The sequence below is a fragment of the Durio zibethinus genome, chromosome 17 (genome assembly GCF_047325235.1).
Source record: "Durio zibethinus cultivar Kanyao isolate XHJ-2024 chromosome 17, ASM4732523v1, whole genome shotgun sequence".
Lineage (NCBI taxonomy): Eukaryota > Viridiplantae > Streptophyta > Magnoliopsida > Malvales > Malvaceae > Durio > Durio zibethinus.
This window is the reverse complement of record NC_143178.1, coordinates 5,961,089-6,090,723: the sequence shown is the minus strand read 5'-3', so window position 1 is coordinate 6,090,723 and position 129,635 is coordinate 5,961,089. Positions and strand designations below refer to the sequence as shown.

The following is a 129,635-nucleotide window of genomic DNA, read 5'->3' as shown; positions in this document are numbered from 1 at the left end:
AATATAGTTTTTTTTATATATATATAATTTAGTAAAGGAATGGAAAATAAAACATGATTTTAAACAGAATTCTAATGTCTTATATCTAGTCTCACAAAAAAAAAAAAGAAAAGAAAAGAAAGTCCCATCCTATTATAATTACATTTTAATTTGTACTAACGAGAGAAAAAAATTTTTAAAAAAATATATGTGCAATAATTTTTTGTATTAAAGTTAATTTAATAAAAAATTATATAAATATATAAAAAGTCCATGGTAAAATGAGGGCAAGAATCTAGTATATTTAATTACATCCACCAAAACATCCAAAAAATTTTAAATATCAAACGAGATAAAAATTTACTAAGTGTTGATTACAAAATATAAAGTATCATTTAAAGTATGTATTGAATGAATGGTAATATATAATTATAACTAGTTTGCAACATATGCGACGCACGAATCATTTTTATTTTATTTAAGTAGTAATAAAAATATAAATTAATATTATTTAATCATTTACATGTTTAATATATATATATAATATAAATAAATATAATTAAGATATCAAATCATAATAAAAAATAATTTTTAATTAAAAAATAATAAAATTTAAAATATATGATAAATAATATTAGAGAAAGAAAAAATAAAAAAAAGATAGAAATTAAATTGAATTTCAGTTTATCTCAATTTTTTTTATAAATAAAATGAGTGTTATGACTTTGACGATGAGGAAGTATAGAAATTACAAACTTTCAAACAAAGTAATAATTAATGGGCTATTTATATTATTTATAATATGATACCTTATCGTTTGATTTCTATTAATTATTAAATTACCACTCAATTTGTAGAAAAATGATATTGATAAAAGGGTAATTGATATAAAAGCAAATGTATATAGAAAAGAAGTCCTTAGTCCTTCGCTTTTATCTTAGACAATCGAATCTCTAGTTCTTCCTATGAATCATCCAATAAAACACAAATAAACTGATTATTTCATAAACATATAAATGATATAGTTACGAATTACAAATTTTCTCAAATAAAAAAAAAATGATAGGTGACAATGACTGTGAGTGGAACAATAAAAATTTTTATTGACGCATTTCATTGCTATTTCATATGCAGAGTTGGAAACAATAACAATAAAATAATGGATAATTGTGATTGAAATTGAATTTTTAAAATAATCAATGATAAAGAAATTAAAAAAATAAAACTTGTCTTTCAAATTCAAAATAATAAAAGATAAATCTAATCAATTTTTGTGGAGATATATATTTAAAATTTGTTATGCACACATATATATATATATATATTCTTAAAAATTTGCTAAATTTAATAAAGAAAGATAAATTCTAAATTTGATATTTTTGAATCCAAAATTTGCCTAAAATTTTAAAATTTTCTTAGATTTTCTTTTTGAATTTAAATAATTTATTAAATGTAATTATTTTATAAATCAATTTTAGAGATAATATATCTCTGAAATTTTTAAATTTGAAAAGATATATATTTAGACTATTAGAACATCCTAAGAAATAATATATTTAAATTAGATTTTGTTACTAACAATTTAAAAATTATCCATGTAGATATATATTTGGATAATTAAATAATATATTAAAAGTGGTCATTCATTTAAAATTTGAAAGTTTTAGATAATTAAATAAAATTTTAAATATATATTTTTTGATAAATAGACTAAAATTAAGAAGTATCTTAGCTGTCATTATAAAGAAATTTAAAAAATTTTTTTATGTGTCAAAAAAAGAAATCATCCACCTAAACGTCCATAAAAATAATTTTTATCATGTAACCTTGTATGTTATGTATATATATATATATATATATATATATATATATATATTATAGATTAGTGTTAGTTTGAATTCTTCCTGCTACCTCTATATATTTTATTGAAAATGGAAATTATTAGTTAATCGGGGTAAAATTGACTTTGGCCTTGGCATTAGCTCAAGCATTAAATAGTTGTGTGGGGTTGGCTATTTCACTTTCAAAATTTACAAACCCAGTAGAAGTAGAAATGTTAAATTGCCTTACTTTTGCTTTAGAATAAGTTTCAAATGCAATTAAGATGATAGTAGATTTTCGATGCTGAAAAAAAAATTTATCCGAATTACATAATATAATTCTTTTGTAAATTTATGGTTAAATCACATAATTCTTTTGTAAATTGGTGACTATGCAAAGACTTGCATTTAATTTTCTTTCAAACTTCATATTTTTGGCTGTTGGGAAGGTTGGTTTAAGTATAGATTTGATTGCTCAAAGGGTTAAATTTGTTATTGAGTCTGATAAAAGAAGTCATCTCATAAATCTTCTACCTGCACCGAGGAAAACTAGAGTTCATGGGAAAAAAATGACAGATTATCATATATGGACTTGCTTATTGAAGTTCCTTTGTATATATGTTTTTCAATTCAAGTTAATTACCGGATATATTTGTTTTGATGAATATTAGCCGTTTAGAGTGCTAATTCATATATCTAGTTTTATTGAATAGACTGGATGGAGATAATAAACTTAAATAATCATATAAACTTAAATCTTTAGAGTTACCAAACTATCATATAAATATTAAATAAAAATAATATCAAAATCAAGACAACTATCCTAATAGTGAGAAATCTCTCTCAAATGCAATCTCATTTTCTTTCCAACCTTCTTGGCAGTAGACCTGATGACATTGGCACTAGATGGGTCTTTCTTTTTAAAAGTCTTGATGACACCGACAACCACAGTTTGGAGCATGTCCGTGATTAGAAATGTCAATGATACATTAGTACTCACAAGTTATTCGGGTTCGATTTAAAAAAAAAATTGAATTCGGTTCAATTATTGTCGAGTCGAGCTCGAGCAGCTCGATTTATCGATCGAGCCGAATTCGAGTATTCTTATATCTGACTCGAGTAGCTCGCGAGCCTAATCGAGTTTTTATATTTAAATATATTTTTATTATTTTAATTAATAAAATATTTCGAGTCCGAGTTCGAATTCGAGCATGAATAATCGAACTCTTGTCGAATATACGAATCGAGCTTATTTTTATATATTAATCGAGCTTAATCGAGCAAGCTCGAATAGCTTGAATTTAATCACGAATCGAGCTCGAGCTTAAAAAATAAAACTCGATCGAACTAGAATCGAGTATCGAGCCCCAAATTGTAAGTCGAGCTCGAACTTCTCACTACTCGACTCGACTCGACTCGTTTACACTTTTATCTGTGACAACAAAATGTTCAAGAGGTGGGTACTCAAAAAAAGTCTCCACAACCATTCCTTGCTCGGAAGCTAAAATTTTAAAAAATTAAATAGTACCAAATCTCTAGAGTTGCCAAACTATCATATAAATATTAAATAAAAATAATACCAAAATCAAGACAACTATCCTAGTTGTGATAAATTTCTCTCAAATGCAATCTCATTTTCTTTCCACCCTTCTTGGCAGTAGACTTGGTGATCTTGGCACTAGATGGGTCTTTCTTTTCAACAGTCTTGATGACACCAACAACCGCAATTTGGAGCATGTGTCCAAGAGGTGGGTACTCAAAGAAAGTCTCCACAACCATTCCTTGCTCGGAAGCTAAAATTTTAAAAAGTTTAAAAAATACCTATAAGCTAAAATCAAGAGGGAAAAAAAAATAAAAGTACCTTGGAAATTTTGAATAAAGGTATCAACTTTTTGAAAAACCAATGAGCTAAATTTTACAGCCCCTTCTTGATAATTCTTTTACTGGTTTGCACATGACTCATCTGATTATGGACGAAAATAAATAAATAAAAATATATGAGATTATTGTATTGAATTTTATACCTTAAACATTGAATAAATAAATAGTTGAAAGATAAAAAATATTACCTGATTGAGTGAATTGGTTAAGGGAATAGAGGTTCAACGGATGTAGATTAAGAACCAAAAACAATTAAATCCCATTTTGCTATACCAATTAACTGTTTAACCACACTTGTTTGCAGTATGAGTTTGTAGGTTAGATACACCATTAAGTAATGATGGTGGGGATTAACTGCCGAACATGCATCTATCTTAAAAAACAAAAATACTTTTAAAAGTTGGTGGATTGCTTATTAAAATTATTTTTATCTATAATTAATATATTTAAAAGCTAAAGATAATGTAAGGATTGTTTTATAAAAAAATTAAAGATATTAAATAGTATTTTTAAAAGTTATGATAAATTTAAATAATCATGTTAACTACAGATAAATTTAAAAAAATAAATTATTTTAAAATTAATTTTAAATTAAGATGAGTTGATGTATAGGAAAAAGGAATTTCATTGGAATTTAAATTGGTTTTTGATTAAATTTTAAAAATTTTAGATAATTTAATAATTTTTGAAATATATGTTTTATAAATAATTTAAAATTAATAAATATTTTATCTGTTTTCATAATAAAAAAATTAAAAAATTATCTTATTTATTGAAAAAAAAATTGTTCATGTAAGCTATCACGTCAGCAAATATTATTTAGTAACTATGTATGTTATAGATATATATATATATATGATATGGTTAAAAATAAAAATAAAATATTACTATTATAAAATTAAAAGTAAAAAAAAATTAATAATAAAGAAATTATTTAATAATTTTATATGTTATACAGAGATTATATTATTGAATATTAAAAAAAAATTGATTGTGTCCCAAATGAATCCAATTGATTGACCCACGTTGACTTCAATTAGGTCATCAATTAACTGAGATTGCTAAAGTATAATTGGGACTTAATTTTGATATCATGTGTTATACATTAATGGATGATTATTGAATCAATTGAATAAATTTATGGTAGTAGTAGTAAAATTTTTGTATTATAATAAACATAATTTTGTTGTACAAAGAAAATCAAAATTTTTATGGAAGTTAAGGAAAAAATTTTGTGCTGAGCAAATCACATTGTTTAGTAATAGTAGATTAATACTAAATTACTAAAATAAAAGGCTATTTCCGCTAGTAATGTAGGTCGTTCACAGCTGCTAAATAGGGATAGCAACAATTGAAATTGTGATAAGTTTTTGTTTGATTTGATCTCTTAACATTTAAATTCCATTTCGGCATCAAAATAATAATCTTTTTATTCGACTTATTCTAATTTGTAAATTTATAAAATCCAATTGGTTTTATTGGAAATAAATTTAATAATTTTAATTCAATATAATATTCATAAAATTTTATTTTTTAATATAAATTATATTTTAATTATATATAAATATAATATTTTATTAAATTAATATATAAAAGCAAAATATTAAATAATTATTTTATTAATATAATATATATAAATAAAAAATATTTTTAGATATACTCCGATCGACTGAAACGATGCAACCTAAATCCAAATTTTAACTCAAATCCGACTTAAAAAAAAAATTCAATAATCTCTAACCTGACATTTAATTTTTAAAAATTCTGAACCTAATTAAATCCTAATACGAATAGTTTTATTTTGTAAGCCTTTGCTGACTTAGCAGCCACCGAAGTTATAATCTATGTGCTCAAACTCAAAGAGTCAAAGGCAGTGCTTTAGTAAAAAAATCTTGACTATACTCGAAACGTGTAAGACACGCGACACCGGAAAAGCGTGATGGAATCATGCATTGTTGATGAAGTTGCCCTCTAAATGGCGGGAGCCTTGCTTGGGTCGAAAATTCACACGCGCAACACACCCAATCATCTCTCTCTCTCTCTGTCTCTCTCTTTATATACATTTACGTACGTACATATATACATATATATATATATATATATATATATATATATATATATCTCCTTCACTTGGCGTCAAAATCTCAGTATTTATCACACTAAAAAAATCTCCAAAAACCCTCCCATCCTTAAAACCCAACTTTCCCCTTTTTGTTGTAATGTATCTTTTTATCTTTCCGCTCTTTTCTTCTAAATTTCTTCAATTCTAGGTTTTCCTTAATTTCTTTATTGAACACCCTAGTTTTTTCTTCCTAGTTTTGGGTCTGCTTTTTGCAGATAGAGAAAGTGGGAGAGTTGGAGCAGTGTGGGACGTTCTGATTCAATGGAGGCTGCGACCAGTGTCGCTGCCGCACGGAGCGGTTCGATGAAGATGCCATCACCGTCGCGGAAGGAGTGGCGTGCCGTTTCCGACCATCACGCGGTTCGGAACTCCGGTGATGAAGTGGTAATTTCATCTAATCATGAAAATTTATTCGCTTTCGGTTTTGTTTGGGTTCTACGAAAATGTTGAAACGAGAACAAATTTGCGTTTCGAATCTGAAATTTTTCGTTGTTTGGGCCGTCGGAAAAACTAAAAAATAATTGCGTGGATTAGTTTAATTTAATTACTAGTGTTTCGTATTTTTAAGTCTTCTCCTTGAGTAAAAAAATCAGGGTTTCTCTATTTCTTTTTTCTTATCTTTTTGGCTCTCTTAATTTGTTTACTTATATACTCTGATTATTCATTATTAAGTGGTAGTACTTATTTTATCCTTTCTCGTAAGTTTCTCAGTAACAGAATTTGGACTGGCTTTTTTGGGTCGAGTCATTTATGAACCAAACATGTGCTCTAAATTGAAGCATTTTTTTTAATGCATCAATTAGAACATCTGGTTCACTTTGATGACAAAGTTTGTGGTCCATTGATTGTTGAAATAATTAGGAATTTGAGTTTGATTTATATCTACTGTTTTGAGTGTTTATGTAATCCCAAGTGTTTAGTGTGTCAAACCCTAGAAATTTTATTGGGTTTAGTGAAGTAAGGAAATGTCCAGCTGTGAATGGCGGAATTGAGCATCAAGTTATGTTTATTAGGTTGTGAAAGATTATTATTGCTATTATTATTGGAACATTGGTTTTCATTGTTTGTTTTAATCAGTTTTCTTGCGACATGCAGGAATTGGACAGATCAAAGTTGGGACAATCAGATGAGAGAACCATATATGAGGTAAGGTTTTTGATCTTAAAACTGAATTCTATTTTGAGAATGATGAAAAGTGAACATGGTTGAATGCTTATCAAGGTGCAGCATGGAAGAGAGCCTGATGATGTTAACTTTTGTTCAAATATGGTGGATGGAAGTTTAGATGATGACATATTGCAGCAGCGGATCCACGATGTTGCTAGACAGAGAGAGGAGCTCCAACAGATGGAGGTTGAACTCCGAGCTCAGGCAATTGCAAGATCAAGGATCCTGGAAATCCAGAGTAAATGTGGTGCTGAAATCAAAGCCCATGCCAATGCTGCTTCCAAGCTTGAGGTTTGATTTTAGAATGTGATTCAGAGTATGATTGTTCTGAAATTCAACTTTCAGAGGAAAGAAACGAGTCAATTTTTAACTGCTTCTATAAATTATAATATAATCTTTGATTTATGAAAAAAAAAAGAAAAAGAAAGGAGAATTTACGTTTAATGTATAAGATTATAAACATCAAGAATTTTATGTCATCATGTTTTGATTGTTGGAGTGAGTCAATGAGTAAAACCTGTCTTTTTTTTTTTTTGTAGTTGAATCCAGGACGTATTGTTTTTCATTTTGAAATTACATATTACATCTCATGTTTGAAATATTCTGCATAATACCAGTTAGATTCATTGACACTTGAAATTATTCCAAGGATGGTACAAGTAGACTCTACTGAAGGTGCTTCCTTTTTCTGACTTTCAATCTGTATTTTGGCTTTATTTGCTTCAATAGGAGCAACTCCATGAAAGTGAACTGACCATACATGGATTGGAAAGGAAAATGGAAGAGAAAGATAGAGAACTACATGCCATCAAAGTGGAAAAAGAAGAGGTCGTTGATTTGTTCATTCTGCTTTTTGACAAACTTTTATTTTCTTTTACAATAGTATCGTTTTCAGCAAGTCATGCATAAATTAGTGCTTCTTGGATTATCTTGGCAGGCCTGGGCAAAGGAAGACCTTCTCAGAGAGCAAAATAAGGAACTGGCTACTTTCAGGTGTGCTTTTGTGATATGCTCTTAAGACTTTATTTGTAGTAACATAAGGCTCAAAACAATACCATTGATATGAATGTTTTATTTATATTTCCTGTTGCTGTGAGACCAGCAACACTGAAAGTTTCTAAATATATTAAAGGATTGAGTGTTTATCTGAATGGTAATTCTCAAATAATTAGCAGCGTCTTTTCTTGGTGACTGTTTTTAATACATTGAACTCGTAGCTGAGGTTTGAACCTTCTAAAATTTAGATGGGTTTCCTGTGCTTTTTTGTTTGGCAGAAGAGAACGTGATCATTCAGAAGCTGAGAGAGCCCAACGTATAAAACAGATACATGATCTTCAAGAGCATGTTCAAGAGAAAGAGAGGCAACTTATTGAGTTGCAGGAACAGGTCCATACATTTGCTTGGTTTTAATGATCTTTTTTTTTTTTTTTTTTAATTCTTAATTCTGAAGGTTAAGTTGTAAATATTTTGTTACGCTGTCCATAGTGTGCATCTGTTGGTTATTGAAAATTACAATTACTTATTTTCAGATTAACTTAATTTACGAGAACAAATTTGTTTGTGTTGGAAAAGGAAGCCATGCAACATTTCGAATTAACTGCAATGCTGATTGCTAGAAGAAATCAAGCTGCATTTCCTATTGTAATATTATTCTTCAGTGTAGGGCTACTCTAATGTAGTTTTATTCTTCAGTATAGGGCTGCTCAGGAATCCATTCTTTATAAGGATGAACAGTTGAGAGAGGCCCAAACTTGGATTTCGCGTGTCCATGAGATGGATGCTTTGCAGTCAAGTACAAACCACTCCTTACAGGCAGAATTGCGAGAGCGTACAGAGCAATATAACCAGCTCTGGCATGGCTTTCAGAGACAGGTTGATGAGCTTTTATTTTCTTGGTTACACTTTTCTATCTTTCCTTAAATAAATAGAATTGATGTTATTATCTGTGAATTTAAATTGACTTTTTCCTGGTTGTTAATGTTAGTTTACAGAAATGGAGAGACTTCATTTACATACAATTCATCAGCTTCAGCTTGATCTAGCTGATGCAAGAGAGAGGAATGGTTCTTATACTGATGAATCACATATATCCCAAGCGAATTCAAAAGATTTATCTCAATTTGGTCAAAGTAATGGAAACCAAGTGGATTCTAATGGAAGTGGCAGTACAAATGCTAATACTGGGGTCATTTCAAATGGGGCTTCAGACAATGTTCAATTGTTTGCTTCAGTTGGCAATGCACCAACTCCGGTAAGGTTGCTGATTTTTCTGAAGTGTCATTGCTGAGATTGTGTTGTAATCAGAAATTTAATATTAAAGCCATCTATATAGTGATTATAGGTTTACAACTTTCTTCATATGGTAATGTATTTCATTGGCAAAATATGATACAACTGTTTCTTTAGTTTTATTAAAGTCAGTGGATCTTTGCACCACTCCCCTCCCTTCCTCTTTCTACATTTCATCTAATGTCTGGTTTGACATGGTGCTTGTGAACCTATTTTAGAAGGTTTAGTTGTAAAGCTAGGGCTATTAAGTAATAATAGTTAATTTGTGATCCTTTTGTCTCCTTTATAACTTCTTTATTACTTCCTCTTTTTGTTCCCTTTAAATGACTGTGCTTACTATCAGAATCAGAATGACTATGTTCCGAGTGTTCCAATTGCTCCACTTGGGATGCCTCTGTACCTCCCTCATGGGCCGATGACTGCTCTCCATTCGTTTGTCATGCATCAACAGGGGGTTCCCCATTCTGTGGCATCTCATGTTGGACACTATTCAATGCCAGCTATGTCATCCATCGAACAGTGGCAGAATGGACAGGTATGGTCAAACAATGCTTTATCAATTTTGTCCCAATGTTTTCTTTGTTCTCTAATGTTTTTTCTTCTTGTTTTTCAGACTTCATCAGAGGGTTTCCAGCTATCTGCACAGAACCAACTTCCACTATCCCAAACTGATCAAAGCCGTGGGAGGTCAGATGTAAAGTATGAATATGAAATGTCAGTCAATGGACAAGCCATTCGACCAGACTATCTGAATCATATAAGTGAAGGGCGAGAGCCCAATTCTGTGATGTCATCATCTGCTGGGAAAGCACAGGTTCTTTAAATCAAGATGATTCTACTCACAATGCTTAGTATTGTTGTCATCCGATCTTTTAACTTGTTAAGATCATTTCTTTGCAGGTCCTTGATTCAATTAACGCAAGTTACCTTGAGGACCCCCAAAATGAGCCCTGCTTGCAGCAGGTTTCATCACAATTTCATGATGCATTGAGATTGGGGACTATTGAACAGAGCTGTGAATCTGAGGTTTGTCAGTTTGGCTAGTCTTCTAGTGGTTGCAAATCTTTCATATCTATCCTCTAAAATTTAAACTGGACAGGAACAGAATATTCAGAACATGAATAATCATGTTCTGGAGGACCATGTTCTAACAGCAGAAGAAGCAAGTACTGCTGCTATTTTAGCTGAAAAGTTGGTCTCAACCGGACAGACTAATATCTTGATATCAGATAAGACTTCAGAGACTGCTCTGCTTGATGAAAGATCATTGTTGGCTTGCATAGTTCGCACAATCCCAACTGGTGGCAGAATTTGGATCAGTTCAACGGTTAGTGGTCTGCAAATAAATTTTCTTGGGTCAACTTAGCTACTATGCATTTAAGCCTGCAAAACTGGGCTTTGACTTGTACCTGTCAATTGCAGCTACCAAATAGGCTGGGGAAAATGCTTGCACCTTTGCACTGGCATGATTACAAGAAAAAGTATGGAAAGCTGGATGACTTTGTAGCCACTCACCCTGAGGTTTGTTTCTTGCAAACTTTTACATTTTTGTACCCATGTGGATTATACTTTCTGAAGATTTGAAATTGTGATTTCAGTTATTTGTGATCGAGGGTGATTTTATTCAGCTTCGAGAGGGAGCACAAGAGATGATAGCAGCCACTGCTGCTGTTGCTAAAGTAGCTGCAGCTGCTGCAGTGTCCTCTCCTCATTCCTCATTTTTGCCTTCTGTTGCTGTTACCCCAATGGCACAGCCTAATCGACTAAAGAAAGTCCTCCCATCAATTGATTCTATCCATGTGAAGAATGAGAATGGTGTTTTCAAGGAGTATGCAGCCATCTCTAAAAATGCAGCTGATGATCATTCACAGCTGTTAGTAATGCAGAATCAACATCCCAATGGCATTTGTTTTGGTGTGACAGGAGGTCTCTCAAATGTAAAGATATTGAGCAAATCTAAAGATCCTACTGAAATTAATGGAGCAAATTTTGAGAGATTAAGTGTGACAAGTGTTGAAAGCAAGGCCTCTGGTCATGGAAGGTCTAATTCAGATTTTGTTGGAAAACAGCAGGGCAGGTATGTGGCTTAAAACCCTGCAGATAGCTGAAGGTCATCTATCAGTGTATGTTTTTCTGCTGTAAGCTTATTGAGCTTAATCATCTTTGTACCATGGCAGGGCTGCTGGGGCAGCAATATCTTTTAGAAGATAGTGAGTGCATTCACCTCAATGGTGAGTTATTGTTTAATTGTTGTGTTATATGTTCATTATACGTGCATTACAACGGCTCTTTCACCGGTAATTCTGATTTGCAACCAGCTGAATTTGAAGCATTTAATATAGTGAAGTACTTTGATAGTGTACTATTGCATTAGATAATTTGTTTCTCCTTTCCTGCTGGGATTGAGTGAATATCTAGATGCGGCATACCCTGCCTGAGATATTAGATGATCTGCTTGTGCACTAAGCGGTTATGGAATTGTATTGGCTCATCAGATATTTGGGGCAGGATTGTTAGGTTTATAACAATTAACTCAACCTTAATAATCTGATCCTAGTTTGTGACTGTAGCATATTTGAATTTCATAGTTTTTGTAGTCATCATTTAACTAAATTTAAAGATTTAACAATCGCATTTTGCTCTGGCAGGATATGGTGAATTGCAATGTTAAGGTGTGGGACATGCATTATGCGGATTGCAAGCATCTCGGAATTTGATTTGTTGTTAAATGTATCTCCTGATCTTTGGTCAACAGCATCTTTTGCATCTGAGAAAATTCTCAGCTGACTATTCAAATTGTTTTGCGCCATTTGGCCCCCCCATCTGTTAGAAAAACACTAATTGTTTTTCTGTGTTCTTGTCATACACAAGATGGACATTTTATTTCCTGCATCAGTATCCAACTATGCACGCACCTATTTGCAACTGTGCATCCGGTAGTTCATACTCATTTCACTTCGTGAATTCTTAAGTAATTAAAGCAATGGTGATTCGATTGAAATGTCAGCCAGCTGCTTGGTTTCCTGTTTGGAGTATTTCTGCTGAAATTGCAATGGAATGCAATCATTCGAACCGCAGACAACTTTGGGTCGTTATTACCTAAATAAAAATGCTGGCAATGCATGTTAAAGCTCAAAGAATGGTGAACAGACCTTTGCTCTAGTTGTTGATGCACTCAGCACCGCAGAGGTTGGGGAGTTACCTGGGACCAAGAAGCACAACTACTTAAAAGTCATAGTCAAAGATATAGGAAATTGCTCAATTGTTTTACAGCGCGCTCATTTGAGTAGCGGTAACTTGGTTCTGGTTTAATACAAACTGGACTTGGAAGGTTTGATCTTTGGGTAGACAAAGCACCGTTCTCATCGCTTAGAAATTAGAATAATAAAATGAGGGTAATGCTCTTAAACTAGAAAGTTAAAATATGATGGTAATTCCTTTGATTGCAAGGTTAAGGTTTTTGAGCCCAGCCTTGCTATGATTGAAGAAAATGGAAGCATCTAAATCTCTGTACAGATGCTTTGTATGGTGTTTTAAGGACGTTAGCCTGAACAGAAAAACGACAGTGATCAATTGGAGACTCTTTATCACTTTGCCTTAGTTGTATGCATATCAATGCAGACTTAGGAACCTTGAAACCAGTATTTCAATCAGTAATAGGCTAATAGTCAATATACTGCCAAGAGATTCAGGATCGCAATAGAACTATGTCCTAGAGATGACAAAAGAACCGAGTTAGCTCTCCACGTATGTATCTGCCACTTTTTTGCCACAGTTTCCTTAGCACCCAAAACAGCAACAAAATACAATCAAATGATTAGAGGCAGAGAGGTGCCGGAGGACCTCTACACAACATAAACACCAGGGTTATAGCAATGTTGATATCATCTATGCGTCATGCCTTCACTATCCCTAGCGTTGTCCATATGCTGAGTTTCGAAAGTCTTCACCACCACCATTTTCTGAGCCATCTTGTTTGTTTCCTTGAATGTTCATGAAATTGTTACCAAGCCCAGTTTGCCCGCCCTGATAAGTGCCACTAAGGGCAACAGATCTAAAGTCCACTTGTGGTTGGTTGAGTTGCTGTTGTTGGAGAGACGTCGGCTGCTGTGGTTGCTGCTGCTGATCATTCAAATGGAGAGGCATCTTTGGTGCTAAGAAACCTGGATGGTGCTTAGCTATTGCAGCTTGTGCAGACTGAACATGTTGCTCTGGCTGCACTGCAGACTGTGGAGGTATCTACAATGTTTTGCAAATTAGCTCAAATAAATGCATTCTTAGTTTTTACAAAGATAATAAATAGAAGAAATGTCTGAGACAGCACCTGGGAAGATGCTGATGCTGGTGGCTGTGCATCAGCAATTTTAGCCAGATACATTAAGTTCTTCTGCAGCTGTGCTTGAAGCCTGAATCACTTTTCTAAAATCAGAATAGATATCATAGTTTACAGTACTCATTAACAGACTGTCTTACTTGTAAAGACTAAAACATACAGATCCACTCATCCACCCTAGTTATTCCACCATGGTGGCCCTTGTTCTTCAGTTCCTTAAAATTTGTCAGACCAATAGTAAACAATCATTCTTCTCATCTTCGGAATATAGATGACCAAGTATTAATAGGTATTTATATGTGTTCTTCTGCAGTTTTTGCTGATATTATCATTTTTAGAATGTATCTACGATAACACAAAAAGCCGACAATTTGATCACTAAATCAACAGTTTAAGATGCAGGATATTTTTCTCAAACTTTATTCTTAGATGCTGAATTCCAGAAAAAAAACTTTATAACTTCATAACCATAGAAATAAGATTAATTTTTTTCTTGCGAATAACTCAAATTTAAGAGGTGACAAAGAAAACCACCCAAAGAGCAGCAACCACTAGGAGGCTTATTAAGTACATAAACATAACCTTTCCCTATCAGTTACAGAGGAGATGCAAGAAAAATACCAGATACCTTGAAGCATGAAAAGTTTAAAAATATAAACTTTTTAACATCAAGGAATGAGTGAATGTCATTCATCTAAACACTCAGCTCAATGACAAAAATCTGACCGCAATGGCCATTAACAATTAATAAATGTTGGAAGTAAACAAAAGAACATTAAATGTAAAAACGGTAACTCACGAGGCACTCTCAGGCAACTTTCCCTGGTTTTGATTCTCTAGTATTACCATAATCAACTCTTTATTCTCGTCCAGGTACTGCAACAAGCATGGTCCATTATCATATCAATATACACACGAAACAGATATACATTCTTTCTCAACAAATCATTCTTGATTCTTTAAAGAAAAAAGAGAACAATTTAGAAAGCAAATAGTCCACATCAATTTTAACATGTGCAACTAAGGAAAGAAAATGATAAGATTATGAAACTATGGTAAATGACCTGGAACGTCATTTTGATTACAGAAATACGGACCAAAAACAATGCATGCAAAACCCATCAAATATCCAGTATAATCAAAAGGTAAATATGCTGTAAAGATCAAATAACCTTTTGAATCTGCCCGGTGGTGATGTTCATAAACTGTGGAGGCTGCTGCATATTTTCCTCTTCACAATCACAAAAACAGAAGAAAATGAAAGACACTCAAATCCTAACCCTAAGTTTTCTTGAAATGGGAAGAAGATAGAAGGAAGAGGGACAAAAGTGGGCTGTTTTGCTCCACTCCACACTGTAATGTCTACTTCTGGCTCTGCTGAACATATATTAGTTGCCACGGCCCCACAGACAGCAATTACAAAAGGAGTACTAAAAATGTTTCTTCAAACGACAACGTTTAGTAGAATTAGTGAACAAAGCGGTGTCGTTTCCGTGTTAAGGTCGATCCTCCTTTTAACAATGAATTCATAGTTTCTACAGAAATACAGAAACAAAAAAAGCATAAAAAGAGGGAAGAAGAAAAAAAGGGGGAAGATCAACGATGGGGTACGTGTTGAGGGTGAGATTGGCTTCGTTCTTCACAGGTGCTGCGACGGCGTCGTTTCTTGGTTTCTACATCCTCTACAAGGATTACAAGGTTGCCCATGAATCCATCACCCAACAGGTACCTCATTTTCCTTTGACATTGTTTGGTTTTATAGCATACGGGGTATGTTTCAATTTCTTATGGAATTTATGTATTAATTTTGGGGTTTTCAATTATATGCTCATTTGCAAGTTTTATTTAGCAAAGCCCATATCCTGGAGATGGTTTCTGGAGGTATAGGAAAGCTTGGAAAACTAAATTTTGGGTATTTATTTTATTTCTTTTACTAAATTTTGGGTATTTTATTTGATTTTTTTTCTCTCTATGTGGTTGGTGCTGCTTCTTTTTTTTTTTTTACTATGCATTTGCAATATGAAGGAGGCATTGCATTGCATACGTAGTTGCTTGGAGGATTGGTGGTTACGTGATTGTCGATGTTATATGCAAATGTAAGAATATGGTGTTGTATTTGGTATTGACTAATGCAATCTAATTTGAAAAGAAGAAACTTAGGCAAGAAACTTTTAGATGCAAATGAATTCTTGGAAACGTTACCTCCAAGATATAATGCCTAAATCAAAGAAATTCAAGATTGCACTTTCAGAATTTCTTGAATACACTTGAACCTTGAATAAAAAAATATGAGAGTGAGAGAGAACGAAATGATTCTTGAGAGGTTGTATGTAAACATGTGTTAAAATGAACTCCAATCAGTGCTAGAAACAACTCTTCATGGCTTCATGAATAAGCATGTCCTAGGTGAAGAATCATCACTTTTGGGATGAAGCCTCGTATCCAATGGACAAGATTTTTGAATTTCCGGCAAGGGCATTTGAATGCCGGAGCCATAATATTCGAATTGCACAGACATTTTCACACAGAATGTGAAATCCTGTAGGGTATTTGACTCCTCATTTCATAGCATTCGGACTTCCAAAGAAAAATTTCAGACAGATTGATTTTAAACTTGGTCATTCGAATTCCCATCAATTGACATTTCAATCTTTTTGCTTATTTTTCATTCCAAAAGCTATTTATTAACTTCCCAGCATCATTTTTCAACACAAACACAAATTACATGATCTCAAACCCTTGTATTTTGTAAAATAGACTTAAAACACTTCAGAAAACATATATTTTGGTAATATATACAACCTGTGGTCGGTTGTCCTTTGTTCTACTAGTGGGGTATAGGCTGTTATATGTATCTCTTTAGATTGAATTTCATGGTCTAAATTAACCCAATCATAGCAGGCATGGGTTAAAATAGACTTGTGTGTTATTTGGTATGGGAAGAGAAAATTGCTATGGTGGATGAAAATGCTCGGTTTTGATGCGTAGGGGTTTTGACAATGCAAAACCTAGTTAAAATACACACTGCTTAGTTAACATTGCTAGTCAATGAAGTGTTTTCTTGGAAACCTTTTAGGATAAAAGGGATTCATTTTACCTCGCTATGTTTAATTTTGATTCTTTGTTTAGTTTTTGACATGATTTCAGTCCAATTATTTGGGATGGTAACTTCTGTTAATTCCTATTTCTAGACTTTTAGCGCCTTTTTGCTTTTCTTCTGGCTATGTTATTGTTGTTCCTGCCTATTGTTGGACATTTTTCATCTATGGTTGTTCATTATTTTGCCTTACAAAACCATTGGTATACCAACTATATATGTAATTTCTTCAAGATTGAAGCAATAAAATGTGACTATCATAAAGGATAGGATGGATTGAAGAAATAGTAATAACACCAGATGCCTGATTTGTATCGAAAGATTCCAATGCTTGGGACTCCTGATTAGACCCCCTGTCCTATGAGTTACTATTTACTTTTGTGATGTAAAAAAGATGAACCACCAAAAGACAATTGTTACTGAACAGAATAATTAACTAAAATGAATAATTTTTTCCTGTTTGTTTGATTGGATTGATTCATTTCTTTCTGGTCTCTAACGTACAGAGTACAGCCACTTTCGGGGATTTAGTTGTGCTCTAATAATTTTCACTTTTCCCCTTTGTCTCAAGGTGAAAAGTCTTCATGAGCCCCTGGATAGGCGAATCTCTGCTCTGGAAAGTTTGAAACAAGCTGAAACTTCACAACATGAGGAAGCAACAGAGTAGGTCCATGTGGCAAAATTTTTTTTTCCCAAACATGCAATTGGTTCCTGGGTAATGTTTTTTGTTTCTCACCTCATGATAAAAAATAATTGTATCTGAACTATTATGTACTTCTTTATGGGATGATGGTATTATACTCAACCAGTTGGCATGATTTACTTCACTTATTCGTTTTTCTATAATGGATGAAACGGTGATTGCATTTGAAATTTAAGTTTAAGAGAATGCAGACTGTTTGTGGTTTGCTGCATTTTTCAGTACTTTAACTTTGGTTAATTGCTGCGTCATATCTTGTCAGTTAGTTGTTGGCTCATTAGCTGTATCATGATTCATGAAACCTCATCATTGTTTCTACTATAGTAAAGAAATGCCTTCATTGAAAATGGTAAAAATATTAAAAAGCTGGATTTAATGAAACCATGGTATGATTATTTTGTGTCAAATGCTAAAAGCATATGCATCCCTTGGAGGCATGCAAGTAATTGCAGCGAAGGCCTTGGTGTTTAAATTAACTGCCTTTGCATCTTTTTGGGGCTGAAAAACTCTGGAGATAAGTAGATATGATCTGAAATTTCTCTCTGCTGGGGGCAATGATATTCTAACTGTAATTTCTGGTGTCTAATCTCCAATGACAAGATCATGACCAAAAATTAGCACCTTCGATGACAAGCTGAGATGTAGGGAGGGATTACAGTTCTAATTGCTCTTGAAGCTAATTAAATTAATTTAGTCCAAAGTTGTCATCTTGAAAGCAATGTTCCCTAGACCTTATAGTGGATGTCTGCACAAGTATTTATTAGTATGCATGGCAGCAGGCAGTCCGTGATATAGCAGAAGAGTTAATATTATGAATAATCTTTGAATTATAGTGAAATATTTAATATGATATTTTAATTTTAAAATTTTTTAATATGGTACCTTAATTATGAATTTATTAATTAATGTAATAATCATTCTTAAAGTGATTAACTTTAAATGATAACATGTGAGAAATAAATAATCTTTCAAGTATCACATTAGTTAATGGATTGATAATTCAGATATCATATTAAAAATTTTTAATATTAAAAATTTTTAAAATTTAAATATTATATTGAATGTTTCGTTATAATTTAAAAGTGATTCCTAAGTTATTTACATTTTATGATTTCAAATGTTCACTTCTGTCAAAAAATTTATCTTGCGTTGTGCTTCTGTGCTTGTTGAAGGTTTTCTGGCAATATGTAAGGTTTATAGGAAAAACCCGAAGATTCAAAACCAATAAGTTCCAATGATTATAACCAAATTGATCGTTACTTGGGTTTAAACTTTAAAGATGGGCATTTAACTATTAAAACAAAATTCCAGTCCAGTTGCTTGTTAAAAGAAAAAAAAAAAAAAAGGTTATTGTATTCGTGGCCGAATTTTCTATTGCTATTTGATTCTGGGACGATGATCTAGTATTTTCAACAATAAGTTAGTCAATTCTCGTGATTAATCTGGCCGTTTGGAGTAAACTCTCTTGAGCTAACATATACATATTAAGCACATTTTAACTTGACAAGTAGGTCATTTATTTATTTATTTATTTTTTATTTAAAAAAAAATAACGTCCTATTACATAAAAAAAAAAATAGAGAATGACTTGATTCGAACTTTAAACTCTAATGTTTTCCTTGAAATTTCTTTACCATTAACCCCAAAAGCGGAAGACTATTTTTTTATCATTGTCTTGACTCTTGAGTCCTTCCTAAAGATACCAATAATATCGAGAGATGTTACCTATCTGATTCCGGTACAATATGTCCGAAGTCCATCCACATGTTTTAATTTGCTGCTTTGTGAAAGGGTTTTGGGGTCTGATGACCCAATAGTATTTGGTTTCCACTTTGGAAAAGAAAAATCACAGTTGGATGCAGGAACCAACTTTCCATAGCTCGGACACACCCAACTCTTTCTCAGGTCTAAAGTTTTTACATTATTATAGCATAAAAAATATGAAAGATAAAGTGGTCCTGACATGCTGTGCTAACAATGGACAAAAAAAAAGGCCAAATAATAAATAATATTATAACAAAAAAACTAAAATCACTACAGGTGTGCTTGGAGAAAAATTTTTGAAATACAATCATTTGAAATGCATCGAATCAAAATAATAATATTTATTTGAATAAGTAACTTTTAGAAAAAGAATGTTAAATATTGGCATTTAATGAGATAAAAAATAATAAATATTTTAAAAAATTTTATCAAGGATAAAAAAATGCAATATGAGTATCATTGATTTGTAGAAATATATAAATGTTACTAATAAAATGAAAATAATAAAATTTAAAATTTAAAATGAATTTTTAATAAGAGATGAATAAAATAAAAATTGCATAAAAATAAAATATTATATATGTCTATATATCATTAAAATATAAAAAATTATAAAAGCTTTTTGTTAGGTTTATTAAGATTCAAATAAATAAATTATTCAATTTTTTAAATTAAAATAAAATATATTATATCTAATAATTTAAGATAGATGATTATAAATTGTATATTTGAAATAACTCTAGTAAACATCATTGATAGGAATCAAATTTTAAATTTTTTTATCGAATAAGATGAGTCTTAATTAATTAAATTAATTATTTATTGATAGAATTATAAATTTTAATCTTATTGAAAGAGAGTTGAAAATTTTCAAAATTTTTCATTTAAATTTGAAAATGTTAGTAATTTTAATTAATTTTATTAAATAAAGTAATTTTATCTCAAAGTTTTAAAATTTTATTTAGAAAAAATTTCTCTTTAACATGTCCAGTCCAAATCCACTCTGAGCCCCAAAGATAAGATTCTGATTCTGAAATCTATTTGACTGAGGTGGAGAGCGGCAGGACCATGTGGTCACATGGGGATCCAAAGCTCATGTCCCAAATGTCAAAAGGTATAAACTACTAATTTAAAACGCATAGAAATTCCTATGAGCCTTCGCAATCTCTGAGTACAAATTAAGAAAATAGAATGCTTAATAGCTCTGCATTGAAAAGGAAACAGCAGGATTTTTGTATCCTTGGCGGTGGCAGCGTGGAAACTCATCAACCACAACAGCCAAGGCGGTCCATACCGTCCTTATTCTGTTGTCCCCCCGCCCCCCACCACGCACTATCTCCACGTAGCATTGTATTTTGTGCGCAACAAATGGACTTTTTTCCTACATGGTTTTAAACCGAACATTAAAAAAGAGAAACAGGGTTTGGTCAGAATGCAGAAAATATTTCCATTAAATAAGCTCACAACAGAATTAAAAACACAGTTTTGTTAGCCAGGAAAACAATATCACATCTATTAGTATACAACTAGAGATGGAGGGAAATGGTTTGTTTGGTTAGGGCAAGAAAGGCGACAAGTCACGATCGTCGTATTGTTTTCATCAAGGTCAACGAAGGGTAATCAGCAGTTAAAGATGAGAAAAAAAATAAAAAAATTTAAAAATTGATTTAAAATCATAAAATTTTAATTCAATTTAAATTAAATATTAAATATTTATATTAAATTTAATTTAAAATCATAATATTTATAAAAATTAAATTTAAAATTTTTATAATATTTTATAATATTTTTTAAAAAAATCAAATCACATATAATTCGAATGGTTATCCTTTTTATCAACAGTAACCAGTGCTAATAGTACTGATTTGGAATCGAGGAAAATGAATGGTTTTGCTTTAAAAATTAGGAGAGAGGGAATGGGTTGCTTGTTTTATTGCATGTGATTGGAACAGCCGACGGCCCATTTGTCTTTTTCCCAGCCGCTGCATCGAACCGTCCTTTGATTGTTTTCTCCCTCATTCGTCAATGCGTTCTCAATTTCATTTTTATTTCTCTTTTGACTCTTTGAGTGCCTTTTCCCTGCTTCTTCCTTGGAACCATCTTGTTTCAAAACAATGCAACATTTCTGTTTGGTCAATCCCCGTTGTTTTATTTTAATCTTTCAATTTTCTTACGATTTTCCCTTGTCGTATTCTGAAACTCAATTGAACCATTTGTAGAAAACTCATTATTTTTTGCAATTTAAAAAGAAAAATTTTTACTGGAGAAAGAAGTCAAGCTTTGGATCAATAGGAGAAGTACTATTTACATGTACAAGTTAAAATCTTCAAAAATGGAGTAGAATAATCACTGTAACACATGAAATTTGTGATACAATATAATATTCATAGATAATTTGATCTCGAAGAAGTTATCTCTACCCCGTGCAAGATAAGTCTCCCCATATCACGTCTCGTCACATCTCATTCAATGTGGCTTCGATTTCCAATTTCTTTTCACGTTTTTTAAATAATTTGTAAATAAAGTTATCTAAATATATTTAAAATTTTGTATTTGTAAATAAAGTTTTTTTAAAATTTTAAAATTCGTATTTTTGAAAACTTTTAAAAATTTTAAATTTGTAAATTAAAATTTTTTTAAAGTTTTTATCATAAATTGTTTAAATAAAAAAAAATCTAAAAATTCACGACCATAATTTTTTTCTATCAAGTTGTAAAAGAACTTCAAAACAAGATTTTTTTCTTCAATTAATTTGTTTCTAAATTCTAAATATAATTTGTCGAATATATATCTGTAAATTATAAAATTTTTTTGCCTATATATATTTAAAAATTTTAAAATTAAAATTAATAATTAATAATTAAATAATTTTATTAATTTTTTTTTTAAAAAAATTGAGCATGAAGAGAAAAAAAATGAAATGAAAATAAAATCGCCTATCATCCAAATTAAAAAAAAAAAAAAAGAAACTCTGGCCACACTCTACTAGTGCCAAGCCCCGAACCGATGCTCGCTCACTCAACATCGCTCATCGCTCATCACTAGAAATCATAGTTGTAAATTTTGCTTTGGTACAAGTCATATCGAGTAATATACATTAATATATCAAAATATGATATATTTAAAAATAAATTTTTATATTAAATTTGATATTAAATAATAATAATAGTTTTTATTAATTTTAATTGATTTTGATATATTTTGATGAATTAATATATTTTAATCAATATGTGAATATGAAATATATTTTATAATTTTTAATTTATATTTTATTATTTAATTATTTTAATTTAATAAAAATAAAATTAACTGATAAAATAATTTTTGAAAGTTAATTTTTTTTTATTGTGACTTAATTTCTTTTACACTTTAATTTTTCAAACAAAAGTTTTTAATTATATATTTTTTTTTTCAAACCAAAATTTATAAGTATTTCAATCTTAAAAAAGAATTATGCTCCATTTATAAAATTTAACAATTATAAAGTCTTGGTTAATTTTTTTTATTTTATTGTATCTTAATATTTACAAAAAAAATACTTATTTAAATATTATATACTTAAATTAAGTGTTTAAAAATATCATTAAAAAATTATAATATTATTTCTTATACTTTTAAATTTATTTATTTGATTTTAAAGATATTATATATTTATTTTATAGATTATTAATAGTATTATAATAAATAAATTTTTATATATTTATAAATATATTTATATTAAATTAAAAAATTTAAAATAATATATTAAAATAATTAATACCTATATACCATTATTTTAAAACAATCGAAACATTATTTGAGACAATATTAACAGCCTTACTAAAAACCCTTACATCACTCGCTAAGGGTGAGTCCTATTAAAACGCTAAGGTCGAGTAATGATCGTTCATTGCTCTATAAACATCACGGCATTTTAATAAACTTTGCGCTTATATTTTATTTCTTAAGTTACTCTTGCATGTCCCACTGTAATTGATCTTCGTTTTTTTCTTTGGTCAAATTGTACAGATAATTCTTGTACTTTATTAAAATAGTGGAGTTAGTCTTTCCACTATAATCAGTCCAAATTGAATTTCTCTACAAAAATAATTTGTATAATTTAGTAAAATCATTAATGGTGGCTACGGCTATTGTTACTGCAGTTGACGTGAAAGTTGACTTTGTAGAATTGAGTAACTCTTTTGTCTACTTGGGCAATAAATATTGACATGGCAATTTTTTATCTATTTGGTCAGTAAATGCTGATGTGGCATTTTTTGTCCACTTTGTAAAAAAAGTTGATATGTTTTTTTTTTATCTAGATTATATAAAAAAAGCCACGTCACACTTTTTTCCTTTCTTTTTTTCATTGTGGCTTTTTCTTTCATTTGATTTTTTCCTCCAATTTCTTTTACCCTAAAATAACAAATTCTCCCTTTTTTTTTTTTTTTTTTTCACGATTTCCTTATATCATAAAGTTTTATCTTGCAATATTTTGAAGGAAATTTGAAATGGCTTTGAGTACTAAATTAGTTTCAAAGGTTGTTAAGGTATAGAAACCTAAAATATTGAAATTTGAGTTGCTAGAAAGCTTTTTCTATTTCAAACGTTATGAAGTCAATAGATGTTTTTTGCCATGCTTGCATAGGATTGAGGTTGGGATGGTAGGAGGACATTTTTTAGATTGATTGAAATTTGGAAGAGTGAAATCTAAAAATGTCAAATACAAAACACAAGTTAGGTAAGTTTGAAAAGTTTTGCTAATTTTTGTTTACAATAATAACAATAACAAAAGAGGTATGGTTCATATCATATGATTTAAGCATTTAGAATTATGAATAATAGTTCCTAATTTGTTAGTAGTTTCATTTGTTTTATATGTCAAGATATACAACCTTCACCTATGATTGTGAATGTGATCTTGTGTATTGCTATTTTGGACTTAAAGCTCCACTAGTGACATCAACTAATGATGACAATCATGGAAGAAAATTTTTTAGTTGCAGAAACTATCAGGTAATAATCAACGGTACTTGGTTTTGCCATGATGGAATGGAATGAATAATTCTCCTATGATGAACATTTAGGAAAGCTTAAGGTTTGTTTCGTTAATTTGAATGAGGAACTATGAGGACAGCTTAGGGTTCTTGGATTAAATTAAATGAATGCTACTTGGTTTTGTAATTTTGTTTGTTAAGATAGCTTTGGTTATGCTTGGTTGTATTACATTTTAGGATAGTTTAGGACAACTCATGAATAGAATTTGTTGGTTGTATGTAGGTTAAACATTGTGAATTTTTTCTTTGGCATGATATGGAATTGAATGAAGAACATATAAAAGTAATTATAGACACCAAATTTTATCCAAAACATTTTAGCATGGTTAACCTAAGCCCATTTACAACCTTTTAAGAGTCCATAAAATACATCAATATTTAAGCCTAATAAAAAGGAGACCCATATGATTAATGTCAAATTCTTTTGCATAGGATTTATATGGATGATACTTTTTAATGTGGATGCATGAGAAATAAAGAATAAATTAAACAAGTAAACCCCAAAGTCAATTCAAGTTAAAATTGCACAAAACTTAATCAAAATGAATAGAACTGGAGTTAATCCTCAAAGTTCACAGCCTAAGTGGAATCAATGTGGTTTTAAATTAAATTTGATAATTTTTGAAACACTAAAAAGTTTTTATTGTATTGAGAAAAATGTGAAATTATTAAAATACCTATATAAAAGTATTTTTGTAATTTAACCTTTTTGCGCTTGAATTTTCATAAAACTTTTCATATCTTAATTTTTTAATATTTTATAATTTTTGGTGCATTTAAAATCACAATCATACCCCAAGAAGTGTGAAATTACCAAAAAACCCTTATAAGGGTATTTTCGTAATTTAACTGTCATAAGCTCAAATTTTCATGAAACTTTCATATCTTAATTTCATAATATTTCATGATTTTGATGCATTTGAAATCATAGTAGTACATTAGAAAGTGTGAAATTATTAAAATACTCCTATAAGGGGTATTTTTATAATTTGACATTCCCGAGCTCGAATTTTTATGAAACTTTTTAGATATCAATTTTATAATATTTCATGATTTTTGGTGTTTTAAAATCTAAAAAATGAACATAGAAACATTGATTTCTAAGAAAATGACCTAAATACTAAACACTTTATATTAGGGGTAAAATGATTTTTTCATGTGTTTGGAGGATATAAAATTCAACATTTACAGTGAATAATGTGGATCATGAGATCTTTTATTAACCTTGATCCAATGGTTAAAGGTAGTTCCTTGAAAAAAAAAAAGATAAGTTTTGACCGTTGGATGAAATCTCATCCAAAGGTTTATATTCACCAAGAATGAAAATTTTTTTAGGTGATTGACTTTTAAAAAGAGGAGAAGGTTAAGTCAAAATGGCTAGAGAGAAGGGAAGATGGCTCAAAGAAAATGAGTAAAACAAAAAAAAAAAAGGCTAAAAAAAAAAAGAGAAGGCAAGCCAAATAAAGGAGGTTTGAAAGAGAAGGACAAAGAAAAAGAAAAAAAAAAGAGAGGGAGTTCACTGAAAAAAAGTATGGGGTCTGCTGAAAGAGGAAGAGTTGAAAAAAGGGAGAAGGTTGGGGTTGGGGTTGGAGAAAAGAAAGAAAGAAGTAAAAAAAAAGAATAAAAAATGCTAAAAAATAGAAAGCTAGCTAAAGCAGATGAGCTGGAAGGAAAAAAAGAAAACAATTGGAGAGGTATTTGGTTTTAAGAAAAAAGAGAAGCAAAAAAAGTTTCCTAGCTAAAAAAAATGAGAGGAGGTTTAAGAAAAAAAAAAAACAAAAAGGAGATTTTTGGAGGTCTGTCTTTTGAAAAGAAAAAAAAAAGGCCTGCTAAGAAGAAAGTCAATTGGGAGGGGAACTAAAAAAAATAGAAAGAAAAAATTGAACTGATTTGAGCACTACCACCTCTGATATACTACGCCTACCATGAAGTTCAATATTGCTAACTCCATTACGGGGTACCAAAAAAAGCTTGAAATAGATGATGATCAGAAACTCCAAGCATTTTTTTTACAAGAAGATCTCATAGAAGGTCAGTGAAGATGCTTTTGGAGAGGAATTCAAGGGTTATGTTTTCAAAATCATGAGAGGATGTGACAAGTAGGGATTCCCAATGAAACAAGGAGTGTTAACTCTTGGACGTGTTCATCTCTTGCTCTATAGAGGGACGCTTTGCTTTTGAGGATATGGTAGGCACAACGAAGAGCGAAATAACTTCAGAAGATTCTCGATGATACCATTTCTGGTATAGAGATTGACTAATCATGTTGCTACTCATTTGAGGGGTTTGTTGGTCAATTTGTGCAGTTAATGGTAGTAATTCTCTTTTTACATTATTATTGTTCATTCTATTATGTTTGTTCAGTGACATTACTAATGTGTAACGAATCAATGATGAGATGTGAGTGGAAATTAAAAGAAAAAAAGTAAATGAAATCTCCGAGGATGAGATTATAATGAAATTCGAATAGAGATTCTTAAGAAATCCTTAGGTGAAAAAATTCTTCTAAAATATCACCAAAATATATGGTATCTAGAAAAATTTTTAATAAAAGATTTTATTTATTTTATTCCTTTCAAATTTTTTTATGTGATAATTGTGAAACAATTAAAGTAATCAAAGCATAATTAAAATGAATAATAAAATGCATAACATAATAATAAGTATTATATTTTTTGTATGCATATTCTACTTGATTGTTTGTAATACATAGTTTTAAATACAAATAAAAATTTTTGATGATGAGATTTTGAAAAGTTCGAGTAGTGATCCTCGAGAATTTTTTAAGTGAGAAGAGTCTTCTAAAAATTGCTAAAGTATTAAAATATTTAGAACTTTCTTTTCAATATGAAAAATTTTCATTTCTTAATTATTTTCTTTTGAATAGTTTTTTCTTGATAAATAATAATGTGTTTTTTTTAAATAAATATATTTGTAGATAATTATATTATTACATGACTTTTAATAATTAAAAAAAGATAAAAAATCTTCGAGGATGAGATCTTAAAGAAATCTAAGTAGTAATTTTTTAGGAACCTTTTGGTAAAAAAATTTATTTAAAATGCTGCCAATGTATTGGAGCTTTTAGATTAATTTTTGATAAAGATATTTTATATTTTTATAAATGGCATAAAAATGAGTTTTTTTTTTGAAAAAAATATTATTTGTTTTTAAAATTATAGATATAATATTTTATGAAAATAAATATGAACCACCGAACATAAGATTTTTTAGAATTCTGATTAGTGATTCTTAAAAATTTTTTATGTGAGATGGTTCCTTTTAATATTGTCAAAATATTAGAATATTTTTAGGAATTTTTCCAATATAAGGTTCTTATTTATTTTTCAAACTTGCTAAAAAATAAAAATATGTTTTTAAAGAAAATTAAGGAAATTAAATCTTCAAATACCAAAAATTAAAACCATTTTAGTCGATATTAAAAGATAAAACATAATTAATTGGTACTGTTTCGAATGGACATTGTGGGGGTGCTAATTCTTCTTCATTCGTAATCAACTATCGAATCCAAACTGTTTTCTTAAATCCAAAAATTATTTTTTAATAAATTTTAATTAATTTTAAAATTTGATTAAGATGATAAGTTTTAATAGGTGGTCCTATCACACCTAGCCAAAAAAGATTGGTGATGACTCCAGCTTTTATTTTTTAATTCGTCTAGTGGTCTTCAAAATTGTTACTATAGTAGTTATAATTAAGTTAAGAGATGCTAATAAAAGTTTGAAACGAGAGAATTCTATATTGATGGAGGATAACAAAGCATTGAGAATAATGATGGATGAGCCAAAGAATGAAGATGAATGTGTAAGGTAGAATATGCTTTCTAAAATCAACATTGAAGACTTAATGAATGAAATTGTGATATTAAAGGCTGAAACTAAAGTTCTCCAAAGATAAATGAAGATTGCTAAGGTTGAAGGAAAAAGGGAAGCAAAAAGAAATAAATATACTTTGATATTTAGTTAGGCAATATTGTTTCTTTTTACTATTAGAACATTACAGTGATGACATAAGAAAGAATGAGTTGTTAGGCTTGTCATGGTGGTTGTATAATTTGAATAAGAATGTAATGATAATTATGTTATATGGCATTAATAGTTGTTTCTAAGCTATATAATATGTTTTTCTTAGTATACCCTATTTTTAGCCATTTTTGTTTTTTGCATTTACACTAAAACATAATAAAGCATAATTTCATACTTTGAAAACATAATAAAGCATAATAACATATAATCTGAAAAGTAATAAGTTCATTTCATTTTCAAAATGTCACAAGTTGCTTAGTTTCAAATAGACAAAAAAATTTCATCACCATTATGTCAGTATACACAACAATGATGCTAGCATATATTACACATCACTATTTTGTCAATACACCATAAAATAATGCCAGCATATGTTACATAAAAAAAATTTCATCATCATTCCTAACAACAAATTCTCAAAATGATCACACAGCAAACAAATGTTACACATAATTCTCATTTTATTATGTTAAAAAAACCCTTAACATTTAACATTCTAGAACTTTTTTTTCTTTTACTAGATGTAGTTGTAACACTTTATTGTATAAAAATTGGTGTAAACAACCCTAGAATAGATATTCTTGTGGATACCTCCATTGTTTCTCTTTGTCTTGACTTTTCAGTCTACTTCTGATTCTTTTATGCCTAATAGTAAATAAGAAAAATATAATATCACTAATCCTAATAGATATTCTTGTGAAGACCTATATCGTTTCCCTTTGTCTTGATCTTTCAGTCTGCTTTTGATTCCTTTGTGCCTAATAGTAAAAAAAAAATGTAATATTACCAATTCTGAAGAATAATATTGAATAAAAGTCATTGATGTGCATTAAATTAGTTATCAATAATTGATTTATGGTAATGGATGAAGCATGTCTCTTCATTCCCCTTCCAATAATTATCTAACTAGGTTTACTAGGCTTTTAGATTTAAAAATATATAGTTGTGTAAGTTACCAATATCACATTGTTATATGCTTTATGAATGAAGATAGGATTAAACTATTACACTATTAAGGTCTTGATATGCTTTTTTTGTTTTCCTTTAGCATATTTCAAAAGGGTCTTTAGTTTATTTTATGTAAATGTTAGCATATTGTCTTGTTAATAATTATCCTAACTATGATAGATAAACCTTTCACACAAATTGAAAAGTACATTTTTGTTAATGGTAGTAGATTTTTCATTTGATTTCTTTACACTAGGTTGGAATCTTGACCATAACCCTACAACATTAACCAATATAATTAACTTTTAAAAATAAGTCCAAGGTTAAACATAAACTAAAACAATAAAATGATAAACCTAACTTTTATTCTTTTTTTCTTCGAGGCTTAGAATTTTTAGTTTAGGCTTATAAATGAGCAACAAAGAAAAGGTTTAACATAAACAAACCATGATAATTATCATTTCGCTTGATAAATATATGTTATGACAAAGTCGAATTCTTACAAATTCTGCTCCTATTGGACAAGGCATAGCTATATGTCATCACTCTTCTAACCTTGAAAAGTTTGCCTTTGATCTTATCTTCAATTGGTTTATGCTTTTTTTTTCTTTACTGGCCTATTAGGCATTCTTTTTATCAAATGAACCAACAGCGATCCTTTATTTCTTTTAGACCAAAACATTTTTCCTTTCACTAGGTTTAGAGTGTTTTTATAAAAAGATAAGTACATTTTCTTCTTAAATTATGATGATAAATAATCTATGGGGTTTTAACCATCATACATAATAGCATTTATAACATGTTGACAATGGGCTCTACTTATGTCTCATTTACTACATGAGCATGAATGTAGCTGTAACAACACTGTATAACTCTCCCTTTTTTGTTTAACCAATCATCCTAATAAACCTCATGTCTACCAACTTCGTTCCATTCAACCTTTCATTTTTCATTAAGTTTGCTTGCCTTTTCAAGTTTTTCAATAATTTATGGCTCATAATCAATCTTTCATTTACTAACAATCTCCTTTTTCAAAACCAATCTCTTTATCACATATAATCTAATATTCTCAGGCATGCATATTATAGGCTTGCACCTAGTTTTTAAAATCACCCCATTGAATGTCTTATACATATTGTTGTCAATAACATCTCACTTAATGATTTCAAAGAAAAAAGCCTAACACCAATTCTCTACAAGTCATTTTTCTAACAAATCTTCTTTTACACTAAGTCCTCTAAGGATGGTTGCCAACTCATTTAGTTATTTGTTTAACTCAGGCTAATTAAGAGACTTGGTATAATTCTAAAATTACAATTATAGGTCTTTATCCTTATGTGTCTTTCCTCATCTATCATAAATATGTCTAGCATATACCTTTTCTTCAGTTAAAGGTAACAACTCCTTAACAGGTCTTATTAGGCCTTATAGTAAACAAATATATTATGTCACTATAAATTAAATATACTTGCATAAGAAAGTAAACAAATTAAATTGTTAATTTACAAAAAAGCAAAAAACAGAACATACCTTTTGCATGTCAAAAATCACTGACCACTAAGCGCATTTTCAATGCCCAAATTAGAATATAGTTGGCTGATATACTATATTTAGCTTTTAGTATTCTTTGTTTCTACCACTACCTATACAAATGAAAACATTTATTGTTTCTATCATTTTCTACTATCACAAGTAACTGACCTTAAACCAATTTTTTCAAAAAAAATTCATCCAAATTAATAATGTATCTTCAACTATTTAAAAATTTTTTTTGATAGCTCTAAAACACATACATCTTTTGAAAGACAGGTAATGAATTAGGTGTTGGCCTTTGAGAATAACAATGACAATGCTTCTAGGGTTTGTACACTTTAACTCCTCTATGAAATCATTCAAAACTTTAAAATTTTCCTTATATTTCTCTTTTATTTTTTTAATAACTAGCCCCTTTGCTGCTCTACACACATTAAAAGTCACAATTACACCAAATATTTCCTCACTAATGCTTTTAGATATCTAGATTTAAAAAATGGTATAGTATTAATCACATATTCATATTTTCTTTCTATAACAGAAAATGTCAACCTTTTGTTTTTAGTTGTAGGTAGACAATTATGCTCAAAATTATATGATTCGCAATTAAAGTCTTTTTAGCATTGTATCATAAGCAAATGATCAACTAATTACAACCTAATGTTGAATGTTTAGCCTCACCCTTAGCTTATCATTCTTTAAGTACTCATATTGAAACCTTTTTTATGTTGAAAAGTCAACAATTACATTTTCAAACGCCTTTGGATTAACAAACCTAAGTTGTGAGAAACCCTCTAAGGGGACATTAGGATTATAATATTTATTGGTGGACCTTATTCTTTATGTATCATCTTCATCAAACCCATCATTAGTATCCATAAAACTTTCTAATTCTGATGAATCAAAATATTCACTTTCATTGTCATCAATATCAATTTGACTATCACTTTTTATATGCTTAATAGTAACATTTATATTATCATTTTCATCATTATCATAATCATCATTATCATCTTCATCAGCATCATTATCATCATAATCATATCTATTAGCATTATCATTATGGAAATTAGAATCACTATTATTAATACGTAAGTTTTTTCTTAATAATATTTTCCTTGAAATTATTCATAGCAACTTTCACTTTATTAACATCTGAGTCATCATTAGCCTAGGTACATTTACCAATCTTTATTCATAATCTTCATTATCAACATAATTGGCATTGCCATCATTACCATTTACATTCACTTCATTATCATTTTTTCCTTTATATTCATCACTTTTTAAACCTACTTCACCTAATTCTTCCTTCTACTTATCATTATCACAACCAACTTCACCTAGTTCCCTTTTATGCTCACCATTACCATTAACACTACCTAATTCTCATTCTTCTCACTACTTTCATGTTCCTTATTCTGCTGACCAATAACATTTCCTTCATTCTACTTATAACCACAATTCTCATTATCACTATAAAAGTCCTCTAACGTTGGTGTATGGGGTCTAAATGGTTGAGGGGGTTGTTCACTATTATTAATTGTACTAATACTCACAACAATATCATCATTATCATCATCATCACTGTGAATTATTTTCAAAAGAGCTTTTGGCATGTCATTATCATTATCATAATTCAAATACTCTACCTAGAAATCAATACTTTTATTCTTCCTTAATTGCTTTACCATTTCTAGCACACTACTATCATCACCTAGCAACTTTAACCCTATATTTAATATCTTGCCATCTTAAATATAATAAATTTTAATTGTCTTATTTAAGTCATAGCCTAATGCCATTACAACACTTCTAATGTACTCCAATAACACATTCTATCAGGATCCTCTTCAAATTCAACTACAGTACCATTGGCATATCTAACAACACTTTTGGTTCTTGATAATGTCCCCATGAGATGGTACCTTATTATATAAACTTGCCTGGTAAATATGCTAACATATGAAAAATTAAAAAATTAAAAAAATTAAAAAGAATATTTCAATGGCGAACAAATTATTGTTGTAGTAAAAAAAAGACAAACTAAAAAATGGTTCAATGGCAGTAGATAAAAGCCATAGGGTTCACATAAAAATCACTACCGAAACAAAGTACCACCAATAACCTAACCATAAAAACAAAAAATAACCTTAAACCATATAAATATTAAGGTAAAACAAACCTTCTAGTGGTTGTTGACAATCCATAGGTAGACAAAGCTTGTTCTTCCATAATTTTGATGATCCTCTCTCGTTTTTTCTTCAACTATCTTCTTTTGCTTTGTCAAAATCCTTTGCAACAATCCTCTTTCATTTTGAAATCCTTTGTAATATGCCTTTATGGTTGTCCAAATTGCATTGAAAAGGAATGAAAAATTTTAAGAAAAAATAAGATTTATTGTTTTAGGGTTAATGAGATTGGAGGACTAATCGATGAATTAAATAGGAGATTAGAGAAAAATTCAAAAGAAAAAAAGGCCATGGTGGAAAATAAATGTACTGTGGCATTTTTTTTTGACAATCTGAAAAAAAAAAATGACACAAAAGCTTTTTTTACAAAGTGAAAAAAAATGTCATGTCAACATTTATTATCCAAACGAACAAAAAAATATATCACATATACAAGTCAACTATCACAAAAAGTCAACTTTCACATTAGCCACAATAATAGCAAATGTAACTCTCCTTAACGACTTTATTAAATTGTACGGATTATTTATATAAAGGAATTCAATTTCGATTGATTGTAGTGGAGGGACTAATTCCTCCTTTTCAATAAAGTATAATGATCATCCGTACAATTTGAAAATTTTTTAGTCTTTGTATCGTTTATTTAAACTTGGTTTGCACAAGAAACGAAAGTAGATTCTAGGCAACTCGACGTTCTTTCTTCTTGGATGGTCTTATCAGGCTATGGTTTGTGGTGTTTTTTCCTATCTTAAACAGAACTTCCCATTCTTTCTCGTTTGTTGTTTCGGTAAAACATATTTTTCGTGAAGGAAATAGGAAAGTGAATGCCCTAGCCAGGCGGGGAAGTGATGCAAGCTTGCTGGCTACTACCAATGATCCTATTTCTATCCCTTATGAATTTTTTCTGTACCACCAGATTGTATACTTCCCATATTATTAGCTGAGACTAATGAGCTGGTAATGTGCGGAATTATTTTATAATTTTATGCACTACATTTTTTCCAGACAAAAAAAAAAAAAAGAAATGGCCATGATAAAATATAGACCGTAGTGCACTGCAATGTTACCTCTCTCTGACTTCATTTATTAAATTGAATGAGGAGTGTTGACTTCTTTAACCTTAAAGCATGCTATGGCACAGGGTGGGTGTCGTGGAAGATTGGGTGCGCAACTCCAGTCGGTGTTTGGTTTTCCAAGTTATAAAATATAGCAAATTGCAATGGTTTACGGTGTTTTAGCTTTGCATGCGGAAATTAGAGTAATAGCGTTTTAAATTGAATTAGATTAGATTTGAATTTTTTATAAGATATAATAATATATTTTTAACATTTGATTTGAAATTTAAATTAATTTTTATATGATTTAAATAGGTTTGAATTGAATTTTAATTTATTAATTTTTTAAAATTTTTTATTTTTTATTATTTTAATGTGAAATTTTAATATATTTTAATAATTTTAGATATAAAATAATTATTTTTATTTACAAAAAGTTAAAATATAAAAATTAATAAAAATATATATAATTTAATTCGATTTTTATTTTTATTTTATAATTTAAAATTTAATATATATATTTTATATTTAAATTTAATTACAATAAATTAAAAACCCATCTCAATCGAATCAATCACTGTGATTTTAAATCAATTTTTAATTTTCCCCTTTAACCCCCAGGCCCCAGCAGAAAAAAAACGATTGGTGCCACAAGAATGAGAGGAGGTTGCGTGAGAGGGAGAATCGCTTTTACTATTTTGTCTACTACTGTGGTGCGAATGTTGGAAGCATGGAAGCAAAGCAAAGGAGGAGAATGGGGGGAACCCATATCTGTATCTGAAATCTAAAATCCCAAATCGACCCCACATCACACTACTCAGTATTCACATCACCTAGTCATTTACAGGGAGAGAGAGAGAGAGAGAGAGATTTGCTTGTTTTTAAAAGATTTATAAGGTGGTGGTCTCCTTTGAAGAGGAAAAAGGAAAAAGATAAGCATTAGCAAAATCTTGGCTTTAAATTTCTCCCTCTTTCCCACTATCTGCATGTTCAAAAGGGTATAGAGTTTGAGGTGGGTAAGACTTTTTCAAGGGGGATTGTGGTTTATTTGATGGAAAAGGTAATTTCCCAAATAAGGAAAGTGGATTCATTATGACCGTGACTGGCTTTAGCGTTTCGGACAAGGCAGCCAAAGAACATTGAAGCTGTTGATTTGGGTGTGAAGCTGCAAAGTAGTAAATTATAAACTTGGAAGCTGACGATGGTTCACCATGATAATCATCACCATCCATGTCCACCTTATGCAGTTAGTTATGGTGATGTTGATGCTGATGGTCCCACAAGTAATAAAAACAGGCCTAAGACCAGTAATATATACGATGTTTTTGCTAGCAGTGATTACGGTTCTGCTGCTGCTACGTCTGCTGTTGCTGTTGCTCGTGGTGGTGCAGTTGCCAGCCTAAGGACTTTGCAGCCTTCTGACATTTCTCCCACTACAGCCTCTGCTGCTCACACTGCCTTCAAATTCCCAGGTAGAAATTTCCTTGCTTTTTCTCTTCTAGTCAATGCAAAGTCTCTGAAAAATTACATTTTTACTAATCCATTTAAGGAAAAAAATCCATCTTTATTCAATGAGCAAGGCAGAGAGAAAGAGAGTAAAGTTTTGTCTGTTTGACTGATGCAGGCAGAGAGAGAGAGAGTAAAGTTTTGTCTGTTTGACTGATGCAGATACTATGGATGTTTGATTTTTATAACAGGAGCGATGGCGGCATCTTTGGATTTTCCTTTTACAAGTGCACAGTGGAAGGAGCTTGAGAGACAAGCTATGATATACAAGTACATAAAGGCTTGTGTTCCTGTGCCTCCTGATCTCCTCATTCCCATCATAGGAAGCCTCTCAGTTCGAGTCGCTTCCCACTCTACCTGTAATCTCCCTTTTTCTATTAACCTTGCCTTTTTATTGATCAATTTCTGTCATCTTTACTGTTGGGATGTCTTGCTTGAATGAAAAAATTTGTTCGTTTTGTTGGCTGATTGGATATTCACTGAGTGAAGAGTTGCTTGCTTTCTATCAATGCGAAGATATTTAAGGGTTTATTTATTTATATATATATATAAAAAGAAACTTTATTTATTTATATATATATAAAAAGAAACTTTGTTCTTTTTGCTGTGGGCAGTGGGTGGTGGCGCTCTAAATCTGAGCTTTGCAAGTAGACGGGATCCTGAGCCAGGGAGGTGCAGGAGAACAGATGGAAAAAAATGGAGGTGCTCTAGAGACGTGGCGCCTGACCAAAAGTATTGTGAGCATCACATGCATAGACGTCGCCCCCGTTCAAGAAAGGCTGTGGAACTTCCTAACAAGAAGGCCCGCCATACCCACATTCAAGCTCTTCCGTCATGTTCCTCCAATATTCTCACTAAGAATGCTTCTCCATCTCAGTTTGTTGGAACCCTTGCTCCTCCCTTCCAGCAGAATCAGACCACTTGTTTTCTTGATAAGCCAAGTGAAAAAGCAGCAACATTCTGGCCTGTGACCTCTGTTTCTTCCTACAAGGAACCTAGGTGAGTTGAAGCTTTCTTCCTCCTTTGATTACACCCCCCACCACCAAAAAAAAAAAACTTTTTTTGTGTGTTTTAAGCGTTGATTATACGTTTCTATGTTTCTGTCTCTAATTTTGGTATCTTTCCTTCCTAATTGAAGTAGCTCGGACTGGATTATGAATGAAGAGCTACTACTGGATCATCTCATGCAAATAGGAACAAGTGCTGCAAATTCTCTCTCCAATGCTGATAACTCCTTTGTTCTCAACCAAAATTATTACAAGGAGCCTCTGAGCTTGAATTCATATGCAAATTTCACTGCTACGGAAAATCAACAACGCACTAGTTGTTCTTTGTTTATCAACTCTGAATTAGTTCCGCTAGAAAAGTCCCCAGAAGGTACACCAAGAGGCTGTATTGATGCGTGGTCTACGGGTATATCAGGTGACCACAATGGAAAACTCTGGCTTTCGTCACTGTCTGTCAATGGGAGTCAATAATATCAGAGATGATGAGATGGGTCCTATTCATATGGGATTAGGAGTGAGTCTGACCAGATCCATGAATTTGCTTCAAAATCACACCTTTCAAGCTAGTTAGCCCGTCTCTTGGGCTGCTTCAACCCCTGGAGGCCCACTCGCAGAGGTTTTAAGGCCAAACAAGATCGCCACCGCCGCAGCAGCCATGGAAGGCAGCTCTAATCCATCATCATCTCCCATTACCGGAAATGGAAGTTCTTCTTGTCCGCTAGTGAGTCCACAGTATCTTCACCAGCTGGTGTTTTACGAAGAACGCTTGCTTCATTTTCTGATAGCAGTGGTAGTAGCAGCCCAACACTTGCCAGTTCAGAGGCCAAACCTGAGATCGGTTTGATGTGGCTTAAAGGAAATTATCAGACGGTCTTTCCCTAATGAACCAAAGAATCTACTACAACAAACGGATGTGTTCTCTTTTTTTTTTTTTTTTGGTATTTTTTTAATTGACAACTTAGTTGTTGGGTTTATTAAATATATCCTGACTTGCATTTGTAATTGTGCAATATCAGCCGGTTTTTTTAAGAACTCATTATAGTGATTTAGTGAACTTAGAAGAGAATTTGTCTGAAAATGTTGTTTGTGTTAGATTATTGGAAACTTACAGTATACTGATTTTTAGATCTTTGCAAAGAGGGCGATAGGATGGTATATGTGAAGGACAAAGGAGTGTCATAGTAGGATCCTTGAAACCTCTTTTTAATGGAAATTTGGTGATTTAATTCAACTCTATCAGTGAATATATTTTCCAAAAAAGAAAAAAAACATAAAACCTTTGTTTGGAGTTGCTGATAGTTGGTAGTTTGGACCTGCTCGGAAGTCGAAGCTCCTTCTTCCTTACTAAAGAAGAGAAGGGCTCTAGTGGTTTGACATGTTTTTGTACCCTGAGTCAGCCAGAGCCAGACAACCACAGCGTGTTGTGGTTTGACATGTTCTTCGCTGCGAAAAGGAATTAAGCGGTCCATTATAACGAGATGACATGAACTTGGGTTGAGAATTGCGATCCGATGGCCGTCGATTTGTTTAAGATTCTAAAATGAATGAACCAAGGAAACCCCAGTCCGAGCCAGCGAATGCAAAGGAAGTTGGGAAAGTAAGTCATATTTTGGAGCTAATAGGAGCATATCAGAAAGTTTATATATTCATATTAAACAATATTTGAGCTCAAAAACTTAAGTTATTAAATTTTTAAATTTTTCATGTATATATAAAATATTTCATTTATATTTTTTAATGATGTGAGATTTTTTATTTATATATGAACTTTATCTCAATAATTTTTTTCGTTTATTTGTGAATTCTTATCAAATTTTATCTCGGTCCTTATGTGAATAAATTCTAACAATACCTTTTTTTGGTCTAGACAACTTCACATCTTGGATGATGTTGGTGCATCTTAAGCCCACCTTAGGCCTGGTATTCAACCTTACCTCTATGTAGGTCTAGATTGTCTCTATGCCTCTCAAACTTAGCCTTAATCACGGTCTTAACCTTGCATTTCATCATAGATTGATTTAGTACATTACTTTTTTAGGTATTTCGATTCCATATATTCGTTACATCCAAGTCGAACCTTTAACTCTAATACCAGTTAATGGAGAGATAAGTCACACTTAGAGCTCATGAGAACATACTAAAAAAGTTTTTGGGCTCAAGTAGTATCTAACATATATGTATGGACTCTCTAGTGTACTCATGTGAGCTCTAAGTTTGACATATCTCCTCAACAATACCTCAACTCTCCAATGTGAGTAAGTTTTATCAACACCTAATTTTTGGTCAGGTAACTTCACGTCTTGGATGGTCTCAGTGCACCTTAGGCCCAACATTCGACCTTGCCTCTTTATGGGTTTAGGTTGTCTCGATGTTTCTTAAGCTTGGACTCAATCATAGCACACAACATGGCTCTCTGCCTAGATTGTTTCAATGCCTCTCAAGCTCGGCCTCAATCATGGCCTTAACCTTACACTTCATCATAGATTGATTCAGTACATTTTCTGCTTAGGTGTTTCGATTCCACACACTCGCTACTAATTATTTCACACATTCAGTAAATTGCCTACGAATTATCAGAGTGCTCTAATATGATAAAATAATCTCAAATAATATTCAAATTAAATATGTCACGCAGTAAAAAAAGAATCAAATTATCACTCTCTTGTGTGAATCTAATAGGAATCAAACAAATAGAGTTAACAAATAAATTACCAAACTACAAGCACATGACACAAGCAATTTACATGAAAGCCCTCTATAAAATGAATAGTAAAAATCACAAGTAACAACAAATAATTTTCACTATCAAAATAATGAAAATACAAAGTTTTTTCTAATTAGAATTAAAGGTATACAACCACAATATCTTAAGATTAAACAATCTTGATAAAAAAATAATCTTGAAAGAGAAAATTAAAAAAATCTCAACAAATTTAGATATTACCAAATACTCACGAAATCAGTAAGTAAAAATTCAAAATCCGATCTCTACCATACAAACTGAAAAATAATAAGTCGTAAACATTAATAAAATTTTGGCTTAATCGGATAATGAATCGATCTCAATCAAATTACTTGATCGAAACTATACAAAACTCTTTTTTCTCATTTTTTTAAAATTATTTTGCCGCCACATTTTATTTTTTTTTGTTTTCCAGTTATATAAGGGTTTAAAATTTTATAACCAACTATAACAAGCACGAAAAGATTAAAAAATCTTGATGAATGCCCTTTAGTTTTAGGCCACCGAAACTAAACCCGACAAAGGAAAGAAGCTGTTAATGTCGTAATTTAACGAGTTTATCATCATTCATTCGTCCTCTCTTTTTATTAACTGACTCGCACAGAAAACAGAGCTTATGCTAAAATATTCGCGTCCATTCTATTGTATAGTTCAGCAAAATTGCTCGTTTCATCAGCTAAAGTCGAGTATCCGGCGGCTACTAAAATTTGATATTGGAGTCACGCAAACCTCTTCGGCTGAATGTCGCATGCACCCGGGAGGCCCATTCTCGGGAATCCTATGGGGAACCAGCCAGACTACAGTACGGGTTTAGGCCTCAAGTTAACGCCTTAGGCCTAAGATTATCCCAAGAGAAAACTCGGGGCGAAAAAAATATGAGAAGCCTATGGAATATGGATTATGGTTGCTTTTGCTCTTTGCTGGTTATTGAAGTATAGCGGCCATATAGTTTGGTGTCTCTGCCACAGTTTTCTTGTAAGGGCAGGAGTAAAAGCAGTTGCCGCAAAGCCTCCTTGCATTTCACTGATAGAGCATTCTTTCCTAACGATGTCATGTTTTACATTGATGAGGCTGAATGGTCCAGCTAAAAAAACAATCGGTGACAAATGAGCTTCAAATTGAGCTTCGTCGATGGGCTGATGTCATTGCGCAGCGTGCGAGCATTGGAGTTGGACAGCGGCAAGCCACTGTTTGTTGCACCAGCTATTAGCGTTTCATGTGGAGCAACTCTTTCAAGAAAAAAAATTCTCATATCTATTGATGAGTTTGGAATTTCTCTCACCCCACTAAGAGACTAGCTTGAGGAGACTATGGGAATGGCACCATGGCAGAACCTTATATAATCCTCTCGACTAAACGACTATTCTTGGAGTCACTGCCTCAACCGAACGATGGTTGATTTGACATGAATAAGGTAATGATAAATTTGTTGTAGTGCTGTCCATTGATTCTGTATAATTAGGTACGTTGTTGTTAGCATTCTGCCAAGCTTAGTGTAGCTTTATGCATACATTTTAGAGTTTACTTATAACTTGCATATCGTTCTTGATTCTCTTGAGCACTGCTGAATATTTAATCTTGTAAGTTGCTGCCTGCTGATTTTGGAATTATTGATGAGTCATTGAATAGCACAATCTTATTTGCATGATAAAAACTTCCTTTCATGATTAAAAAAATCCTGGTCGTCGTTTTGTAGCAGGACATTCCGGCTTTCTTTAGATGAATACAAAATTTATACTTCATCCAAAAAAATGATGTGCAGGAACAGAAAAATTTTTCAAAATGCCATGTGGGCAAAGCTGTGCTATTTTCGTGTACTGAAAATGAAAGTTCCAAAATGTTTCTGTAAGACGACTGACATTGATTGTTTAATTTCTTAAGTGGTCCAGTGAGGTTGCTTGATGAACTTGCTATGATGATAATAGATGATAATAGAAGCTTTAATAATCAATTGCCAAATAAGATACTTCTCGAGACACTGTCATGATAATTGGCTCCCATCATCTACATGCAGTTCTAGGCCTAGCTTTCTCATTGGAATAAAAATTGGTAATTATCACCAGCTTTGCCTTTGTTCTTTTTCACCTCAAGCAATGGAGCAATCGCATTGTTTACCTCCACCACTTCCTAAGATCATTTGTTGAAGGTGGAAAGATTTCTTCGCCAAGACTACATGCATAACAAGAAGAAATGTTGGATTTCTGCTCCATGCCAAAATGGCCTCCATAACGGCTCCTATGCCTTGGACTCCCCTAATTATAATCATAAACTTGATCTTTCCTCCCCTCAACACCACATTGGTCAGGGACTGGAAATGACAGACGTTTTTTGGCTGATCCCACTTTCTCCCTTTCTGGGGTTGAAGGCTCTGCTTTGGTGCACTTTGTGACCGAAACCGAGACTTAGCAGATGCTGTAGCAGCCATATAGTTAGGCATTGCTGCAGGAGCCCCAGCATTACCACTCATTGTATGGTTGTAGGATCCTGAGTTTGGCGTATGGGGTGATGGGTGGCTCTTCTCTTCTTTGAGGTAGCGAGGGCTAGCTGAGTACATTTGGAGAGGCTTTGCTTTTGACGGAGATGGGGTGATTGAGCAAGTGGGGAGACTGTTGTTGACTTTGTGGAGAGGGGACGCGACAAAAAATGGACTAGGCCTTTGTTGTTGGTAGTGATATTGAAGGATGGATTTTTGGTAATGGAGGGCTGAGTAAGAGTAAGGTCTAGAGGTGTCAATTTCAACTGTTTTTATGGGATCTATTTGGCCACACGACATTCTGCCAGTACTCTCCCATTGCTTCCTTGTTGTCCACCGATCAACCCATCTGGTTTCCTCGTCAAGCTCTTCCTCACTTTCGACAGTGTCTCTGTCAGTTCTCCAAATCTTTTTCAGGAAACGGATGCAGGAAATAGTTTCATTAGTTATTTCGCAAATTTAGTAAAGAATACATCAGTCATGTAAAGACAGGTCAGGGACCGAAACATCAACCTGGTGAGAGAAGGCATGCGCAAGAGCTCTTTCACGTTTCGAGGTAGCTTCCTTTTTTTTCTGCACAATGGCCTGAATCTCCTCCGGTGTTTTCGGGTGCTCGTTCCAATGGATCCAATCATCGACCTTGCTGCTTTCTTCCTTAGACTGCACCACAACTTACAAGGCCAATATAAAAAAAAACACAACAGGTTGCTGCCAGTTGAAGCTTAATGCAAGTCATCTTTAAGTAGTATTTCTTACAATGGACTTCCTGTCTAACAGATGCGAGCTCCATAAGCTGGTGGGGTCACTGAATATGGAGTCTCTGCTTCCTTCATGCGCCGAAAGCCGCTTACGTTGATTACGCACTCGGGCTTGCACTCGATCCATAGCCTCCATGCATCTAAGAGTAATATTTGCTCGCTTTCGAACATTTTGGCCTCTCACCAAGGCTTGCAGCTTCACCAGCCCCTTGAGTGCTCTGAGAGCTCTCCTTGCCTTCAAAATCACGACTATATATTGGTTATTCCTAATATCTTTACTTGTGACAAATTTAAAGTGCAACAAACAAACTAATTACTAGTATTCCATTACCAGACATCCTCTGAAAGCTGCCTGTATAAGAACGGCAGCAATGTGTTCCCTGACGAAAATGGAAGGCCTCGTGAGGCGAACAACTTCTACAGCTGCTTGGGCTGTTGCTACTGCTGCTTGAGCAGCTGCTGTGGTGGCTATGGCCACTGCAATGGCGTGTCTTTCCTCAGCTTCAGGAATAGCATTCAGTACCGAGGTTTCTGGATTGGTGGTCGCTTTAGCATTAGCAGTTGTAGTTGTGGTCCTTTCTTCACTGTGTTGTATTACTGTTTCCTGACACGACGGCTTCTTGAAAATCCATCTTCGTTTTCCTCTTTTCTGCGCAAACCAAGAAAAAGAAAATTAATTCAAATTTTATTGCATACATATATTCAAGAAACAAAAAGAAAAACAAAACAGAGGGAAAATTTATGAAGATTAACCTTCTCTTCTTCCTCTTGTTCGCTATCTTCTCTCATTCTACAGCTTCTCTTCTCATTTTCCTTTGTAGGAGACCTAAAAGCTTTCTTCATTGCAGTCAACCAAGAGTTTCCTCCAATCTTCCCCATAGAAGAGTTGACACAAAAAGCAAAGCAAAGCTAAATTAAGCCAGCTATATATAATGCAGAATATAAGAAAAGAATGGAGTTTTTCTTTCATAGCCTCATTGGAGCTTCTTCATATGGAGTAGTTGGTATCTTTAAATGCAAAAGGTCCACAGATATAATTGAAAGGAAAGGAACAAAACACTATCTATGTTGGATCCAACTGGGCATAGGTGCATAGCATTGCTAGCTAGTTCTTCCATTCGGGAACGGACACTGCATTATATTAAGCTTCGTAACGTTATTGTGGGCAGTGTGTAGTGCTAAAAGATATGATGTTTTCTTGTGGAGTGGACCGTGGAGAACACAAATAGAGTTATGTGTCAGACAGTTTCAGACAACGTAAAAAAAGTGAGTAGCCTCGATAATGCTGAAAGTTGGATGGGGTAAGAGAGGTAAAAGCATTTGCTTTCATGTTTCTCAAAGAGGTACTTTCAGCTTGTAACAACGACCAAAGAATACGGCTTTCTCTGGGCCTTCCACGTGCTAAGAAGTGTCCGTTGAGTTTTAAGAGATAGTAATTGTCAATAAATCATACGTGGCAATTTATTAATGATTAAAATTAAAAGTAGTCAGGAAATTTCTCGTTAAACGAGGTATGTTGGGATTGGTTAAAATTACAAAATCAAGACAATTTCAGGTTCTGAAAGGTGAATTAATTTAAAAAAGAGAACTGATTATTACAGGGGAAAATGATAGTGGGCAGAATGACAGAGGTTGCTCAGTGGATAGACCAGTCAAAATCTTGACCTTTTTATTTTTGGAGCCCCATTAATAAAGACTTAGGACTACACCCTCAGATTCAATTTTCTAAACTCTGAAAATGTATGGTCGCCTGTATGAAACTTCTCGGATTCGCATTTTACTGCTCCTGCCATACAGTCACTAATTAACAACAGCCTTCATTTCCCCATACACTTGCTCGTTCAGGGTAATTGCCAATAGCAGAACAGCCTGGACAGGAAGAGCGGGGAGAATATTTTTGGGGGTAAAATATGTGCTCGATTCATCATGTAGGTTTAAGGGTTCTAAGATTTAGGATTTTAATATAATAATTTACGTTTCGAAATTTGAACAATTTGAACTCGTATGTGAGTTGAAACTTCCTAAGATTATCCAAATGCATGTATGATCGCATGCAATTTTCATTAAAAAAAATTTTATTAACACAATCACATGCCTTTCCAATGATGGAAACATTTTTCTGTAATGGAATCAAAACAACCTGAACACCGCTATATAGGCGACCTATTTTGATGCAACAGTTGCATTACCCCACAAAACTTCCAATATTTTTTTACTGTTTTCCCTTTCACTTTCTTTCGGTTCTTTTCTTCGATGACAGGGACAGGAAGCGCCAAAAAGAATTTTGAAGGATTTTAGAGACAATATATATATATATTTTTTCATACCCTTGTCTTGTCTTTGTTCTTTTCTCAGCTTTTAAAGAGGATTAGATTCTCCGATGGAAGCAAAACAAAAAATGATCTTGCATACTTGAGCACTTTGGTCGGAATCAGTGATTTGCTAATGGATTTGTGGATTTTAAGAGAAAAAGTGATTTAGGAATAAAATGATTTAAAAAAAATGTGATTATTAAGTCTCGATGATATAGGAATGTAAAATTTTTATATTTAGTTTAATGAAAGATTATTTAATAAAATTTTTTTATATTATTTTTAATAATATATGAATAACACATTATTTTTATTAATTTTTAAAATAAATTTTTATATTTTTAATAAAAATAATTTTATAATTTTAATTATTATCATAACATTAATTAACTTTATGCATAAAAAATATGCATATCAATCTTCACGATGAGGATTACGTGGGAGTTAGAAAAGAGTAGCAATCTCAGAGTTTTAAAGGACAGATCCTTCAAAACAAATTTCATGTGTAATAATATTAAATTAATGTATTTTAGATTTTATATGTAATAATATTAAGTAAAGATATTTTATTTTTAAATTTTAAAAAATAATTTTTTATAATTTCAATAAAAATTACATTTTTATTTAAAAAATATCGTTATTTTTAACAAAGATTGCATCTTTATTTTAAAAATATCATCTTATTAATAAAAATTGCATTTTTTATATTAGAAACATTTTTTATTAAATTTTAAAAAATATTTTTTTTCATATTTTTAACAAAAATTACATTTATATCTTAAAAATATTGTCTAAGATTGTGTTTTTTATCGTAAAAATATTGTTTTTATTAAGTTTTGAAAACTAAATTTTTTCATATTTTTGACAAAAATTATGTTATTTTATTTTAGAAACATCGTCTTTATTAAATTATGAAAAATATTTTTTTTATCTTTTCAAGAAAAATCGTATTTTTAATCATAACTTTTATAAAGATTTCAATAGCATTGTATTAAAAACATAATATTTATTTAAACTATTTTAAGAAAAAAATTATTTTAATAATATTTTATAATTTACTATATTTTTAAGGTAAATATTACTGTTTATATAATCTAAAAATATAATTAAGTGAAAAACAAATTTTATTTTCTCTCTAAAATCTTAAAAAATTAGGAGAGATTTTTTAATTCTCCCTACTTTTTTACTTTTTGATAATATTAAAAATCTTAAAAATTCAACAATTATATTTGCATGAATCAAAATAAAAAATCAAATTATAAAAAATAAAATTCCGAAAAGGAAAGTCCTCCAACCAAAACGTCCCCTTAAGAGAATCTAACGCAAGGTTTCCTAAGGAAGACAGTAAAAAGTAATGGCTTATCTGAGAAAATAAGGATCAATGTAGAAATATCCTTTTCTTGCCCCCTAAGATGTAAATCCTGGATGTTTCCGGAAAGACTAGATAGCCTAAATATATTGCGAGTAACGACAGGTCCAGATGTTGGGTCCAGAACCTTCACACCCTCACTCAAACTTTCAAGATCCCTCTCCAAACTTCCCCTGCTTTTTGCCATGCACAGAACAGAGTCTCCTCCGTTGGCCTATATATATTCACCGTCCTCCTCCCTATCTTTAGCAGTTCAAACAAATAGTCATTAAAGCTCTCTTTATTATTCAGTCTCCTAGCTACCTCTTAGTTCTCAAAGTCTTTGTTATAACAATGACTTCAACTTTGTCTTGGTCATTTTCACCAATGGTATCAAACAGGGTTAAGCCTTGTTCCATTAAAGTTATAATGCCATTCTCTGTGTCTTTTCCGTCCAAGAATTCTTGCAGCAGCCGGCTGTCTATTGTAAGGGCACAGGCCGCAGGGGATAACAAAGATACGTCAGTGGACGTGCACGTTAACAAAGATAATCAAGGGACAGCTGTCGAGAAGAGGCCTAAACGGTTGGCTGTGGATATCTCTCCTTTTGGTAAGTATTTAGCTCTTTTTCATTTGTACAGTTTTCTTTATATCAGTAGCTCGACATTTGTTTGTTACAGCTGAATCATTAATATGGCTTGTTATAATGAATTTTACCATAGAGTGTGGAGAAAGGCTCGATTGATTAATTCCTTTTTCAAAATTTGGGGCCAATCTTGCCTCTGATTCTTCAGAATATTTTAACTTGATCCATGGTTGACAGGTTTGTTGGACTCCTTGTCTCCTATGAGATCAATGCGTCAAATGCTAGACACAATGGACCGGATGTTTGAGGATGCCATGACATTGCCGGGCACCCGAACAGGAGCGATGCGTGCACCTTGGGAGATCAAAGATGATGAATATGAGATCAAAATGCGATTTGACATGCCAGGACTTGCAAAAGAGAACGTTAAGGTTTCCATAGAGGACGATATTCTAGTTATCAAGGCAGAGCAGAAAAAGGAGGAAGGAGATAATTCTTGGACAAATAGGAGCTACTGTTCCTATGATACTAGTCTCCAACTACCAGACAACTGTGAGAAAGATAAGATCAAGGCAGAGCTGAAGAATGGAATTCTCTTCATCTCCATTCCTAAGACAAAAGTTGAGCGCAAGGTTATTGATGTAGAAATTCAGTAAAACGCTTGCGGGTTTTAAGAAGGTGCCTTTGTTTTTTTATCTTACGCGATCTTAAATTTTGTGTAGAACCTGCTATGATGCTTTTGATTTTATACTTTGCATAAGAAAGTTTTTGTAAATGTAAGTTTACGTAAATACTAATGGGATATATGATCATTTCTTTTGAAGCTATGAATACTCTCGGTAGGAAGTCTGTAGCTGGTCATCTTCTCTTTCTCTTTAGGTCCTCATCAATTCCAATTGCCTGTCCAATTCACGGCTTTATGATGCCATAAATAATAGTGATGGTAACAGTTCAAAATGGTTTCTAATGAAAAAAAAAAAAAAAAAACCCTCTCCCTAGCCTGCTATGGACATTTTCTTAGCTTTGTTTTAACAATGAAACAGATTCAGAAATTGAAATTTCCCATTTTCTCAGGGCATCAAATCGGTCTTAACAAATTCTCAATTTCCAAATATTTGCTGAAATGTTATCACATCTACAGTAAGTCAAGAAAAAGGGGAATACATGAAAAACCCGTTGCAGTAGTGATTAGACCTGTTAACATGCAACAACGTTCTAGCTTCTGAGTGTTAGGCAAAGACTAACAACTAAGAAAGATATCATAAAATCATTGTTCATTCTTGTTTCACAATATCAAACTCGCAAAATTATGCTGCGCTGAAAGCGAATGGAAATGATAAACTCTGTTTACGCCACAATTTCTTGTGATTTCAGGCCATTCGATTATATCATTCTTTTTTTCAGGACCTAAAATATATGTTGCCCTGAAGTTCAAAGAGTTAGCGGGACAGCTGAAAATCTAGTTACTCTATTAACTATCACTCTTTTTCTTCCGAGATAGATTCGAGTTTTGGCTTCCAATGTCTAGGAGATACAACAAAATTACCATTTCTATTCTCAAGCCCTGCAAGAACCTCCTCAACCGATATTTGCTTCGTCAACAATTGCTGAAGCTCTTGCTTTGTTATAACAACTTTTATTCTCTTAACACAATCGGCTTGTCGTGTATCAGCCATGGATGAATTACTTTCAGGAGTTGGATCTCCAACTGGATCAACTGAAGGAAGAATGTAGTAAACCTTCCCTATCTTCAACTCGTAGTTAAGCGGGAAATGCTGTGTAACCGTCTTTGATAAACCAATACCCGACCCTGAAAACTTCTCCAATATATCTTTAACAAGAAGTGGTGCTCTCATGAACTCTAATTTCTTCCATCCATTTTCACCCCTGCAAAACTTTCTGATCAGGCTTGGCGTCAACAGCTCTCAGGCAACAACCTTCACTTCGTCTAAGAGGAGCCCAACAATTACCCATTTAGCTTCAAAAAATTAGAGCCAAGAAGAGATATGGCCTATGGGCTATGGGGTTATTAGCAACAGAAGAGATAATATTTGATACAAAGCAAGTTTGTTGTTTGGTTAATTTGTAAAAGGAGCAGAGGTAACATTACACACTAAACAATTAATGGGTTTGTTTTGCATTAATGCTACGTTTGAATAAATATTAATAAAGGAAAGAAAGGAAAGGAAAGAAAAGAAAAATATTTTTTTTTAAAAGAAAAGATACATATAACCTTTGTTTGGATAATTAAAATTAATAAAAAGAAAGTAAAGAAATTAATTCTAACAATCATTATGTGAATAAAGAGTGAAAAAGAAACAAAATGATTCATTATAATAATTTTTAATTTTTTTCAATTATAATCTTTCATTGCTTGTGATTTTATAATACATTTTTGAATCATAATATATTTGCTATCTTATCTAACCTCATAATTACTACTATATTAATGATTTTTAATCAAGTGAAACAAAAAGATATTTTACAAACATGCATTGATGGATTTGTTAGTCATTATTAAAATTTCAACACGTTATCACTTTGACATCTCATAAACCTAAAAAATATGTCTATTCATATTTAATCATTTATCAAGATCAAATCATCAAAAAATTATAAAAAATTTTTATATTGAAAAAACACGTGAAACTTATTTGAAAAAAGAAATGATTTTAAAAAAATTACAGAAAGATTATGATGTGATTAGATTTTTTTTACTAAGCTTTTGGTATTAATAAAAAGTTGAATATAATAATCTCTTTACAAAAATAAAATTTTTTAGCTTTTTTTCTTTAACTTTTTTTTCAAATTGAAGTATTAAAAAAATGAAAACTAAAAAAAAAATTAAAAGTTATTTAATTTTCACTTTTTTTTTAAAATTAAAAATTTATCTAAACAATTTTTTTTTTTTTCTGTTTTCATTACTTTATTTTATTTTATTCTTTTCTCTCAATCCAAATATACCGTAAGTGCAAGAGCAAAAGTTATCTTTCTGTTGAGAAAGGGGGCCATTGGCATTGCTCATCTATCATTCTCCATTTCCCCTTGCCTTTTGGCCTCTAGCTCTGTTTATTTCTAGGAGCCTAGTAGTGTCCATGTCACATTCAGCTTCACTTACTGTCTATCAACTTGATGACCGTACAAATGGGACAATGTAATTGATTGGTACAATTATAGACCAAAATAAAGAGATTTTCACGAAGGATTATTGGCCAATGACCAGTGTCTAAAATCTAAATCTTTATGGTCTGATCAAAAATTTTATTTTTTAAGGCAAGATATTAAATATTCTTGATATTTATACACCTACATAGTGGTCTATGAAATATCCATGTAATAAACCAACAATTTATCCTCCATTGACCCTTTTTATTTTCTTTTAATTCGTACTCTGTATTATTACATCATCCTTGGCGTTTGGTGATGTCAATGAAGCATAAGTTGAAGGGCCAAAGGGGAGTAATAGCCTACTTGTATAATTAATTGTAGTCGGTTAGAGTGGGGCCTTATTGATTTCAATGGAAGCATTTGACATGACTATCTGATTCCATGGGAGTGGGACCATTTCTCGGTACCAAAATCATAAATTCAAGGGTCGAAAATTCAGGGACAATTCCAATAGAAGAATATGGAGAAGTTTTCCACTTGGGTTCGCATCATATTGTTGGAAAATTCAGTCCATTGTTTGAGGGCATAAAACAGTTTAGGTCATTCGAGGTCATGATGAGAGAGTTTGGATCCTTTGTGGGGGGTTACATGTAACTTATTAATTTCACTCAGAACCCTTTTCGCTTGTTTCTATGTAAGGCTGGTACCTAACTTTGACAATGCTATTATTGTAGACAATAGGGAAGGAGTTTAAAAAGATCCCGTGATTCTTGTCTATTATAATTTGAAATGGTTGACTCGTATTGTCGTTCCTTACTGAGGACGTTTAACAAACCTATCTGACCTACAAACAGCTGGCTTAAAAAAAAGCTGGCAAAAGGGTCACCATCGACCCTACCTAAGTACTGCCAAACAAAGGAATGTATAAAACGTGAAACAAGAGGTATAGATTTTATTTAATTAAGGCATTCTTTTTCTCCCTGCAAAGAAGGATAATTAGTGATGGCAATGAGTCGGGATGTATTGAGTTTTTATTCGTTTCGAATTTGATTTGATTTTAAATATATAATATTTAAATTTATATTCAATTTGATAATTTTTTTATTTTTAATATTCAAATTCGATCCGATTTGATTTGAAATTAATAAAATATCATTTTAAATATAAATATAAAATTAAATATATATAATTAAATATAAAATTAAAAAAATATTTTTTTTATATATATCGGATCGGATTTGCCTAAAACCCTACCTCGACCCGACCCCGAAAATTTTTTATCATATCCCGACTTCGACCCGAATCGATATCCGATTTTCAAAAAAAAAAAAAAAATTAACCCTAAGTTGTCGGATCGGATCGAAACCTGAAGGATTCGGGTGTTTTTACCTTCTCTGAGAACAATCCATATGATCAATAGATATTTTCATACAATCAAAATCACATATAACAAAATGAGGACAAAACGAAAAGGCAAACAAGAGAACTAAATAGGTTATTAAGACTTTTAAGTAGTTCAGTGGAAATCGCAAAACTCCAACTATAGGTCGGCCAATATAATTTCTTGCCCTTAATCACGAATTTGTAGCTTCAAAAAGCAAATTCAGACAACCTTAATGGTTCACGCGACACACATTGATGGACAAAACACTACACTAAATTGTCGTTTTGACTCTAATGCTGGCTTAAGAAGGTGGATTAAGTCCATGATTGGGAAGAAAGAAGCACACTGTTAAACAATGACGGGCTCTAGCATGGAAATTCTGAACCGAGCTTAAATCGAATTGATCATATAGTTCAGCTGCCATTGGGTTACCCTTGATTTCTTTGGTGCATTTATTTGGGCTTTTAGCCTATTTGGACAAGAAGGGATCTGAATTCACCAGATCCACGGGAAAAGTGTACCCAATTTTTAAAATTATTGATTTATTTGGGAATTACCAAAAGAGTCCAAAACAACTTAATGACTAACTTTGGTGTGGGACTGACTACTATAGTACAAAGCTCATTCGAAGAACTAGGCCTGCAGCCGAAACCATTATTGGAAACACTAGTGGTCAGCTGATCATGAATTATGCCAAAAACTTTAACAAAAGCCCAGTATATGAACAAAGTTGATTTTATAAAATGAAGTTTATTACTAAATGGGGGCTTTGACTATTAAACTTTTGCTTTCATTCTTACATAAAAAAGTTTAATAAACGAAATCAGCAACTTCTTCACTTAGTTTCTATATATCAATGAAACAAAATACTAAATATATATATAGTAACTATTTCTGATGTTTTTAGTTGGGTATGGAAACTAACGAACGCGAAATTTTAAGCTCTCATTAATTGGTTTTATTTCAGCATGTCTCATTACATATAAAGTTCCCATTATTTAATATGCATTCAATTTGGTTATCATCTTTCATGAATTAATAAACAACCAAATCCCTACTCTTTTTTGTGTTCTTGTAATTATTGGAGACGAGGATCAATGTATAGTTGTTTACACTCTCAACAATCACAAAGAAAATCCGTTGGCTAAAACAACGGTTTGTCTCATACAACAAACCCAAATCGGAAGCACGTTCTCTCGATCAGCATTCGGAAGAATAACTTATTTAGAATTTATAATTATCCAAAATATAGAAAGAAGAAGAATAGGTTATTATTGCTGAATGAGCGGCTGTTGAACTGCTAGAGAAGGTGAAGGTCAATAAATATGTCTTCTAATGGCCTCTAAAACATATATGTATATATATATGTATATATATATATATATTCCAGGGATAACAGCCATTGGATCAATAATTTAATAATATGGAAAAGGAATATATGGCTAAACAACTGATAGCAAATGAGGAAAGAAGAAAGATGGAGAGTTGGATACAGCAAGGCACGTATCTTTGGACCCATTAAAAAGTATAGTAAGTACTGTTGATATCTATGTCAAATAAACGACGGAATATGGAAATAAGGTTCTTGGAAATTCCCCTTTTCTACTGTATTTGCCCTTTTTGTGCCCACTTGCACTTTTTTTTATTATTTTTTTCCTTTTCTTAGTTTAGTGAATTATCAGTACATTCTAAAAAAAACTTCAATAATTGGGTAAAAATAAAATAAAATCCTCAATAATCGTACAAGGTTTTCTATTTCGTTTCTCTGGCGTCCCATGGGTTCTGTTGTGCAGTTTTTTTTTTTTTTTAATTTGCTCCAATTTTCAAACCTTTAAACAGTGATAAGTTTCTCGTTTAGGGTATCTTTGTTGGGGAATCTGAGGTGAGTTGGCTGTGGAAATCTAGTAAGGTTTGATAGAAAAAGAAGAGAGAAGTAAACCTTATTGATTGAAGTTGTTGTAGAGGGTTGATGCGATTGCTTTCACTCCATAAATATTTTGTCAGCCAACGGTTCATTCTCACTTTGTCTCCCCTTTTTCCACTGTATTTTGGCTTTTAGGTGCTGATTCTCGCCTGGGTTCTTTCCTTTTTTTTTTTCTATCTCTGGGGTTGGCTGCGCTTGTGTGGAGTTTGGACTGTGATTCCATATCTCAGCCAGGGCCAAATAAGATGCCGGGTGAAACCAATGCTACAGGGTTTGGTGACACGACTTACACCAAGATCTTTGTCGGAGGTTTGGCTTGGGAGACTAAAAGAGATACCCTGAAACGTTATTTTGAGCAGTTCGGAGAGATACTAGAAGCTGTCGTTATTAATGACAAAAGCACAGGAAGATCAAAAGGTTATGGCTTTGTAAGCACACGTCCCCTCAATCTTTCTCTTTTTTCGCCTCTTTATTTAGCCTTTTAACTTTGTTTTAATTATGGTATTCTAGGTGACGTTTAAGGATGCTGATTCGGCGATGAGGGCTTGCTCTAATCCATCTCCCGTGATTGATGGAAGAAGAGCAAACTGTAATCTTGCATCTCTTGGTGCTCAAAAGAATCGTCCAACTTCTGCCTCTCAGCATGGTAATCAAATTCTTCGTTATTCAACCCCTTGATTTGCCATCGAACCAACATCATAAATGCGGCAGTCGATATTGATGATTGTTTCATTTTGCATATTTTGCTTCTCTCGGTCTCCTTGCGTTTACATTTATTGCTGTCTCCGTTTGTTTTGCTAACAAATTTACAGGGATGGAGAAATTTAGCCCACCACCTCGAGTCATGGCACCATCCAGTATTGGTACTCCAGCATTTTATGGTCAACTCATCCCGCAATATGCATTTCCATATTGGGTTTACGGGTAGATCTGATTCAAAACCTTTGCATACATAGCTTAATAGTATTTGAAAATTGAAATGATTTAGTAAATTCTTATTTCAATTTGTAGTTCAATGTTCTAAATGTTTTTTCTTTTAACATTCAGGTATCCTGGTCACACACAGAACATTTATTCAATGGTTAGTCTCCGATTCTATCTTTTAAATTATGCGTTCATCTGAGTCCCACTTTAGACCAGTCACTGCAGTTTGCAATTCAGAATTTGTGGTGTTCAATTAAAAACTGAATGCATCTTTACCGACATTGTTATTGCAACTTTTAGTATGAAATCTTGATGTTTATGTTCAATCATTACAGATGTGTCAAACAACAGTTGGATATTTTGATTTGAAATCAGTTTTTTTGTTGGCAGAACTATTATAATGTATATGGAGGGCAGCGGTTCCCATCCCGTTACACCACCGGGACTCCTGGATCCCCTGGAGTCTACTTAAGTTACTTCCCACTCTATCCCCAGCATGGGCAGAGCAGCACAAGTCAGTATCCAAAAATCACTCAATATCCTAACGCCTCTCAGCAACACGGTACATTTGGGACCTTAACACTTCCTCAAGCAGCCACTCCATCTTTGCTTGCTACTACCGGTTGAGTATCAAAAAATTTACTGTTTTTTTTATTTGCACAGCACTACTTTACTTGATAGGTGGGAAATAGATCTTATTGTAACAAGCTTCCTTTAAAATACAGGTGCACCAGCCACAGCAGAAGTCGCCGGGATGCCAGGAACTGCCTCTGCACAAAATTCATGTGTAATGCCAGCGACTGATCAAATTACGATTTCATAACTAGGATCAGTAGAAACAGTGGAAAGGATACAATCAGATAAGTCAACTGAATACTCTCTACAGATTACAGGCAGAAAAGAAAGGGAGGGGTTTTACATTTTACCTTTTCTCACAAAAATCACACCTCAATACCGCAAAGATTAGAGAAGCATTCAAGAGTAAATGACAGAATACGATTTTTCACTTTCGGCCATTTTTAGATTTGCTATTTGGATATATTCTCTTTGACACACCACAATATACACACTTTTTATTACCCCTTTTAGGAATGGCCTTTTTCTTAAATTCGTCTCAAATGATCCTACAGTGATTCTTATAGAAACTATATCTGTTCGCATTATTGATCAAGAATTCATAGGATTTTAAGTTTACTTATCTAAAAAGCAATACTGGGTCTGAATAATGAAAGAGAGAGCCAGCTAGGGTCTTGCTTGGCTTGTCAGTTCATCATAGTTTTCCTTCGTTTTGCAGTTTGTTATAGAGTCATTGTCTGACTCTCTGTCGTATGCCTGAAGAGTAAAAAATTTACATCTCATCTTTCATATTCCTTGGGCATTTTTATCTTTCCATTGTCCATCTTTTGCATATTCAACTTCCGGGATTCATGAAGTATATGTCGGGAATCGAAGAAAATGCCAACACTAACTAAATAAACGTTGATTGCGTTGGGTTCCTTGTTCCAAATTCACTTACATGATTGTGCATATATAATTAATTAATTAATTTGCTTCTAATTTCTTCAAATGCTACGTAGAAAGAGGCCATTATTAGACAGCGAATCCCGGTGGGGTAAGTAGGACGATTGGTCCGCAGGTCCGCACTCCACCAGCTAAAGGCAGATACAAACTTTTCAAAAAAGGTTGTGGCTGCTCGCTAGGTATTCCCATTACTCGAAAGCACAGAATTAATTTATTTTGTGGTTGAAGTGAAAGTTACGTATTAAAACAAACAAACAAACAATGGTTTGTCGAACGCTAATGCTGCACTTCCATGAGGAGATATTATGTGAATCCGTAATGATATCTATATAGAGATCTGAATCTATATTTGTGAAATCATTTTTTGTAAACATGAATCTCCATACCAACACTCTCAGTAGTTCAATTTCTGAGGTAAACAGAATTGTTCCAATGAAAATTTTGTAGCAACATCAGACCAAAGTAAGTCAGCTCTATCAGAGTTCACTGTCAGAATTTTAGGGAATGCTCAGGGCCAATGTTAATTGTCAAATATTTGCCCTTAAATTCATAATCTCAAACATAAAAGGTAAACCCTTGTATGTTTGCTTGCAATATTGCATCATTAGTGTTATTCTTCCATATCCTTAGCGATCTGATCAAGTCAAAGTGCCATATATCTATTTAAAGGAACCACCATTTTTTTACCAATATGAGAAAAACAAAACAGGGTTAAAATCCAGGACATATCATTGACAGAACCCCTTTTCCCCCACCAAGAAGGTTCTTTGAAAATCTCCATGACTTTTGGCATTTTGCTCAACCTTCCAAAACAATAACTAATTTTGACCACAGATGCTTCACTCATTTCTTACCTTGAGAAAAATCGAAATATGGTGTTACTTGTTAGTATACCATATTTAACATTAAAATCAGAATATCTATGAAAGAAAAAAGTATATACTTATTTCAATAAGAGGCCAACTCGACTATCTTAAGAGAGACAAGGGTTTTATTTAAGATTCAATGAGATTATAAAATCAGTTTTTGGTAAAATTCACATGGATTTTACTTCTAAGTTCCAACTCTTCTATCAGAAATTCAAACCAAAAGACTGCACAGGTGGACAGTCTAGTATTTCATAACGATAAAGGCATCTAAAATTGCGACCAAGGAATCAGCAGAAAACAAATCATAATCAACAGTAAGAGATAGTCTATTTAAAATTATCAGTTGTTAGACAGATATGCCCGAGCAATCACCCCTAGAAAGTGCATTGCAATATGCAACATAAATTAACAATGTGTCCTCAGAATCACATCCAGCTCTACAAGCTAAAGAAACCAACCACAATTAACCCCCTGTAAGTAACAAAGATACTAAGATGCAGGGACAAAATGATGATCCCTTCCAACTCTACAAGCAAAAGAAACAAACCGCAATTAACCCCCTATAAGTAACAAAGATACTGAGTAAGATCCAGGGACAAGATAACATTAACGCCCAAAGTACCTCGAATGTACTGCTGTATGCATGTGTAAATATATATATATTGGCAATTGATAAGTCCAGCAGAAAGAAACAAGCAAGGGGTGAATCAGTGCATTGCAGGGCGAAGAGCATGAGGCAGAACAGGTGTCTTTGATGGGCTTAACCTGCATATGCAACAGGCAAATAATCCCATAAAATTAGGGAAGAATTTGAATTTTTCAACCAAAAAAATGTAAGACATCAGCTCAAACAGAAAAATCTCACAAACTAACCTTATGGGCAGAGATCCCAAAACTGCACCACTGCAGTTGAGGGCTGCAATCGCACTTTCAGCCTGCAAGAGTAGAAAAATAAAACGTGAAGATCATCCTTGCACACAACATCCAAGCCAATTTACTCATTTACAAATAAAACCAACATTGTGAGACATTCCAGCAAACAAGTTGTAGCACAGTCATTCAATGGCAATCACAGGGAAAAGTACAAACATATTTCTACTGAAAAATAGACACACTTTTGGCAGTTCCATTCCAAGTGAAATATTTGTGGAAATCATTCCAGCTAAGCATCTAAAACAGATTTGTGGCAAATGATGCAAAAGCTTTGTTTAATAATGGGGTGGATAGAAGAAGGGTAATATGATAGCTTAAGAGCTTAGAACCCAGTTCTACCATGCTACTAGAAACAACAGTCAGAGATCAACTAGTAGATTAAATCACATATAAAACAAAGTTACCAGGCACTTATCTTCACACTTTGCTCAACTACAGAAAAAAAAAAGTTCTTGACCATTAGAAAAGTACGAAATAGTGAAAGAGAAAGTGAAGGAAAGTGCATTAACTCATCTTCAAAATTGGCAGCAACAGATAAAATGATTCATCTTGAGCAAGTGCAATGCACTTCCTCAACTAAACAAAAAGCACACCAACAACATGAGTATGATGCAACAAATGGCTGTGGTGCAGAATAATAAGCTAGATAAGTTTAAGGCTGACGGTGCTCTCAAGCAAATGGATAATCATTCCGTCTGGCCACCAGCATAAAAGAAAAAAGGTTGTCTGGAGTAATGCTCTACATCACAAAACAAAAGAAGCCCAACATCCTGATTGCATCCTCTGACTAGGTTTGTCATCACAAATTACTTTCCAAAAACACTGCATATGATCATGGAGATTTAAGTGAGTCTTTCGCACACACGACTCTCCCCTGGTTCTAGGTAGAACTCAGGATAGTTGAAAGAAAGCTAGACATTTCTAAACTTGCTAATCACAGAAAAAATTCATTCTGAAATGCATTAAACCCTCATTTCCCTCAGTCAACAGCAGGTAAAAGGAAGGTTTCATAAACATGGTTCACTGTCCTTCAACACACGCTTCCACTACACTTGTGAGCACAGGCTCCTCATTTCACACTCCTACAATCAACCATTCATGGACCAGCAAGCATGATCATAACTGATCTTAACAGTCTTGCAACAACAGCTGTAAAGACCCTACGAATGACCATAGCCTTCAAACAAAGACATTTCAGTATCTCCCCCACCCATCGTTCTTAGAGACTGTAGTGAGAGAGGGGACCAATGGAAAGACCAGGACTACTCTTACAGAACCGTAAATTTTCCACAACTCAATTCACCTAAATCAACTTCCAGTCCCATTTGACAATGTATATCCTACAGTTCATGTCCCAAAAACCATTTGAAGTAACACAATCAAGCAGCAACCAAAAAGGAGGCATGATGTCAAAACCAAAACAGTAGAAACCAAGTGAGCTCTCCTGAAGAGGTTTTAGACCAATGTCACTTCACTTCATCCACTTAATTCTTCAGATCAATAAACCCCATGAATGAAAAGACTAAAAAGACAGTTAAGGCTTGGAATAACAGAGAAAAAATGATAGTACATTATCTATGTAAAGAAGTGGCTAGATAATGTTACAAGGGAATAGGCCATGTCATTTTTCATCTTAGAATAAGTAAGCTTTATGGTATAGGCCACAACATAGCACAGAATGTTCTCAACTTGAGAAAGCACAATACAGGAAATTTAACCTGATACCATAAAAACAGATGTTGCAACAGTTTCAGTAATAAAGATAGCAACAGTGTAACTACCATTGTGAACTCAACAAAAGCAATACGAGTTGAATGATGATAATCTCCCAATAGCCTCAAGCGTTGAACCTACCATAAAGCAAAAATGTTCAGTAAGAAATCATCAAATGTGACAAATATAACACATTTATAAGGCAGATCACACACGAGAAACTACAGACCTCCCCACAAACTGATTCAAAGAAGAGCTTAACATCAGCTTGAGTTACCTGTATCAATTGAACAAACATGCCAGGAATTATTGCTCTGGTTGTTGATCACACTGGCATTCAAAAAAAAAATAGTGGACGTGAGAAACTACCTTCTTGTCTATGTTTGTACAGTAAATGGTCCTTGTGCACATCTCCCTCTCGTCCTCGGACTGAAGAGCATAAAACATTTGAAGCCAAGTAATTAAAAACGAAAACACATATCAATATGTCTCTGACTCAGTTTCAATAACTTACACAACTGTGAATAATGTTCATTCATCATATAGATGCTTTACCCTGGGTAAGAAAGTAGGGTTAACAGGTGCAATTGCAGTCTTCGAAGGCAGCACTCTTACAGGGTAATAACCAAGCATGGTTCCAGACAAATTCAAAGCAGCCCTCGCATCCTCTACAAGAACACTGAATTGTCAATGCTGTAAAAAGAGGGCAGACATCAATGCTAACCAAATGCATAAGACTTCCATAATACCATCTTTATAAAACTCGACGAAAGCAAAGTGGAGGATAGAATTAGGATCACCACATATACGACAATCAACAACCTTTTGACCAAAATAACAGGAAGTTATTTTAGGGGAATAATCAACCACTGCTAAGTTGGATAAACTGAAATTTCTGTATTAAATAGGAGAAAAAAAAGTACAGGTCCACAACCCAGAAAGAGACCCGCAAGAAGGTCCTCAGTAACCTATACAATAAACATAATCAATCAGTAAGATATCACTATCAGTGCACAAACAAAGTAAAACTGAGGCGAGAACCATGAGTGTGAGATATGTCACCTGTAGATCAATATCAGATACATAAACGGTCTTCCTAATTGCATCCTTTCGCTGTGCAATGCTCGCTCTATTATTCAAATTTCTCTTCCCTTGGCTATAGTTATTCCTCTTTTGAGTAAAAAAGAAAAAGAGAAAATCAACAAAAACAACCAATATAAAATTGTTATAAAATACAAAAAAAAAAAAAAATTGCCAAAGGAAAAAGAAAGCAACATACCATTCTATTAGTATGTCCACTGGCGTTGCCAGAATTAGCATGCACTACAAATTTGTCAGTACTATATCCAAACCCATTTTCCAAAAAGCGATTACCTTGATTTTGGTTTTGATGATGGCTATCATTAGGATTACGATGATGATGATTGGCAAGGGAGGGAGGTACAAATTCCTCAGCCATAGGATTAAGCTTCGACAAAATCTCAGCCAAATCACTCATATCATTCTTGAAATTTTCACTATGACCTCCATTTTCCACATTGCTAAACCCATTAAGCCCAGCAGTCTTTGTCACCATCTGCTGCTGATTCTTTTCATTAAACCCATTTTGCATCTGATTGTTGCTATTGCCATTGCTGTTGAGGCCTGCTGCTGGTTTTTCTTGTTGAAAGTTGTCTTCCTTAGTACACTTAGCAGCAGTCACGGAATCAGTCCTGGTTTTTGATTTAACAGGATCGTTTACCGCATTGGAGTCAGACGACACTACGGTGTTTTCCAAATTTGGATCAGATGGCCCCATTTGTGCCCCAGCATTCTCAGCAACCGCCATTATCAAATGGAAACTCCCCTATCAAGAAATGGTCTTTTTCAGATTCCTCTGTAAACAAACAAAAAACAAAAAAATCCCATCTTTATTATTTTGCCTTAATTAATGATCCCAAAAAATACGCCCAGAAAAAATAAATAGTTATTGTCGTCGTTGTTGTTGCAGTTTTTAGAAGAGCCACGTACCTGCTGCATCTAAATGGTTTCCATCGATGTAAAAGCCAACCCCACCTTAAAGATCATCACTCCATGTACTAAGAATTTAAAAGGGAAAAAAAAAAGACACTGCAAATTGATGAGGAAACGGGTAAAACAGAAGAGAATATTTTATCTCTTTTGGCTTCTCGTTACATTAATAAATTAGATATGGGGAACAGTGAAGATCTTGTAGATGGAAAAAGAGAGCTATAGATATTAATAAAAAAAAAAAGTATAAGAAAAGAAAGTCATATTTTTTTTAAAAAAAGTGTATATCCACTATAAAATTAATCAGAAAAGAAAAAAAAAGAAATTTTAATAATTATTATTTAGATAAATAATAAAATAATTTGTTATAATATTTTTTAATTATATTTTTTTATAAAATAATATATAACACACAAATATATTTTTATATTAGTTAATTTATATAAATAAATGTTTTAAAATAAAATTAAATATGTTTAATGTAGTACGATATATTAATTAATTATTGATTTATCTTTAATTTTATGTTAAATTCAATTTTTAATTTATTTTGATAATTTAATTATTTTGTTATTAAGATTTTAAAATAATAAAATATTTATAAACTATAATATTATATAAAATATTCATAAAAAAATATTTTTATAAAAAATTTTAATTATATAATTAAATTTAATGTCATAATAAAAATATAAATATAATAATTTTTTCATAAACATAAATTTTTTTTCTTTATTTTTTTTTTCAAATTGAAGTATTAAAAAATAAAAATTACAAAAAAATAAAAAAATTATTAGATTTTCAATTCTTTTATATTTTTAACTTAAAAATTTATCCAAAAAATAATAATTTTCTGTTTTCATTATTTTTTATTTCCTTTCTTTGCCTCCCCCTCGATCCAAATGCAGTATCAGTGAGAGAGAAAGCTAATGAAAGAGAGAAAAAAGAAAAAAAAAATGTTTGGTTGTTGTGTTCGTTGGTTCGTCCCGTGCTTGACGGCCTTGATCTTCTTCACAATGTCCCAAAATTTTGACTCTTCTACATTTTCAATTTAATAATATATAGGCCCATTATTAGATTGGCATTTATCTCTCAAAAATTCTAAAATCTCCTTTTCCGTATTTCCATAAACACCCATCTATGTATATCCATGCATGCGTCATGTTTCAATCTCTCTCCATCCATATCATCATCATGACTATGATAAATGATAATAGGCCATTGTCAATTTTGTATTATTATTAATCTCTTGTTATATTTATTTCAAAATGGAAATTTGAATTGCAATTTTATCTTATTATCTTGTTTATTTTATATATTTTAACATTTAAATTTAATTTATTAGTTAGATTTTTTAAAATTAGGAGTTTGAGAGAATTTAAAAATATAATATCATTATAAAGTAAAAAATTAAATAGATAAGAATTAAGAGATAAAATAAATTAAGAACTTTTTACAATTAAAAATAAATTTGTCCATAGATTGAGTTGGATGGAATTAAATTTGATTAGCCTTTGAAATTCTTTGTCCAATGATTAAAGTGAAGCCTTTGAAATTGGCTCTCCAATTATAAGCAACAGGAAATTGAAATTAGACCTTATTGAGATGGCAAGTGTGAAGTTCACTCTTGTTAATCTTAATGCATGCGGCTGATTATCTTTTCAGACCCAACGGGTTAGCCAATGATCTCATACAGTAAAAATCAGAAGTCCAGCATTTTTTTTTTTTTGTAAGAAAAATGGTTGTTTAATTTTTTAGGCTAAGATAAAATGTATCGTATCTGATAGCTTAAAACAGGTGACTGCAAATCGTACATTCAAGATGACTTTACCAAATGATCATTAATAAAATTCAAACTCAATATCTCTTCATCAAAAAATATAATTTTAATCGATTAAATCAATCATTTATTGGTAAAAGTACTACATTGCTTTGCCCCAAATAGAGTTTAGGCTTTGTTGCATGTCTGAGTATAACTGAACACTGTCTACGAGGACAATCTAGATGTTGGTGGTGTTTTTTAGACTTGCCAATACGAAATATGATGCGGTGGTGTCGTAACGATTTTGAGACCGTCAGACATAAAGGAGTTTTAAAATTGAGAAAAAAAAAAGAAGAAGAATTGCCACCAATCTTTGTTAGGGTGTGATTGGTCACCAAAAAGCTTATCCTTTTAACAAAATTATAAAAATGGATTTAAAGTTTATCAAAAAGATAAATTTTGGTATACGAAAAATCAGGTTGGGTTCGAAAATCCGTTACACGTGGGGAAGGATTAGCACCCCCACAACGCTCATAAATTGGTATAATTTAATTACGCGCTATTTTCGGTGTTGGATAAAAATGATTTTAATTTGAAATTTAACACTAATTCCTTTCATTTGAAAAAAAAAATTTTTGCTAAAATATTTATTTAGAACTATTGAGAAAATCTTTAAGTTAAAGAATTATCTTAAAATTCTCCATTATTTAGACAGAATAAAATAAAATAAATATTTTAAATAAAATAAAATAAATATTTTAAATGAAATAAAATAAAGATTTTAAATACTAATAGTTGACTAGCAATAATAATAAATTAAAAGTAATTACACCAAAAAGATTTAAATTAGTAATAATATTCATTTAATTTGTAAACACCTTAAAATAAAAGGCAATAGAAATAAAATTAATTAAAATTTTAATTGAGAGATAATTATGCATATAAATATTTGAATATATGAATATCAAAATTCTTTTTTATTTGAATTTGTAATTAAATTTTATTGATAATTAAAAACTTTTATCAAATTCAAGTCGAAATCATATATATATATATATATATTATATTACAACATATATAGTTATCAGATAAAATTTACTGACATGGACGTTTACGTGAACAGTTTCATTTTTTAACACATAAAAAAATTCATAAAATTTCTCTTTAAAATGACACATAAGATATTTACTAATTTTAAATTATTTATCAAGAAAATATATTTCAAAAATGATTGAATTATCTAAAATTTTAAATTATAAATAAAAAATCAATTTAAATTTTAATGAAATTCTTATCCCTATATTATCTCATCTCAATTTAAAACTAATTTTTAAGTAATTTAAAACCAAATCCAAATGGAAAGTAATGTAAGTAATTCTTGCTTTGAAGCATCATTTTTCTTCATTTTTTAAACCCAGAAGCCTTTCTAACTATTCTTCAACTAAAGCTTTTAATGGCATGCTGTGTTTCTTTAAGCGTGTTGTGTTTCTTTAAGCTTCTCAATTTCTCTTTGTTCTTTTCAAAACCCATTTAAGGTGACTCTTTCTCGAAACCCCAAAGCCCTTTATTTCATCAAAATTATTTCCCTTGAAGAATTGTTGTAAAAAATAAAAGTCTCATTTGCTTTGTTAAATGTCTGCAGTGCATGTAGCTGACTATCATGTCCCATAGCAAGAAGAGGTGGACTAGGAATAAAATACGTCCCATATGGCATATAACCATAAGTTTGCTGGTACATGTAAGAGCTATTATCACTATAAAAATCTTATTAATAGACATTAAACTTATCAAATACATACTCAATCTAATATGCAACCGGTGTAGATCATAAAGCAGACCAGCACACAAATTTTAAATCCAAAATCCTTTAAAATGAAAATGTTAGCAAGATCATTCGGATAACCTATAGTCACCAAACAGAACATCAGCAACACCTTGGCTTTCAATCCTTGGAAGTTAAGTAGCTACAAGTGCAGCAATTAATGAAGGATAAGGTCGCATAACAATCGACTGCCCAGAGATGACCACAACGACACATTTCAATTTAAGTCTGCATTGATCAAGTGGCTGATGATCTTGTTGTTCTTAATGGAAAGACTCCAATTCAAATTTACCAAGATTTTTGTGAGAGCTTTAAGTCTGCATTCTCACCTTTCATTAGTTCTCCAATCACAGTAAGAGGTTTTGCCTTCAAATAACTTGATCAAATAAGCCAATGTCTTGGACCCTTTTTTGGTGTACTGATGTTTATAGCTTATATATTGTGATTTTTCATGGAATCTCAATAGGTCTAGGACCAAATAGCGAGCTCCGTTATCCCTTTCGCCACAACCTGCCAAAAGTGGCATAGTTACTAGAGTTGGGGAGTTCCAATGTTACGACCTTAACATGCCTAATCTTCTTAAGCAAGGTGCTAAAGCAAATGGAAATCCATTATAAGGACTAGATAGTCCACATGATGCGCCCACTTATGATTAATCACCTAACTCAAATAGCTTCTTTAAAGATCACGGTGGATCATGACAAAGTCTTTATGATGACATCTTTCTTTCTAGATACTCGAGCTAACTTATATCTTATAAAGATCGTCTTCTTTCTCTTGAAAATTTATAAAAGTTTAAACTTCTTTTTATATAAACAATATCATTTATAATATATTATATATAAATTATCATTTAATTGTAACTTAGCATTTATAAATATATGATTATATATTAGATCAATAATTAAAAATAAATTTAAAATTATGAAAAATTTAATAAAAAATCATGTACATTGTACGGGTTAAAAAAACTAGTTTATAATATTATTGAAGGTCTAGTTTACAATATTATTGAAGGTCAAATGTTATCAAGTAAATCAATTTGGATATGTAATAATCAAAATACATATGATACTAAATTAGACTATTACATGTAAAAATGATAGATCAACTATAAAATTAGATAATTTTTTATTATATATACTGTTATTTAAAAGTTAGAGTATTATTTATAAAAAAAACATCGACATTTTTTTATTTTAAGGAACATTATATTTATAATTTTGATAAAAATTTATTTTTTAATGATAAAATACGTTGTTAGTATTCTCATAAAAAATAAACTTATCAATCTGAATATATATAATACTAATAATTTATGATTCACACTTAACATTTTTTTGTCAGCTGTATATTCCAATATATTAAAGGTAATAAAAGTTCACATTTGAATGTAACTCTTCTTAAATCCAAATGATACTATATGTTTTTTAAATTATAAGAAATTCAACTTATTCTAAATGTTTAGAAAAATTTACATCCTTAAAAATTTTGTTAAAAAAAAATAGCATAGTATAATATTGAATAAAAAATTAACCTTTTAATACCTATTATTTACCATAAACTTTATAATACTTGTTATATATATCAACAAATTGAAACTAAAGAGCTATTTTTATCAATTTTGATTCACTTAGTTAGTAATTAACTCCATTTCAAATTAAATCATGAAAATGATAATATCAAAGCAACAAACATAATATCATAATGACAAATAAAAAAAATCATATCACTAAAAAAAGAAATAAATCAATTCACTTCATATAAAAAAATATAAAATAAAATGCATACTTGATACATATGATAGGATAGGTGATAAGTGATCACTTTTCTCTAATTTATCACTAAGTTTACTCTTTTATTTCATGATAAAGTATAAAAAGAATTTGGTATATAAATTGATATTATAACAAAAACTAAAAAAAATGAATAAAGATATACACAATATATGTATAGTTTAAACTATAATATAACTAATAGCAATAACCAAAACTTAAAAGAAATTCAAAACATTAAATTTTCAAGAAATTTTACTTAATTTTAAAATTTATTTTCAAAATAATTATTTTCAGAAAACAAATTATTATACAATTATGATGAAAAATTAATCTAAAAGATCTTAAAACATAAAAAAAAATGAAGTAGTACCCAAAATAATACAAAACCAAACATAACTTAATTTGTGCATCTAATCCAACAATATATAACATCATAAACAAAAAGAAAGAGAATTTAAGCTAGATTTATTGCATGGCAAAAGAATATCACGACAATAGAAAAACAATTGTAGGAATGCAATTTATTTCTTAAGCATCCCAAAACATCTTTATTTATAGGATGGGTTTTGAAAATAATTATGGGATAATTTGTAACTTTTGAATGTCTAATTGACTAAAATGAATTTAAGAATCAAATCAAGATCAATAATATTATTTTAAATTAAGAGTAATTTATACTTGACAATTAGAATAATCAAACATATTATATATTTAACTTGTTTGGGAGAAATGAAAAAATAAGGATTTTGAAATTAGTGTTATAATGGCAATGAAATTCATTTTATTTGATATATTCCAAATTAATTTTAATTGATTCGATCATCTATTAATCGTTTTAAAAATAATATATATACATATTAAATGTGTATACATAGCTTAAAAGGTGGATTAAATAAATAGGTCATAAATTTCAAAATAAAAAAGTGTTTTTTTACATAAATGTAATTTAAGAGTTGAATATTATAATTAAAAAAAAAAGAACACAAAATTAGCCTATAATGATAGCAATTAAAGTTTTTTTACCTTTAATATGAATTTAATTTAGGATGATTTAAGGTAAATAATAATAGAAAATAAATGTAATTAATTTAATTTTTTAAAAATAATTCAAATATAATCAATGCATTGAAATAATATAAAATTGATATGAAATCAAATAAAATTAATTAAATGTAAGACACATGTCGATTGTTTAAGATCATTCACATATCAAATTAATAGACCATACACCTTTAATTTTTTCCTTTTGGCCAAAAACTTTGATTTTTATATATTTATGTAAGATTGCTTTTACATAATATTGTTATATGGTACATTTGTTAGGAATTGTGGCTGTATGTGGTATTTTATATAGTTAACAATTTTAAACACAATACTAAAATTATAAAAATAATATAATTTTAAATTTTAATAAAAATTATATAAATTTGCTAGAAAATAAAAATTATATTTAATACATTTACATGAATTTAATATTGACAAATCACATATCATATATAATATTATATTATAACATACATACAAATTTGATAAGTTTTGCCACATAAATGCTTATATAGATAATTTCTTTGAATGACATGTCAGATAGTAATAATTAAATATTATTATATTTTAATCTTTTAAATATATAATTTTTAAAAAACATAAAGTTATTTTTTATATACTTTTTAAGTATATAATTTAAATAGATTGTTACCAACAAAATTTGTAATAATTAAATATTTTTATCAACAATTCTAATTTAAATATATTATCTTTTTTAAATTTTAAATGAATTTCTTATTAATCTAGACAATATCTTTTAAATTTAAAAATCTTAGTAATGTATGATATTTTAAAATAGATTTTCTAATAATCTATATATATATATATATATATTCTTTTGAATCTAAAAATCCCATAATGTATATTTAGATTATTTATAGATTAATTTAATTACATATATTCACCTCAATCACCAAATTTCTAATGAAACAAAAACAAGAAAGATTAACAAAATAAAAAAAAAACTTTAAATCATCCAAGTAAATCTTGTTAAAGAGAAGAATAAATTTCAAATGTAAAATATATTATTTTAAAAATGCATTTATTAATGATCTAGATTTATATATCCTTTTAAATATAAAAAACTAAAATATACTCATATCTTATATTTAAAATGAATTTCTTGATTATTCAAAACAATAGATTTTTTGATAATTTAATTATATATCTTTTAAATTTTAAATTCTCAAATGTAGTTTTCATTTTTAGAGATTTCCTAATAAGCCTCTATTATTTGATTATTTTTAAATTCAAAAGGACTAAATATCACATATTAGAATAAATAATTTAATAAAACTCTTAAAATCAATTATATTTTTCAGCTTTTTTTTTTCTCTATGTATGCTTCTTCGTTATGAAGTTTAAAGTTACAATTTACAAAAGCATTTGTTCTTCTCTTTTATAAATGTTAATGACATGTTTCTTATCTTTAACTTACAAATATCTACATTAAATTATTTAGATAATCACTTTAATTTCTAAAATAGGTTTTATGTTTCATAATACTACTATAAATGGTAATTGACAAATTTATTTGCAGGTCTCAAGTGGTAGTACCATGTGCAATAACACTATGCCACCGGTTTTATATACACCAATCTCACACAAAAAATGATTAGTAGGTAGATGTTTTATTGCTTTGTTTTAATGCTTATTTGCATCTTTCTCTTTCAAAATATATAGAACCCTTTGTTTTCAAGTATGGGTGCTATTTGACAATAGATGCACATATGTAAATACTTGGCATGAGACCTTTTATCAACAAACATCTAGATTAACATTTAACTGCATTATTTGGAAATAAAACATTAGTGATTGATACTAAAAATAAATGATTACACATATGATATTATTACATATTATTTTTTAATATTTATTAGTTTTTGTTTTCTCTGATAATTATCTTATGAAAAACTTGACTTTTCTTAATATAGGGGAACTTGACTTTAATTATTAAAATTTTTAAATCTAATTGGCTTGATTTTCTCGTTTCTGTCGGTGAATTATGTAGACTATCGTAACTATAAACACATTTCTCACTTGCAAAATGGAGAAAACACTACACTTACTGCAGGATGTCATCACTGTCGGCTATGATATAAAATAAGCCTTTAATACATTGTTTAAACATTTAAAATCATTATTTCTTTTAAATAAATAAAACTTATCTTAAAATTATATAAATTTGAAGGTACTTGAAAATGATTGCATAAAATGAAAATATACAAATTGAAGAAAGTGAAATTGAAATGATGAAACTTTAAATTTGTATTTTAATATTTTGTTGGTGTACTCAATATTATTATTTATAATATCTTTTGGATATTTTATTCTTCTTCAAATATTATTTTTCATATTTTTGAAACTTGTTAAATTTTTAATAAAAATTTTTAATTTTTTAATAATTTGATATATTAATTATATTATATGTATTTTACATATATCTTAAATATATAAATGATTAAATAATATTAATTTATACATTTACATATATTTAAATAATTAAAAATAATTCGTATAACGCACATATAACAAACTAATTTTCAAATATATGACGCCAACGGAAATAGTAAATGGTAAAATATGGGCAGAACCAAACGTTCTTTGTAGGATTTTTCTAATCAAACGCCCCATGGACCCACAATTTCAGCGTGGAAAAAGCTGGCCCGAAACGTAATAAAAGCCCAGCAACGTCCCTTCGCCGACGTTCTCACCAAACCCTAAACCTCTCAGGATTAGGATGATTCTACCTATATAATAAATATAAGCCTATTCTAAATCTTCCATAGTCTCACATCTTGCTGCGAAGCAACGCAAAACAAACCCTAGAGCTAAGGTATTTTCCCTCTCCATCAATCCGCTTTCATTGTTCGGGTTCTATTTCGTTCATGTGTACTTATATGTATATATCTTGATCTAGCAGATTTACTGTTGAAATTTCTTGGGTGCAATGGCCGCCGGTGAACTTGCTTGCACTTACGCTGCATTGATCCTCCATGACGATGGAATCTCAATCACCGTACGTTGACACTATTCTTTTCAATCTCTTTATAAATATTTTAAATCCTTTTTATTATTTTTTTCTCAGTATATTATCTACTCCTTTTCTTATTTATATTTAAAAATTTTATGTAGGCTGAGAAGATTGCCGTACTGGTGAAGTCAGCGAATGTGCGCGTTGAATCTTACTGGCCAAGTCTTTTCGCCAAGCTCCTTGAGAAGAGGAACATCGATGATCTCATTATGAACATTGGTTCCGGTGGTGGTGCTGCCCCTATTGCCGTTACTGCCTCAGCTGGCGCAGGTGCTGGTGGCGCTGCAGCCGTCGCTGCCCCTGCTCTTGAGGAGGAAAAAGTGGAAGAAATGGAAGAGAGTGATGATGACATGGGATTCAGCTTGTTTGATTAGGCACAAATTTCTAGTTTGGATTTTCTTTTTGCTGACAATTAGGACCCATCTAAAACGTTAGTTGAATTTTGTTTATGTTCTGAGAAATCAAAATGTTCCTGATTTTTTTCCAAATTAAAGAAGTTGCATCTTGCTTGGTTTAATTGTTTTTCTCTCGACATTGTTCTTTTTCGTTGTTTTGATTTAGGTTTACAAATCTTTCTCTGTTTAAAGATTCTTGCTTAACTTGTTTGTTACGTGAATTTTCAACTTCGTTTGGAATACTAAATCATTCGGTTCCTCATGAAAGCAGTTAAGGAAAACCCCTTCATATTAGAATGTTGCGAGAAACATTATAATTGGTAGTGAATGGATGGTGCGATATACAGCAGAAAATATAAAATAAGACAATCTGATAGAACCTATTTATGATTTGCAAGTGCACTTGAATGGTATTTATGATGACTCTCAACTGCAAAACACATGCTTGTAGTTTACTGCAGTTTAGCCAAAGCCAATTGACAATGCGAATGTTAAAGATTAGCTTAACGTTGATACTTTTTCTGGCATACGGGCCCTCGTAGTTTTCATTTTTGTGCATGTCTTGATAAAAATTCTGAACACTTTTATGTAGGGTTTTGCTCTTAATATTTATATTGTATCATCCTTTTTGATCCCGGTTGGTTTATTTGTGCTGTATCTTTCTCCATCCGAGTACACATTTTATGCTTTACCTGAACGTCTTTATTGTTGTTTGAGCATGGCATGAAGTTGGATGATGAGATGGCGTCAGGGTGTGTAAATACAGTATCTTTTGAGTATTGACTTCTTGTTTTGAAATTAGAGATATCAATTTACTCATCGGACGGGGAATCGGATTTTTTTTACTCCAACAGAAATGATGGTATGGATATCAAATTTTGGCTGTAAATATTTGGGCATCAAATTTTTGCAATACTATGAACGTGCCTCATACATTTAGAGGCTTAAGAAAGGATCCAATTTAGAGATTTAAATGATACATTAGTACTCGCAAGTTATTCGGGTTTGATTTAAATAAAATTCAAATTCGATTTGATTATTATCGAGTCGAGCTCAAGCTCGAGTAGCTCGACTTATCGATCGAGTCGAATTCGAGTATTCTTATACCCGACTCGAATAGTTCGTAAGCTTAATCGAGCTTTTATATTTAAATATATTTTTATTATTTTAATTAATAAAATATATCGAATTCGAGTTCGAGCTCGAGCACAAATAATCAAATTCTTGTCGAATATATGAATTGAACTTATTTTTATATATTAATTGAGCTTAATCGAGCGAGCTCGAGTAACTCGATTTTGATCACGAATCAAGTTTGAGCTAAAGCATTAAAACTCGACTAAGTTCGAATCGAATATCGAATCGTGAGTTGAAAGTCGAGCTCGAGCTCGAACTTCTCATTATATCGATTCGAATCAGCTCGATTATAGCCCTAATCCAATTCAGCCACAATAGCTCACTAGTCATAACAGTTCATCATCCTCATGGGTCAGCCAGCCCAACAAGCCTTTCCCTGCCTTTTCTCTTCATTGTACAACATAGATGAGTGAAAGTCACAATATGAAATTTTGTATCCTATTGTATGTTCACAGAGCTTCTTTTTTCAGCTTTATCGTGTTGTTTGAACTTTAGTTCGATTTGAGTTGAGTTCCTTTTCTTAGTGTAGTAGACTTGTATAAGCATGTTGAAAAAAATTGCTAATTCTAATCTTGTTTTGATAATTTTAAGATACGTTGAATATATAGAATTATAATGTGATAGGATAAAATATGAATATAATTAGATTAAATAATATAATTTTATATTATATTTTATATGTATAATTATTAGAATAAAAGAATTTATTTATTGATCAAAAATTTTTTTTTTTAAGTTTATAAATTTAAATTATTGATATAATTTTTAAGAATATAATAAAATATTTAAATTTAATCTCATAAATTAAAAATAATCAATTTCAATTTAAGAGAATTGGATTATCTTATATAAAAAAATAATTATTATTTTTAATAATTCTATCTTTTTAAAATATAAATTAAATATAATATAAAATAATTATTATTTTATTTTATCCATTATCTTATATATCAAATATAACCTTACTATTTTGATTAAATATATCATCTATAATCTATTCACCTTAAATGCTTTTATTTAACCATATTTTTTTTTTTCTGATAAAATTTGTTTGAGTAAATAGATAAAAAGCCGTCCACGAGTTAAGACCAATTTAAAGGTAACCGCGTATTCTAATTCTGGTTGGTGCAGGTCACTTCCAGTTACAGGCTCCAACTCATCAGGTCACTTTCACTCGGATAACGCCATATTCCAACTCATCTTGGGCTTTCGCGTCAGACAATAGAATCTTAATCCACCAAAAGCTCCAAACATTTAATCCTAGGCGTCCATGTAGCCACCTGGACTCCAACACCCACTGCCAGATAATCACGTCCAGATCATTCTAGTACTTGTTTTCTTATACAATCTCGATTTCCCTTCAATGCTCTTCTTTTAGTCCTTCCATTTCTCGCCATCAACTTTCAGAATCCTTTCAAAGCCTTCAAATTAAGTCCAAACAGCGAATTAACTGAGAATTTGTCATTTCTTTATCGATACAATTCTGTTGGTTACGATGATGATGTCTATGTTCAGTTCGTTCGAAGCCTTTTGGGCTGATTCTCACGGTCATAAGCTGAACTTTACCACAGGTTCCTCTTCCGCAGAACAAACGAGGCCCGAGGAAGTTTCTTGCCTAAAAGGGAAAAAGAAAGAGACCGACAAGAATTCATCGCCGCCGGCTAGGGCTAAGAAACCACAACAGCAACGTTTAAGGTCGAGGTTTGCGCCAGAGTTCGATGGCATTCATTATTTCGATACAATTATCCCTTACTGAGAGAATTCCATTGCAAGATGATCATCCAATTTCTGTTAATCATAGAAAATTTTTTGGCAGTAGATCTTCTTCTTCTTAGTTCGTATATTTCTTATGAGAGTTACTAATGTCAAATTCTTTTCAATCCATCACTCGACTCAATTTCATTAATTTTTTTTACTATAATTATCTCTGGAATTTTTATCTTTTTGTTTTTTCTTTTTTAATCGTATTTTGCGTTTTCACCAAGGCATTCTTCCCCTTAGTGCTAACCGACAGAGATAGAAAAGAATTCAATCATTAAAAGCGTTTTAGTAGATTTTTTAACAAGCAGATGCTAGTTGTGAGAGGATAAGGAGATGATGAAGCAAAAGGCGGTTGTGGTCGGCACGCTCCACCCAACGTGGCTTACTTTCATTCCATTAAGCTTCAACTCCAGCTTGGATAGGATTATCCTCCCCTCTTTCAACTTCTAATCATCTTAAAGGGACCCAAAGTCAAACATTTAACTTTTCTTCACTTTCTTTTTAGTAGTCAGTCGGCTTAGGCACTTTGCCCTTACTTGGCTTCTGTCTTAAATATCTAAGCTACAATTTGAGTCGGTTCCCTTTTGTACATGCTACCATTGAACTTTTATCCAACGGAAGATCAGCTTTTTCTCCTACCTGGATAAGTAAAGATAAAAAAGCACTGGTTGTACCAATTCATTCTTTTACTTCTTTTCATCACCAAGGTGCAAGGCACAAATCTTTCCTCTCCATCATCTAAAAACTTAAGTTGCTTCTCAAACGCAAATGGCTGTGGGTACAAACTATGCAACAATCCCAGCTGTAGTTGCTGCTGCAGTGGGGATTTATTCTTTCGCTCGTCATTCAGGAGCCAATGTAATTATATATCCCTCCCTTCTTATATTATAATACCCGTTGCCTTTCCAATGCAGTAAAGACAGTAAAGTTTTTTTCTTAACTATTGGTTCACTTGAAAAATCTGCTGCTCAATATTAGGATTTACTTGTTGAGGAGTTTGGAGGTGGGATTCGGTCATCCGTCGGAAGTATGTTGGCAAAACCGACCCAAAAGGTGAAGACCACACCGCTACCAAAGGTGGCACCACAATTGGATGGGTTGCACTATTTTGAAACCTTGGTGGGTTGTTAATGTTGGTTAATCTGCTTTGTTAGCTGCATCCTGCTGCTGGAGGTTCGTGGATGGCTGTTGTCAAGATATTTCCTCCTTTTCATATTTACTTTCGCATATTCCTAGATACAGATTAGAGATAATATTTCCTCCAAATTGCATAGATTTTATTTTTGGTTCATTCAGCCATTACTTGCCTAAATTTTCCAAGCAAAGTAAAAACATGTTGCATTAGACTACCGAGATAGATAGCACCAGATTGAAAGTTTTCGCAGTTTAGGTTCGTAAATATTAAATACTGTATCTAGCTTTCCGGATAAGATACAAATACAAGTGCAACTGCTACTCTACACAGAAGCAAAGTACCCTGCAAACTAAACATGGAAATATGGAAGGTGTATTACTTGTACATGGATCACACGCACACTATTCTGAGAAAAAAATGTTCAACATTTCGGTATTGAACCCAAACTCAATTAACGTGGTGTGGATTTTGTGTAAGCATACATAATTGCTTGCTGGAATGTCTAATCAAGCCCAATCATGATGGTTTTCGAAATTCAGTGGAAAGGAAGGAAATAATAAATGCACATAGTGATTCACAATGAGACAGAATTGAAAGCTTAGTTGTGTCTTCACCAAACAAAAAAACAAGCAGAATAAAACAGCACAGGCAAAACCTTCAGAATAGTTCACTTATCATGACACACAGAATCAAATTCATCATTTTCAAAATGCCCCCTGTGAATCCAAATTGTTATTATATAAGATGATAAACCATGCTATCATATTAGTGGACTATGTTCTGTCCCAAATGAAACTGCATGCGCATAACAGACATGGAGTAAGGTGCCAGTGGCTCAGCACCTTTCATGTGAAAATTCCTGTTGTATGTAAAGCCATACAGCTTTGTTACCTTATTAATGTTAATGCATTAAATGTGAAATTCAAAATATACATATGAGCGGACATAAATATACAATCTCTCCCGTTATTGCAAATAATTAAATCCCTACCATTCTACCCTCTACCATATCAAGAAACCTGCTCTCTCGTTCAAAATGATGAGCCTATGTCCCACATTACTCTTTTGTTATATCTACTCAATCAGTTGTTAATAAGGTTAATTTCTGTACTCGTTAATTCAGTAGGCATGACTTTCACGTCACAATCGAAGAGGGTGGACATTTAGACTTTTCACCACAAAGCAGGCTCGTCCTCTCTTAGAGAGGATTCATCTAACTATTTTCATTTATGTTCCATCAAGATATCACTTCACAACGTATTATTAGTCTCAAACTTACCTAGATCATAAAATGCAATCCACATTGACTTGCCATCATTAAATGCAACTCATTCTCACTCACACGATCTTTCCTCGAGCTCCACATGAACTTACCATCATTTATCAACAACTCTAGCTACATTATCATCTTCCCTCTCATATATAAGATAAAAATAAAGCTCAAATACAATAAAAACTCTGAATTTTTCTACTTTAAACTTTCTTGGCACTCCTTAAAATTCATCTTTTCCCTCTAAAAACTCTAAATATTTGATTGATTTAAATGTTGGAGTGCATCCTAAAAATCAATTTCGATGTCTCTTGACCATATTTCCTACTGTTGGTATAGGTCATCCCTCGTACAACCTCCATATCATCATTTAACTTAACAGCGCCCAAAACACCCTCAACAAAGTGAAAACCAAAATAAGAGTTGCATGTTAAGTTTGACAGCAGGGGAAAATAGAGAGAAGAAAGAAAATGTTCATTTTCATCGATTCAAATTTCATTTCAACTGCTTTAGAGATTATTTCTGTCAGATTTTTTGCCCTATTTTATGCTTGTCCAAACCATTGATCATTTCATACAAAGCCAACTACACTGATTATCTACTACACTATCCAGAACCAGAAGAGCTCATTTTAATCAACTATCCAGTCTTCCTAGTTCTCGACTGTTTATGTCCTTTCAGACGACAAAAACACCCTTAAAAATCTTGTCAGTATTTTTTGTCCTCAGTTCCAACCAGCAAATTGTTTTACTACTAGTTTTAGCATATCAGATAATTCAAAAAGTTTAAACCTATTTCATACCTTTGTCACACAATTGAAAGACCCATCCAATTCCCCTATCCGTCGACCTATTATGTATTCTCTGTCACCGCAAAAGAATGGAAACTGAGCCACAAAGAATTAGAAAAAAATAGTATAAGCATTGCAAAGTAATTTATTCGTTATCAGACTAGGCAAATAAAGGGAAGTCTACGTTTCTTATCCATTAAGCAACCATAGTCCCTCAAGTATAGTTTAGAATTTAGTGTATCAATATAGAGCAGAAAGATCATTTATATATAGTTTAAGAGAAATTATTTATATTATTTAAATAATTGATTTAAGTGTTAGAATGGACCAAATCATTTGAATTTGTTAAAAGTTTTCTTAATAGGTCAAATAATTTTAAAAATAAAAAATAGACACTTGGGCACTTGGGTCACTTGAGTTTGTTTAATGAATAGATTTAATTTTTAAATTATTTATTTATTTTAAAATATTATTAATTCTGAATAAACATATTTGAATAGAAAAAAATATGATAATTAGAATAAATATATTTAAACAAAAAAAATGACTGTTTAAATAAACTTTATTTAAATATAAAAACATGATTATGTAAAATGTCATGATTTTTTGAATTGATTTGATTGATGATTGTTTATTTATTATAAATAAATTTTTTTATCTGATCAAATTTATTATTTTTAATTTAAAATTTTTTTAAAACATTATTATTTCTTATAAATATAATTATTTTTACGATAATATTCTTTACACCTCAAAATCATATTTCTTTTTTTCATATTATTTCTGTTTTCTTAAATTTTCTAACAGTAAGACACTCTTCTATGGTTGCAGAAAATGCAAGCATGTCATTCCACTTTGGCCGAAACTCATCATCCCAAAATAAGGCCCTCTCCCTCTTTGAAGTAGCATCCTCAGCTCGAAGACAGTTTTGCTGCGATACTGAGGAGGATCAGTCTAATAAACCCAAGTAAATAAAAAAGATCAGTTATCAAACATTTCCACCAACATAATGTCACTTTCACTCAAAAGAAAAGAAAAAGTTGACTGTACTTGTTAAACAAATAGAGGAGAAAAATCCTGCCTTTGGATCTCTCCGCATTGCTTGGTACCTCACATTTGGGGTAGAACGATCCATCATATATCTTCGGCTAGGCCCTACGTCCCTCATCTCAACATTTTGCCATAGATGCTTTAAATCCTCCTCTGTTACAACACTTGAACGTCCTTCGTTAAGCTGTGATATGCAGAATGTGCTAAGAAAAAAAAGTACAATAAAAAAATAGAAGCCTGCTCCAATCCATTATTTTTCATTAATTGTCTACATCTAGCCATGCTTAATCAAAGAATGTTAATATTAAATTGGAGAAATTTAATGGAGAAATTGGAGATAAAAAAGAAAAATACAAATTGTCATGGACCCAAAATCCAGTAAAACGGCCCAGGCCTTTCTTATCGTAAAGGTGAATCACGGGTCGAAGTTAACTCTGACCTTTTTATAAAGGGCATTAAGCGACACGTGCCGGAGAGCTTACCATGCGCATCGCGCACCCTCGTATAATCTAGCATTTCCCCCTTCTTCAACTGCGAAACGACCGCTGCTGCGTTTCCCAGTTAACTGAAGAGCCATAATTTTTTTGTTTGCCCTCTTATCACTTCCTCAACAATTACGCCAAATCAGCTCAGCCTGACGTCAACGAATGCTCTGCTCAATCTCGACCGGAAAGTCCGGTTCGAACTGGCTGGACCGACTTCGTTCAAGCAAGGGCTTCCCCACCGGCGACAACCTTGACCTCGACCATTTCCTCGCTAAACCTAACCCTTCCGATTCTCCAATCACCAATGCCTCCAATTCTCCAAATTCCAACTCCGAGTCAACTCACTCATTCGATAAACAACTCCAGAATCTGAAGCCACCACGTCCAGAGGTGATCTCCAGCGAGTCCGCAGGAGACAAAGAATGGTTCGGTATAATGAGCAATATGCTCTCGGAGCTCTTCAACATGGGCGAACAAGCCCAAACCTCCAGATTTTCCAGGAAAAAAACTTCCAGGAAACAAACAAACCCTAGAATTTGCATTATCAAGACGCCAAACGTTAATTCTTCCGAGAAACGGAAAGGCAGTTCGGATAACGTGAGAAAAGACGAAAATATCCCCGCTTCAACAACGTCATTGAATTCAAGAAAAGAAGCGAAGAGAGAATCGACAGAAGAGGGCGACGATAACAACGTGGAAGAAGACGACGAAGCCGAAGAAGAAGAGAAAGAGAAAGGAGAAAAGGAACTGTTAGGGTACTCAAGAAGTGAAGTTACGGTAATAGACACGAGCAGCGAGGTGTGGAATGTTGATAAGCTTATCTTTAGGAGGAAAAATATCTGGAAAGTTAAGGACAAGAAAGGCAAGTCACGCACCTTTGGTAGAAAGAAGAGGAAAGCACCTCCCACTCCTCCATCAGACGACAACAATGTTGGTGTTTGCAATAAGAAGCGAAAGATTTCGAGTTCGGAGCTTCGGTCGTTGAAGGAAACGAGTGGAAGAAAATGTGGGTCGCCCACAAATAATGTAAGATTTAAGGTTACATGTCCCAAATTTCCTTTCCAGTAATTCTTTTTAAATTAATGACTATTATTTATGAACCCGTAAACTTAGTATTCACATTTGAATGGTTCCTTTGATCTGTATACATTGAGCTTTTCAAGAGCTTTTTTTGTCTTTAATGGAGAACCATTCTGTTTTTAGTTTTTGATTGAAGGGTTCAGTATTGCATGTATAACTAGATTTTCTTTGTTGCTTTTTGCACTTTTTGTTGGCTTTGGAAGTGTGAAAGGGAATTGTTTCTGTAAATTAAAGACCGGCAAAGTCACCATTTACGTTTAATTAGATGGTAATGAATAATGGTATTAAGATTGCACACGAGTGAATTCAGTTGGTATACGTTTCTGAGTTTGATTTCAATTAAGACATTGTAAATGTTGTTTTATGCTGTTCAAGACATTGAATATATTACTTTTAGCTTCTATTTATTTATATTAACATGTTACCTGTTCAAATCAAGAACCCTGGGCTGGATATGATATGCTCTTTTTCTAATTCTGAGGCTATTGTTAATGCTTTTAACTTTTAACTGTTCTTGATGTAATTTTTTCTGCTTAAGAAACTGAATTCAGTTTTTATGTTTCAGTAACCGATCTTGAATCTGATGATATTATTTGTTTGAATCTGATGATATTATTTGTTTAGTGCTTTTCAAGCACTATTTTGTTAGATTTTATGGGGATATCCTTTAGTTCGATGTTTGGTGACTATTCTCAAAACACAGCTCCCATATAGGATGCTAATAAAACTTATGGTGCACAAAGTGACTGGAAGATTTAGATTTTCTAAGGGTGCAAATGATTTAATTTTGGCTTTGTGAAATGGGGAGATAATACCTGCATTTGTTGTTTCCTGTACTCTGAAAGTCACTATAGCAGTTTGGGTATTAACCTACTTCTTATAAAGCTTCTGTCATATCGGGATGCTTCCTTTAAATTTCTACAATGCTTTTGAATAAGATTTGAGCTATTTATGCCTTTTGCAATAAATGTGCTGTTTCGACATGCAAATCTAACTAGGAATTTTGCTTCCAGAGATGTATTGGCTAACAATAATCAATTTTTTTTTTCAATCAGCATTAAAAATCATATTTTGCAGTGATTGGATGTTATATCATATGAATTCAACTTTCCTGAATTTCAGTTATTTCTTGTTGAGTTCTATTTTGAGTTCCATTGCCTGTTCCCTTGAAACATTTTGTTTGATCTTCAGACTCTTCCCTGGTGGATGTAAATTTTTTTTATTAAATCCTTCTCTTAAGTTACTGACTCGAACTCTTGGTTCTTGTTTTTCTGTTTTGACAAGAGATTCTTCCTTCTTCTGTTTAATCGTCTCTGGAATATCGTTTTTGTTGTTTATATGTGCTTTTCCCTTCTATTTTTTTTTCATGATAATTTTTTTTTTCCTTTCAAATGTGGACTCACTTTTACAATATTTCTGCATTATTGATGTAGACCTGGGTCAAGATATAGCAGGTAAAGCGTGTTTGTCCTTTTTTTGTGTATGTGAGATTGGCAATTCCCGCTTGCAAGTTGACATTCTATGTGATCATTTAGTATGGATAGAATGCCCCGTTAACAGGTTATCGACAGAAGTAGTTCTAACTTGTTTGTATTTTCATTTGCTTATGCAAGGAGCAGAATGCTCCAGGAGACAAAGGGGAAGAAGTTCGCCATGAGGTACCAAATGACCTTACCCAAGTTCTTAGAAAGAGGCAAGTAGACTAGCAAATTATTGCAGTTTCTTTCTTTCTTTTTTTTTTTTTTTCATTTTAATATATTAGATGTACTTTGTGCTTAAATTTAATAGCTTCCAGTTATCCTTTCTCCAGATTGCCTCGGAAATCGGGTGGCGCATCTGTTATCTTTATAAAACCCATTCCATCAGGCAAGAAAAATGGAGCAAAGCTTGCAAAGAATTGCCTGAAGGACCCTCAAAGGCAATATAAGGCTTGATAAATCCATCAAACCAACCATGGCCAGACTACATGCCAATTCTGCATTTTGAACCTGCAATTGGTTCTATTTTAATTATACCTTCGCTATAGATAGGTGGAATTGGAAGGCCTATATCTGAGGTTGAGGCTAAAGTTGCTCTAAACTTCAAGCCTGTCAGTATGGCTCTGATTTCTTGCAGCCAACAGGTGTGAATGTGTTTATTAATTTTGTTCCATTTCATCGACCCATCTATAACATTTATTTTTATTTGAGAAGTAATATGAAAATTTAAATTTAAATTTAAATTTAAATTTGATCCGATGGTCACTTCTGATATGTCAATTAGAAGTTAAAATTAAATTTATTTATATTCTTTTTTTCTTTAAAAAAGAATCAATAATAGGTATTTCTTAAAGCATAATATAACAAGAAAGCGGAACTATCATGTAAAGTCCTGGCTTTCGGAGTGTGAGCTATTGCCTAATGCCTAGAACGAGGAGCTCTCTGTTTTCTATCATCTGAACAGTATTTCGGACCCATTTGTCAGGCCCACGCCCCAAAGCTTGTCACGCTTTGGACGTGCATATTTAGAGCAAGCTAAAGCTATGTAGGTCATCTAGATTCATTGTGTGACGGAAGAGGAAAAAATCAGCTTACAAAGGTTTGTAATGATGTCACCTTCGCTTCAGGAATCAGGACCATTTTCAACTCCATTTAGGCACCAACGCCAGCAATCTATTTCAACCCGTTCGCTTAGCTGACAAGAATTGAAGCGCCATCGATTGGTGAGTGAGCTCAACCAAAAATGGTTGCAGCGATTACCATGTTAACGCATTCCTCGTCTTTCCTCGTTTTCTGTTTTCTCGAACTCACATGCCTTACGTAGTCCACCAAAATTACAATCCCCAGTTTCTTTGTACGCAAATCAAACCGCCTGTACAGGCAGATGGTTCTCTCTGATAAACGTTTATACTACATCAGGAACTGAACTCAGGCCATTGACTTGTCTCCAACTAGCTAATCGTTTTCTCATATACTCTATTATATCCGATCCACGATCTACAATCATCATCCTTGCCAATTGCCATTGCTAGATTATCCATTTAATTCATCATAACATCTTTATCATTATGAGCTATGAGCTATTAAGATAATTGCGGGCAAACTGTGTAGTAATCCACAAGGCTGAGCCCCTCAAGAACCCATATCGGCAAGCCCGTGTCAACCAATGTGGCATGCTATGCTGAAAGGTTAGTCGCCTCCTATCCAAATGAATATCTGCGACATCAATCTGCAAAATACTCATCAGAGCTTGCTATGATCTCTGTGTGGCACAGCCAGATATAGCAGCTCCGGGTGTTAAAATATTAGCGGCTATTCCTCCCTTTAATCAACCAACAAATGGTGCATTTGCTTTTCTCTCAAGAACATTCATGACAACTCCCCATGTATCAGGAATTGTTGCCCTGCTGAAATTGTTAAAACAGGATTGGTCTCCTGCTGCTATTAAATCAGCATTTGTCACCACTGGTAATTCATTAAATTACCTTGCCAGATCCCAATATCTGCAAATACGCTTCACTTGTTTACCTTCTTGAACTGTTTTGATCCTTTAACAGCAGCATTGACTGCCAATCAATCTGGAGGACCAATTTTTCCTGAGGGAGAGCCAAGCTTGCTGATCCATTTAATTTTGGAGGTGGAATTGTGAACCCAAACGGCGCAGCAGATCCTGGTCTGGTTTATGACCTGGATACGGAGGATCATGTTCAATAACTATTTCGAATTTAGGAAGCACCTCACATCTTCGAAACCTCGGGCCATTCCCAAATTCTCGACCTCGAACAGACAACCTGACATCAACTTTATTATAGCAAACAAGGAAAAGACTGGTTCAGTCCAGTTTGACTGTTGTCAGAGTATAAAAAAGAAAGGAAAGTAAAAGTTGATCAAACTCTTAAGTTGTTGCTGTTTGAAATTCAACAAAACAAAATCTTATCAAATCCTCCCGCCTATTTGCTCAGCAATTGGAGGACAATTTTGATGAGGGTATTATAAAAACTATTAAAAAAAATCAACAGCAGATGGTATCACAACCCAAAGCAAATTTGGTATGGGAATTATAAAATCACCAAAATAAAAAGCAGATGGTCCAATAAGTAAAAACAAATACTATATGCCAAACGGAGTGCCCCGTTATGATGCAGTTGGTTTCTTTTATATGCTTTAACTTGAACTAGTAAAAGAAATCTCACAATTGGAGTAAGAAAGCATCAATCTTGATAATTTTTTTAAATGGTCCCATAACTTTATATTTTTTAAATAGAGTAAATAATGACTAAGAAAGAAATTACCTCAAGATTTTTGCCTAGTTTGATTAATTTGACAGAAGACAGAGGACCGTCATTCGAACCGTTAATGAACTGCTCCTGCTTTTTCTTGGTTTCATTATCAATTTAGTTGAAACTGTTCCCAAATAGGCTCAAGAAACTGGATTTGAGGTAATGAGGGGATTCGAGGCTTTTGGGGAGTGAACAAAGAGATGGATGAAGCTGAAGAAGAAGGACATGATGATGACGAGTCTGAGGCTGATAATTGGGTGGTGGAAACGTGCTTGCAACGAAGCGAACAGAGTCGTAGCCATTTGATTAAGGAGAATAGTGTTTGGATGGATGGAAACTGTAAGAAAATACTGGAAAAAGGGTTTTAGGCAGAAGAGAAAAAAAAAAGTGTTTTATGGCAGAGCTGGACGGATGTCCATGATTCCCCCCTCCATGGCTGGTGAATCCTTTTGCCTTCGGATTTGGAAATAAAATCATGATTCAAGATACACGTGGTTTGGATAAAGTCATTGGGACCCATCTTTTAAATTAGACGTGGGTCCCTCAGTCTGCAGCCCTTGCTCCTTACGGCTTACGGTTTGGGATAGTAAACCATAGCCACGTTTGGGATCCATCTCATGCAATGAAAAAGATTATTGGTGATGTAAGATTAATTATTATTATTATTATTATTATTATTTTACATTACTAATGGCTTTGATTTTTTATAATCTTTTTTTAATTATTACATTTATCTTTTGTATAAAAACAAGTGGTGCTCTAACATTATTACTTGTCTGATTACTTTTAATCTGAATTTATTATTATTTTCAAAATAAATCATAACTTGATATGTAACAATCTCCTTCCATGAAATTTTTAAATTTTATTAACAATAAATGAAATAATTAATATCAAATGTTGAAATTTAGTTTTTTTTATTAAAGTTACATTTACAACAATAATTATAATCAAATTAAAATATTGTATTTTATATAAAAATATTAAATAAAAAAAACAAACAAATAAATTAATAAATTAACATGTAATCAAATAAATTTATCATAAAATTAAATCAAATTAAATGTATAATAAACTTTTAACTTCAAATTAAAAAAATAGCTTTTTCTCTTTACCTATTACTTAAGAATTCTAAAATGTGTATAGAATAATAGAATTATAATTTAAATTTCAATAACGAAAAGGGGGAAAAGGTTAACCAAATTAAGTGGCAATGTACTCAAATAATTAGAAAAAGAATTTTTAAAAGATAATAACAACTCTTCCGTATAAACTTGAGTCATATGCATCACCTCGTCACAGCCAACGGTGAAAATTAATTTCTCTCCTGAAATTTCTCTCACCCTCTATAAATATTAACAGTAAAAATATATTTTTTAAAAAATAAATGTGACATCAAGACAAGATAAAAGAATATGAATTAGAGGTATAAATGATACATTAGTATTCGTAAGTTATTCGGATTCGATTGAAAAAAAATTCAAATTTGGTTCGATTATTGTCGAGTCGAGCTCGAGCTCGAGCTCGAGTAGCTCGACTTATCGATCGAGCCGAATTCGAGTATTTTTATATTGACTCGAGTAGCTCGCGAGCCTAATCGAACTTTTATATTTAAATATATTTTTATTATTTTAATTAATAAAATATTTTGAATCCGAGTTCGAGTTCGAGTTCGAGTTCGAGCATGAATAATCGAACTCTTATCGAATATACGAATCGAGCTTATTTTTACATATTAATCGAGCTTAATCGAGCGAACTTGAGTAGCTAGAATTCGATCATGAATCGAATTATAATTTAAAAAATAAAACTCGATCGAGCTCGAGTCGAATATCGAACCCCGAATTATGAGTCGAACTCGAACTCGAATTCAAACTCAAACTTTTTACTATTCAACTTGACTCGATTCGTTTACAACCCTAATGTGAATATATGTAAATTTTATTTCGTCAAAATTTCGTCCTCAAAACATCGCAACAAATTCTAAAAGTAAAATAAAAATAATATGAAAAAATTAAAATTATATATAAATTTAACATAAATAAAAAATATATTTTATATTTTTATATTTATACAAATTATAACAAATAATTGTCATATAAAACTAATAAAAATAAACAAATTATTAATATTTTACCAAAAAAATTCACTAATCATCAGATCTACTCTTACTTGCCACTTGCCTTAATAGGAAAAAGAGGTGGAACTCACCGTCCACAAACACCGGGCGTAGAGACAAAAAATTAAGAGAGATGAGAAGAAAAGGAACGTGCGTTTTTTACAACTTTAAACCACAAAACAAAGCGTTCCCTTGAAATATCCCCACGTGTCGGGTTCCTGTCCAGTAAATTCACTGTTCCTCAAGGCATTCACGAAAATATCTTTCAACTGTATCGAATAGATTATTAGCATTGGGCCCCACACAGAAAATATCCCAAATCCCCCAATCTAAAGAAAGCCGAAGCTGTAGGCCTTGTTGACCCTTAAAATATTTATTTATTTATTTATTTCTGGTTTTAGAGCAAACATTAAACGACAGCCCCAAAATCCAATGACTCTGAGCTCTTAGATCCTCCCTTCCAGTAGTTAACGTGGCTTCCCTAAGGCCATACAAAACAGACTTAAAAGATATTTTTCCTTGTTCGTTGGTGAGATACTTGCCACCGTTACATTAGAGGCAGTTGGCAACTCAATTAGTTTTGTAGCCGTCCGATTAAGGGGCTTGTCTTAAGATATTTTTTTATAGGCGGCATGGCTATATAAATTTTAGCAGAAGCCGGGCTAGATTTTCGAGTTCTTTTGCTTTACTCTGAGTTCAGAGTTCAAAGAAGTAATATAATACTGAGGTGGAACTGGATTTTAGTGGTAAAAGAGAAAAACATATGGGTGAGGTTGTGGCAAGTAGCGAGGAAGTGGAGGAGGTGAAGACTGAGAGCGAAACTGAGAAGGAAAATGGGGAGTTTGAAGGGAATAAGAGGAGGAAGAAGAATCCTGGGAGTTCTTCCTCTGGGGAAGCGGTGAAATGGGAAAGGTTTTTTCCCAGGATGCCGTTGAGGGTTTTGTTGGTCGAAGCTGACGATTCAACCAGGCAGATTATAGCTGCTCTTCTCAGGAAATGCAGTTACAGAGGTTGGTTTCTTCTTTTTTTTTAAACCCTTTTTCTCTCTGTCTCTCTCTGACTGGTAATACTTTTTTCTTTTTATCCATGAATTTCTACTGGTTTCTATTTCGTACGGAGAGGGTTTGTTTGAATTATTTTTATCAGGCGAAAAATTCTTTTTTATGGTTTCAATTGCTTCAGCTCTAATGGGTACCTATTTGCCCCATGCTGAGACTCGTCTCTGTTTCATGACTTCCTTGCTTGAGTTTTTAATATGAAAAAACATGCCTTTTCATCAGCAGTAATGTGAATTGGATTAGCGGAAAAAAAATCCATGTTTTCAGTTGCTTCGGCCTTAATGTTTACTTTAAAATTTTGAGAGTCATAGTTCAACCTGACTTCTCTCCTCTTCATTAAATGTTTTTCAGCAGTGGCTCTGCCTCTTCCTAGCTCAAATAGTTTACACTCTACAGGAATATCATTTTTTTTGGTCATTGAATAACTCTTATAGATTTGGTTAATTTTTAGTAAAATTTCCTTTGGAGTTAGGATCCACATGCCCAAATCCATTTCATGTTTTGCAAAATTGGGTGAATATAATTAAAATGAAGCAAAACAAAATCTCATAATTTATAGATTAAGGCCAAAGAATAAAAGGAGGCAAAAACAGAACATTGCTCTGGGATGTTTATACACTTGGGCTTATCATAGTCTTCCATGTGGATCTAGAATGCTTAAAACAGACTTGGTCATAGGCAATTCATTCGCTGATTCAAAGTGGGTAAGCCGGGGCATGAAGGCTCACCGGACTTGGTGCATTGAGAAGCTGCTATTCCATTAATTACTCACCCCTGAGTAATTAGGGCAAAGGCTGGGGTTAGATCCTATTTACTCAACAGGTGTCATTAGGGCATCATCCCATCCTAAAACATGTTTAGCTCAGCTAGTAAATCTGTTTCTCTAAAAATCCATTTGCGTTAGTATTATCCTTTTGGTTGTTTTAGCACACCTGCAAAGGGGTTCACCCCAACTAGGTTGGTAGTAAGATTGAATTGAGTCCGAGGATATCTACTTCGTATGCAAGTTTCTCTGCTTTTTAGCATTTTGGCTATAAAAAATGGTTAGAGATGGTGGTTCAAGCTGTTATTTTTACTTTTTTTCAGGCCTAGAAAACTGTCCTTTGATTCTTGCTTCAAAGAATAAATTGTTTAGAATAAAAATATGCTACATTTGGGACTGAAAATGTTGTTTTTTTTTCATTTTTGGCAGTTGTTTCTGTTCCTGATGGCTTGAAGGCATGGGAGATGCTAAAAGGAAAGTCCCATGACATTGATCTCATTTTGACAGAAGTGGATTTGCCATCTATATCAGGATTCGCTCTTCTTACACTAATAATGGAGCATGAGATTTGTAAAAGCATCCCTGTTATAAGTATGATATGAAGGATACTATAATATTTTCTTGACATTTGTACAGTTGCTAGGATTTTCTACTATGGGTCTATGACAATGCACTTTAAATAAAATTATCTTTTTCTTTGGGTGTGATTGTGCAGTGATGTCGTCACAAGATTCAATTAGCACAGTATATAAATGCATGTTGAGAGGGGCTGCTGACTACCTTGTTAAGCCAATAAGGAGAAATGAGCTGAGAAATTTATGGCAGCATGCATGGAGAAGGCAATCAGTATGCTTACTTCTTAACTTTATTTCCCTCTCTTTTTTTACATTTCTTTTGAAGTTATAATTTGCATTTTTTGTGATTCTGATTAGTGATTTATGTCTGTTGTTCAAATCAGTTTATAGTTCTTGGAAACACCCCCCACGATGAGAGCATTGGACAGAAAAACGTTGAAGCTACCTCTGAAAATAATGCTGCAAGTAATCATTCCTGTGGTTGCTTGGCTGGTGTCCAAAGAAATAAGGAACAAGCTGAGAAAGGGAGTGATGCTGAGGTCAGTGCTCTTCATCTGTCATATGATCTCTGTTTTGTGATTGATCAGTGCATTTCCTATCTACAGGATTTGCCTTTATTGTGCCTTTTTAAAGACAATCTACTGTTTCCACTTTTTCATGTATGGACTGATTCAGCTTATTTGAAATTACTAATTTTATGTGAATAGTAATATCCCTTTTGTCATCTTCATTATTGACTATTAATGATAGGAGCAAAGAGTCGCATAAAAACCTAGGAGTCTAAAAACTGAAATATTTTAACCTAAATCTGTCACAAACATTTTAACAAATACCACTGATTGTGGAAGATGCTTGGGATGAATGTAGATGCTCTACGATAACATGCGTTGCTCAATTCGACTCAAGTTATACATTTAATTTTTACTTCTCAGCATATTAACAAGCTTGTTTTGGATGTGCAAATTTGTCATAAATTGGTTTCATTGTGATTTAGCTTACTGACAACCATAGAGCTAATTTAGATTTCTCATGGAGTAACCAAAAAATAGTTCTGCGAAGGTCATATACGATGAGGTCACTCATGGTCAAAAGGAATTTCCTTTTGCTTTAAGTTGGCTACGTGAAGTTTTATATAGACTGCATGTTTGTTGTATCTTGCAGAGCTCTTGTACAAAGTCAAACACTGAAGCTGAGAGTGCCCAAATGGAAAATATGCTGGAATTTTCACACTTGATAAAGGGAAAATCTCTACCAAGTGAGCTGCAGAAGTATGAAGTTCATGTGAATTTTAATCAGAAACTGCTCATGCATGAGATGAAAACTGGGGGTAAGACACTAAAATTTGAATTTTGGCATTCTTTTCTTGTCAGTTGGAGAGCATCTAACCTTCTCTGAACTCAATTAAATTTTTGAGCAGTTGTTGATGCCTCAAAGGATGCCTACGTAACAACTGTATACAAGGGTGGTGAACTGGAAAGTCAAAGAAGAGATACTAATATCTTGGTTGAGGCTGGTGATGCCCTTGTTGATTCACCAAGAGACGCTGTTGACTTCATGGGAACATTTAATAGAAATTGCAGTTCTTCTTCAATAAATAGCACAAGCATGTTTGATTCTTCTCCACACTTGGATCTTTCCTTGAGAAGAAGTAATTCTCATGTTTTTGAGAATCATGTTACTCAAGAAAGGCCTACCCTCTGGCATCCTAATTCATCAGCCTTTACAAGGTTGGTTTCTGTTGTCTTTGTCATTATCCTCTTGAGAATACAGCACAAAAACCTTTGAAGTGTTTTGGAACAAATGGATTGAATCAGATTTTTCTTTTGCATGTGTTATACCCAAAAATTGAATTTTTTAGATGCTAATCATATCATTCATATCAATGATCCTTAATGCAGGTACACTAGCAGACAATCACAGCCCCTGCATTCAACATTGACAAGTGTCAGTAATCAAAACAAAGAATCTGGAACTAATTCGGAGAAGATGTTGTCCAATATTGCTTCTGAATATAACTTTGATACTCCTAGTCCGATGCTGACTTCTCAAAGAAACATGATCCCTTTGACTACTGAAACTACAGGTCAATTGAGGTCAACTGAAGCAGCAGCATCATGCATGCAACACAGAGTATTTCCTGTCCCAGTATCAGTGAAGGGTGTAAGATTGAATAACCTGTGCGATGGCCATACTGTAATTCCTCCAATCTTTTGTACACAGTCAATTTCATCGCCAGTGCCAAGTCCAAGCTCATCCAACCAACAGGAACCTGCCTTTCGTGTGAATCCATTTCGTCATTCCAGTTTTGAAACTAACTCCTCTGGACAGTTGTATGACCAACTTGCCTCCAATGCAAATCAGTCAACCAACCAACCTTTACACAAGCTGGATCAAAAGTTGGATTCAACTGAGGATAGAGGACATATTTCTCCTACCACTGATCAGATTGCAAGCAGCAGTTTCTGTAATGGCTCCCTAAGTCAACTTAATGGTATTGCATATGGAAGCTCCGGGGCAAGTAATGGCAATATTGATCAGGTTGCTATAGTTCGAGCTTCTACAGAGAACAAGAATGATGACAGTTTTCCTAGTCCTGGTGGAAATTCACACCGTTCTATTCAAAGAGAAGCAGCTCTAACCAAGTTTCGCTTGAAGCGGAAGGATAGATGCTATGAGAAAAAGGTACATAATTAATCATCAGGTGCCATCAATATGTGTTTACATTTTTACTGATACACTACTTTGTATACAAGAAATGCTATTCTAAGATCCATTAATACTATAAGATACTCATGTTGCATGAAAGTAATAAGTAATTTTCTGGTGCTACTCTTTGATTGCAAAGTAAAATCTAGAACCATGTACAGGTCGCATTCACATCGATTGAGCAACTTAGAAGCAGCTAATGTTTCACACTGAATTCTTTTTACAGGTCCGATATGAGAGCAGAAAGAAACTTGCAGAGCAGCGCCCAAGAGTTAAAGGTCAGTTTGTTCGTCAAGCGTAGGCTGATCCTACACATACAAAAGCTGAGTCTCATTATGGCAATTCATCTGATGGCTAGTTACATCTTTGTAAACTAAGGAGAGCATGGATTCGAATTTGCTTGATCTTTAGAAATGGTGGCACTGGCTACTTCAGCCTTTTGTTTTTCGAAGCTGAAGAAAAAAAAGGGGCAGAATTCTAAAGTTGCTTTTGCACATATCCATGCTCATTATATTAATGGTTATTGGCACAGGTTGCTATGTACTTATTGTAAAATAATATTTTGAGCTCTTAGTTTAGAGAGTTCTATTCCCTGTTTTTCATTGGGTTGCCTGAGTCATTCTTTATTGGTTACCTTGTAGATTTGTTCAGTCAATCGGTCTTATATGCAAGTCGCAATAACCATACAAACTTAGTGTACATACAAATCTAGTGTAATCTCATTTTCTCACCATGCAAACACAAATTTTCCTGCGCACGAGTTTCTAAATTCTAACAAATGAAAAAAAAAGTAGAGTGCTTTACTGCCTTCCCTGTGCAGAATGGATACGACATCATGACAAAAATCTATTACTAGTAATATTTTCAACTTGGTGTAAGCTTATTCCTATGTTGTCATGGACGCTCCTTGATGCGGAAAAATCCAGGATGCTTGAAAATAATTGAATTCATAGGGTGCTGCCATGGTTATTGGTTGCAACGAAGCAGAGTTCTGATTCTGCTTTTTCTTTGGTATGGTGTTCCACCAATAATAGAATTTGAATTCTTGCTTGCTCTTGATCACTGCTGATTAGGCTGATTCATGATTCCAATTTAATGTAATCCCATCTTTATTAGTTTGTAACAAATACAAACTATCATGTAGGATTGAGTGAACATACGATCACCGAAGTACAAAAATTTGAGACCGATGTGACCAACCTATCATCCAAAACCTTATAGACAGGCTCTATCTACAAGGAGATGAAATGTCATTAATCCAGGGTTGTCACTTTTCGCACTTCGCTCTTTTTTTGACTCTTGCTCTTGTCCGAATCTGGTTGCTTATAGGTTTAAAACTTTAAATTGATCAAACAATGAAAAGAACAAGACAATAGAATTACATCAGCTTTTTAATGAAGTTACACTCACTCTACAAACCATGGTACCACCTCTCTCCCACAACACTCCACAAATAAATAAATAAATAAATAAATAAATAAATAAAAGGAAGCAATGATTTTAGCCCATTACCATCAACCCCATCAACACATGCTTATCTCCAAAAAATCAAAGAAATAAAAAGTTTAAGATTTTTTTTTCCTATTATAATGAGAAACATGATGGATACAAAATTTGGCGCCAGAGCAAAAAAAAAAAAAAGTAAATTTAGGGAAACATAAGAAATAAATCAAAATCATTACTCAAAGACTCAAGTGTCAATAGTCATGGGGTCATACAGCTTTATCTTTGATTGAAGGGCTCCAAAACTCAAAAAGTTTTTTAAAGCAAACCTTTTCTTTTCTCTAATTTCAAACGTCTCTCCAACCCCAGACTGTAATGTTACTTTCAAAGATCCTAATTAGGAGGGTCCCTTGGCTTATTTGTCTAACAAACCTGACTGACTAATTAGACTGATCTATCAAAAATACATGGCTCAGATTGAGAGGAAGGGTTCATGTATTGATCCGGCATCAAATTTTTAAGAATAGTTTATACCCTTTCTTAGCGGCTAAATAAAGACACCCAGAAATCATTAGGATGATTTCCTGCTGTTTCCACAAAGTTAGTTTACAGATTCTTCATGTCTCACTTCTTCTTTTGAACCCTTTTGTGCACAGCTCAATAATGTAAGAAACTTTAAGTACAACTTCAAAACTACAGCTTTTATGTAAAAACGCATGATTCCCATGCACTGCTCATATCTTGGATTATATAGTAATTCAATTATCATGCTGAGCAAAACCCATTTTACTTTCACTAAACAAGGTGGCTAATGAAGAGAGAGAGAGAGAGAGAGAGAGAGAGAGAGAGAGAGAGAGAGAGAAATGAAGATGCCACTAGGCCACCGGACTGCATTTCAACTTACATCCAATCGACTTGAAAGGCTATGGCTACACTATCTTTAAGCTCTTTTAAAAGCCATACTTTCCTTTAAATTTTTTTAAAAGCGTTTCCATTCCAGATTCTGGTTAAGAAAGCTGAAAAAAGATATCCCCGTATCCACCCCTTCTCAATCATCATGATTGCAGAAACTAAAACATATCTTCTTGTAAAGTATTCAGCGTATAAAACTTGTAACTCAAGCCTATTGGATGGTTCTCTGAGATAGGATCATGCATGCACATTCATGGTTTTTGAAGGTGTCCTAAATCCTAATTGGGGGATATTGGGACCCATGATATATTGAGCATCCATTGATGAGTTCCATTAGTACTACGGTTGTGGTTACAGCTGGCAATCACCAAGCAGTAGTCCTTTGGCTATATATGTAAGACCAGAAAAAAAAGGTGAGAATCTGCAGAAAAATGACCAAATGCTTATATGAGATCGTGTTGTAGGCTTATTCATTCCTGTTATTAGTAATCTAATAGAATGTCAAGTTGATTTTGTGTTTCATCATTTACAGCCAAAGAAAATTATGTTAAGCATTGCATACATGCTTGTCTACAAATGAAATAAAATTTGTTGACGATTGTCTCCCTGATTCTGATGTGCAAGTAATCAGATTTGTCTATTGTGCAATTCCGAAAATGAATATATTATAGAATTTCCAAGAAAATTAATATATTATAGTATTTCCAAGAAAATTAAGCACCAACATGTAGCTATCTTATTTGTTTCTCCAAAAACGTGAAGCACTTAAACTCCATCGAATTGGTCATTGCGTAACAATCCCATTAGATCATTCAGATTTGCTACATCCACAAGAGACCAAAGAAAGGAGCATGGTCTACGGATCCACTAGTCGGAGATGTATCAGTCATGACATTTGAAAGACTCAGGAAGTTTTTTTAAGTGAAATTCGTAAAGTTTTTAATTAAAAATATTAAATAAAAGTTAAAATTAATAGATTAAAAAAATTTGTTGCATAAGTTAAATATATAAAATTGAAATTAATAAATTTTGATATATATTTTTAGAAAGATATTTTTAATAAAAATATTGATAAAATTTTTATTATTAAATAAATATTAATTAAATTTAAATTATAAATAATTTTTTTAATAATTTTTTTAAATATTATTAATTTTTATATTAAAATTTATCAATCTACCTATTAATATTTTTTTATTACTTTTATTAAATCATTTTTTTAAATTACAAAAGCGACCTAATAAACTTCGCAAGTTTATCAATCTATCGTAGATTTTAAAGGTGCATTCGAGTAGCTACCGAGTGAATATCTATTAGCCACTTCTCACCACCAGCGTGATTTGCCAGTCAAAAGTATGAGAGTAAAATAATTGCTGCTTTCTATTTCCAATTTCTCCCTTTATTAAGCCCATCGTCTCCATTTCTTAGCCTTGGAAACCTTCTGTCTTTCCCTTTCCCCTTCCGTTGCCTACTCCCTTCTCCCTCTTGCAAATGTCTCAAGCGTTCTCAAAGTCTCCCAAACACTGTGCCAAGCAAGGACTAAGCATTGACAAGTCCTACAAGAAATTATTTTTTGCCTTCTCTGCATTTTTTACCACAGTTTTAGCATTTATATTCCTCATCTGGCTTATCCTTCACCCTGCAAAACCACAGTTCTCCCTCAGAGAAGCTAATATCTACCAACTCAATCTCTCAGGCCCTCACCTTCTCAACTCTTCCATCCAACTTACCTTGCTCTCCAAAAATCCAAATAAAAACGTTGGCATTTACTACGACGAGTTGCAAGCTTATGCTGCATATAAAGGGCAGCAGATAACTGTTGATACCTTTCTTCCTCCTTTCTACCAAGGAAATGAAGAAAGCAACCTCTTAACTGCATCCTTAGAGGGAACAGGGCTGCCTGTGGCTCCATCCTTTGGTTATGAAGTCGGGCGTGATCAGACTGCTGGGAGAATAGTCCTGAACCTGAAAGTAAACGGAAAGCTTAGGTGGAAGGTTGGGACTTGGGTTTCTGGCAGATATCGCTTTAACGTTAACTGTGTTTCTGTTATGGCCTTTGGACCTACTGCCCCAACAGCTCCACTGAGTTCAAATCAAGGAACTCGGTGTTCCACTGCTGTGTGACCTTCTGAGATGGCATGTTAACTAACATGCTTAGCAGTTATTTTAGTTCTATCTTTTGAATTGGAAGCTTTTATCAGATTGATGTTCTATAGAATTTTCACTGTTTATGTATTGTATTCTGTAAACTAAATTTATCACAAAGATTGAAACTTTAAGGATTGTAATGTCGTAAGTGCTAATGAAAAGCTTTAAGGATTCTATGTTTATCATTGTGGCCGGATTTTGCTTGCAATGCTTGGTGGAGGATAAAAAAGAAGGTGCATAGCTTTCTTTTTTTTAGTGGAAAGATGAGGAGGTATTGTTTCACCTTTGCTCCATTGGTTGTTCAATGAGCAGGAAGAAAGACAAGTGGAAATAGGGGTGATGGTGGATGAGATTCTATCGGAAAGAAAAAGGGCTGCAAAAGGCGGAAATAGGTGCTTTGGTGATCAAGGAATCATCAAATTCCATGTCAACGACCCTTTAACCTTTAATGAATATAGACGGTTGAGTCATGGTGGCTATATAGACCAATCATATAGCCGCTAGCTCACAACTGCTGGGTCGCTCTGCTTCCTGAATCTTTTCTCTCCATTCTTTCCCTATCGACTATGAATAATTGAATATACCGAATGAAAAGCGAAATCCGGAAGATGGTTTAATATTCCTTCCTTTCCTCAAGAAATTTTATTGTGAAATACTTTCATTGTACAAGCTTATGTATAGGCTCTTTCCTATATAGGTAAAACCTCCAACTTTTAACTAGGACAACAGAAGGGAGGATGCAATGCCTCAGGTCATGGCCTTTATGCACAATCAATCTTTTTGTAGAGGGAAGAGATCAAACGTTATTGGCATGAGACTTAGATACACTAGTTGTTTGAAGCACCTATATTGCAACTAATAAATGATTTCTACAGTGAAAAAATCTCGGAAAAGCAGAAAAACTTGAAATAGAAATAGGAATTATTTTCGAAAGTGACCAAACTTTTTAAGGATATGAAAAGCTAGTGATTTCTCACCTTATGATCACTTCTAATAGTGTCAACAACGAAATAGCTACGAAACTTCACAAAGCTTATGCGTTTCACTTTTGATTCCCCCAAAGGGCAAAGTCTAGAATATCAAGTTCGACTACATTATACTTTCCACCTAGAAGTTGTGCTGTTTCTGTATGCAATATAGTTTCTTATTGGCATATACTGGATCTAATCGGTGTATATTGCTGACCGCTGAGTACTACTCAAACAGTGCAAGAGGACATCATGGCAATAACCATAGGACTGCATTGCAGTCAGCTACTTTTCTCACATCAGAGGCAATTCCGAGCAGATACCAGCATGAAAAGTTTGTCAAAGACATAACTTAACACATCCTCGGTAAAACTCCAGCATCAGTTCACATTGTTAGAACTAAACTTATTACGTTCCGAGATCGAGATATAACACGATCATATATTTTTGAAATAAAACTTTAAAGCAATACGAAACCTAATCCATAACCATTGAACAACTCTTAAATATAATAAGGTTCTCATTAAACAAAATAACTAAATAACAAGTCTCTAAATGTTTAAAGTCGAATATTACAACTAAAAGAAACAATACTTTATAAAATCTTAATTTTTAAGTAGTTCTCCAATGCTCGATTCTTCTAACTTTTCTCAAGCTAATCATACTTATCATTTATAACATCTGTAAAAAAAAAGAAAATAGAGAATGAGCAAACCATAGCTCAGTAAGTAAAGACTCACACACATTATCGAATTAAACATCATTTTTATATGTACTATATAGATTGTTCTCAAAACATTTATCAACTCATAATGTCAAAAATAATTCGAAAATCAGCATTCTATTAAGCATTCATAGATTAAAAATCAGAATCAAAACATGTCACCAAATCATGGATTAATTTATAAAAATCATTTGTCATAAATCATCATCATTATACATCATCATTATCATTTGTTTATCGTTAGCTACGGTCACTACTATAACCCATGACATTGGCCGTATCGATAATTTCATCCTCATGATCATTACTAACTATTATAACCCGCTAGCCAAGGCCTTACGCTAACTACTATAACCCGTTAGCAGGGCCGTATGATAATGTCTATACTAACTACTATAACCCGTTAGTCAGAGCCGTAGAACTAGTTCTGGTGTCAATGATTCCACTTCTTAGGGATGTAAAAACGTAACCATCACAAAATCATTCTTTAAACATAAATCATTTTCTGATTTCATTCATAAGTATGATCCATAATTTATATAGAGAAACACAAAATAATCATATGCTTGATCCTATTTTCATACATCGAAAATAATGAAATAAAATATTCATTTATTTAGAAACATACATATATACATAGATTCGAAAACAAGCAAAATGTGTGAGATTATACTTACCTCCTTCCAATTTCACCACTTAGTTTTTCTCTCTCAATAATTAATAGCTTATAATTTCAATATAACAGTTATTAATCAACCCATTTGAGATCACTTATACCGAAACAATTAAGCTAAATAAAAAATAACTCGAGTAATTAATTCTGGTAGCCTACACTACTTTTACTAAAATGATCATATCTCAAGATATCCAAATTGAAATTAAAATCTTTTTAATGCGTTAGAAACTATACTCGACGAGCTTTCTAAACATATATGGCCCATCTCGTGATTCTTTGTGGATTAATTATAACAATTTTTGAAATCTACGTTATATACTGCTGCTAGACAGCCTGTATACATTCTCCTAAAAATTATGTATTTATTCATAAGAAACTCCAAATTCAATTATGTTTGTTTTATTGGAAAGTAGACTCGATAAGCTTTCCAAACATATATGGCTTAACCTATAAATCCTTGTCTAAAAATTAAAAGGAATTCATAATTCCTCCCTGCTGCTGCTACTAGGCAGCATGTACATCCTTAGGTAAAAATTAGGTAACTCTGTGTCTGATCGAATTGATCGGGTCATGTAGGAACAAGGTTCAAGTCTATCGGTTTGTTAGGATGCCTTAGCTGCATACATCACTGCACTTTCACTTGACACCTATCGTAAGGATAAATGACTCGTCTCGTCGTGACCTTCTCTTGAATTCTCAAAACTTCTGTCACTCAATCCCCGTAGGGACAGAGAACCCCTTACTGTCTCGACTGTTCTACCGGAGGCTCTAGAGAAGTTGGAATAAGAGAGCACTCATCTTGGGGTGGGATTCCTACTTAGATGCATAAAAAATTTGAATTCAACTCCCGTTTATTTCATTAGAAAGTAGATTCAACATGCTTTCTAACGGAATATAATAATCATAGCAGTATTTAGTCTTTTTAATACAAAGTATAACCTTAATCCATCATTGTAAACACAGGGTTCATATCATGATTCATACGAAACAAAATTTTCCTTTATATTCCTATCAAAAGTTTATTTCAGTAATAAAATCACATTACTAATTTTTTCAACACTTAATTAGACCATAATTAAAACCTAAATCATCTACCCGAAGAGGAATAATGGAAACCTTAAAATTTTAGGGTTTCTCAATTACAAATTACACCTTAAGACTTAACAATCAACACTCGAAAATTGAAAGAGATTATTTATTCACTTCTGACAGATAATTCTCATTGTAGATTTGTTATTTCCCTTCACTTAGAATCCTTTAATTTATCTTTTTTGTACAAAAAACAGAGAAAAAATAAGTTTATATTTTTCTTTCCGTTAATCATTAATTGAAAACTAAATAAATTAATCTTATACTAAAAATTGAATTATTTATTAATAAATCATTTGCATTTCTCAATCTTTATTAAAAAATCTCTCCACTTATCTCCACTTATAAAAATACTTGAAATAGTCTTTTTTTTTTTTTTTTTTTTTTTTTACGGATATTACAAAACTCTTGAGTCAGATTTCAGCAAAACTTCTGTACGCAAAAACCCCAAAAGCCGTTCTTTAGGTTCCTAAACCCTAATCAATTAGAATGATATCGAACTCTTCAATCAAAATTATGCAGCATAGGAGTGAGAGCAGCTCAGTCTGAATGTTAGAACAGAAGAAACATAAACCAACTCCACTTGCTTCTTGTCAGATACAAAATCAGTTTCCTAATTAAAGAGGAAAAATACTTCAATTTTTCACAAGAAACCTCAAAAGAAGTTATTCAATGAACTGTTTAAACTTAATGACCTTGAAGCAGAACTCCTCTCATATCCTTATGGGAATAGAGAATTCATGGTTTGGATGGCTTCGCAAAGAGATACCGACCGCACATCGCATCTTTTCTGGACTAAATCCCTAAATTCAATATTTTATTCAAATTAATAAAAAATTACTTTCATTTTGTGTAATTAATTCCTTTAATTCATTAGCATCTCATCTTCAAAAACAAGATCAAACAACAAGAAAACGTAAAACTATAAACCCTTAAAAGCTTCCGAATAATTCAAGCAAGATTTCGCATCCATACGTGGAAATTCAAAAACAAACCGTATCAGAACTAATCCATTTCCGGTAATGCTTCGTTACAGGCTCAGCTTGCTCCAATCCCTTTGTCCCATCAAAATCCTCACTCTTCCTTTTCTTCGATAGAATAATCGTCCTCATGCAAACCTTCCACCCACGCGTCTACCGAATGCAAAACATAACGCGTGGCAAAACCCGGATATGATACCGAATTTCGCTCTTCCAATTTTTTTAATAAAACTATTAGATCTTATAATTAGATTCGCCGTTAACTTTTTTAAGACATGATTAATCACTTAATTAATTTATATTTATAAAATCAAAATTAAATTTAAAAGTATAATTACGTGTGATAAAAGTTATAACAATTTCGTATTATTCACTCAAAAAATAATATTAATTTAATTTTATATTATTCAAAACTTAAAAATTTATTAAATAATTTAATATCAAAAATTATACTTAAATTATTTTAATCTGTTGATAATAATTCAATAATATCCTATCATCTCATGAGTATTTAAAAAGATTATTTATCGCACTTGAAAAAAGTTTTGTCATCGGATTCATTTAATATTTGTAAAATCTAATTTTATGAAAAAAAAACTCTTTATTTTCAAAAATATTTTGCAATATGTTGATAAAAATTTTTACTAAAAATTTTTCTTCAATATGTTGATAGGATTTTATGAATTTTTTTTAAATTAATTTTTATTTAAAAATCATAAAGTTTTCTAATATAGTGGTAAAATTTTATCTTAAAAATCAAATTATCTTTCAACATGTTGATAAGGTTTTATTGAAAACTACTTTTTTTAATTTATTTTTTTAAAAAATTAATAAGATTCTCTAATATGTTGATAAAATCTTATTTTAAAAGATCTAATTATCTTTTAATATGTTGGTAGGACATTTTATTTAAACATTTATTTTAAAAAATTTGAACCCTTCAATATGTTAATAAGATTATAAATTTATTATAAAAATTTATTTTAAATAAAAAAGAAAGAGAAACAATTAAGTAACATAAATAAATATACAAATAAAGAAGAAAAAAATAAAAATTATTTTGTCTTCTTTCTTGTTTCTTCAAAACCCTCAAAAATTTTATTGTCAAAATTTTTTGTTAAATATCTTCCTTTTGTATTTTTTTTTCAACTCTTTTATCCAACATAGAATTCTCAAAAAAAAAAAAATTTAAATTATTTAAACTCAAAACATTAGAAAAAATTATAAAAAAAACTCTTAATTATTTTTACTTTTTTTCTGACACTATCCTTTAATTTTTTTAATTGATTTTTTATTTTCTCTAATTGATCGTAATAAAATCTTTTTATAAACCTCTAATCTTGATTACAATAAAAAAAATTTTTTAATTTGAATCTCTTAATCAACTTCAATCTTAAATTTTTAATCTAAATATATTTCTCAAACCAATTTCCTTTTGCAGTCTTTTTTTTAAATAATCCCAATTATAATAAAAAAATAATTTTTTTGATTTGAATATCTTAATAAAATTCAACCTTAAATTTTTAATTCAAATCTATTTCTCAAACCAATCTCTTTTTACAGTTTTTTTCTAATACTTCAATTGAACAACCTAATTAAAATTAATTATTTTTAAATTTCAACAAAACAATTTTTGTTTGTTTTTTAATAATAATAACTTTAAACTAAATATAATTCTTTCACTCGAATTATCAAAAATAAATAAATAAATTTAAAATTTAATCTTAAAATATAAATTGACCCGAACCAAAGAGATGTCTGTAAAGACCCTAGCACAATTCTCACAAACCCAGAATCAGTTATCGAACCAAGCTCTTCTTTCACAGACGAGCCACGGCTTCTTCAGGGGTTTCATGGGTTTTCATTTTCTCGGACATTGGTCGAAACCGATCCCTGACACTATCATCCGACAATTCTTGTCGAGATTCGAAGAGGATAAGGTTGTCTTTGCCGAGAATACGAACCGAAACGAAATTAACTGTACGGAGTGGAGGGGAGGAGCTCACAAGCGATGCCTCACATTCGGAGAGTTCCAGCCAGAGGTTGAGGACGTTTTTGGTTCCAGGTTTCACACCCGAGGAAGCCAGCCAGTGAGATGGTAACCGGGGTTTGAGCCAATCAGATAGAGCCTGTGGGGTTCAAAGGGGGTCCTGGAGTGAGAAATGGAGGGAATTTTGAGAAAGTGGCGTGGGTTGGAGGGAAAGGAAGGAACTTAGAGAGAAGGGTATGGTTGGGTTTAGGGACAGAGAACTTGCAGTTACTAATATGTCAGGCAGAATTGTTGGTGGCGGCTTGGTAAGGTAGAAGAAGTTGGATTTGGTGTTGGTTTGGGAACTGTTTATAGATTGTGGCGGCCTTGACATGTTTTTGTGGTTTTTTTTTTTTTTGGGAGAAACCGCGAGAACTTGAGATTAAACATCCTGTTTATATTCCTCGTCTGTTGTGATTTTTTTTTCTTTTTTCTTTTTTGTGGAAGATGCTTAAGACTTGGTCAAATTGGGCTCTGCCCGTTTCATAGTCTTTGATGAGTTACCTGCCACATTTTTTGGCCTAAAGCACTCAATATTGGGTTTGACTTGTTTAGTGTTTGTTAACGTAGCCCAAGCCTAGTTTCAAATTTTATTTTGGTTCCACCGCGAGAAAATGAGGCAACTTCATGCTAATATTATATAAATATATAAAAGTCAAAATTTTTTATAAAAATAAAAATACTAGTCTTTGCTGCTCAAATGTTATTTTTTTTATACTTATATTTTATATTTCTTTAACTATGATATTAGTTTTCCTTTTTTAATTTTTTTTGTTGTTTCTTAAGTATCATTTTACTTTTATTGCAAAATTATATTTGGTTTTATTATATATATAATATTATTATTTGCTAGATTTATATGGTTTATTTAATAAATTATTTGTAGTTTTCAGGTATTAAATTAGGTTTACATATGTAATATGGACACAAAATTAAATAGACAAATGAAAAGGGCAATTTTAATACAAAAGCAACATCCACGACATAATACGTCATGTACTTTTGAAAACAGATTTTCAAGGTCATATTCTTGCATGGATGTTGGAAGTTGCTCTAAATATCACTCAAGAAATACTCAAGCAACACAAAACAACATAAACATTTTAGGCAACAATTCTATACTCTTGACAGAGAAGATTCACCCAAATTATAATCCTTACCACGAAGCAATATAATCAATACAAGTGGCCATTTTCAAGATCGAACCCAACTCAATAGATCTTTATTTACTCCTATTAGAAATGGTTCTATTAGCACAAGAACAAATTCTGACAGGGTTATTCCACAACACACATCCAACTTTGCAAATAATATGACTCTACATTCATTGTTGTCCCCTAAAAAGATGAGAAGTCAAACAATTGACAATAATTCTATGGTTAGACATATATTCGACAATTATACTTTTGAAGGTACATTTTATATTATCATTATAATTATCATAACGTCTAAATCTGATGACCTATCGTTAGATATTGATTTAAGGAGTCGCCATCAATCTTTTTTATTTGTTTAGGTACGATTGGCTACTTAAGGAATCTATCATTTCAAAAAACATCTAAGCTTAAGGGTCCTTAAAAAAATAGGTTCGGGTCTATTAATCAGAACATGGTTCGAGAAAACGATTACGTGTGAGGAAGGTTATAGCACCCTTACAATGCCCATCGAATAATGGTACCAGCTTGATTTCGTGTTATCCATTAAGCCTAAAAAATTTACCAAATAATTAATTATTGAAAATTATTTTTAATTGACTCTAATACTTTTGGTAGAAAATTAAGAAAATCCCCTCACCTCAAGAGTATACAAGAAAACTACTGTTTTTTTTTTGCAGAGGCTTCGTCGTCGGATTATTTAACATTAAAAATTTTCAAAAATAAAAAAATAAAAAAGAGGAATAATGATTCAACTTTTGATACAAAATTCTTTTCTTTTTTTTTTTTTAAAAACTCATTGCTTTTGTACAAGAAAAATTGATACTTTCAACTTTTTTTAAAGCATTTGAAAGTTTTTATTTTAAGAAAAATTGGTACTTTTAATTTTTCCTTAAAATATTTTTTTTTTGAAATTTTAATTTCAAGAAAAATTGATGCTTTCAACTTTTCCTAAAAATATTTTTCTTGATAATTTTTATTTTAAAAATTTTATTTTCAAGGAAACTTAATACTTTTAACTTTTACTTAAAAATATTTTTTTAAAACCTTTTTATTTTCAAGGAAATTTGATACTTTCAATTTTTCTCAAAAATAGTTTCAGAAATTTTTATTTTAAAAATTTTATTTTTGAGGAAAACTTCAACTTTTCTCTAAAAATATATATATTTTTAACTTTTTTATTTTCAAGAAAAATTGATACTTTCAACTTTCTCCCAAAAATCTATTTTTTTATTAAAAGAAATTGATACATTTAACTTTTCTTTAAAAATATATTTTTTAATTTTATTTTCAAAGGAAATTGATACTTTCAACTTTTTCTCAAAAATATTTTTTTTGAAAATTTTATTTTAGGAAAATCATTAAAAAGAAAAGTAAAATAAAATAAAATTAAAATTAAAAAAAAAGAATACCAAATAATTTTAATTTAGAAATAATAATAACAACAACAATAATAATAATAATAAATAAATAAATACAAAAAAAATCTTGGAACGGCTCGGTTTGGCTTGGATTTTGCTAGCTTGAAAGACAGAAGCGACTAGACGGTTTGATATGCGGCTTAGCTTGACTGAACCAAAGGCAGAGGTATGGGTCAGCAAACTCAGGTTGGCGCTCGGGTCAGGTTGGATATTGACAAAACACTCGAATCTTGGGTTTATTAATGCGTAAAACGTCATCGTTTTGCGGAGGCTACAAAAGCCTGAGTTTCAACCTATTTCGTTAGAATTCCTATGCTCCCTCTCTCTTTCTACTTCTTCTTTTCTCTCTCTCTCTATCCACTCAAGAACACCGATTGAATTTAACCAAATTCTGAAAATTTTTGTCGAAATCTGGGTTGTTGGTTGAAAGTTCGCCAGAAAGTTCATCGATTTCTAAAAAGTAGCTGTCAAAAACTGGAAAGCTAACTGAAATCTGGGAAGTCTGCCAGATAGTTCAACCGATGTCGAAAAACTCGTCAAAAAATTTAATCGGTGTCGAAAAATTTCATCGAAATCTGGAAATTTTCTAGAAAATTTCCAAAATTTTTTTCCTTCTGCTTGCTGTGTTTCTGATCTATCTATTCTCTTTTTTGCTTTTGATTTTCTCTCTGTGTTTTTGCGTTTCTTTTTTTTCTGTTCTGTGTCCTTCTTGTGTGTTTCAGCTTTTATTTATAAGGATTGATCAGAGGAGTTTTTGATCAATTCCAATTCCTTCTTGTGATTGGGATTCAATCTTTGAATCAAATCCAAACTCTATCAACCTAGTTTTATGCAAACTCAAACACTTTTTTTAATTTTTTAATTTTTGTTATTTTTTTAATTTTTTAATTGTCAAAGTTGATCTTGTAGACCCCTAGATAGATTGGGGTGTCTACAACTACCCCTATTTACGTATTTTCTATGAAACAGAAATTGTGCAAAAACGTAGACAACCCAATCAATTTGATATTTTTTTTTAAAAAAAATGACAGAGCTCTTCTAAACAGAAGCTCAATAACTTTTAAAAATAAACAAAGCTCTTCTAAACAGATGCACAATACCTTTGAAAAATAAATAAAGTTCCTCTAATAAGAGGCTCAACAACTTTTGAAAAATGAACAAAGCTCTTTGACAATCATATCCAGAAGTGTCGTAGATCATACTTGATGAAATTTGTCATGAAAACTCAAAATTCAAAGGTTCAGATTGGCAAGAACCTTTTAGCTTCACAAGAATTCACTGAAATTTGATTCTTAAAACTTTAGTTTCATAAGAATTCAACTTGTAAGATTTTCGGTACGCAAGAATTCAGATTTGTAAGATTTGCATTTGCAAATTGCAATACTCGCATATAACATTTCTCATTCAAAATTAAAGATTCACATCCAAAAAGTTCAAAGTTTTTTATTTGAATTTTGGAGATTCACATTCAAGAAATCTTCGAGTTTCACATCTAGGTTCAAAGGTTCTCACTAAAAAATTTAGAGATTGGCATACAAAAATTGAGTTCAAAGCTTTTCGTTTGAATTTTAAAGGTTTACATTCAATAAATCTTAGAGTTTCATATCTAAGTTCAAAGGTTCTCACTTAAAAATTTAGAAATTCGCATCCAAAAGTTGAGTTCAAAGCTTTTCGTTTGAATTTTGGAGATTCACATCCAAGAAATCTTAGAGTTTCACATCTAAGTTCAAAGGTTCTCACTAAAAAAATTAGAGATTCACATCCAAAAGTTGAGTTCAAAGCTTTTCATTTGAATTTTGGAGATTTACATCCAAAAGTTTAAAACTTTTCGTTAGTTCGAAGATTCACACTTAACAAACTTTAAGGTTTCATATCTCAAAGATTTTCATTTGAATTCGAAGATTTACATTCGACAAATTTTGGGTTTCACACTTCAAACACTCTTATTTGAAATTCAAATATTCTCATTTGAAACTAAAAAATTCTCATTTGAAAATGTCTTAAAGATTTTCATTTAGGATTTAAAGATTCTCATTTGAAAACGTCTTAAAGATTCTCATTTAAGAAACATCTTAAAAATTCTCATTTGAGACTAAAAAATTCTCATTTAGGATTCAAAGATTTTCATTTGAAAACGTCTTAAAGATTCTCATTTGAGACTTAAAGATTCTTTTTTGAAAATGTCTTAAAAATTCTCATTTAAGACTCAAAAATTTTCATTTGAAAACGTCTTAAAGATTCTCATTTAAGACTCAAAGATTCTTTTTTGGAAATGTCTTAAAGATTCTTATTTAAGATCCAAAGATTTTCATTTAAAAATGTCTTAAAGATTCTCATTTAAGACTCGAAGATTTTCATTTGAAAATGTCTTAAAGATTCTCATTTAAGACTCAAAGATTTTCATTTGAAAACATCTTAAAGATTCTAATTTAAGAAACGTCTTAAAGATTCTCATTTAAGACTCAAAGATTCTCATTTAAAAATGTTTTAAAGATTCTCATTTAAAAAATGTTTTAAAGATTCTCATTTAAGAAACGCCTTAAAGATTCTTATTTAAGACTCAAAGATTCTCATTTGAAAATGTCTTAAAGATTTTCATTTAAAATTTAAAGATTTTCATTTGAAAACATCTTAAAGATTTTCATTTAAGAAATATCTTAAAGATTTTCATTTAAGACTCAAAGATTCTCATTTAAAAATATCTTAAAGATTCTCCTTTAAGAAACAAAGATTCTCATGTGAAAACGTAAGACTTCATCAAAATATTCAAAGTTTTTTTTCTAAATGGGCTTCAAACTTTTACCAAAATCAAAATTTTGTATGTATTGAATGACATGATCAATGATGCAAATACTTTCTTAATGAGGCAAATGCAATAATCTAGATTTTCACAATGCCCTATTTTAAGTCATAATTCAAATGATTGCTGGCTGATGCATGTCCAAACAAAGTTTTAATCCATCAAATTATGTGCATGTACTTTTCAAACAACAATGCTAACATAATGCATGGAATGCGGATGTTAATAATGTCATGAAATCTTAAATAATTATGGTGATATGGTTCTCAAAACTTTACTATTTTATATTTCATGAGTTTCATCAACTAATCTCTATTATTTTCATCACTTGACCACCATTCATAGGCTTATCAACAGTAACTATTTCAGAACAAATTTTATTTATTGATCCATACTATTTTCATCGCTTGACCACCATTCACAGGTTTCTTAGCACTAGCCATTCTAGAATGAATTTTGTCCATTGATTGTCATCATTTGATCACAATACATAGGTTATGTCGATCAATCTATCACTATATTCATCTTTTGATCACATCATCTTTTTAGATCTTATGAGCAATCCATCACCATGTTCAACATTTGGCCATCCCATGTGTGATTTTTTAAGTTTCTGCCATCTTTTCATCATTTTTGCTTTCGATCATTCTGGATTTCTTTTCAAAAGAATGCAAGAACCTTTTAAGCATATATTCATTCATTTATTATCATTTCAATTCTTGACAAACATAATCCAATCATACATTTTCCCAATTCTTTCTAGGGATGTGAGAATAAAAGAGCATAAAGTGCACTAGGAGAAAAGCAGTCAATGAACAGCGTGTTTTGGTACAAAAGCAAATGAGGAAAAAAAAAGTTGGATATATGTCATTGGGACAAATGAATATTTAGATAATTTTAAAACATTAATTCAATATTATTTTTCAAAAACTCATTCCATTGACTGTCAAAATCATTAAGCTCATTGACCTTTGCATCAGCTTTGGGGGATCTTCAAATGTCTTTGACCCTTCATACATGTGAACTGTCTATCCAATGGTCAACTCAGAGACTTTCTACCTAAATTATCTTTTTAAGTTTTCAATTTGAGTTTTTCTTTTCTCTCATTTTTATTTTTTTTTTATTTTTTTCATTTTTTTTCTCTTTTTTTCTCTTTTTTTCTTTCTTTTTTTTCATTTTTTTTCTTATTTTTTTCATTTTTTTTTCTCATTTTTCATCCATTATTGATATTTCTCACACTAATCTCTAAAATAATGTAGCATGATTCTATTGTTCCATTATGAGTATGCCTTTGCCTAACATATGATCATTCAATTCGAGCATTCACATGTAATCCAAATAAACTTTTCAAGGTTGTAATATAGGTCATGGTGAAAGGTCATGAAAGAAATGGATAAAATAGGCTCAATATATGTGTTTAAAGGGTTCAAAACCAAAAGATCATTTATTATTTGATGTAACTTGGCATTTTGCCCTATACCTTATTTCACTACTTTTTTTTTATCAATCTCATTCTTCACAAAAAGATTCTTCTTACTTTACCCAAATCATGTATGGCATTTTTTTTTTTTACTTTTCTTTCTCTTTCCATCTTTGAGATCTTTTACCTCTTTTTTTTTTAAATATTGCCCCTTAGTGTAGAGGGTAGTCATTGGTTGGGATTCTCTAACAAGAATCATAATAGGCTCAAATGGGTAACAATGAATGGTTTTTTGAATAGTAAAAGAAAAATGATCATTTTTTATCTCAAATGTGAATGCTTTCTTTAAACATCATCTATTAAACAAAAATAAGCCCATGAATCTTTATAAGAGACTGCACCTTTTCAAGTTATATTAATTTTTATCTGCTAGTAGCTGACTTTTTTTACTCAAATAATCTCTCTAAATCTATGTGAATGAGTTTTTAAAATTAAATTCCAACATTATTGCTATCATTGTCTAAACATTCATCGTTTGGAATTCAAGAATGAAAACGAAAAGATATGAAAGGTGACAAGCATGGAACAGTAGTTAAATGAAAAAAGAAAATGTAATGAAATGCATTAACTTACCTTTTATTAAAATGATAACAAGTAAAGTCATATTGCAAAAAAGAATTCCTAACATTACTATGAAAGAAATCTTAAAATGACAAGCAACTTCCAACAGCCTTAACAACTTTTTCAAAATTATGCCCCTGTGCAATTAAGCGAAATATTTTTATTGACATCTTACCCCCTTGATTCGTCGAAGCTCACTAAACCTTTATGGATCAAACCTTGCACTTTGTGTTTGAAAGCAGGGCATGTTTCAATAGAATGACCTACGTTTCCATTGTGATAATCGCACGTTGCACTAGCATCATATCACTTTGGATAGGGTGGCTTCAATAGTTCTAGAATAACTGGAGAAACCAAGTTGTTCTTAACGAGTTTTGGGAATAACTCAATACAGGTCATAAGGATAGGGTCAATTTATGCTCTTTCTTAGTTATCCTGAGATCTTTTTAAACTATTTGCTTGGTTATTAGGCTTTGAAGCTGATGTAGTGATATGACTAGAATCATATACAAGTACTTGAAAGGTTAATTAGTAAGTTGGTAAGTAAGTTGGTTATGAATATGGTTGGTAAGGATAAGGTAAGATATTGTTCATAGCAGGATAGTATGGGACATAACCTTATGGTGGATAAGGTTGATATCCCCTAAACTGTCTATCAAGGCTCGTGGCTTGAACTTCAGTCTTTTTCTTCTCTTGTACCTTTTTGGTTTTCTCTCCTTTCAACTTATCATTTGTAATGGCATTCTCAATAATTTCACTTGAGATTACCATGTCGATGAAATTTTTCGTAGCATTCCTTATTATCTTTTCATAATAGGGAGCTTTCAAAGTGCTGACAAATAATACAGTGATCTATTTTTCAGTTAACGGAGGTTACACTTGAGAGGCTATGTCCCTTCATCTCTGGGCATATTCTTTGAATGATTTAGTTACTTTTTTCTCTATAGTCTGTAAAGAAAGACGATCAGAAGTCAAGTCTATAATATACCGATACTGATTAATGAAGGCATGGGTCATATCACTTCAAGAATGAATATGGGTCCTGTCTAACTGGACATACCACCTAGCAACAGAGCCCGTGAAGCTGTCTTGGAATACATGCATTAATAGCTTATCATTATTAGCATGGGCAGTCATTTTTCGATAGTACATGATAATGTAGGTCTTCAAACATTTTATACTATCATATTTCTCAAACTCTGGCACTTTAAACTTTAGAGGAATAACAACATTCAAAATTAAATAAAGCCTAGCTGCATTCACTGAACCATGAAAACCAACTTCTTTCACTGCTTGAAGCCTTTCCTCTAACAGGTTCATTTTCTGTTCAATTTTTGAGGCTTTTAAAATCTCATTTTCCTTAGGCCTCAATTTTTTTTATCCTATAGATTATCCAAGTTAGGGAGTGGTATTGGTTCTACTACCTTTTTAGTCAAGACAGAATTTATGTAGCTCTGGTACTGTGGTGGATTTGAAACTGATGGCATTTCAGGGTATGTGTACCCTATAAGATATGTGAATTGTTAGGGCAGTGGATTTTGTGCGGGTTAGGCTTAATGTGGCCCAAAACTATGAGGGTATAGTGGGTCATCCATCTTTTGTGATGGATGATCTTGTTGACTAATGCTTTCTTCTATACCTTTTCCCCTATTTAATTTGTTCAAAGCCTCTAAAATCTTATTCAACTCCCTTTCTAGCTTCTTTTGGGCTTTCTCTATCTTTTCAAGACGATTGAAATTTTTTTATTCTATCTATCTGACTCGAGCCTTTGTATTGTATTGGTAAGTGAGGTTGCTTGGTGGAGCTATCCTTGAACCTTTGGCACCACAATTATTATTAAAAATGCTATGCTATGCTTTATGTATGATATGTTGATGCATGAATGAAATGTATATTTTCATGGATGAAATCTAATATGAAAATGATGCAGATGCACAATGTTACATATGACAATAAAAATGATGCATGATATGATAATGCAAATGCACAAAGTCAAACAATCAAAATAGTTAGAACAACATAACTTATTCTTTCTTATGTATATCTATCATTGGGTAGGAAAGGTTCTATCTTAGGGTTAGGCACTTCTAAGGTTTACTATATATGGTTTAAGCCTAAAGTCTAAAGGTTTTCCAATTGCTCCTTAAATCATTGTCCATCACAGACTAGTAAGGCACCCCAATCTTCACCCATTATAGGTTGTAAGCAGAAAATATTCAATTTGAGTGGGAGTATTTCGCTAGCCACTGTAGAGGCATTAAAACTTCATGAAAGCATAGATACTTTACTCCTTCTTAAATGGATGAAGTTCGGGTATAGATCTCATGTCATGCACATGTATATGAATGATATAATTATCAAACAAATAAACAAAATGAATGTATAAAAATCTTTTTAAAAAATTCAATTTTATTAAGCTTTTGGATAACATAAATTTTTTTGCTGGCCTGACTCTCGGCTTATCCCCAATGGAGTCGTCAAACTGTCATAACATCTAGATTCGATGACCTATTGCTAGACATTAACTTAAAGAGTCACCACCAATCTTTTTTATTTGTTTAGGTGCGATTGGCCACCTAAAGAATCTATCATTTCAAGAAACACCTAAGGTTAAGGGTCCCTAAAAGAATAAGTTTGGGTTTATTAATCAGAACAGGGTTCGAGAATATGGTTACGTGTGAGAAAAGTTATAGCACCCTCATAACGCCCATCAAATGATGGTACCAGCTTGATTTCATGTTATCCATTAAGCCTAACAAATTTATCAAATAATTAATTATTAGAAATTATTCTTAATTGACTCCAATACTTTTGACAGAAAATTAAGAAAATCCCTTCACCTCAAAAGTATACAAGAAAACTATTGATTTCCTTGCAGAGGCTCTATCGTCAGATTATTTAACATTAAAAATTTTCAAGAAAAAAAACAAGAAATAAAATAAAAAAGAGGAATAATGATTCAACTTTTGATATAAATCCTTTTCTTTTTATTTAAAAAAAAACCCATTGCTTTTGTACAAGGAAAATTGATACTTTCAACTTTTCCTTAAAATATTTTTTTTCTGAAATTTTAATTTCAAGGAAAATTGATATTTCAACTTTTTCGTAAAAATATTTTTTAAAAAACCTTTTTATTTTCAAAGAAAACTGATACTTTCAACTTTCCTCCAAAATACTTTTAGAAATGTTTATTTTAAAAATTTTATTTTTAAGAAAAATTTATACTTTCAACTTTTTTCTAAAAATATATATTTTTAACATTTTTATTTTCAAGAAAAATTGATACTTTCAACTTTCCCCCAAAAACCTATTTTTTAATTAAAGAACATTGATACATTCAACTTTCTTTTAAAAATATATTTTTTTAATTTTATTTTCAAAGAAAATTGATACTTTCAACTTTTCCTCAAAAATATATTTTTTAAAAATTTTATTTTAAGAAAATCATTAAAAAGAAAAATAAAATTAAAATTAAAAATAAAAAAATTAAGGAATACGAAATAATTCTAATTTAGAAATAATAATAACAATAATAATAATAAATAAGTAAATAAATATATAAAAAAAAAACTTGGAACGGCTCGGCTTGGCATGGATCGGCTAGCTTGAGAGATAGAAGCGACTGGACGGCTGGATATGCGGCTCAACTCAGCGGCTTTGCTCGACTGAACCAAAGGCAGGGGTGCGGGTCAGTGAACTCGGGTTGGCACTCAGGTTGGGTCTGATCTTGGTAAAATGCACGAATCTTGGGTTTATTAACGCCCAAAACGACGACATTTTACAGAGACTATAAGAGCCTGAGTTTCAGCCTATTTCGTCAGAATTTCTATACTCCATCTCTCTCTACTTCTTCTTTTCTCTCTATCTCTCTATCCACCCAAGAACATCGGTTGAATTTAACCAAAATTTGGAAATTCTTGTCGAAATTTGGATTGTTTGTAGAAAATTCATTGGAAAGCTCATCGATTTTTGGAAAGTAGCTGTCGAAAATTGGAAAACTAACCAAAATCTAGGAAGTCTGTCAAAAAGTTCAATCGGTACCGAAAAACTCGTCAAAAAATTCAACCGACGTCGAAAAATTTCGTCAGAATCTGAAAATTTTCCAAAAAATTTTTAAAAAATTTTTTCTTCTCTTTAACAAAACTTCAAAATTTTTTTCCTTCCGCTTGCTATGTTTTTTATCTATCTATTCTCTTTTCTGCTTTTGATTTCCTCTATGTGTTTCTGCATTTCTCTTTTTTCTATTATGTGTCCTTCCTGTGTGTTCCAGTGTTTATTTATAGGGATTGATCAAAGGAGTTTCTGATCAATCCCAATTCCTTTTTGTGATTGAGATTCAATCTTTGAATCAAATCCAAACTCTATCAGCCTAGTTTTATGCAAACTCAAACAACTTTTTTTTGTTTTTTTATTTTTATTATTTTTTAATTATCAGAGTTGATCTTGTAGACCCCCAGACAGATTTGGGTGTATTATTCTTTTATTACATATATATATATAGTAACTATATTAACATTTAAAATTTTAATTAAGTGGATAGAAGACACTGAAAAATCATATGGAATAGAAACTACTAAATCAATTGTTAGGAAAAATGCCCACAAAAGTAAGTTATTTTTTTGAATTACTATTTAATTAAAAGATATGTTAATGCATTAATTTTGATGTTTATTTTATTTTATTTTGTAGAAAATATTTTTAAAGTATCAGATTTTAGAAATCTAACTGAAGTATGCACTTACTATGGTGCAATACTTTGGTATGAAGAACATATAGTGAAATCACAAAAGTCACGACAACCTAAATTCTCACTATTTTGTTCTCAAGGAAAAGTTAAATTGCCACTTTTAAAAGAAACTTCTCCTTTTTAAAAGAATTATTGGACTACAATGGAGGTTAATGTTCAAAGCAATCTTATAAAAGTACATAAAAGCCAAAACTTTTAATAAAAGAGAGAATTTGTTCATGTGGAATGTTATAAATAAATACCATTTACACTCCAATTAATGGATTTGACTTGATAAATTTTGATTTTAAAATAATTTGTTATGGCAAAATTAATTACATTTATATTATTTAAATATCAATATTCTTGCTTCTTATAAATATCAATATTTTACATATCTTCTGATAGCTGTTTATAATTATATAAACATATTAATTTACTAAAACAATCTAATAGATAAAACAACTTTAATATATTAACTTTTGACAAAAAACCAAATAAGTCAATATATATAAGCTAATATTTTATTCATGAATAATCTCAAATGATATTATATGTTTTGATCTTAATCAACAAATTTTTCAATTTTTGTCTAAAAAATTATTAACTATTCAATAGCTTTAATTTTAGTTTTAAAAACATTTTGATTATGAATATTTCTTAATTATTTTCTTACAAAAGTTTTATTAAACATTCAATATCTTCAATTTTTGTTTTGAATTTGCTAAAATTTTTCATACTTACATTATCTTAATTTGGGGTGATTGATTGTAAAAATAGAGAGAATTGATTTATATGCATGTCAACTTATGTATTTAAAATTTAAACTTCATAATAATATGTAATTAAGGAAGATAAAAATTTTTCATGGTAATAAGTCATTGATTGATAGCTCAATCTTTGTGATTTAACATTTATGAATAAATATGTGTTGTACATAAAAATAATGTTGATAGACAAAGTTGACAAATACAACATTTGTTGTAAAAATTTTTTCATATGTACTCTTATACTTTTTTTCCTTTTTCTTGAAACATTGTTTAAATATTGGTATTTTTTATAGATATTTTACACCAATTTTCTATATTTTATAATAAACTCTAAAGGGTGGTGTAAGATTATAACTTTTTAAGTATTATTATTATTATTAGTAATATGTTCTTTTATTTCTTTTATTTAGTATATATTTTTGTAAATATATATTTCCTTTGAATTAATGTATTAACTTGTATTTTATGAAAAACAATATGTATTTTATATAAAAATCTATTGCAATTTGATTTTGTATAAAAGTTGCCTTAGCCAAAGTTTATATAGAGTTGATGTTAAGAAATTGCATGTTATTGTATAGGTCCAAAAGATTAATTATTTGTTTTGGTTAGGGAGCTTAGTAATTTTTAATTGTTTGATTTGATTCTTTCTATGATTATTTGTAATTATGCAATTTTTCTCTAACAAAGATTTCAAAAGAAGACTCACTTTACACAAAAAATTTAGAAACTTGTCATAACGTTTAGATCTGAGGATCTATCGCTAGACATTGACTTTAAGGGGTCATCACCAATCTTTTTTGTTTAGGTGCGATTGGCCACCTAAAGAATCTATCCTTTTAAGGACACCTAAACTTGACTAAAGGTCCCTAAAAGAATAGGTTTGAGTCTATTAACTAGAACGGGATTCAAGAGTTTGGTTACGAGTGAGGAAGGTTATAGCACCCTCACAATGCCCATCAAAAGATGGTACCAGCTTGATTTCGTGTTACCTATTAAGCTTAAAAAATTTACCAAGTAATTAATTATTGAAAATTATTCTTAATTGACTCAAATACTTTTGACAGAAAATTAAGAAAAATTCCCTCACCTCAAGAAAATTACTTTTTACTTGTAGAGACTTCATCGTTGGCTTATTTAACATTAAAAAAATTACAAAAAAAAGAAAGAAAATTAATAAAATAAAATAATAAAAAAGAATAATGATTCACCTTTTGATATAAATCTTTTCTTTTTCATTTTAAAAAAACTTATTGCTCTATATAACGAAAATTGCTACTTTCAACTTTTCCTTAAAGTAATTGAAAATTTTTATTTTAAAAGTTTTATTTTTAAGGAAAATTGATACTTTCAACTTTTTCCTAAGAATATTTTTTAAACTTTTTATTTTCAGAGAAATTGATACTTTTAACTTTCCCTCCAAAATGTTTTTGAAAATTTTTTATTTTAGAAACTTATTTTTAAGAAAAATTGATACTTTCAACTTTTTCCCCAAAATATTTTTGGAAATTTTTTATTTTAGAAACTTTATTTTAAAGGAAAATTGATACTTTTAAATTTTCCTTAAAAATATTTTTTAAACTTTTTTTTTTCGAGAAATTGATATTCTCAACTTTCCCTTAAAAATATATATTTTTTAAAATTTTATTTTCAAGGAAAATTGATACTTTTAACTTTTTCTTAAAAATATTTTTTTTTGGAATTTTTATTTTATAAAAATCATTAAAAAAAGAAATAAAAATAAAATAAAATAAAAATTAAGGAATACCAAATAATTCTAATTCAATAATAATAATAATAATAATAATAAATTAATTAATTAATTAATTAAAAAAAAACTTGGAACGGCTCGGCTTGAGAGACAAAAGCGGCTCAAATGTGCAGCTCGACAAAAAATAGCTCGGCTCGACTCAGCTGAAATCCAGGCGAAGAAGCAGGTCATTGGTTCGGGTACGCTACAAGTCGGGTCGGATCTTGACAAAAAGCGCGGATCCTATGGGTTTACTAACGTCAAAAAGACATTGTTTCAGCAGAGTATATAAGGCTAAAACCTTAGCCTTTCAGTAGATGTGTCTTCATTCTTCTCTCTCTTCCCTTCTTTTTCTTTTATTTTTCTCTAAACAGAACTCAGATTTCAGTTGAATGTTCTATCGAAATTTGAAAAACATGCCGGTAACTGGGTTTTTCGTCAAAATATTCATTGAAAAACTTGAATGTCGTCGAAAAGTTGCTCGAATTTGGAATTTCCAGAATTTCCTAGAAAAAAAAGTCAAAAATTCAAAAAAAATTTCCTAAAAATTCTAAACTGCCTCTAAACACTATTTTTACTTCTATTTTCTCTCTGTCTTTTTTTCCCTGATCTCTTTTCTGCATATTCTAGCCTCTATTTATAGGGATTGATCAGAAGAGTTTCTGATCAATCCCAATTTCATTTGGGATTAAGATTTAATTTTTGAATCCAATCCCAACTCTGTCAGTCCCCAAAATTTTGGCCAAATCCACTTCTATCATTTTTTTATATTTTTTTAATTAATTTGATCATTATCTCCTAATTAATAAAAAAAGATAAAATAAAAAATGATAATAATAATAATAAAAAAATAAATAATGATAATAATAATAATAATAATAATAAATAATAATAAACGAGAAAAAAATAATACTAATAATAAATAAATAAATAAATAAATAAAATAAAAAATGTGGGCCTATCTTACCCATTTAGACCAAACCCAATTGATCCAAGCCTGGACCAAATTGGGTGTCTACAGTTGTCATTCTTTGCATATTTTCTGTGAAACAAAAATTGTGCAAAGACGTAGACACCCATTAAAGACTCAACTCGACCCCTTTTTTATATATATATTTTTTCTTGATCAAAGTTCTTATAATCAGAGGCTCAACGACTTTGAAAAAGTAAACAGGGCTCCTCTAAACAGAGGCTCCTCTAAACAGAGGCTCAATGACTTTGAAAAGATAAACAAAGCTCCTCTAAACAAAGGCTCAATGATTTTGGACAAATAAAAAAGGCTCCTTTAAGTAGAGGCTCAACGACTTTGAGAAATAAATAAAGTTCCTCTAAACAGAGGCTCAACGACTTTAAAAAATAAACAAGGCTCCTTTAAGCATAGGCTCAACGACTTTGAGAAATAAACAAAACTCCTCTAAACAGAGGCTCAACGACTTTGAAAAATAAACAACGCTCCTCTAATAAGAGGGTCAACGACTTTTAAAAAGTAAATAAGACTCCTTTAAATAGAGGCTCAACGACTTTGAAAAATAAACAAAACTCCTCTAATAAGAGGCTCAACAACTTTTAAAGAAATAAATTGATCCTCTAAACAGTGGCATCATAATTTTGGAAAAAAAAATTACTTCTCTAAATAGAGGCAACCACTTCTTTTGAAAAAATAAATTGCTCTTCTAAACAGAGACATCATAACTTTGAAAAAAATAAACAAATGCTCCTTGACAATCATGTCTAGAGGAGTTAAAGATAGTGTTTGAAGAAATTTCAAAAAATTATGCCCAAGGGTCTTACAAATCGATCCTAATACCGAAAGATATCCTTTTTCAAGGATTAGAATCTTACCTCACAAGTTTTTTCTCAAATTTGAAACTTTTACATCAAAAAGTCTTCACATTTATCTTCTCCATGTGGGATCCTAAAATACCTCTGCTTTTTGAATTTATGCACTATGCTTTTCTAAATGCAATATATGCTATGTGAAATGCAATGCATGCAAAATTCAATGCATGCTATTCAAATGCTGGCTAATTAATTCCCATTCAGTTGTGGTACTCAAGTTTCTCAAGCTCTTTTCTTAGGCTTTGAACCCTTTATTCTTCGAAGATCAAATCAGTATAGCTCTCAACAATTTCTTTCATTTAATTCTCATATTCTTTCTGTTAGAAATCCCTTTCCAAATTCAATATCCTTATCAGAAACTGAACATCTCAATTTTGCCCTTATCACTCTTGACCTTTCCAATGTAATTTAGAAATCTTTCATGCTATTATTCATTTATCAATCATTATTTCAATATCAAAAAATAAGAATGCATTCAAACTTCTTCCATTGTAAGGTATTAAGGAGAAAAAAAAAAGAATGGTTAGGAAATAGTCAACAGAAGAGACACATAAAGAATGAAGTAGAATGTCTTTTATTAGCAAAAAATACTGTCAAACTTTTGCCATGAAAGAATTACAAAGATCGGTATTGGGAAACAATGCCCAAAAATGAACAATCGGACAATCATGATAACACATCTCGAGGTCATTTTCGAAAAACTTAACCACCAAATGCACTTAACAACTTAGAGCTTCTCAGAATATGCTAGCCTCCATGCTAATGAATTTTTAGATTTGTTGTTGTATTCTTCTTATCTAAGTTATCTTTTTAGGTTTTCAACTTAAATAAATCCCCTATAACTCAAACCGCCCTCTTGAGGTTTTCGCTTGGAGTCTTCATTTTTTATTTTTTTCTTCTTTGTTTTTTTCATTTTTTTTTATTTTTTTTCAAGCATAGTACTTTTTCACAACATCAAAATTTATAGAATGGGATAAATTACTTTCATCCATCTCAGCTATTATCAATGTTCCACCCGAGAAAGCCCGTTTCACCATATATGACCCTTCCCAATTCGGAGTACATTTTTCGCTATTATCGTGCTAACTTGAGAGAATTCTTTTCAAGATCAACTCTCCTTTTCAAAATCATCGGGGTCAAACTTTTTTATCATGAGCCTTCATCATTCTTCTTTGATATAGCTCACCATGGCACAACGTTGTCAATCTCTTTTCCTCTATGAAATTTAACTGTTTATAGCATTCTTGAATCCATTCAGCCATACAACTTTCATCTCATAAACCAAAAAAAATAAAGTTGCCCCAGTAAAGGTACGCACTAATGTTCGATATGCATGCAGTGCAAATGACAACTTCTTATACCAATCTTTATAAGTCTCTATCATCTTCTCAAGAATTTTTTTATATTTTTATTAGCTACCTCGACTGCCCCATTCATTTTCGGACAGTATGACATCGAATTATGATGCTTGATCTTATATTGGGTACATATTTCTTGCATCATCTTGCTATTTAGATTTTTAGCATTGTCTAAAATGATTCTCTCTGAAAGTTTATATCTATAAATGATCTCTTTTTTTATGAACTTACAAATCATATATCGTGTTACATTTACAAATGATGCTGCCTCTACCTATTTTGTGATGTAATCTATCATCATGAAAATAAACCTATGCCCATTAGAAGCCTTTGAGGTAATATGACCAATGACATCCATGCCTTACATCGAGAATGACCAAGCGATACCAAAATATGTAAAGCAAATGGCAGAGCATGGATCTTATCAGTATATATCTGACATTTATGATATTTATAAGCATAGTTAATGCAATCACTCTCTATTGTCAACCAATAGTACCTTGTTCTCATGATCTATCTTGCCATCATATGTCTATTAGCATGTGCCCCACATATTCTATCATGCGCCTCTTTAACGATTTTTTTTTACCTCAGCCTTACTTATACATCTCAGTAATACTTGATCATGGTTTCTTTTGTACAGAACGTCCTCATTCAGGAAAAAGCTCATAGCTAATTTTCAGATTACCCTTTTATCGTTCTTCGTTACTTGGACTGGATATTACTGATTCTTAATGTATTGTAATATATCTTAAAACTAAGGCTTCTCATCTTTCTCTTCTTTTACATTGAAGCAATGAGCTGGCATATCCTTAACATCTAACTTGATAGGTTGAATGTCAGTATTATCACTAATTTGGATCATTACCACTAAAGTAGCTAAGGCATAGGCAATCAGATTCTTCTTTCGAGGTAAATATTCAAACTGGACATCTTTAAACTACTTAATTAACTCTAGAATATGCTTATGATATGGAATGAGTTTTGAATCTCTCATCTTTCATTCTTCTTTCAATTGATATATAACTAGAGTTGAGTCTCCAAATACTTTAATGCTTTAACTTTTCTATCTATAGTAGCTTGTAGACCCATGGCACATACCTTATATTCATCGATGTTATTTGTGTAATTAAAATTCAACCTCGCTGTTATATGATAGTATTGTTCTTCTGGAGAAATCAAAATTACCCTAATTCCATGTCTCAAGACATTGGCCGCTTCGTTAAAATACATCTTCCAATATTTTTCTTCATGTTTCCCCTTCTCTAATTGGGAAACAATCATCAGATCTTCATTGAAAAATTACAATCTTATTGGTTCATATTTTTTAATAGCATGATCTGTAAGAAACTCAGTTATAGCACTTTTTTATTATCTTTTGGCTTACATATATGATATCATATTTTGAGAGCATTACTTGCCATCTAGCAATTCTTTCAGACAAAGAAGGCTTCTCGAAGATGTACTTAATTGGATTTAGTTTTGCTATAAGTCAAGTGATATGATAGAACATATATTCATCTTGCTAATGCAGAACACATTTTCTTCAAAAAAGAATACTTTCAGTAAATTTTTTACTCAGATAATAAATAGCTTTTTCTTTTCGACCATATTCATCTTGCTACCCTAGCACACATCCCATTGAATTCTCGCATACTGTCAGGTATAAAATTAAGGGTTTTTCTTAAACATATGGTATCAATACTGAAAGATTTGACAAGTATTGCTTAATTTTATCAAAAGTCACTTAGCATTCCGCATTCCATTTTTTGGGATTATTCTTACGGAGAAGCTTAAATATGGGATCACATTTATAAGCAAGCTAAGATATGAACTGTGAAATATAATTCAATCTTCCCAAAAAACCTCAAACTTTTTTTGGTCTACTCGAAGGCAACAAATTTTGAATGGCCTGTATTTTATTTGGATCAACTTTAATCCATTTTTCATTGACCACAAAAACCTAGCAACTTTCTTAACTTTGCCCTAAAGGTGCACTTAACTAGGTTCAACTTGAGTTGGAATTTTCTCAACCTTTCAAATAACTTTTTGAAGTTCGTGACATAATCTTCATTTTCATTAGATTTTACAATCATATCATCCATATACACCTTAATCTCTCTGTGCATCATATAATGGAAAAACGTCACTATGGCTCTTTGGTATGTTACCCTGACATTCTTTAACCCAAAAGGTATGACTTTGTAGCAAAAAGTTTCTCATATGATCATAAAAGTGGTTTTTTTTATATCATCTATAGCCATTTTTATCTGATTATACCATGGAATCCATCCAAAAAGGAGAACATTGAATGTTTAGCCATATTATCTACCAATGTGTCGATATGAGACAAAGAAAAATTATCTTTTAGGCTAGCCCTATTCAAATCATGATAGTCTACACACATTCATACATTTTCATCTTTTTTAAGAACTGGTACTATATTAGCTACTCACTCTAGATACTTAGCCACTTGTAAAAAACCTATATCAAACTACTTTTTCACTTTTTTTTTTTTTATCTTTAGTAGCATTTCAGGCTTCATTTATCTCAGTTTTTATTGGACTAGCTTACATTCTGACTTTAGGGGTAGTTTGTGCTCTACTATCTTCGTATTCAGCCTTGACATATCTTGGTAAGACTAAGTAAACATATCTATAAATTTTTGAAGTAGATCTTCCAAACGTTGCCTATCTCTCGATAAAAGTGAAGTGCTAATTTTAACGTCTTTCTTATTCTCCTTATCTTTTAGATTCACCAAGTCAGTTATCTCTTGATGAGGCTCAATTGGCTAACTTTTTTGTTCAATCAATCTCATTAGGTCCATAGGTATAACATACTCTTCAAAATCATCTTCATTGTCAAGTTTATTAGTATTAATTAAATTCTCAAAATTAACCTCTTGATTGTTATCATAATTATCTTCTTGTTCATTTAAAGACCTGAAATTGAATGAAATGGGATATGTTGGCAAGATGTGTTTGGAAAATAGAAAAATGGCAATAATGAAAGCACAAGAAGAAATGAATGAAAATGCATCCTTCCTAATCTTTATTAAAATAATAAAAGATAAATGGCCCAAACAAAAAAGATCACCCTAATGCTTTGGGCAATAGCTATTGGGATGTACAATTACATTGAATTAATCTCAAGGGTAAAAGGGTACTCTAATTGTTTAGCTCATAATTTGGCAGACAAAGGTAGACCTACCCTTCTTGTTCAAATCTCTTTTTATCTTCAATAGCATGGATGGTTAACTGGGTGAATGCCTCTTCCATACTTTGTTCACAACTTTCTTTTGCATTTGGGTACATAAATCCTCTAGGCCTGAAAGTCTCATACAAATGTGAAATGATCATTGGTCTTGCTGTTTTACTTACTGGTCTCCTCTTGATCTCTCATCTTTCTACTTCATAACCTAAACCTAGCCTTTCACTGTTGTCCACCACTATTGGGGCTTTTCTTATTCCTTGTAAGTTTTTACCCAGCCTTACTCTTCGATACTAGCCTTTATTGATGACTTGGCACATTACTATCTTTGAAAAGGGTTAATTTTTATATCCTTCACCCATAGAGTTGACTAACTCGAAGAATCGATAGGAGCATTTCATTACTTTCTCAGCAGCTTTCACATATGGAGTATTTAAGGGTTGAGTCACCAATATGTCTTTCTCCTCAAATACCACTATCAATTGACCTTCTACATTAAACTTAATCTTTTGGTACAGGGTAGAGGGCACAGCACTTACCATGTGAATCTATGACCTTTATAACAGACAGCTGTAAGATGAAAAGATATCCATCATTTGAAATTTCACATTAAAAGTGCATGGCCCAATTCGTAAAGGTATTTCGATATCTCTCAGAACTTTTTTTTTTGGTACCATCAAAAGCTTGCATGACTATTTGACTATCCTTCATATGTGAGTAATTGATAGGTAGCCTTACCAAAGTTAACATAGGCATGACATTAATAGCGGAGCCATTATCAATAAGAATTTTGGCTATAGTATGGCTCCTGCACTTGACTATGATATGCAGAACCTTGACACCTCTTCTTTCTTCTAAGAGAATCTCATTATCACTGAATGAAATATAATTTGACATGACTAAATTTCCAGTCAAGTGGTTCACATATTTAATAGACATATTATGTGCCACATATGCCTAGTTTAATACCTTCAACATAGTATTTTGATGTGGTTCTGAGTTTAACAGTAATGATAATAATGAGATTCGTGCTGATATTTTATTCAACTGTTCAACAACTGAATATTCACTATGTTTTACTAGCTTTAGAAATTCACAAGCCTCTTTTTCTGACACTAACTTCGGACAATCCTCTTCTGGTTTCACTTCAGAGTTATTCCGCTCTTCTCCCATTTTGGCTTTCTTTCTTCTAGCCTTCTCTAATATTTTTGGAGTGTAATATTTTTTACTTCGGGTAATACCTCCTACACTAGTTATATTGGAGGCGTTAGTCTTAGAGGTATTCTCTTTTTACCCTTGAACTACTATATCGCAGTCATATTTCTAGGGTATAACTTTATCATCTTTATATGGGAATAGAGTTGAAACTTAAAAGTTATCGACCTAAAAATGAGTTTGTCTATGACTGACTTTGGTTTGTTCCCATAATGAATCGTCACCGGCTTTGAAAAAAATTTTATAGGCTTGTCAGTCATGGATATTTCAATACTTTTTAAGTCTTCTCTCTCTTCATAGACTTTCATCTGGTATGAATCTAAGAGCTTTTGTACCTCTTGGTGAAACTACTCATAAGTTTTGATAGAGTGACCAATTGCCGCACTATGATATTTACAACTAGTGCCTGCTATATATGCTCCATGATAACTATGCGAACTCACTGGTTGAATCATGTGAGCTTTTTATAAAGCATCAAACAGTTGACTAAGAGATGTCTTAATATCTGCCACTTTTCTCTTCAAATGACGCTCATGTTCTTCACTTAGAGCATTCACATTGTGATTAGGTAAAGGATTATCACTAACATTTGGTGCAGTTACCCGTTCTGTATCAAAGCTAATCATTTCATTCTTGATTAATTGTTGCACTTTGTATTTTAAGGCAATGTAATTTTTAGTAGAATGACCAGCAATCTCGTAATGATAGTCACAATGGACTGTGGGATCATACCACTTAGGGTAAGGCGACTTGAGTGACTCTAATTTGCTAGGAGTAATCATATGACTATTGTAAAGCTCACGATATAACTCTATATAGGTTATGACAATTAGGTCAAATATAAGCTTTTCGTGAGTAGTTCGTTGCTATTGTAAACCATCGATTAGGTTGGCTAGATGGGTTTGTGATCTTGGAGTAGGTTGAGTGTTAGGGCTGTATCCGATATTTTAAGGTCTAAAAGAAGGTTGATAGGTTAGGGGGTAAGATGACTGTGGGATTGGTTGGTATGAGTAAGAGGAAGTTTTATTTACAGTAGGACAATATGGAAGATATCCTTGTGGTGGGTAGGGTTAATAACCTCTGAATTGTTGCCTATCAAGGCTCACAGCTTGAGCTTCAGTCTTTTTTTTCTTTAGGGCTCTCTGACTTGATGCCTCTTCTCTTTCTAACTTGTCATTTTTTATGGCACTCTAAAAAATTTCTCCTGAAATCATCATGTAGGTAAAATTCTTGGTTGCATTCTTTATTATCTTTTCATAATAGGGAGATTTCAGAGTGCTGACGAACAGCACTGTAGTTTTTTTTTAGTTAGAGGTGGTTGTACTTGAGAAACTACATCCCTTTATCTCTGGGCATATTCTTTAAAGGACCATTTGCTTTTTTCTTAATGTTCTGTAAAAACAAACGATCAGGAGCTAAATCCATGATATATCAATATTGACTGATAAAGTTATGGGTCATGTCACTTCAAGAACGGGTGTGAGTTATGTCCAGTTGGACATACCATTTAGCAGTGAAGCTTATAAATTAATTTTGAAAAATATGCATTAATAGTTTTTCATTATGGGCATGGGCTGCCAGCTTTTGACATTACTTGGTGATATGAGTTTTTGGGCATTTGTACCATCATATTTCTCAAATTTTGGTACTTTGAACTTGGGTGGAATAACCACATCTGGGACCAAGCATAGCCCAGTAGCATCAATATAACCATAAAACCTAATTCATTCTATAGCTCGTAACTTTTATTCAAGCACACTAATCTTTGAATCTTTCTGAGATTCCACCACTTTTATCTTTTTTTTTCTCTTTTTATTTCAAGTCATCAAGATCAAGAACTTAGATTAGTTCTATTACCTTTTTAGTAAAGACAGGATTCACATAACTATGGTAATACCTAGGGTTTGAAGTTGATGGCATTCCAAGGTATACAGGATATGTAAACTGCCATGACAGTATATCCTGTGTGGACTGAGCTTATTGTAGACCAAAACCTAAGGGATATAGAGGGTCGGCTACTTTTTGTGATAGAGGGTTCTGTTGGCTTGCATTTTTTTATGCCTTTTCTCTTATTTAGCTTATTGAGAGCATCCAAAATTCTACTCAATTCATTCTCAATATTTTCTTGTGCTTTTTTTTAAATTTTCAAATCGGTGAGAGTTTTCTTGCTCCATTTGTCTGGTTCTAGCTTTTGTGTTATATTGGTGGGTGGGATTTTTGCTGGATGGAGCTATCCTTAAACCTTGAATACCATATTTTAGGATTAGCAAGTTTATATGACTATATCATGGTTATTTTAAATATGTTGAATGAGAATACAATGAATGAAAATGCATGTATGCGAAGAACATTTGTTTTGAGACAATATTTAACCAAAAGATTTCATTTATTCCAAAAAAATTTCATTTACATAGAATTTATCATCCTAGAGTTATAACCATAAAATTGTTTGATTTGCTCATACTGGTCTCTTGCTTCCTCGATGAAGTTCAGCAAGCGCTGCCTATGTTTTCGTACTGGGGCCATCACTTGTTTTAATGCCTCTGCCTCTTCTACCATTTTTCTTGCCTTACATACCCCTTTGTAAATTTGGATTGTTAGGTGCTCAATGTATTTCTGTCTTTCTAGGTTCTTTCTTTTACCATACCAAACTTGGTATGATAACTCTCTATGCTCTCTAACTAATACAGTAATGTAGTCTTCTTATTCATTCAACTTCTGTCTCAACCAGCTTAGGTAGCTGTTCAACATGTTATTCTCTGTCTGTACTTGGGTGCTTTTTTATTCCAATTCAGCATATTCTTACTTTAATCGTGCATTTTCTTCAGTCAGCTCAATAATTGTTATCTCTTTGACTTGTACCCTCACACATAACCTCTTATATTTATAGTGTAACTCTGATAAGTCTTGGATAGCTATGTTATGTTCCCTAGCAATCTTGTAAACTTTGACTTCATGCTTTTCATCTCTATCTTTCCATTGATCTTTCTCCTCTCGAAGCTTCTGAATCTCTTGCTTTAACCTATCCTTTTCGGCCTCGAATTCTTTCCTTGCAAGTTCTAATTCTGATGGTGTTTCTTTGAGCATTTCTTCTGTTGACGGTTGAAAGCTTTCATAAGTGAATATTATTATCTTTGTCTTGCTCTCTAAACTAAGTATCCCTGAGTGACTTTATCAGTGAACAGTCCAGAACTCACTCTACGAGGGTTTTTTCATACCTTAATCACCTTATTCATCCTCTGAAATGCTTTTGGCTCATTGTAAGAAAAATCTTATTGATGAAGCTCATGCGTCATGGAAATGAACTGTTCTACCCCAAACTGTCTTCTCACTAGAAGTGGTGCATAACTTGTTGCTCCTCATAAATTCAGTAGTAGGATCATAGTATTATCTTTACATTGATATAGCATAGGTTCACGATTCATCTATAGGACCAACCATCTTACTTCAGTGCTTGTTAGTTTTTATAAGAAAGCTACCCACTTTTTCTTAGGCTTTTGTTCTGACCACCCACTTTCACAAAATTCCTTAATCGGAGCTTGACTGCGGACATAAAGCTTTGAGAAAGCACATTTTCTCCACTCAAAGTTACTTTTCATCCATAAGTATAATAACTATATGCAGCCTATAAAATGCTTACTATTTCAATGACAGTAACTCAAAGATCTGACAATCTCTGCTAATATTACCGTTGAAGGGTTACAACCATTGATCATACTTTGGAAGAAGTCAATCATTGCTATTTCAATATAACCCAAAACCTTTGGAAATATCACTAGTCCGTATATAGCTAAAGCAAATACGTCTACTCGTTCTTCATTGGTATATTGCACTAGAAAATCATGAAAGAACTTCTAAAAGAGGCAAACCTGTTCTTGTTTCTTTTCGTTTGAAAATCCATAATCTCCTTATCTATCCTCATAAAATTTGCCAAATTCTTATGAAATCCTGATTTATGTTTTTTGACATATATCTTGTCAGGTGCTTTGATGTGTAAACCTAACAAAGTTGAATATTCTTCAATAGTGGGTGTCATATCAACTTCATTGAAGATGGAACACTTATATGCAGGATCCCAAAATTGCATTGCAGCTTTAATTAATTGATTGTCAACATTCATTGCAAAGAGGTATGCTATATGTCCATGCCTCTAACAAAACTCCTCTTGTCTAGCTGGACTCATCTTCTTCCATATATCAACCAAATCCTCTAGATTATTTTGTTTGAGGAGGATGGATGTTTCTTGAGTCAAAGTGGAATCATAGCCAATTGGTAGACAATCCCCTTTCTTTAGTTGAATCTTTTCTGACTTGACCTTTACTTCTTTGGGTGACTCACAAGGAGCTAATACAGACGAAGAGCAAACTAGTCGTTCTGTGGAATCTATAAAAAATTATTTATTAAAGATCGTCTTTCAAGCAAATGTTCTTTATGCAACTCTATGATATGACCATGCAAACATGAATCAAAGAAGAGGTTAGTACATCACATAAGAAGAAATAAATAATTAAATAATTAAAATGTCACACACAATAAGAAGAATGAATCCTATATTTTTGGTTAATTCTAAAAGGAAAAAGATGGCTCTATCTATAGGTTAGGTACTTCTAAGGTCCACTATATGTGGTTCGAGGTTAAAGTTTAAAGGTTCTCAAATTGCTCCTTACATCATTATCCATTACAGACTAGTAATGCACCCCAACCCTCACCCATTACAAGCTACAAGCGAAAAAGGTTCAATTTGAGTGGGAGTATTTCGTTAGCCACTGTGAAAGCATTAAAACCTCATGAAAGTAATAGGTACTTTACTCACTCCTAAAGGGAAGAAGCTCAAGTATAGAGCTCATGTTATGCACATGCATATGAATGACATAATTAACAAAGTAAATAAATATAAATGAATAAAAAATTTATACAAAAGGTTCAATTTTATTAGGTTTTTGGATAACACGAATTTATTTGTTGGCCTGACTCTTAGCTTTTCCTCAAGAGTCGCCAAACTATCATAACATTTAGATATGGGGATCTATCGCGAGACATTGACTTTAAGAAGTCGCCACCAATCTTTTTTGTTTAGGTACGATTGACCAAGGAACACCTAAGCTTGACTAACGGTCCCTAAAAGAATAGGTTCAGGTCTATCAACCGAAATAGGGTTCGAGAGTTCGGTTACGAGTGAGGAAGGTTATAGCACCCTTACAACGCCCATCGAATGATGGTACCAGCTTGATTTCGTGTTACCTATTAAGCCTAAAAAATTTACCAAGTAATTAATTATT

General features: G+C 31.8%; 12 protein-coding genes and 3 pseudogenes across 33 annotated transcripts; 9 read left to right on the top strand and 6 right to left on the bottom strand.

Moving 5' to 3' along the window:
• The first annotated feature begins 5,826 nt into the window (after positions 1-5,826).
• LOC111279993 (uncharacterized) lies at positions 5,827-12,264 on the top strand. 15 transcript variants are annotated; one of them, XM_089746287.1, is made up of 17 exons: positions 5,827-5,896; positions 6,018-6,186; positions 6,898-6,948; positions 7,024-7,260; positions 7,699-7,797; positions 7,907-7,962; positions 8,244-8,355; positions 8,662-8,841; positions 8,954-9,220; positions 9,608-9,793; positions 9,872-10,072; positions 10,159-10,284; positions 10,364-10,585; positions 10,681-10,779; positions 10,857-11,335; positions 11,436-11,489; positions 11,907-12,264. In XM_089746287.1, exons 2-16 carry the CDS (start codon positions 6,064-6,066, stop codon positions 11,467-11,469), a joined length of 2,472 nt encoding a protein of 823 aa, XP_089602413.1. In that variant the 5' UTR covers positions 5,827-5,896; positions 6,018-6,063; the 3' UTR covers positions 11,470-11,489; positions 11,907-12,264. The 15 variants fall into 15 exon arrangements, with proteins under 15 accessions (XP_089602413.1, XP_089602408.1, XP_089602411.1 ...); XM_089746282.1 differs by having other exon boundaries at positions 10,358-10,585; XM_089746285.1 differs by having other exon boundaries at positions 7,030-7,260; positions 10,358-10,585; positions 11,907-12,150.
• A 616-nt stretch (positions 12,265-12,880) lies between these two features.
• Positions 12,881-14,932, bottom strand: LOC111280029 (GRF1-interacting factor 2-like). 2 transcript variants are annotated; one of them, XM_022867182.2, is made up of 4 exons: positions 14,764-14,932; positions 14,391-14,467; positions 13,583-13,664; positions 12,881-13,497 (listed from the first exon to the last, which is right to left on the bottom strand). In XM_022867182.2, the coding sequence occupies exons 1-4, from the start codon at positions 14,812-14,814 to the stop codon at positions 13,171-13,173; spliced, it is 537 nt and encodes a 178-aa protein (XP_022722917.1). In that variant the 5' UTR covers positions 14,815-14,932; the 3' UTR covers positions 12,881-13,170. The 2 variants fall into 2 exon arrangements, with proteins under 2 accessions (XP_022722917.1, XP_022722925.1); XM_022867190.2 differs by having other exon boundaries at positions 12,881-13,485.
• Positions 14,933-15,119: 187 nt separating this feature from the next.
• Positions 15,120-17,515, top strand: LOC111280044 (uncharacterized). Its single transcript, XM_022867205.2, has 2 exons — positions 15,120-15,316; positions 17,260-17,515. The coding sequence occupies exons 1-2, from the start codon at positions 15,194-15,196 to the stop codon at positions 17,353-17,355; spliced, it is 219 nt and encodes a 72-aa protein (XP_022722940.1). The 5' UTR covers positions 15,120-15,193; the 3' UTR covers positions 17,356-17,515.
• Positions 17,516-35,038: 17,523 nt separating this feature from the next.
• On the top strand, positions 35,039-37,489 carry LOC111287635 (uncharacterized; annotated as a pseudogene). Its single transcript, XR_016328958.1, has 4 exons — positions 35,039-35,434; positions 35,660-35,827; positions 36,083-36,467; positions 36,607-37,489. The product of XR_016328958.1 is annotated as an uncharacterized LOC111287635 (transcript).
• Positions 37,490-40,988: 3,499 nt separating this feature from the next.
• LOC111274154 (protein IQ-DOMAIN 17-like) lies at positions 40,989-43,561 on the bottom strand. Its single transcript, XM_089745802.1, has 5 exons — positions 43,203-43,561; positions 42,781-43,098; positions 42,448-42,684; positions 42,205-42,351; positions 40,989-42,099 (listed from the first exon to the last, which is right to left on the bottom strand). Exons 1-5 carry the CDS (start codon positions 43,326-43,328, stop codon positions 41,305-41,307), a joined length of 1,623 nt encoding a protein of 540 aa, XP_089601928.1. The 5' UTR covers positions 43,329-43,561; the 3' UTR covers positions 40,989-41,304.
• A 2,792-nt stretch (positions 43,562-46,353) lies between these two features.
• On the top strand, positions 46,354-47,522 carry LOC111287629 (small heat shock protein, chloroplastic-like). The gene is made up of 2 exons (XM_022878292.2): positions 46,354-46,719; positions 46,933-47,522. Exons 1-2 carry the CDS (start codon positions 46,464-46,466, stop codon positions 47,349-47,351), a joined length of 675 nt encoding a protein of 224 aa, XP_022734027.2. The 5' UTR covers positions 46,354-46,463; the 3' UTR covers positions 47,352-47,522.
• A 524-nt stretch (positions 47,523-48,046) lies between these two features.
• Positions 48,047-48,813, bottom strand: LOC111287622 (uncharacterized). Its single transcript, XM_022878281.2, is given in 2 exon segments — positions 48,047-48,573; positions 48,575-48,813. Coding segments are annotated over 2 exon segments (495 nt in total). The 5' UTR covers positions 48,670-48,813; the 3' UTR covers positions 48,047-48,173.
• Positions 48,814-52,974: 4,161 nt separating this feature from the next.
• LOC111279988 (uncharacterized) lies at positions 52,975-55,415 on the top strand. The gene is made up of 6 exons (XM_022867102.2): positions 52,975-53,539; positions 53,622-53,757; positions 53,924-54,035; positions 54,159-54,192; positions 54,426-54,657; positions 54,761-55,415. Exons 1-6 carry the CDS (start codon positions 53,357-53,359, stop codon positions 54,856-54,858), a joined length of 795 nt encoding a protein of 264 aa, XP_022722837.2. The 5' UTR covers positions 52,975-53,356; the 3' UTR covers positions 54,859-55,415.
• A 1,315-nt stretch (positions 55,416-56,730) lies between these two features.
• Positions 56,731-61,280, bottom strand: LOC111279977 (polyadenylate-binding protein-interacting protein 12-like). Of its 4 annotated transcripts, XR_016329126.1 has the most exons (12): positions 61,082-61,280; positions 60,351-60,917; positions 60,134-60,241; positions 59,995-60,039; positions 59,821-59,893; positions 59,627-59,739; positions 59,441-59,500; positions 59,301-59,348; positions 59,140-59,208; positions 57,299-57,360; positions 57,048-57,190; positions 56,731-56,951 (listed from the first exon to the last, which is right to left on the bottom strand). XR_016329126.1 is itself a non-coding variant. In XM_022867080.2 (11 exons), exons 2-11 carry the CDS (start codon positions 60,897-60,899, stop codon positions 57,133-57,135), a joined length of 1,185 nt encoding a protein of 394 aa, XP_022722815.2. In that variant the 5' UTR covers positions 60,900-60,947; positions 61,082-61,280; the 3' UTR covers positions 56,731-57,132. The 4 variants fall into 4 exon arrangements, 2 of the variants coding, with proteins under 2 accessions (XP_022722815.2, XP_089602403.1); XR_016329127.1 differs by lacking the exon at positions 59,301-59,348; XM_022867080.2 differs by having other exon boundaries at positions 56,731-57,190; positions 60,351-60,947.
• Positions 61,281-70,389: 9,109 nt separating this feature from the next.
• On the top strand, positions 70,390-71,038 carry LOC111287612 (large ribosomal subunit protein P1z-like). The gene is made up of 2 exons (XM_089745801.1): positions 70,390-70,506; positions 70,623-71,038. Exons 1-2 carry the CDS (start codon positions 70,438-70,440, stop codon positions 70,893-70,895), a joined length of 342 nt encoding a protein of 113 aa, XP_089601927.1. The 5' UTR covers positions 70,390-70,437; the 3' UTR covers positions 70,896-71,038.
• Positions 71,039-76,854: 5,816 nt separating this feature from the next.
• On the bottom strand, positions 76,855-78,636 carry LOC111274143 (uncharacterized). The gene is made up of 5 exons (XM_089745730.1): positions 78,542-78,636; positions 78,060-78,262; positions 77,815-77,948; positions 77,022-77,105; positions 76,855-76,893 (listed from the first exon to the last, which is right to left on the bottom strand). The coding sequence occupies exons 1-5, from the start codon at positions 78,634-78,636 to the stop codon at positions 76,855-76,857; spliced, it is 555 nt and encodes a 184-aa protein (XP_089601856.1).
• On the top strand, positions 78,527-81,845 carry LOC111279964 (uncharacterized). 2 transcript variants are annotated; one of them, XM_022867063.2, is made up of 3 exons: positions 78,527-79,570; positions 81,244-81,317; positions 81,435-81,845. In XM_022867063.2, exons 1-3 carry the CDS (start codon positions 78,707-78,709, stop codon positions 81,556-81,558), a joined length of 1,062 nt encoding a protein of 353 aa, XP_022722798.2. In that variant the 5' UTR covers positions 78,527-78,706; the 3' UTR covers positions 81,559-81,845. The 2 variants fall into 2 exon arrangements, with proteins under 2 accessions (XP_022722798.2, XP_022722789.2); XM_022867054.2 differs by having other exon boundaries at positions 81,238-81,317.
• A 4,828-nt stretch (positions 81,846-86,673) lies between these two features.
• LOC111279956 (two-component response regulator-like APRR5) lies at positions 86,674-91,810 on the top strand. Its single transcript, XM_022867041.2, has 8 exons — positions 86,674-87,011; positions 88,252-88,413; positions 88,538-88,668; positions 88,781-88,936; positions 89,559-89,724; positions 89,815-90,124; positions 90,296-91,079; positions 91,330-91,810. The coding sequence occupies exons 1-8, from the start codon at positions 86,765-86,767 to the stop codon at positions 91,402-91,404; spliced, it is 2,031 nt and encodes a 676-aa protein (XP_022722776.2). The 5' UTR covers positions 86,674-86,764; the 3' UTR covers positions 91,405-91,810.
• Positions 91,811-94,798: 2,988 nt separating this feature from the next.
• Positions 94,799-95,788, top strand: LOC111287603 (NDR1/HIN1-like protein 26 pseudogene; annotated as a pseudogene). Its single transcript, XR_016329125.1, has one exon. The product of XR_016329125.1 is annotated as an NDR1/HIN1-like protein 26 pseudogene (transcript).
• A 4,083-nt stretch (positions 95,789-99,871) lies between these two features.
• Positions 99,872-102,746, bottom strand: LOC149513986 (uncharacterized; annotated as a pseudogene).
• Between the last annotated feature and the right edge of the window lie 26,889 nt (positions 102,747-129,635).

What these genes read in the sequence shown, in the direction of transcription:
- LOC111287629 (XM_022878292.2), top strand. Translation starts at nt 46,464, where the DNA reads ATGACTTCAACTTTGTCTTGGTCATTTTCACCAATGGTATCAAACAGG. An exon ending in TGTGGATATCTCTCCTTTTG is followed by an intron (nt 46,720 to 46,932) that starts GTAAGTATTTAG and finishes CATGGTTGACAG; the next exon opens with GTTTGTTGGACTCCTTGTCT.
- LOC111279956 (XM_022867041.2), top strand. Translation starts at nt 86,765, where the DNA reads ATGGGTGAGGTTGTGGCAAGTAGCGAGGAAGTGGAGGAGGTGAAGACT. An exon ending in AATTCATCAGCCTTTACAAG is followed by an intron (nt 90,125 to 90,295) that starts GTTGGTTTCTGT and finishes TCCTTAATGCAG; the next exon opens with GTACACTAGCAGACAATCAC. An exon ending in ATAGATGCTATGAGAAAAAG is followed by an intron (nt 91,080 to 91,329) that starts GTACATAATTAA and finishes TTCTTTTTACAG; the next exon opens with GTCCGATATGAGAGCAGAAA.
- LOC111279977 (XM_089746277.1), bottom strand. An exon ending in CTTTTGTTGAGTTCACAATG is followed by an intron (nt 57,361 to 59,139) that starts GTAGTTACACTG and finishes CTACTCTTGCAG; the next exon opens with GCTGAAAGTGCGATTGCAGC. An exon ending in TTGGGATCTCTGCCCATAAG is followed by an intron (nt 57,191 to 57,298) that starts GTTAGTTTGTGA and finishes TTGCATATGCAG; the next exon opens with GTTAAGCCCATCAAAGACAC.
- LOC111279988 (XM_022867102.2), top strand. Translation starts at nt 53,357, where the DNA reads ATGCCGGGTGAAACCAATGCTACAGGGTTTGGTGACACGACTTACACC. An exon ending in AACTTCTGCCTCTCAGCATG is followed by an intron (nt 53,758 to 53,923) that starts GTAATCAAATTC and finishes ACAAATTTACAG; the next exon opens with GGATGGAGAAATTTAGCCCA. An exon ending in TTTCCATATTGGGTTTACGG is followed by an intron (nt 54,036 to 54,158) that starts GTAGATCTGATT and finishes TTTAACATTCAG; the next exon opens with GTATCCTGGTCACACACAGA.
- LOC111279964 (XM_022867054.2), top strand. Translation starts at nt 78,707, where the DNA reads ATGCTCTGCTCAATCTCGACCGGAAAGTCCGGTTCGAACTGGCTGGAC. An exon ending in GTGGGTCGCCCACAAATAAT is followed by an intron (nt 79,571 to 81,237) that starts GTAAGATTTAAG and finishes TGCTTATGCAAG; the next exon opens with GAGCAGAATGCTCCAGGAGA. An exon ending in ACCCAAGTTCTTAGAAAGAG is followed by an intron (nt 81,318 to 81,434) that starts GCAAGTAGACTA and finishes TCCTTTCTCCAG; the next exon opens with ATTGCCTCGGAAATCGGGTG.
- LOC111274143 (XM_089745730.1), bottom strand. Translation starts at nt 78,636, where the DNA reads ATGGCTCTTCAGTTAACTGGGAAACGCAGCAGCGGTCGTTTCGCAGTT. An exon ending in GAGGGTGCGCGATGCGCATG is followed by an intron (nt 78,263 to 78,541) that starts GTAAGCTCTCCG and finishes TTTTTTTCTTAG; the next exon opens with CACATTCTGCATATCACAGC. An exon ending in CTCCTCTATTTGTTTAACAA is followed by an intron (nt 77,949 to 78,059) that starts GTACAGTCAACT and finishes GATCCTCCTCAG; the next exon opens with TATCGCAGCAAAACTGTCTT.
- LOC111280029 (XM_022867182.2), bottom strand. Translation starts at nt 14,814, where the DNA reads ATGCAGCAGCCTCCACAGTTTATGAACATCACCACCGGGCAGATTCAA. An exon ending in CCACCGGGCAGATTCAAAAG is followed by an intron (nt 14,468 to 14,763) that starts GTTATTTGATCT and finishes TGCTTGTTGCAG; the next exon opens with TACCTGGACGAGAATAAAGA. An exon ending in AAGTTGCCTGAGAGTGCCTC is followed by an intron (nt 13,665 to 14,390) that starts GTGAGTTACCGT and finishes AAAGTGATTCAG; the next exon opens with GCTTCAAGCACAGCTGCAGA.
- LOC111287612 (XM_089745801.1), top strand. Translation starts at nt 70,438, where the DNA reads ATGGCCGCCGGTGAACTTGCTTGCACTTACGCTGCATTGATCCTCCAT. An exon ending in ACGATGGAATCTCAATCACC is followed by an intron (nt 70,507 to 70,622) that starts GTACGTTGACAC and finishes AATTTTATGTAG; the next exon opens with GCTGAGAAGATTGCCGTACT.
- LOC111280044 (XM_022867205.2), top strand. Translation starts at nt 15,194, where the DNA reads ATGGGGTACGTGTTGAGGGTGAGATTGGCTTCGTTCTTCACAGGTGCT. An exon ending in ATGAATCCATCACCCAACAG is followed by an intron (nt 15,317 to 17,259) that starts GTACCTCATTTT and finishes CTTTGTCTCAAG; the next exon opens with GTGAAAAGTCTTCATGAGCC.
- LOC111274154 (XM_089745802.1), bottom strand. Translation starts at nt 43,328, where the DNA reads ATGGGGAAGATTGGAGGAAACTCTTGGTTGACTGCAATGAAGAAAGCT. An exon ending in AACAAGAGGAAGAAGAGAAG is followed by an intron (nt 43,099 to 43,202) that starts GTTAATCTTCAT and finishes TGGTTTGCGCAG; the next exon opens with AAAAGAGGAAAACGAAGATG. An exon ending in CAGCTTTCAGAGGATGTCTG is followed by an intron (nt 42,685 to 42,780) that starts GTAATGGAATAC and finishes GTGATTTTGAAG; the next exon opens with GCAAGGAGAGCTCTCAGAGC.
- LOC111279993 (XM_022867124.2), top strand. Translation starts at nt 6,064, where the DNA reads ATGGAGGCTGCGACCAGTGTCGCTGCCGCACGGAGCGGTTCGATGAAG. An exon ending in ATGCTGCTTCCAAGCTTGAG is followed by an intron (nt 7,261 to 7,698) that starts GTTTGATTTTAG and finishes TTGCTTCAATAG; the next exon opens with GAGCAACTCCATGAAAGTGA. An exon ending in TCAAAGTGGAAAAAGAAGAG is followed by an intron (nt 7,798 to 7,906) that starts GTCGTTGATTTG and finishes TTATCTTGGCAG; the next exon opens with GCCTGGGCAAAGGAAGACCT.